At 32.2% G+C, this 130,018-nt stretch overlaps 8 protein-coding genes across 10 annotated transcripts; 4 read left to right on the forward strand and 4 right to left on the reverse strand.

Moving 5' to 3' along the window:
• Positions 1 to 13,252: 13,252 nt before the first annotated feature.
• On the reverse strand, positions 13,253 to 19,005 carry LOC134270618 (all trans-polyprenyl-diphosphate synthase PDSS2-like). The gene is made up of 6 exons (XM_062752855.1): positions 18,719 to 19,005; positions 16,475 to 16,606; positions 15,938 to 16,139; positions 14,830 to 15,078; positions 14,256 to 14,402; positions 13,253 to 13,843 (listed from the first exon to the last, which is right to left on the reverse strand). The coding sequence occupies exons 1-6, from the start codon at positions 18,985 to 18,987 to the stop codon at positions 13,688 to 13,690; spliced, it is 1,155 nt and encodes a 384-aa protein (XP_062608839.1). The 5' UTR covers positions 18,988 to 19,005; the 3' UTR covers positions 13,253 to 13,687.
• A 360-nt stretch (positions 19,006 to 19,365) lies between these two features.
• Positions 19,366 to 52,150, forward strand: LOC134270619 (malonyl-CoA decarboxylase, mitochondrial-like). 2 transcript variants are annotated; one of them, XM_062752856.1, is made up of 10 exons: positions 19,366 to 19,501; positions 20,946 to 21,083; positions 43,083 to 43,223; positions 43,795 to 43,932; positions 44,199 to 44,351; positions 45,986 to 46,150; positions 47,973 to 48,108; positions 50,691 to 50,849; positions 51,183 to 51,413; positions 51,738 to 52,150. In XM_062752856.1, the coding sequence occupies exons 1-10, from the start codon at positions 19,421 to 19,423 to the stop codon at positions 51,944 to 51,946; spliced, it is 1,551 nt and encodes a 516-aa protein (XP_062608840.1). In that variant the 5' UTR covers positions 19,366 to 19,420; the 3' UTR covers positions 51,947 to 52,150. The 2 variants fall into 2 exon arrangements, with proteins under 2 accessions (XP_062608840.1, XP_062608841.1); XM_062752857.1 differs by lacking the exon at positions 19,366 to 19,501 and adding an exon at positions 19,597 to 19,765.
• LOC134270633 (uncharacterized) lies at positions 25,979 to 32,102 on the forward strand. The gene is made up of 5 exons (XM_062752874.1): positions 25,979 to 26,208; positions 27,349 to 27,618; positions 28,788 to 29,667; positions 30,869 to 31,208; positions 31,306 to 32,102. Exons 1-5 carry the CDS (start codon positions 25,979 to 25,981, stop codon positions 32,100 to 32,102), a joined length of 2,517 nt encoding a protein of 838 aa, XP_062608858.1.
• A 6,432-nt stretch (positions 52,151 to 58,582) lies between the features above and the next one.
• On the reverse strand, positions 58,583 to 70,490 carry LOC134270620 (uncharacterized). Its single transcript, XM_062752858.1, has 5 exons — positions 70,393 to 70,490; positions 64,719 to 64,839; positions 62,960 to 63,430; positions 62,235 to 62,770; positions 58,583 to 58,855 (listed from the first exon to the last, which is right to left on the reverse strand). Exons 2-5 carry the CDS (start codon positions 64,804 to 64,806, stop codon positions 58,847 to 58,849), a joined length of 1,104 nt encoding a protein of 367 aa, XP_062608842.1. The 5' UTR covers positions 64,807 to 64,839; positions 70,393 to 70,490; the 3' UTR covers positions 58,583 to 58,846.
• Positions 70,491 to 81,699: 11,209 nt separating this feature from the next.
• Positions 81,700 to 84,560, forward strand: LOC134270599 (uncharacterized). Its single transcript, XM_062752828.1, has 7 exons — positions 81,700 to 81,759; positions 82,005 to 82,037; positions 82,276 to 82,358; positions 83,197 to 83,268; positions 83,355 to 83,607; positions 83,969 to 84,066; positions 84,465 to 84,560. The coding sequence occupies exons 1-7, from the start codon at positions 81,738 to 81,740 to the stop codon at positions 84,558 to 84,560; spliced, it is 657 nt and encodes a 218-aa protein (XP_062608812.1). The 5' UTR covers positions 81,700 to 81,737.
• Positions 84,561 to 88,918: 4,358 nt separating this feature from the next.
• LOC134270600 (uncharacterized) lies at positions 88,919 to 99,156 on the reverse strand. The gene is made up of 8 exons (XM_062752829.1): positions 98,608 to 99,156; positions 98,049 to 98,235; positions 97,820 to 97,842; positions 96,247 to 96,311; positions 95,784 to 96,039; positions 95,247 to 95,320; positions 89,955 to 90,340; positions 88,919 to 89,774 (listed from the first exon to the last, which is right to left on the reverse strand). Exons 1-8 carry the CDS (start codon positions 99,101 to 99,103, stop codon positions 88,928 to 88,930), a joined length of 2,334 nt encoding a protein of 777 aa, XP_062608813.1. The 5' UTR covers positions 99,104 to 99,156; the 3' UTR covers positions 88,919 to 88,927.
• Positions 99,157 to 102,137: 2,981 nt separating this feature from the next.
• On the reverse strand, positions 102,138 to 107,349 carry LOC134270592 (large ribosomal subunit protein bL9m-like). Its single transcript, XM_062752820.1, has 8 exons — positions 107,270 to 107,349; positions 105,439 to 105,550; positions 104,529 to 104,682; positions 104,153 to 104,277; positions 103,628 to 103,681; positions 103,375 to 103,479; positions 102,761 to 102,844; positions 102,138 to 102,548 (listed from the first exon to the last, which is right to left on the reverse strand). The coding sequence occupies exons 2-8, from the start codon at positions 105,529 to 105,531 to the stop codon at positions 102,285 to 102,287; spliced, it is 879 nt and encodes a 292-aa protein (XP_062608804.1). The 5' UTR covers positions 105,532 to 105,550; positions 107,270 to 107,349; the 3' UTR covers positions 102,138 to 102,284.
• Positions 107,350 to 110,200: 2,851 nt separating this feature from the next.
• On the forward strand, positions 110,201 to 129,605 carry LOC134270621 (macoilin-like). 2 transcript variants are annotated; one of them, XR_009992855.1, is made up of 13 exons: positions 110,201 to 110,427; positions 113,261 to 113,402; positions 113,828 to 113,954; positions 114,305 to 114,434; positions 115,440 to 115,506; positions 115,710 to 115,812; positions 118,095 to 118,464; positions 123,544 to 123,702; positions 123,991 to 124,182; positions 124,461 to 124,581; positions 125,122 to 125,296; positions 127,445 to 128,496; positions 128,608 to 129,605. XR_009992855.1 is itself a non-coding variant. In XM_062752860.1 (12 exons), the coding sequence occupies exons 1-12, from the start codon at positions 110,348 to 110,350 to the stop codon at positions 127,669 to 127,671; spliced, it is 1,893 nt and encodes a 630-aa protein (XP_062608844.1). In that variant the 5' UTR covers positions 110,201 to 110,347; the 3' UTR covers positions 127,672 to 129,605. The 2 variants fall into 2 exon arrangements, 1 of the variants encoding a protein (XP_062608844.1); XM_062752860.1 differs by having other exon boundaries at positions 127,445 to 129,605.
• The last annotated feature ends 413 nt before the right edge of the window (positions 129,606 to 130,018 follow it).

Raw genomic sequence — 130,018 nt, forward strand, 5'->3', positions numbered from 1 at the left:
TAAAATAAGAGAAATAGATATCATAACCTTATTCAATTTTCCACAGGTAAAAATAAACTCATTAAACATTAATATATGTTGACATTTCAGAAACTTACTCTTTATAGTTTTTTTCTAAAAATAAAAAAATATATAGGTGTTGTCTAAAATCATTGTTTATATGCCTTTGGATAAGTAACTCACTAACCGAGATCTGAAGCTCAGATTCTGCAGACTAATCACTCCTGAACTAATCTTTTAAAAGGAATTGATTTGGCTCTGAGTGACCTTTACATTTTAATAGGTTTAATGTACAGGTTTTTAGAGAAATTCTAAGTTGTATCCTACAGTCTAATTTATATGATTATATTATAACATCTATGTTAACTCCGATGAAGTCTAGTGAATACCTGTCGAAATAGATTGAACCTGTTTCTAGATCCAGTTCCTAGCTAGAATGTATCATTATAGTTATCCTATTACCTATAATCAATTAAAAATGTAAAATTTTAAATATAGCTACTTATGTTTTAATATGTGTATTTAACTGGGTTTTTTTTTTCTTTTGCTTCCTTATTACTTTTGAATTTGTTTCTGTACCTAAAAGGTACGGGGTTGATAAAACATTTGGGGGTTTTATTGCTCGTGTCGTTGGTCATTGCTGGTGCTTTATATTAATTCCAACACTAGTGAAGATATGACAGTATAAGTTTTGCAGTTTGACGTTCCCTTTAATTTATCCTAGAAGTCAAAACGAGAAAACTGGAGCTGAGGATAAAGGAGGTATTAATCCCGATTGTCCTAAAGCTTGAGCACCTAAGCTCCTCTAATACTTAACAAAGGTATGATACCTAGGCAATCAATACATCAATTGTAAAAGTATACACTAACAGGATAAGCGGTCGATTTTTAGGTAGAAACTCAAGAAAATCAATGACAATTAAGGATCGGTCAGGTTGTAATAATCTTATCTTGTGTTCGATGTATGTTTTTGCAATCGGTCCTAAGAAATATTAGGATTTTGGTTAAATATCAAGCTATTCTCTTTGAATTTAACTGAATTGTTCATGTATTAATCTTTACGTCTAAGAACTGAACGATTTACAAGTATTTACCACAAATAACAAATTCATTAAGAAAACAGTTGATTAAATATTTAGATTTTTCGTTTTATTGTATTTACTTCCAATTTGTCGTTTTTGCATGCTTTTAATTATGTGTTCGTTACTTTGTTTTAATGAACGTTACATTCTTATGAACGAAAATCAATTTTAGTAGTCCGTTTTTAAACATATGAATAATCTTTGCAATTGTATAAGATTTAATAGATTAATTTATTTTATTTTCCTTTGTATCCGTATTTTACGTCTTGCTTTCTCGTCATGACATAGTGTACGGTTACACATATAAAATACCTGATGGTTCTCGTGCATATGTTAAATCCCTCTTGGTTCTCTTTTTGCTTGACTCTCAGAACTTTGCAATAATTCATGATCAAAAACCTGTGATCATGACACAGTTTTAAAATAAGTATCGATTTTCCGAACATTTTATAGTACATACAAAGGTCACTGGAAGGTCATATATGTGTTCCATTTCCAACTTTCCTCCATTTTATTTAATTTTCATCATGCTTAAGTTTGAAAATACCGTGTTGACTTGTCTATCTGCAAATTTACATTTTTAATGGATAGTAATACGAGATACATTTTTCACTGCATGAAACCTAACAAAGGAAACTTGCGTCATATATCTGCTGATACAAAATATGTACTTATACTAATGTAAATAATTCATAGCAAATAAAATCATAGAATTATTTTAATTTATCCCTCCATGCTTCCCCGTCAGGCCATTTTACACAACACCCACTGAAACAACATCATTTCTACTTTCAAATGTTACTTCATTTTGACTGATGTTTTTTTAACTGAGGATTGATTGACTTTTCAGCATATCATACATTACAATGTGGTTTATTTACTGATAAATGAAAGACAACGTATTATATATACTTTCAAGAGGTCTCTACAGAGATGCACATGATCACAGAATCCAATGATATCTAAAAAAGAGTTGAATCTTCTGCTAGGGTATTTTTAGAATTTAGATTATCATTTTTTTAAACATTGGCTAAAATAAAAACTATGTCCTATTCATTGTGTTGATCTATAATCTTGTAATAATAATATGACGATCAGGAATATTGTCTACGTATTTTTTGAATGACCCTCATAAATGTCTGTGTTTGGAGGTACTTATCAAAGCACAAAAATATTTACATGTAGTAATGAATAAAAAAATATTCAGTACTTTTCATTTGCAGCTAAAATGGAATCTATTCTGGCGAACAAATCAAAAATACAAACTTTGAATTTTGATCGATTATCAGTCATCATATACCTTTTATATTTCTGACCTTGAAATTTCATTAGTTTGGTAGCAGTTTCAGTATCCCAAATCAAGGAAGCAATCCCTATAATTTTTGTCTAGGACTTAAATATCATTACCGTGTATACTGGTATATACAGGGAACGGGAATATATAACAAAGTAACAAACTGAATGAATCCATCATACAATAAATAATTCAAGATAATAAAAGACTAGCAAAGTTAAGCTCTGCTTCTCCGGAAATCGCTACAATGGAAACTATGGGAGGTATAAAAGGCAAACATATTGTAGGTAATATATACTTAATCAATGCCTTAAATCGTAATCTGAGATAAATACTGGCGATGGCGAGGAGAAGAACAAATTCCCAAAAGAGCTATCAATCTTTACTAGTATTTCAACAATCCATTATCCAGCTACTGTAATTGATACAAAGATACAATCTCAATAGATTCTCTAAATGCATAGAAATTTAAATCATGCAATCAGGTGGTCCAGGAATCATGGAAATTTCATTACCTTTGGGTTCAGGGTTCAAGTCTTTGGTTGGGCAAAGGTGTTTATATTGAAATAAAATTTATGGTGATAACAAAAAGTATTAAAGCTCAAAAGTCCATTAAACAATACAAAATAGGAACAGAACAAATATGGACCTCCGAAACATCAGAGGTGGGATAAGTTGTCATGGAGGTGTAAACATCCCCTGCCAACCGGTCACGGCCACAGTGCTCATTGTCATGATTCGGAAATAACGGAAAAATCCGTTGTCAATTCAGTGTATAAATAATGGACTGACAGTTTGAATGAAAAGCGTCAGTCATCATTTGACTTGATGATAAATTGTAAATTGTATTTTATTTGCTGACCAAGTCATTGTATTTACCACAGAACTTTAAACGAGACTGATGATATTCTTGTTTCAACAACTTGTTGTCAATAATTTACCTCGTAGTAGATATTGTACACAAGGGGTGTTAAGAAAGGTTGTTCCATGATGAAATATTTTCAAAAATTTCAAAGTAGTGCTTGAATAAAGAGATGAATTTTCAAGTCTGACAAAAATCACAAGAGTGTGCTTTAGATTTATAACAATTCATTTCTAGCAGGAAGTTAGGTTTGTCATGTTGAAATTTTTTACCGACTTAAATTGATATTTTTCCATTGTATTTGAAAGGATGTTTTGACCTGTGTTCTTAATATATGTCACAAATATGCGTCATCCCAATTTTTTTCTGAACAGACATCATCTGTTTTTTTAAAATACCTGCCCTCCACTTATTGATTATACAAAAGACAATTAAAATCTTATCAGTAGCAATAATGAACTCTTAAACATGAAAATTCAGAAATTGTAAATATCTTCTCATCGTATTTCTTTAGAAAATAAAAGAAAAATGTGGAATGAACTTTCTTAACACGCTTTTCATAAATTCTTGCGTATCGAAGCAACCGAAAGATATAAACTCCATATGCCGGTGGTGAAGGTATATTTCTGCATAAGTTGACGATTGAAAAATTAAAGTCATCACGTTTATCTTAGAGCTTGAAAATGAACTTTAATTTCTTAGAAAACCTTCTTCATTTAAAGGGTCAAAATGTTTGCATGAATGTATTGAACAATGAGTAATTAATATACTGGAATAAGAAATTCTTGACAAGGCCATGGATCAAGGCCTTTGATATAACGAGGTATTAAATTGAAAACGCAGAAAGACTCCTTCTTGCTGCTCGACAACAAGCTACCGAACTGCTGGTGTTATTAAATAAAAAAATCAACCCTTCAATAAACTTTTACAATCTATGACTCTAAATCCAGGCTACAGATCCAAGAGTGAAACAAAGTTATACAACACTGAAAATTCGTCTCTAATCTGCTTATTAAATTGAAATATATCAGTATACAAATTTCTTGCAATTTTATGAGTAACAAATATCCCTCAATCTACCAATACTATAAAAGGGAGGGCTTCAAATTCTAAGTGGGGCTTACATGGTCATGTACATGTATATCGGTATCATCTGAAAACAACTGGCTTCTGGAGAAAAAAAAGTTTTTAATGATAAAGTTGAAAAAAAAATATTATAAATTGTTTACCTTACTTTTTAAAAAACTGTTCCTATACAATCTATACGAAAAAAGGCATAAAAAAATTATGTTTTACCGCTGAGTGAAATGTTGGACCTGTCGATGAGAAATTGCATGGACCGCTTACGTCACACAATCTCATTTACATTTGCTGGTGTTTAGCATGCAGTGACAGAGTCGAGGTTTACATAACGAAAGACAGTACAAGATACATGCATATAAAAAATCAAAATATAAGGTAAAACAAAATCTTTATTGACCGTGCTCTCGGGCAAAATGCGTTTTGTCGACCCTAGAATCAAACTGTCTCCCTTCGGCTGTCTGGTTCTTTTTCCGACAAAACGCATGTTGCCCTCGAACCCAGTCAAAACCAGAAGTCTCTGTCGAGACTGTAGCTCTACTGGTTTTTACTTATCAAAAACCATTGCACTATTTTATGTATCTTTGTGTAGTCTACTTTGTGCCAACTTATTTTGAAATCACCCTAATTCTATTCTATTTTTAGTAACCATGGCAACACCGTTCATCGAAATCAAAAACCGATGCACTATTCTATGTATCTTAGTGTAGTCTACTTGTGTGCCATGTTATATTGAAATCAGACCATAACTGTAGAAAGAGTAGCATTTTTCAGGAATTTCACAGAAAATTCTATTTTTAGTAACCACGGCAACACCGTTCATCGAAATCAAAAACCGATGCACTATTCTTTGTATCTTAGTGTAGTCTACTTGTGTGCCAAGTTATATTGAAATCAGACCAAAACTGTAGAAGGAGTAGCGTTTTTAAGGAATTTCACAGAAAATTCTATTTTTAGTCACTATGGCAACACCGTTCATAGAAATTAAAAACCGATGCAATATTCTATGTATCTTAGTGTAGTCTACTTGTGTGCCAAGTAATACTGAAATCAGACTAAAATTGTAGGAGGAGTAGCGTTTTGAAAAATTGTTTACAGACAGACGGACAGACAGACAGACAGACAGACAGCTAGACAGACAGACGGACGGACGGCGGACGCATTACTATCGCATAAGCTCTTCTGGTCTCTGACCAGTAGAGCTAAAAATGTATAATGTGCCACATTTTCACCGCTTTAAAGATCAGGCCCTTAGGAGGACATTGGAAATGTTTCATGTTGTTTACTCAGTGGCGTGGACATCTACGTGAAAAGGTGATATTATATTCATTGTTTTGATGAGCAAAGAGTCGTCCACAAAGATTTTAATATTCATTCTTTCTGCTATTTCAAAATTCATGCTTTCTGCTCCTAGCGTTGAGGCTTCGACATAGAATAAACAATAAATATCCAACGATCGAGCTTTATCATGTGGGGAGAGGACATGAATAGGTTTTTCTGTTTTAACAAATTTGTGAAATGTGGGACTCCAGCTTTGATATAAAAGAAATAGATAGGCATTGATAGAAAAAACAGCAGTTTTTCATCTTTTAAACAGACTGACTTTAAGAGCATAAGAAACTTAGCTAGCCTCATTAAAATCTTCATCTATTTTATGAGTCAAAGTACGAGTTTCAGGTGGATTGAATGGGTCATATCCTGAGACACTTACCCGTATGCTGTCCAGATAATGGTTTTGTGTAATTGTAAATACTTAAATTTGGCCAAGTTCTTTGATTTCTTTAGAATATTCCTGTCATAAGAAAAAAACAATGTATAAAATCTAGCGGAGTATTTCTTTTTCTTTTGTAATAAAATCACTCTCTAAAGATGTACCATATAAAAAGATTTAAAAAGTCAATGTCATACTAAAGATTCCTGATTGTATTCCACTATGTATTATGAAAACAAATTTTGAGTACAGTTCACTAAATTTCTTCCTCGTTATTTGAAACAGTCCGCTTTTTCTTGGAAAGGAAGTAAAAAGTATGATCATGATCATATTTCTGAATATAAGCTTTTCTATCGATAATTAATATTAATTATTATTTGCTACATATCGTCAGTGTCAGTAACATGTATTAAAATCTCCAATTTCTGCATCGGTTAAATGAATAATATATGAACACGATTGAAAATACATGTATGTAGACATCATAAAATACAAATCAATGCCATGTTTCAAATTTTGGATTTTGGTGGTGGTGGGGGAATGCTGTAAAAACAAAAGCATCGTAAACTGAAACAACTTTAAATAACGTGTGTTTCAATTCTTTTTTGAACGTAATGCTTTATCGCTTCAGGTGTGTAATTTTTTTTTTATAAATTGAACTTTATTTCTACAAATGCTTAATTAGGAAACTAGACATTGCTGTCCTTTTTTAAGGATGGACATTTGTTTTACGAAACCTCCTACAAGGTGGACGACCTTACGTCGTCAAACAAATTCTACGTAGCCAGGAAATTGAATATCGGGAAGGGAATGATACGGTTCATGTGCTGTTATAAAAGAACTGATTGATAGCATAGATTGAATTTTTTAACATTACTTCATCTATTTAAAATGCGATTTGAACAACCGTGAACCTCCAGAACATCAAAACAATCCCGAAGCCGATCAAACACGGATTTCTAAATAAGCAAACGTGGGATTAGGTGCCATGAAGGAGTGAGCATCTTCTGCCGACTGGTCACACCCACCATGTGCTCCTTGTCATAATAAGAAAACAAAAGAAATCAGTGTGTAAATAATGGCCTTACAATTTATATGAAAAACAACGGCATTTTGACGTAATGATAATTTGTATTTGCTGACAAGGTCAACGTATTGATCGCAGAACTTACGAAATAAATTTAAACGACACTGCTGATATTCTTGTTTCATCAACGTGTTTACGTTGATATAGATAAATTACCTCGTTCTTGAAAATACACATACGTAGAACATGCTCTTATGTATCGTATCAATTGGGAGATATAAATCCCGTATGCAGGATATGAATGTATATTGCTGAATAAGTAAGGGAAGTTGACGATTGAATAGCAAGAGTCATCACGTTTATCAGAAAGCTTGGTTGTCAGATTACCATTGACGTCTTTTTCAAGTAAAATATACAAATATGAAACAGAAATTTCACTCTGTAATATCTATACAATGTAATTTCAAGTTCACAGGGGTATATCGTATAGACATAAGAAAGGGAAAACCCGTTGTTGATTGGCAATACATGTATATAAGTCGTCGATATATCTAAGTGTCAAGTTAGCCACAACAAGTGTTACTTCTATTCATGTATAAGATTTTGGACAAATTCTGCTTCGTATGAATACAAACAAGAAATCTGTGAGCCAATGCTCACTAGTAATACCCCCGCTCTGACGTAAATAAGCAATATAATGTTAATATACACAAGTTCAATTACAGGCAGATGCACAGAAAAATATGAAGTTGATTCATATCAAACTTAATCCCACCATATGGCATGCCTCAATACAGAGTGCGATAAAATTTCAAGCATCTGCTATGAATAGCTAATGAGAAAACTGCAACGAAGATTCGTTATGTATGAAACGGACAGACGCACAGACAAACAAGGAGTTGACATCGGATTTGAACAAAAATGTATCCCACCATATGGCATGCCCCAGAGAAGATTGTGTTAAAATTTCTAGCATCTGCGATGAGTGGTTGCTGCTGAGAAAACTGCGACGAAAATTTGTTATATATGAAACAGACAGACGCACAGACAAACAGGAAGTTGATATCGGATCTAAACAAAAATGTATTCCATCATATGGCATGCCTCAGAAAAGATTGTATTAAAATTTCAAGCATCTACGACGAGTAGTTGCTGAGAAAACTGCGACGAAAATTTGTTATGTATGAAACGGACAGACGCACAGACAAACAGGAAGTTGACATCGGATTTGAGCAAAAATGTATTCCACCGTATGGCATGCCTCAGAGAAGATTGTGTTAAAATTTCAAGCATCTGCGATGAGTAGTTGCTGAGAAAACTGCGACGAAAATTTGTTACGGACGGACACACGGACGACACACAAGGGTAAAACAGTATACCCCCCTCTCCTTCGGAGCGGGGGTATAAAAATAGGCCTGCTAATAATGGACCGCAATTGGTACCCATTGGAATCCCAATAGATTGTAAGAAGACCTGGTCTCCAATAACCACATATATAGATATTGTCGATAAGAAATCCAAGCATCCTTTTCAATACCATTTTACACGTAAGACTACTGGTGTGGATACGATCAGAATGTATTCTAACACAATAATTTTGCAAATGACCAATGACAAGGTAAATTAAAGAGTTCCATTTTTATTGAAAAAGCAGCTGTCAGTGATATCAAAAAGGCTGGACTTTAATTTATCGAGGGGAATGGTTGTGTATCAAGTTAAAAATATGTCAGTTATTAAGTTGTCTTGCTCAATTCCTGCATTTTCAAATTTCCCAAAACTTTCTTGGAATTTTTAAGTTTCCATCTGATTTACACCGTTTCATTTTTTTTCAAAACATGAACAATGTATGTTCTTCGTATACAGATAAACTAAAATGTTATATTCTTTTTAAATCGACTTCTGTTGTTGTTTTTTTTTATTATCATGTATTTTGGGAATGTACTAAGCGTTGTTATTTATATTTTTTATTTATTTAGTATTATTTTATTGTTTTCTTGCTTGTTTGTGTGTTTCTTTGCTGTTTTGTTTTTTTTTTTCATTTACTTATTCATTCGTTTTTATTTTATTTATTTATTTATTCTAAAGGAGGGGGTGGTTATTTTTTCTTCAACTTGCTTTTAATTTTGGTCCAACACTTCAATTTAGCTTTTCAATACTTTTTTGTGTATGTGTCAATAATTTGTTATGCATTATTATTATTAGATATGTGCCTTTCCGTTCAAATATTTACTTAACAAACATTCAACAAACTGATGTTCACAGTTGATCCGATTCAAGGACGTTTCTAGTTGAGTAAAAACAAATAAATGATCAAAACCGAAATTAGTAGAAATTGTTTTAACCTTTAAAACAATATGTTCATTTATAATTTGACATTTACTCAGTAGCATCATTGATAACACGGACTGTGAAAAGTTGAAAAATGCTTTCGGATTTATGATTGATATGTCTTCACTCTTAAAAAAGTTTTACTTAGTAGTCATTTTTTACTTGAAATAACAAAGATAAGTAATAGATAATTACTAAGCATTTACTTAAAATTTAAAATCAATTACTGAAATATATGTCAATTACTAGATTCAAATGTTTTACTTGATTTTTGTATTTTAAAGAATTGTTTTACTTACACACTAAAAAGTTTTACTTAGTAATTTATATTAACTTAAATTTGTGTATAAAAGTAATAACATTACTTGGACTTTACTTACATTTTACCACTATTTACTATATAATTAATATTTTAATGCCCCCGTAAACGAAGTTTCGGGGGTATATAGCTTTTGTCGTGTCCGTCTGTCTGTCTACTTGTCTCTCTGTTTATCTGCAGAAACTTTAACCTTGCCTATAACTTTTGATTTAGTGGAGCTATGACTTTCATATTTCACATGTGTTTTCCTTGTGACAAGACCTTTCTCTGACTATCACCAAATTTGACCTTGACCTTGAAGTTTGACGCACTTATACACAAAAATCCAAACTTATTCTTTATCCAAATCTTTTTAACAGTAAATACCAGGTCATTTATACTTCACATATATAATTTTGTGGAAAGAACTTTAATTGAATACCAACAACTATGAAATTTTGACCTTGACCCTGGAGATTTCCATCCTTGTGAAAAAAAACTTTAACCTTGGCCATAACTTTTGAACGGTAAGGAATAGTGCTTTCATACTTACATATATGTAATCATTTTGAGAAGACCATTCATAGGATACCAAGAACTTTAACCCTTTGACCATGACCTTAAGAGTTTGACCCACTTTTGAAAAGCAAACCTTGACTGTAACGTTAAAAGGATTAGGGTTAGTGCATTCATACTTTACGTAGTTCATCCTTGTGACAAGACCTTTCTTTGGGTACCACCAAATATGTCCCTTTGTCCTTGACCTTGGAGTTTGACCTACATTTCAAAATTGGTAACCTTGACCATAATTTCTGAAGGGTTGAGGCAAGTGTTTCCATATTTCACATATGTATTTTTTGTGACAAGACCTTTCATTAGGTACCAATAACAGTGACCTTTTGACCTTGGAGATTTCAAGAAATCCCAATAATTAAAATTTGCATATAAGAAAAGTTTAACCTTTGCTATGTTGCCATACAGGGGCATAGGTGTTTCAAAAACACATCTTGTTTGAACTGTATTTAATTGATTTACTTAAAACAAAAATTTATTTACTAAATCAAGGAGAATTTAGATCAGTTATTACTTGTATATGGTAGTCTAATCACTAATTGTCTGTGAGGAGGAGTTATCTTTCTTCTAAATATACCTTCATGTGAAAAAAAAGTCACACTAATAAAAATACGATATTAAGTACTTGAAATGTTTAACCATTTTAAAAATGGTCCTTAAAAAGATACAACTTATTCAATTTTTAAGGCTTTCGAAGTTGGAATCAAATGTTTTATTGTTATATATAATAAAACAATTACAAAGAAATTGGCAAAAGAAATAGAAAGTATAATTTTTTTCCATCACAAGTACATTTCTTCTATTAAACTATTCAGAGGGCCAAATTAGGGAACTCTGATAAAGAAGTCTGTGAGTAGTACTCACATGTCAGAGGGTCGGTACCTTGCAGTGTTTCTAGTAAATAATGTCGATTTTAGTAAATATTATAAGTATTTCATTTACTTAGTATTCTTTTGAGTAATAATATTCTAGATTTTAATTAATTTCAGAATTACATTTACTTAGTAATAATTCATAAAATTTAGTAAATAGAAAGCATATTATCTCTAAATTAAGTAATAATAATTTAACAAAAATGAGTAGTTCATTTACTAACTTAAAGTAAAACAATTCCTATAATTTAAGTAATTCTATTGATACTCAGTAAATTATTTTATAAGTAAAAGAATTCATCCTTATTACTAATTATGTTTACAATTACTAACCATGATAGTCATTTACTTGCTATTCTGACTAAATGGATTACTAATAATTACTAGTTTTTCTTAATCTAATATCTTATTTTAAAAACAACAAGTAAAACTTTTTTAGAGTGTTTCCACATATTTAAACTTATTATCGAATGACCTAGTTCTTAAAATTCAACTCAAATTTTCTTCGTCAAATACATTTGTAATAACTGCTAAAATTCCACAGAAAAAAAACAGATGGTATAGTACAAGCTTCAGAATAATGTCCACAGTTGCGTGTTAGACTCTAGTTGTACTCTTTCTACCTAAGCAACTAGCGAAGAAGATTAATTATTGTAAATCTTTGATTTAAAAAAGGATGCAGCAAATTTAGCATGAAATATAGAGAAATAGAACAGTACCCAAGTTCAAATACTACTCGTAAATCCTTACGTGAACATTGGGTCAATGGACCTATTTAGTAAATACATGTATTTAAAGTAATAAATTCTGTCTAATCGGAGTTTTAGTAAGCAGTTACTAACTTAATTCAGATCGAGTACACGATTACTCGGAAGATTCCTATTTTGCCACTTAATATTCTTACTGGCGGTATATTTTGAATATCGGTAGTAAGATCTTCACAATATATATGTATGTATTAATCTTGATCTTTTACAGTGTATAAACCGATGTAATGCAATGTATCACAAAAAATGAGATACATTACCAAGATACAAGATACGTGTACAAGAGTGTAACCGTATTAACTTTCCTGACGCGGGAATTCTAATGAAACATTACATCACATCACATCACATTACATCACATGGGATATTTTCCATTTGAGAATCTAACCTTATACCGGTGAAGTACTTCAAAATTAAACCTAAACTTAGTGCTCAGTCATACAGCTTTACGTGTTCTTAATGGTACAAATGCTTACAGTGACAGGGACTTCGCTTTTTAAGGTTCCGTTCAAAAGTCAATTGACTATCACTTCTAATACCGAGCGTTTGACAACGGAACAGTCAATACTTTTGTTTACGTCCTATCCCAATATTACACTCTATTCGCTTAGAATCTGACTTCGATGAATGAAATGATTTTCATATATATTGTTCCTGAATTGCTTAAATGTGAGGTCTAACTTCTGTCTTCTTTTTCATGATTGGCCCATCATTTTGCGAGGTCTTCCACAGAATTAAAAACACTTGTGAAATTAGTATACCAGTTGAAAGATCAGAGTTTCCAAAATTTTGGACCTTTTTAATTGGGTAATTAAAGATTCTCTTTATTAACTTTTAATTTATTTATGCCACTATGATGAAGAGTCTAAGAAGTCTGTAGTTATGGGGTGAAGAACATGAAAACATGTTGCAAAATTATGTTTCAGATTTTTTTAAATCTATCTAGGCACTGTAATGTTTTTTTCCTTTGTGTGTGTGTGTGTGTGTGGGGGGGGGGGGGGGGGGGGGGGGTTACAATAATCGAGGTAAATATGTACACTGTAATAAATACAAGGTGTGTACTTTAACTTGAAATATAATGGAATACAAGAAAGAGTCTGAGCCCTTTTATGATTACGAATATTACTTGTATTAACTTGTTGATTCCTTTGATGGCATATTGGAGGGAGTAGAATTGTAAAGATTGTGTGTGAACAAATTATTTGCATCATTCAAAAGGGAATATAATATATTAATAATAGAACTGCATAATGTATTTGAAAACAGTATTTTGAAAATAAAACAAGGCAATTTTTTTAATATATAGTATTTTACAAAATGTATTTAAAGAGTTTACACTGCTTCCTTTTTTAATATATATATATATATATGTTTATTCACCAATCAAGGGCCCTCGGGGGCATGAACAAATTATTACAATATGATTACACAGATTACAATTCTATATCATAGGTGTATAATGTAATATGACTAGTGATTAAGTTTGACACTGAGAAGTGCATCACCACAAGATGTATCATCATGAAAATGTAGGATTTACTGGATCAAAAGTATAGAAAAACCATAGGATGATAAAAAAAAAAAAAAAAAAACAATTAAATAAAAATAATAAATATAAGATAATATATGTCTTGTTTGCATGGTAGAATACTGAAAAAAATTATTCAATATTATCTTAAATAAACACAATGTATTTAACAATTATATCATATGCTATTGGGAACAATAAAAATGTATTTTAAAAGCTACAAAGGATCATAATACTTTCAGTTGTTTCTTTTTCAGTGTGTATGTCAGGACTTTATAGTTGCGTTTACAATGTTAATTAAGGCCGTTTTAGCATCAGTCTGAGGAAACAGATCTAAAGCCTTCAAAGCTTTGTCACCATACTCATCACATAAAGTCAAGCACTCGGCTATCACATTAGAGGACTTGATGGTGGACACAATCTACAAAGGTCAGAAAAAGAAAACTGATTTAATATACTATAAATAAAAAAGAATAAAACAAGGCTATAGTTTAATACTTTAAGTACAAGTATCACCTGTGAATCATATATTGCCTACATGTTTCGTTTTAAGTCTACATACAGTATATCTACAGTACTGTATGGATCATTTTTGTCTGTGTCCAAAGTCAATCAATGTACAGTAAAACATGGTTACAATGCACTTGCTTATTATGAAATGATGCTTATAGCAAAGCAATTTTCATTCCCCTAGGCTTTAATTTTTAACATTTAAAATGAAGGAAAATTGTCCGCCCCTGGCACTTTGTTATAGGCATGTTTTCCTGTGTATGCCTCCTACCTTCTTCCTAACTTCTTCATGTTATTCTGTTGAACTCTTTATACACACTTACCTGTCTCAAGTCTTTGGTTTGTAATGACATTATTGTGTTTCTTTCTTCTGGGTATTGTTCAAGGTATTTGATGACGGGTGCTGAGGTTATACTGAAGTCCTCTAAAATATCATCTCCACTGACAAAGGGCTTGAGATCATTCTTCATCTGCAAAAAGTTTTTAAAAAAGAGAAATTTCAAAAGATTTTAATTTGTTGGACAAGGAAAGTTAACATATATAAAAAAAAACATATAGTGTTTTCAATCAGGATGCTATACATGTACATATTCCTCTCTTAAAAAATAAATAGTGTTTCACTAAATCATTATTTAAATGGGGAAATGATGCTTAAGAGAAGATTTTTTTCCTTAAAGGTATGTGCATGTAAAGTTTAAGTGATGGTCTTATCAATATTTTTTTCTATCAATGCAGTTCAACAAACACATTCCTTATATTGTAATATCAATAAATTTGTAATAGTCTTTATATAGAGCCACTCTGATATTTATATACAGGAATTTGGTAACAATTACTTGCACACTATGCATAACTGATACTATTATCATTTTTCAAATGATATATTATAATATTCACCTGCTTTAGGTAAGCCATGTTTTCTCCAAAGGAGGCTGCAGCCTCTTTTTGATCTTCACTGTGATCAGCAAGCTCCATAGCAGATTGGCAACTCCTCTCTAACAGACTGCCTGATGACAAATATGTCTGTCTTACCCAATCAGAGAACTGGATGTCTGACTTTAGTATGCACTCCCCTCTGGGATCTCTCAGGTCTGTGAATTCTGCTTCCATTAGCTCTGTGATTGCCAATGACATTGTTTCCACAACCTAATAACAATGATAAATTAGAATTTGTTCTTATTGCAATCGAAAAACAAAATAGAAACAAGAGGCCCACGGGCCACATCGCTCACCTGAGAAGCTTTGACCATTCTGTTCTTTACCAGATTTCCCCCTTAATACATAATGCATCCCCACCCTACCCCACTGATCATAATTTAGACATTTGAAATCTACACTACCCCATGATCCTTCCATGTGCACATAAGTTTCAGCTTTTCTGGCCCAGTGGTTCTTGAGAAGAAGATTTTTCCTATATATTTCTATGTAAAACTTTGATTACCCATTGTGGCCCCGCCCTTCCCCCAGGGGTCATGATTTGAACAATTTAGAATCTACACTACCCTAGGATGCTTCCACATAAGTTTCAGCTTTTCTGGCCCTGTGGTCTTGAGAAGAAGATTTTCAAAGATTTTTCCTATATATTTCTATGTAAAACTTTGATTCCCCATTGTGTCATGATTTTAACAATTTAGAATCTGCAGTACCCTAGGATGCTTCCACATAAGTTTCAGCTTTTCTGGCCCAGTGGTTCTTGAGAAGAAGATTTTTTAATGACCCACCCTATTTTTGTCATTGATTTCTCCACAACCTAACAATTTAAAACAGGATGATAAATTAGAATTTGTTCTTATTGCAATCGAAAAACAAAATAGAAAAAAGTTACAAGGTAATTACTTTAGTAACCTAAATACACGTACATATTGTATGCATCAATATGCTGAAAATGAAAATTTACTTTTTTTCTTCAAAAATTGCCATTTTGAATGTCTCAATTAAACCCGTTATCAATTAAAGGTCATTTACATGTATAGGATGACTTTGCAGTTTCAACAACAATTCTAACTTTTGTGTTATTTAGAGTGGCTAGTTCAGTGCATGCATTAGCCAGTAAAAAGTCTCCACTGAGGACAGCCATTTTATTTCCAAATTCCATGTCCTTTTTCTCCCTGTGGTCACTGTCTACATAATCATCCAGATTAACCACTCCTTTATGTATGAGATTAGCTGTGTGGATCATTTCTGTGACCTCTGCAAGGGATCTTTGGCTGATAAAATATGAGAATTAAACTTAATCTGAATCAAGTTGAACACAAAATTCATTGCCCTCAAAAGCAAAGAAGAATAACTCCTGATAAAATACCTGCTTCCATTTACATAAATAGGTCACAACAATTTTAATATCAGATAAATAAAAGTCATAGCTTCTGCATTGTAGAAAAAAAAACCAATGAAAGCTTTTCAAAAATATTGTAGGCTGTAAATATATACAAAGTTATCAACAGGAAAGGTAAACCCTTACATTTCCAAAGTTAGCCCTTACAGATCACTGAATCACTGCAGACTAAGGTTCAATAATATTCCTCCATATAAAGCTATTTACCTAGAGTATATTCCACTGATCTTGTCTTGTGCTCTATCCTGTTCAGTCGGCCCTGGGCCTGCTGCTTTAGCAATGAGAAGGACAATCAGCCCTCGTGTTTGTGTGTTCTGTTTACCATCATACAGCAAACCTCTGTAAAACAGAAACATTCACTATGAAATACTCATTGCTTATAAGGACACATTTAAGATTGATTGAAAAGGATCTATCAATAGATACCCAGCTGAATTCTTCTTTATTATCTCAAAATCATTAGCCAGCAGAGCAAGCTCAACTGTCTTGTGTAGTTTAAAGTCTAAGAGTTAGATCAAACTTTAATATGTGTACGAGTTGTTTGAATCTGCCCTCGCCCAAACGGACTCACAGTAAAACATGTAATATTAGCTAAAGTAATTACTTCATACTTTTCATCCAGAGTCAGAAATGCCTCTAGTGCACAGGTCACTGGTGTAGGAAAATCACTATATTTAGCTATATAGCTAAATCTACCTACATAGCTTTATTTACCTATATAATACAGCTTTATTTAACTATTTCAGAGTAAATTTCTGTTTTATGAAAAGCAGACAAAAAGTCACATAATGAGGCAGTATTAGTTTTCAATTTTGAAATGAACTGAAAACAATTCACCAAAAACCCACTTCAAAAAATGTTTCTCCTTTTGTGCAATTGCAATCAAAGATCTAAAAGTTTTGGGGCTATGTATAACAGTTAAGCTGTGATTAAGCAGCTACTTTAACAAAGAAAAGCAGTTTTGGTCAACAAGATAATTGATTGGTAATAATTTAGCACAATACAAGGCATTCACACTTAGTCATACCTCATCGCACATCCAGTGAGGGACAGCTATCCAAACAATAGAGATGCATTTTTTTTGGTAAAAAGTGTTTAAAAAGACAATCTTTTTACTATCAATGCCCTAGGTTGTTTTTATCAAACCTTTTTAAAAAAAATATCAGCCATAATTTTCATGCGAGTTTTTGTCTGCTTTTCATAAAACAGAAACTTATTCTAAAATAGCTAAATAAAGCTATATTATAAAGGTGAATAAAGCTGTATAGGTAAATTAAGCTATATAGCTAAATATAGTGATTTTCCAGGACCTGGTGCATACATTCATTTGCTCTATCAATTTTGCTCTACTTTTTCAAATCTGACAAATATATGATACAGTGGAGTCGCCAATTCCGGGTCGTCTCCAATTCTGGGTCACTTGCAAGTATTTTATGCCATAGTGTTAAAATTCAAGCCCAAAAAACTTAATGAATACGCTGGTCATGAAGAACTGGTCTTTCTGTATGTAATTAATTACAAAATTTTGAATATCAACTTTAAGAGAGCATCCGACAATCGAAATTCTGAAACGCATGCAATAAAGACTTGGACGTTTCTGCTGCAGTGACTGGCTACTTTCGTTTTTGTTTGCTGCAGAAAGGCTGATATAAAGGATCTAGATAAATAATAAGAGCTCGAAAGTATGGCAAATGCATTTACTTTTAACTCAGAAATCAATCATAATGATCGCTGCTCAAATAAAATTATAATTATTATTAAATCAAACTGTAGTAGTTTCTCCAATTGCAGGTCACGCAATCTCGTGGCATGAACATGTCAAAATTCTATGTACAAAACCAGTTGACAACCATGTATTTACCTTGATTAGCAAAATTATTCTAACTGGAAAATATTTGTTCTAAAAACTAAAATCGAGTTAACCCTTCAAATGCATTTTTTAAATAAATGAATTTAATTGGATTATTTTTAATCCCAAACATTTTTTTAATTCTGCATACTGCAATTTGTTTTGTTATAATTGTTTTAAAAATAATTTAAACATATATCTGTGGTTGTTTTACTTTTTCTCCAAGCTGCATGAATTGTTTTATGTTATAACATCATAAAAATCGAGTTCCGAAACGTTCCATGAATATTACACGACCGTGAAGTCACATGACCCGGAAATGGAGAAAATGATTCGTAACTGGGGAAGCTAGGTCTTGCTGAAATACCCCTGTAAATATTGTTCCCGTGTAGCTTCTTTGAAAACGAAAAAGTGTTTGGATGACTCACTATTTGTTCTTTCAATACATATATTGCATAACATATAAATTGAACAGATTTGCAAAATATCAACGAAACATCCTGACGTGACCCGGAATTGGCGACTTCACTGTAGCTCAATAGATAAAATTAAATTATCTGAATCTATAAATTCAAATGAAAGGAGATTCATACAATGTGTACCTAGCAGTCTTTAAAAGAGGATGTCGCGTGCCGACTAATTTTCTCAAGTGCATGGCAACATTGGAGAACTCGTCACTTATCAAACAGCGAAGACTCATGAATGACGTTGGGTACCCAACGATTTTCTCCGCGTCCGACACAGCTTTATTCCAGTCATCAAAGGATGATGAAGAAATTCTGGAGACATTTCGAATAGGAACAATACTTTTTCTCACTCTATGAAGCAATGTTAGGCAACTTTTGCAAAACATCATTTTTTTCACCGACATGTGAAAAGGCCGCTTACTATCACGCAAAATAAATACAAAACCAAATTATTGTTTTGGTTGTATAATCAAATCATACTTGCAAATGTCTTTTCAATAAATTTCAGTTACAGAATGTACATGTAAAATAAATCTTTTAAAAATCCATTATTTTAATAAACGCTATATATTTTTTTTATTTTGATATAAGCATTAAACTAGTAACTCGTACTGTTCTTAAGTCGAAATTAGCTAATTTTTTTAAAATTGCAGAACCGCGTTTTCTTTTCAATGGTTTTTAAAAGTGGGGAAAATTCAGAGAGTGCTAAAGATGTCATTATACTTCTTAGAATCATTCTCTTCCTTATTTACAATGGAGTCGAATATTCTAATGGCGACTTAGCATGTCGGGGTCAAGATAAATAACGGAAATATTCACGATAGGGAATAAATACAAATGTTTAACAAACATTTTCTTCTGTTTATTTATCGATTAAAGATGCCAGCTGCTATGAGAAGACTTTGTTGTATACAGAGGGTAGGCTATCATGAATTTGAAGCGACCTTATCGAATATGTGGTCTCCATGACAGATGGTCTGCTTTCGTTTTCGATTTACTACTGTTTTAATGGGAATTCATGGTTCAATGAATTTCGTGGAAAGATCTCAATATAGATTTGAATATCAATTCGTAGAAAAAACTTGCAATTCTAAGTATTGTAGAAAGAGTATGTTTACTTATTAAGATAACAAAACGCATGTGTAAATTTGAAAAACAGAAAGTCACATATTGCAGAAGGAGGTAAGAACTTTCATTTTCCAACTGCAGAAAAAATAATTTAAATATTAAAACATCTATCACATTGAAGAATTTTAGGGTTAAATTTTGGTATGGAAATATTGCATCTATTCTTTCCATAGTTAATATTGGCGCATGTAAATTTTCGCATGCGAAGCAGAGTTGCAGTTGCACAATGTAAAAATTAAAAAAAAAAAGGACGTGTGCTTTTTATAGGCTAGATGTAGATGCACTCGAGCATTAAGGTTGCACGAGGAAAATTCTGACCAGTATCAGTATTTGTAAATAAAATTATACACAGTCGTGTAAATCCTTAGAAAACTAAAGCAGAATGATGTACTGCATAACCTGTCTGCCTGCCGAAAAGCTTCTTCTTGCTTATGAATTAATGCAAACTATAGATATAGTAACTGACAGGTGCATGTCGTTAACAATTTGCTTATTTTAGAACGTTCCCCAGGTTATTTTTACATTGCATCATGAAAGTTGTCAATTTGGTTAAGTACTTGTACATGTTTAATCAATTAATAAAAATTCAGAAAATTGTTTTAACAAGGTTTCTAATATCCCCCTCACTAGATATGTCCTCTTTAAGAGAATTAAATATTATCTTTTCTAAAGAGCTATATGTCAAATATTAATATTAAAATTTATATGCAGAATAATGAAAAGGAAGATACGAATTATTTTTAAAACTTTCGATGCATCGCCCTATTTTTTTTAATGAGCTGCGGCTTTCTTGAACCAATGTTTGTAATCAAATCTGGAAGCAACCTAAAGAAGAAGTAGGCCTAGTAGTAGAGGAAGTCTATACTTCCTCCTTAATTTCCCTTTGAAACTTAATTAAAATACTATTTAAAGATCAAAAAGGAAGTATTGTAACGAATTTTATTTGTAATCGGCTATTTTTCATGAAATTAATTTTTACAAAAATGTATGACGACTTTACAAAATTCCAATCAGAATATTTAAACGTATGGAGACCAACTACACGTACTTAAAAGTGACAACCAAAGCTCGGCTTTATTTTCCTTCATATTTGAAACCTCTCTATTCTGTGAAACTTTGGGGATATTATATAAATGGAGCTACCTGCATTATATTTCATTTCCAGTGTTGTTTCTAAAACTTCTCGCATGGGGTTAATTTCCAGATGAAAATGTAATATTCTTTATAATTTAAGCATCTGGTGCCATGCCCTAAACGTTTACCAATGGTACAACAGACAATGAGTGGAGCTACCCGCACAACGGACGAGGAGTCGCTCCACTTCCTGGAAACGATTTTCTCCACCCCAGATCTTGGAGTCCTGGCCCTAGAGGTATGTTGTTATTTCAGAGGGGGTTAGAGTGAAGGATTCCCAATGGCCATGTAATTAAAGACTTCAGATCTTTGGCAGTGATGAGGCGGTTTATACTATATTCATCAAAATACAGTCGGAAATTGTTTTACCTGTAGATTTTAGTAAGATTATATAATACTGTATTTTGATTATTGACAAAGTACTACCATACATGGGAGATGTTTGACACTGATTAACATAAATTTCTTGGCTAAATCAATAACATGTATGTCACCGGGTTGAGTCAATATAACGGGTCTCAATAGCTCAGTTTGTTAGAGCGCTGGCACGGTACGCCAGAGGCCCTGGGTTCGAGTCCCGGTTGAGACTTGACCTTTCACCACCTGTGACATTTGGCGCCCCACGAAAAAACCCACTGTTCCTTTGGAATATGCTTCACGCATTTCCTTAACTCATAGAATTCGGGGACGAATTTCTACGAAGAGGGGGAATATGTCACCGGGTTCACAGGTGCGTGAGGGTCAGTCAATATATCGGGTCTCAATAGCTCAGTTGGTTAGAGCGGCTGGCACAGTACGTCAGAGGCCCTGGGTTCGAGTCCCGGTTGAGACTTGACCTTTCACCACCTGTGACATGTATATTGTAGAAGAGGTAGGTGTTTCAGACTTCTTTAACCAAGAAGTATAGGACCAATATTCCAGTATATACCTCCAATGAGTAGACTTTTCGCATAGTCATGCACTCCCAATTAGATGTATTTCAGTAAGCTTATGTACTTACAGTCATTACGTAGACCTGTGATCATGTTATGGAAAAAGACGCTCTGGGGCAGATAATCACAGGGAGTTGAATTTTATTCCATGTACTCATAGGATGTAGAGCTGTAACCAATGTACATCTATATTCCCTTTTGTCTTTTATGCATCAACACGCAGAAAGTTGAATTATAGGTCAATAATGTACTCCCTACATGTATTCCCAAGGAGTAACACCTGTAGTCGTCGTACACCCAAGGAGTACATGTACTACGGCACAAACGGAGTACAAGTCTAGAACCATGCAGACTTTTAGATCTCTAATCACACCTTTACTATGTCATTATAAAAAAGTTCGTAGATATATTCGTATCTATGTAATAAGTCTAGTGGAACAAGATGATGGTGGAGAGTGGTTCATAAAATGTCGTACAAGAAGTTGACTGGTTCACATTGTCCGAGAAAATTGAGCCCGAGCGTTTTATTCTTAGTTTCATATCTGCAATTCCGTAAGTGCTGGGCTCCATTGTTGCCCAAAACTTGATGAGAGCGAACCATTGAGCGAGTGTCTGTAACGGAATTCATTGAATTTACTTCCTTTTTTCCAGATTAGCGTCTATAGAGCTACTTAGATGTTCCGAACCCGCTACCGGTTCTCAAATGAGAAGCGGGAGCGGATACAGAATATCAAATTTCAATTAGCTTGAATTTTAAAGTCTAAATATGTACCTTAAACCAGTCCTACACAGTGGCTGCACTATGTTTTATTTTTAAAATAAGAATGCTCATTTAACCAAAGTTGCAATGTAAAAGGAGGACGTTTATTGGAATTGATTTAAGGACAAATCTTTCAGTGGAATTCGCAATGCAATTCATTTTGGGCTTCAGAAGTCCTTGTCCGTACCATGAAAGATAGGCTTTTTAATTTAAGACCGCGGAACATTAACTGGCAAAATTGGAAATATACAGCTTACGTCATTTCTATCTGTTTACAATCAAAACATTCAGTGATAGATAAGGAAATGGGCGGGTACAATTCGACGCGGACGTTTGGAAAACATCGGATTGAAATTCATTTTCAATCCACCTGAGATGTTTTCAAAGCAAAGAGTGAATGTATGATCCAAAAATCAACTATATTTCAACTCCCAAATACATATTGTTGTTATAATTTTAAGAACGAGAAAGGTCATACAAGACAAAGATTATTTTTCAGGAGATATTTGATTCTAGAAGGGGGGGGGGGGGGGGGGGTAAAAATTGTCGAGTCAGGCCATGGCTTAACATGACAATATATTTTATTTCTAGGATTATAAGAGTGCATGAGTTTTATACTTATTTTCACTGAAAACTGTTGGACAACTTTATTAAAAAATCGTTCAACCCCCCCCCCCCACCACCACCACCATCACCAACACTAAGATATACATGTATATACCGAACAGAAATGAAATATTTGTCCCTTAAATATTTATTCATTTAAAACACTAGACAAAAAAATTCAAACTGTACCAAAATTGAAATTATTTGTCTTCTGGGTCAATCAGTAATAATGTGCCTTCTAGCGTAGCTGAGGTGGATTGAAAATGAATGTTTTCCAAACGTCCGCGTCGAATTGTACCCGCCCATTACATTGTCTATCACTGAATGTTTTGATTGTAACAGATAGAAATGACGTAAGCTGTATATTTCCAATTTTGCCAGTTAATGTTCCGCGGTCTTAAATCAACTTGAATTTTTTCCTTTTGAAATAGCCTATAGCATATAAATAACGAACTTTTAATATTTTATGCCCTTGAGGATATATCATTCAAATTATATTCTACTTTTCTAGTTAGAATAATATTAGTGCATCCTGTTTATACAGACAATCTCAAAAAAAAACACACTCACGGACAGAAAACTTTATAAGTCAGCTAGAATTATTTTACTTTTGGTTAAAAAATTATTTCCGAAACAACTGCATGTGCTTGAATAGGATAGATCAAAATTCTAATACCGGTAAAATACGACAAGTTATTTCGTCGCCTCAAATGACAATACAGTCACACTTAAACCCCAGTCACATTTCAAAACACGATCGATGGCCAACAGTTTTTTAGGCAAGAATAGGACTCTTGAGGCAACAATCTGCAGTTATGCCTAGGTCATATTAGGCGACCAAATTTTTCTCTTATCATGGCTGAAGAAAATATCGGCCGACATTAGTATCGGGCAACGCAGAGAAGTGACATTAATTCCTAGCATCAACGATTCCTTTATAAGTTAAAATATCTGTAAGTCGGGCAACCATCGCCCAATCATCATTCGCTGGGCCGTAGTTTGATTTCCAACGTCGCCCGACATTTATGAAATTAACCCAATTCCTAAATGTGGTCAGATTCAGGCGCGTAGCATCGTTTTTGAAAGTGGGGGGGGTTCAGCCAGAGAATTTTTTTTTTTTACTTACCTGAAAAAGTTGACAAGCAAACAAAAAAAAGGAAGAAGTTACCCAAAGTCGAAAATCCTATTTCGTGGTGGGGGGGGGGGGGGGTAAACTTTTTTCTCAGTGTCAACTACTTTCAGTACCAATTCTAATACTACATTTTCGGTACCGTACATCACTAAAAGTGGGGGGCCAACCAGGCTTTCAATTAACATTTCCTATAGTATAAGTAAGGTTGGTGAAAAAACTGCCCCCCCCCCCCCCCCCCCCCGTTGCTACGCCCCTGAGATTTACGAAAGACTTTACAAATTGTATGTCGATGGTCGATGATTGAAGGACTATTCAACGACTGCTTTATTTGAGGGAATCGGCCACCGACGCAGAAAAAAAATATTTAACTTAAACCTACTGACACAAAATTGGTCGGCCGACAAAGAAGAGGTCAAAATCGGGCAAGACAACGGCTGATGAACTGTCGACTGTCGCTTGAAGACTTCTATTTTTGTCTGAAAAGTCGTCGGTCGGCCGTCGATCGTTTTTGGAAATATGACTGGGGTTTTAATCGAAATTATAAGAAAAATACTCTTAAGGTAGGTCGCGGGTTTGCTTTCGTCATCATATTCTGTACACAACTTAGACGATTCAAGAAGCCGTTTTGTGCACATTCGTTTATGACGTCACAATGAAGACGTCAAATGATTTCCCGCTTCACTTTCTATAATGCCAATTGCTGACTAATAAAGAGTTTTGATAAACTTATTTATTGTATCTATATTTTTAATTAGTAATATAAACTCATCATGTAGGAATCACCAGTAAAATAAAACAATATATTACTATTATTATTACGTAATATTAAAATTTCTTCAGTCGAATTGAATACATGTAATATACTAGTAATGAAGTCATACACCGACTTGAAACAATCGACACGGAGAGGGCCGGGGACATGTGTCTGTCAAATATGTTGTAATCCTCAGGTTCAGCGATTAAATCTCACAAGCAAAAACATGACAACACTACAGAACAAGCATGATGTTCAGCATCATCTGATTTAGAATTAAATATATATATATATATCATTTTTTAAATCATTTTTCATTTTACAGATCTATTTACATTTTACTTTATATTCCTTTATGATGCAATAACAAAAATAGTGAATAGTTTACAGGCCAGTAGGAATTACCGGAGGCCCACTACAAGGTGTAACCATGTCCTATAGAAAAACCAATATTATATTTACATGTACTTTACAGCAGAAAATGAAGCAATTTTTTTTTTAGGTTTCTTAGTAATTTAGAAAAAAAAATACTATATCTCATTTATCACCTTTCGTATGCCTCCTAAAAGTGTCATTATATGATTTATTAATTTTTTTTTCAAAAATTTTAATTTTGCTTGCGTCATATTGAAATTTTTTAATATACCGGGTGGAAGAAAAAACACAAATTACAATATAGTTGTCATATTGTAATTTTTGTATTGATTAACACCCGGTAAATTCAAAAATTACAATTTGACACTTGGGAAAACAAAAAACAAATATTAGCCCCCCCCCCCCCCCCCCCTATAATTGTATTTTGTATGTGGTTTTAAAATTCTTTTTTAAAATATATACTCATTATACAAAGATACATTGCATTTCCGCGGGAAATTGCTTGATTTTTTAACTTATAAAATTACGTCACAATAGCATTACCTGTCAAAGATTCAATATTCAAATCTTGAAAATGCGGCACAAAGGAAGAATTATATCAACAAGAACTCGCAGAAGATTATCGAATTTAAAATTGTTTACCAAAAAAGAAGTTAAGAGTGCTGAAAAAAATCAGACATCTGAGGAGTCGCAGGACAGTCAAGGCAGTTTTTGGAATGGAGAAAGAAGAATCATAGAACTAGATACTTTGATTGAGGGTTTACGATCGTGTCTTCATTGCTCGAATTCACTAAGATTAGAATGGTGCGTAAGCGAAAGAAAATATGGTTTAGCCTCCATTTTTTACATAAAATGTTCGGAGTGCAATGAAATCAGCCCAGTGTATACAGGAAAAAAACATAACACAGCAAACCAAACTGGTCCAGCTAAATGTTTTGACGTCAACACAAAACTTGCAGCAGGTAAGTGGCTGTACACTTTGGTAAAAATAATCAATGAACATGGGTCGTTGTAGTGACGTAGCATCGTTTTTGAAAGTGGCGGACCAGCCACATAATTTTTTTTTACTTGCCTATAAAAGATGTTAAGCAAATAAAAAGGAAACTCGAAAATATAATTATTGAGTATGTGAGGGGGAGGGGGGGGGGGTGGGGTGGGGTGGTGGTAAAGAATTGGCAATTGAATAACAACTTCTTTCAGTACCGATTTTTGTGCATACAACGCTAATTTCCCTTTTTCAATTTACTGAATCAAAAAGTGGATCGACCATTCTTTCAATTGACATATTCAATAATAAAAGTTATGGTTTGGATAAAGTGGGGGGGGGGGGGGCACCCCCTCCCCTCTCCCCTATGTTGGTACGTGCCTGCGATGTGCGTTTTATTTTTTTCTCTCGATGTTTTAAGATAATACGAAATCAAGTGATAACGGATATGTGTAATTGGTATACCGGTAAGTTGGCGGTAACCCATACCTATAACTTTCTTTTATGCGAAATGCATTTATTATTTTCTGAAGAAATCGTTAAAATTGAAAGACACCTGTGATTTTATAGCCCTGGAATCATTTACAATAAAATGTCCCGAAAATATATGTATTCCATACCAAGAGAGAGAGATAGATAGATAGAGAGAGCGCACTTGCATACTACCATGCTTATATGTCTAATGAAAATACATGTACATATTGCTATCGATATATTTTCATATTTATTTCTTAAATAAAATATTTAATAAATTAAGTAAAATTTTGTGAATGTATAATTATAAGTTTATAACTAGATTTACTAAAAATCATAAAACGATATTTGTAAATGCCCTATATTGTAGAGGCTATGTCGCATACTATAAATGCGCTTAAAGTAGAAAGCTCTTTTCAATAATACACGTAAAAGAAAAAAAAAGATTTATCGATTTGAAAGAATTAAAGAAATATATATATTAGCAGAAATATATACTTCCTATTCTCGAAGTCATTACGGTATTTGAATTTGGTTGGTATTGAGTTTCAATTTTACACAATTACAGCAATGATTAATGTTGGAATTGGGGAGCAACAAATAAACAACATTTTGGCCGAATTAAATATTCCAACGATACACCACAAAACCTTGAAAGAAAGAGAAAGAGAGGTGGGGCGTGCATTTGAAGAAATTGCAGATAAATCCTGCAATATGGCCTTGGAGGAGGAAAAGTTACATATATGCACAAACAGGTATAACATCAGTAAAAGTTTACTGTCATTTAGAGTGTAGGACACGCTATATTTTTTAGCAACTAAATCCATATATACCAGGGATGGCAATCGAATACAGAATCGCCAATCGGTTAACCGCAAGACATTCCGACCGATTAATCGGTTAATCGTATCAAAAATTCTCTGCAGATTTCATAATTTTTTAAAAGCTTTCCTAAAATAAACAAGGCCAAGAGGATGTTACCTGCAGAAATAATATGTTCATATTTTATCAGAACACTATTTATATTTTATTTCATTTTGAAAATTTAAGACAAAACAAAGAAAAATAACACAAAAGAAGGCATGGAAGTCTCAGATACATTTTTAAAAAATCAGAAATCTTACAGAGGCTTATGTCGTATTGCCAGAATAATCAATATGAAGTCTAAACTTTCGCTTAATTTACAATGTTTGTTTGATAATATAATTTGATAAGTAATTATAACGGATAGAAGGGGGGGGAAGATACACATTATAATCAGCTACGCTGCTGATCAATCATTTAATTAAAATCATTAAAGAAACGTAGTACAGGCTGACTAACGGCATGGTGTTTAAACCACAATTAACATCGCAAAAACTGACCAATTACCCCTTAGATGTCAAGAAGTCTTAATTATCTCCAAATCACTCTCAATTAAAAGTCAACAATGCAATGATTTTAAATATTTTTATTAATTTTAATGCAATAAGTATTTAAAAACCCGGTTACCCATCAACTAGCAAATTTCTTTCCATAATCCTCTCAACACTAGAACACTTTATCTTTTATATGAGTTTTTTTTAAATTGAAATTTTAGGCTATTGTGTTCAAATTTACAAAAATTTAAATTTTTTTCCGACTAACCTGATTACAAAATTTCTAACTGATTACCATCGTTCCGACCGAGTAACCGGTTAACCGATTAGAAATTGCCATCCCTAATATATACTAAAGTAACTGATATCACTAAGCCCCCCCCCCCCTTCCCCTACTTCCCTGGATGCATAGCTGCAGATCTGTACATGTAGCTCTAAAAATTTTGACAATTTCTCAAGCAGAGATCTTCAGTTCTGCAGCTCATTCGTGTTTGTAAAAAGTAACGTAAGCATACAAATAATACATAGAATGTTATAAAATATAAGGTTTCTTTAATCTGTTTTAGCGGTGACGGTACCCAAGCTCCACAGGTTTCCTGTGACGGCGCTTGGCAAAAGCGAGGGACAGGGCAAAACTATGACAGCCTCTCAGGGCATGTAACAGTCGTTGGAAAGCATACCAAAAAATGCCTTGCATTCGGTTTGGCCTGCAGGTCCTGCAGAAAATGCACACATGCCAGGAGAAAGAAAAAACAAGCTAAAACTCACAATTGTAAAAGAAATTGGTCAGGTTCGGCAAAAGGGATGGAGCCTTTTTTAACAGTAAAATGTTTGAAATCATTAAAAGACAAAGGCTTTGATGTAAAAAAACTTACCATGGATGATGACACTACCACATTCATCAGAGCAAAAAAGGCAATTTCTCCAGAATTAACAAAATCAAGCGACAAAAATCATGTAGTTAAGAATCTTACGAGCAATTTGTACAAACTTCGTCAGGGAAACAAAAATTTGAGCGTGAAGATTATCAATTATTTCAAAAAGTGTTTTTCTTACGCAGTGCAGCAAAACAGGGGTAGCCCAGCATCCCTTCGGGAAAATCTAGAGGCCATTGTCCCTCATGCCTTTGGAGAACATGTTAAGTGTAATGAAAAGTGGTGTGGATTTTTGAAAGACCCAACTTCCTACAAACACAAGTCGCTACCACACGGAAGAGACCTGGAAGATGAAGGCTTGCGGGAGTCATTATCCAGCATTTTTGCTAAATATACTACCAACGCTGACAAATTCTCAGATCTGGAGTCTTCGAATGCTAATGAGAATCTCAACCATATGATTGCAAAGAAGGCCCCCAAATCACAGCATTACTCCGGGTCAGAAAGTTTAGCTTATCGCCTTTCTGCATCTATAGCACAGAAAAATGAGGGTCATCGGTATCTGTTAGAGGTATGATAATTAAGTTATCTTTTCATTAAACTTTGAGGGGGTGGGGTAATTAATCCTTTTTAATATATTCGATCAATGCATACTATTAATGCAAGATATATTACTGTATTCAGCGGCGGCTCACACAAATTGGTCCGACCAAAATAGTTCCATCATGATTAAGTAGATACAACATTATTGTTCATGATTAGAGTAAAGTTGTGTATGTCATACGTTAAAGAAATCAAAAATAACGTCAAAATATTATTGGAAAGTCACTTTTCCCCCGAAATGCAAATAAAAAATATCAATATTCCTACGCTCGCTCCCTCCTCAGCCTTTTTTTTTTTTTACATGTTTGATAACAGAGAATATTTAGGTCATTCTTCGATTCATATCTTTTCACCGATGAATTGATAATACTATATTAAGTACATGTTTATAGTCCGTTAATTATCATACAATTTCTTCTTAAAGAAAAAATTAATCATTCTGTGTGGCCGGATTCTGCTCGTGTGTACACTTTGTAAACTGTAGGGTATGTGTGGCAAAACGAGAACTGGGTCGGAGATTCGGGTTCGTGTTGAAGTTCAGCATACCATTTTATATAGAACTTGAATAATGTAAGTAATTTCTGCGACGAATACATTCGTATATTTCAGTAATTTTCAAAACAAAAAAGGTTTTCAGTTTAGAATTTTCCGACCCGGTCCTGATTTTCCTAACCCGGCCATTTTAAACACAAGTTGTTGCAGATGCAAATGTTAGAACAAACTATATATAGTTCAACAGGGATTGTATAATTTTTATTAATCAGAATTCGTATTCATATGATATAATCAAGAAAAGAAAAGTTTTGTCTGCCATCGTAACTTCTCGCAAAACAAAACGTGTTTCTCCGAGCTCGCTGGATGCGTTTGACAGCTCCATCGCACGTGTGTAGACCAAGGCTAATGTTGGTCTTGCGGACACAGGTACATGTAGGCCTATGTGTACTGTTTGTTACGAGACTAGGTGACCGTAATGCTATGGACTCACGAAATTTACAACAGTTCTATAATTAGACAGTGTAGTTTTTTTTTATTAACGTCATTATAAACACTGTTAAACATATTAAATCTAAAAGTCGAATATCTTTGGATATGGGGTAACCCATATCTATTCTTGTTATAAGAACAATTCAAACCTTGTGGATGTAAAAAAAAATTTTCTATTTATTAAGGTCAATAAAACGTGCAATCTCTCACCTGGGAAACATGCTACAGAGAGGTTTCACAAACTGGACCAAAAGAGAAATGTAAAAAAGGTTAAACAGGGGACTATCCAGGCAAAAAGGGAGCGACTAAAAGCGAAGGAAAATCGACATACTGTGCAAGTGATGGAGGAACTGAGGGAAGGAACTACTTATGAATCAGGTGTTACACTAAATAAAGAAGAGGGTCAGCTTGATGAAGAAATACAAGAAATTCCGTTGCCAGCAACCACTAAAAAACGGACAACGAACACCCTTGTATCCACTTCCACATCAGTTGTAATCATTGACCTAGAAACCACAGGATTCGGTGAGTGTTTTACATATATAATAATGAAAATATTAAAATCAAGAACTCTACAATAATTTTCTGAATTAAAATTACGTATTTTCGTGTTTATTTTTAGCTACCGATAGCAGTATTATCCAAATTGCGGCGAGAGAGTTGAAAACATCTGATCACTTTGTGAGATTCGTCATGCCACAAAACGGTTTCATCCCGTCTACAGTGTCAAAACTTACTGGTATTGAAGTTCATGGGTTGACCATGTATTATAACCTTATTCCAGTTGAATCCACAACATGCGAACGTGCTATTGGTGAATTCTTGGTATGGTTAAAAAAACATAAGTCACCAGTTCTGGTTGCTCACAACGCCAAGTTTGATGCGCGCATCCTTGTTTCAACCATCTGCAGGCTCAAAATGGAGGATAATTTGAAAGATATCTCTGGATTCAGTGATACCCTAAAACTTTTCAAAAACGAATTCCCAGGTAGAAGCTCATACAAACTGGAGAGTCTGACAACAGATCTTATTGATGATCAGAATGAAAACTTGCAATTGCATAATGCAGAAGCTGACGTAAATGTATTGACGAATTTATTGAAAAGGGTATCGGACGTTCATGAAAAACTGATGGCGAACTTATTTTCAACCGATAGTGTTCTAGTAAATAATCAAAAACTGATAAACAAGAAAATGTATTTCGAAAGTTTTAGTCGCTTGATAGACCAAAATGTACTTTCAAAAACACAAAGCAGCAATCTAGCCGCGCAGGGAATTAGTGAGATGCACATGTCCTTGGCCAGCAAACGGGCAGGAAAAGACGGAATAAGGAATATATTGAGAGGGAAAATTACAAAACTCGAGTCTGTTGTTGAGAAACTTTCCGTATTCTATGGGTCAAATACATGTCATACATAAAGAATTCAATACCTAAGTCTTTCATACATGTTTATGCGAACATTGGTTCTATGAAAACGACCTCGTATGTCATAAGGGTCAAGTTAGCCTGATACTCTTGTTTTGCCGTGTTTGAAAATTATACTTTTATATTTTCATGTTTAAGAAAGATCACCATTACTATACATTCTAAAGCAATTACAGTGAATACTAGTATTATATCAAGAGATCTTATCACATAGAAAAGAACCAGGTTTAATCCAATGTTATGATTGAAAGAATATGTACATGTACGAGAATAGAATGATTTCACACTTTCTGTAGTTTTGTGGATGTCTGTAGTTTTATTCATGTAAAAAGAAAATATGTGCCGTCCTCTAAATATTTCGTCTGGAAAAATATTAGCTTTCACAGTTCAAAATTAAATTTTATATGATAATATAATCAAACAGAAAGATAAAATGGTGTTCAATTTTTTGACGTTGTATTTATGACGTCGCCGGCATTTTAAACGTCAAATGCGGAAATGCGGCGTTTTTTTTACTGATAATTTAAAAAGTTTAAAATTAAATAGCAAAAAATCTAGCGAGAAGACATATCAATTTTTTTACATATATAACTTGGAAATCACTTTTTCTCTACTCTCAGAAATTTTTTATAGATTCGTCTAGATCGTTTGAAAGTTGCATTAAATTTCTTTAAAAAACTCCGTCTGTAAAATGACAAGAAAAATGCTCATTTTCCTATATATTTCATTAGAAAAACGGTTAATTGGTACTTCAAACAATACAAAGTTTGAAGTGGTATAGCATAAAAACGGCTTAGGCAAAATTGCTGAAATTTTCGTACAATGAAATATAAATTCTAAATAACGATTTGACAAATTTTCAGGGTATGTTTTCTCGTGAGATATTTTATGGGGTAAACCCGCGACCTACCTTAAGAGGTAGTGTTTGTTATAAAATTCGTTCTATAGATTTGACATTTAAAATTGAAATGATACAGTAATTTAATACATGTACGAGGGCTGTTCAATAAATAATGTCCTGAACTGTATGACATATAATACAGATATCATATGACATTAAGCTTGACCTTCTCTCATTATTTAATCTTTAATGAATTTATAACAGTTTATGTGATCCTTTTCATCACATAGTTTCATTGTGAGAAGCTGGAAAACAAAGGCTATTCGAGACACAGCGTTATAAATGAATGGTAAAGAAGAAGTAAACTAGAGTGAAAATAGACGCTTCATTAAAGCTGCTGTAAAACTTGTTAAAAATCCCAAAGAAATATTCACTGAAATATGTGACATTTACAGCAACCAATGCCTGTTTTATAGACAAATGAGCAGTTGGATTTAAATGATAAAAAATATATAATGGGCATCAAGTATGGGTACCGTCCTTGCCAAAAAAAATTATAACAACTTATGTACTCTTTGACAAATTTCAACAAATAATATTTGATGATGTATGATTGACTTTAAGACACATAGCAAATTCAATAGACATCATTTCGGGGGTAGTTTACACTTAAGAAACGTTTGACGGTAAAAAAAGCTTAGTACTCAAAGGTCACCCTATATTTTGAAAAATGAGTGAAAACGACAGCGTGTACGAATGTCTTAACAATTACTTTAAAATATCAGTTATTGTAGTTATCTACGTTTGTGTGATATTCAAACAGATAATGGAACTTGAATCTATTGCTTAAAACCCTCAAAACAAAATTCACCATAAGATGTACTTGATAAAAACAGCGAAGGTCTGACAAGAGCAAAGAATTGAAAGAGCACACAGACAGATTTATATCGAATTTCTTAAATATTAGTCGTATTGTTGTTCAAATTCGTATTCCGGGAGACAGTTTAATTTCTGGAGGAGGCTAGAAAGCAAATTTATTTTTTGCAAAAAAAAATCGAAAGGTTCATGAGAGGAAGGACCAATCAGGAATCCACTACATAAAGTTTCTCCATGACAGCGTCTAAATCCGCACGCCCTGAATAGTAAAGGGTTTTTTGGATAAAGAGAAAGTTAAATGTTTTTTTACATTAATAATATTCGCCAGATCTTTGACCTTTTGACTTGATTCTATTTCCAAACATGAAAAGAAAACACCTATCAGAAGGAAGAAACAAGTCCAGGAAATCATTGGATCTGCCATTTTCCAGTATACTAAGGGTCATACCCAAAAAAGAGTTCTAAAAACAATCAAAAATTGGATAAAAACTCTTACGGACATGTGTTATAATTAAAAGAGATTCATAAGTTAAATCATGAAGACTAAATCATTGAAAAGCGTCTCTTGCTTCTTTCCGAGCACCGAGGACATTATTTTTTGAACAGCTCTCGTATGTTAATATATTTTTCGTCGTAATCAAAATTTTAGATATGTATGTAACTACAGAATTCTTGTATACTTTGGATTATATTTCCAATGACAATAAATTCTTTCAAATCATATGTCAGTTTTGAATATTTTTAATATCCCAATATATTTGTCAGCAAATACAATTAATCATTGATTCAAATGCTGACTAACGTTTTTCCTACTGATTGTTGGTCCATTATTTATAAACTGACTTGACGACGGTTTTTTCACTTATTTCTCGATCATGACAAGGAGCACACGGCGGGTGTTATCGGTCAGCAGGAGATGCTCACTCCTCCATGACACCTGATCCTACCTCTAATGTTTTGGAGGTCCGTGTTTACTCTGCTCCTATTTTTTATTGTTTAATGGACTTCTGATCTTGAGTACTATTCTCCTAAAAGGCTTGGACAAATAAATTATTTTTGAGGCTTATTCTTATAAGTAACACAAAGTCGCGTTTTTTATGCGTAGATTCTTATGAAGTTCTGATGAACACATTATGTATAAGCGCTCGTTCTGTTGCTTTCGCATATCCTTCTGTTTTTATAAATTCAGAAGTGAATAAAGAATTTGATAGATTACACGAACAATTTACATGATAGCTGAAAAAACTGGTACCACCACTTGCTTTGTTTGGAAGGCTTATTATAAAGAAAAATTTTAAGGAGAATTAAAATTTAAATTTACAAGTGGTAATTCATCTTATACAAATAGATCCCTTTTAATGAGGAATTTTTTCAAGAAAAAAAACTGTTTGGTTTTTAAAAACATTTTTATGTGACCAGGAACATAAATGCTTCAGTATTACCATACCGGATTCTTAATTTATTCAAAATCCTTGCAAACAAAAATCCATAGCTGGTTCCAGTAAATGTTCTACCAAACCTCCTTATCTTCTCCACACTAGAATATCAAAAGTAGTGACAAAAGAATTCATGGTTAATACTGTCCAATAACGTACATATATTCGACAAAGCGTGTTAATTAAATACGGGTACTAAAAACTCAAAGGAACGTTCAGAACATTTGAATTTGCAAAACATATATAGCCAAAATGAATACTAGCATTACCAAGGCGGACGAAGTTTCAACACTTTTTATACCATTACCCTTGATAAATTTGTTTCTTTAAATTCATATGCTGATACCCCTTGACGTAAGATATTAAACTGCATTACCATTTTCTTTTAACCTTGGCATCACTTCTCTAAAATTCGTGCTTAGCTCAGTTTTAAATAAATCATTCAAGATATTTTTATCAAATTTCATATTTTAATACATACTGATGGAAGTTTTTTATCTGCATAAGTATTTTTGACCTTGATCTTTCCTTTTACCTTGACCTCACTTTTCTTAAATCAATATGTTGCCAAGTTAAAAAAAGATTCAAGACATTTTTATCAAAATTAATCTATACTGGTACATGTTAGTGAGAGCTGCTAGTATTTTGACTATAACTACTATATCAACTATAATTTTGACTATTAAAAGGAAAAATCTAGAAAGTTATTTTGAAATCGTTTTAAAAGCTATTCCTCCTAGAATTTTGGTCCAATGTCAATAATACCTGGTGCATCATTTTTTTTTACCAAGAATTGACGTATTTAATATGCAATGGTCGCCAAAAAGTTATTTTAGAACACTTTTGCTATTATGTTACGTAATGCATGCTAGTTAATTTATCCATGTATTCAATATTTCACAGTACACACCTTTTCTTTGAAACTGATATAGATAGAAGTACAATGTATAAATAATATTTCGGAGTCGCTAATTTACGTTTCTACGAACTGTTAAATTATTTTGCACTATTTAAACTAGCACCTGTGAATCCGTATTTTATTTAAACAATTTCAGATGACTCAATTGAATTAACATTTACTAAACAAAATTTATATCAAAACTTATTTTAAAAACAAACATATGGAACATAAACAAGATTTGTTTAGAATTAAAAACTTAAAAATTTCAATCCAAAAATGCGATATTTTTCTTTATTTGATGTACACAATTTTCAAGTTTATTTATTCTACAAATGAATTAATCTTAAAATTCTTGATTTATCACGTATGAATTGACTTTACAGTGTTTTACTTTTCCAAGAATATAATTATTTGAAGGTAAAAAGCAGGCGTTGATTATTGAGTATTAAAACGTTAAATGTTTTTTAAATATGAAAATAATTATTTCCTGGCGAAATGATTGGGAGTCACAAACACACCCGAGTCCCAGCTACACCAGAAATAGTATAGTTATCTTTGATGATATTAAAATTCGTAGAATAAAAACTTGCTTTAACCTGATTTATTAAGTAACATTAAAGTCGACGTCCTGCTTTTGAAAAAATAAAGTCATATTTTTCATGAATTCTCAATTATTCAAATATCCATGTTGCATATGTGGTACATGAATGTTGAATGGTACATTGAAACATTTTATGTAATTTTCCAACATTTATGTTGAAAAATATCATAAATTTTGAGAATAAAAGAGACATTTTTTTTATTAGCTTAAAGTTATATTTACATGTACAAAATAAAGTCGATTTTCCAGTTTGCAATTACTAATACATGTGTGTGATTAGAAGACTTAAAAAGGATTATAAAGAAGAAATAGGACAAGCTCAATTTCAATTTATATAATGCTCAAATGAAATAAATTGGTAGAGGCGATGCTGTACATGTCTTTCAAAATTTTTTTTAAAATAAAAAATAACTTGAAACGACAATTTGATAATGCACACCGCCAAATTTAATAATTTTATTTAACAAAATAAAGCAAATTGTTGGAAGACAGACACGTTGTTTGTAATGCCAAATTATGTAAGGATTACATATATGTGGATTTTTTTTAATGTAATGTTTTCAAATTTGCTGTTCCACCTATTGCTTTGAGAATTTTTTAAAAAGAATTCTTTCCTTAGGGGATAACTTATAAATGTAATGCTCACTTCCATGGTTTTGTTTTAAAATTCTATACTTTCCTCCCTTTAGCCACAACAGCTGCATTCTATGTTTAACTTCCTGATTTCTTCTATTACTTCCGTCTTCCAAGAAATGCGACATTTTCTTATGATTGGAATTTAATATCAAGAAATTTATATAAAATGAAAAAAATATCTTTCATAAGTACTTATTAGTATTAATATTTGTCCATTTAAAGTACTTCCTCAATTTATTTTATTCATTTAAAAAATGACAACCATTCGTTCGTTGCATAAATGACGCAAATAGCCGTTTTTATGTTAAATGGATATGCTTGTATAAATATCCTAAAATTGGATATATGAAGAAGGATATGGAGATAACTAACAGTATTCAATATCAAAGTCCATAAAACAAATTCTTGGAAATGATGTAACTTCTTTTTGTTTTTAAGCTCTATATACACTCGGGCACCTGGCGTATGGATGGTGCATATCCCTTCCCCTTCCAAGATTTTTTTTAGACAAGCTAACATCAAAATAAAGTACACGACCTCTGTGAATGTGATATATTATGATATCCAAATAATGGTTTTTTTATTTCATTGTCCTTTTTTTTTTTTGGTCATATTATAGACTGACATTCTACCAATATTTTGAATCAATATTTTTTCATATACCGATTGTCTTAATTTAAACCGTGTAAAATAGAAATTATTACACCGAATAGAAACATTTTCATTAACAGATCTACATTTTTGTGATTGTGTACTTTAATATTTTATGTAATATGTTTTATCCCGCCTTCGATGCTCCTATTTTGTATTGTTCTAATGACTTTGAACACTGTTCGTTATCTCCATATGTTTCATTATTCCTTTTGTTGACTTAAATTAAAAATTTCACGGACTCTGAAGGTCCATAGGTTGAATCATGTGTCTAGAAGGGGTAAGCATCCCCTGTTGAATGTTAACACCCTCCGCGAGCCCTATGTATTGATCAGGTAGGTGATCAAAATCTGTTTTATAAAGACACCTAATAAGTTTTCTGTAGTATTCTATATATTGCCAACCCTCCAACCCCCAATTCCAAAGACAGCATGGTAAGAAACTTGTTAATCAAAATACGACTCAATGAAAGGTTATATTTCTTAACAAGATTATTACAATAAATATAGACTCAGAAATGCCGACTTTTCGGATGTTGGAATTCCTGTTTATCAGCTTTACTTATCTGTCAGCATCCTTCCTTGGTTTAAAACTTGACCATGCTCTTGGGTAGCTAAGAAGTTCATCTAAATTAGAAGACCTTCACCGGTTTACATGTATGGTGACCTTTTAATATGACTGATAAATTCTCGAAAAATTGTAAAACAACTTACAATCAATCGAATAAATTGGGAGACTTTGAAAGAAGGAGAAACTAAAAGACATCTCATTTAGTTGGTCTCTTTTCGTCTTTAGTCAGTAAAACATCCACATATGAAGCAGATGGAGTAGATTCTGTGATATCTCGTTCTATTTTGAGTTCACTGGGATAAATCGAATTGATATACGAAAGTAACCTTAGTTAAATAAACATCGCCAATATATCTGAGTGTCGAAATGAATGTCAAGTGTTTTCATCTGCTCATGTAGTTTTTAATAAATTTTGTTTCATAGAAATATTTGTTAAAGACGGCTGGAATTTAAAAAAAGTAGCACAGTAAGTGGCTGTCTGCATTAAGTTTGTTGAAAGACATTATGTTTCAATGAGAACCAAAATCATCCTTTATTTATCAACTTCTTTTTCGTGGAATCAGAGTGATTTTAAACAAATTTTGTTGAAAACCAACCGCAAGATACCAAAATTTACGAGGTCTTTTTTAATACGTAATTGTTTCTGGTTTAAAATATTTTAGGTTTTTTTTTTAATGGTAACCATTGTATACAGTTTAGGAAAGCCGAACATTTTAATGCTATTATATTTGGAAAAAAGATGGACTTTCAAATTTTCTTTAGGTTCTTTGGAGTATTTTAGAATATACATCTGATTTACAATACTTTTAAAACTCTGTAGTACAGAACCTCTAATGTTTAGATTTTCAATTAGAATGAATTTTTCGGAAACATTTCGGTTAGAATTACATAGTGAAATAAATACTAGTAGGTGTTTGTAGTTTTTATGCGCCCGGATCGATAGATCCGAGGCGTATATTGTTTTTGTCCTGTCTGTCTGTCTGTCTGTTTGTTTGTTTGTCTGCAAACTTTAACCTTCGCCATAACTTTTGAACCATGAAAGATAGAGACTTCATATTTGGTATGCATACACTACTAAATAAGCTCTTTCAAATGACACCAAGGTCAATGACCTTGTGACCTTGACTGTGGCCTATATGCTAAAAATAGTTTTTTCTGCAAACTTTAACCTTCGCCATAACTTTTGGACCATGAAAGATAGAGACTTCATATTTGGTATGCATATTCTACTAATCATTGTGACCTTGACTGTGACTTATATGCTAAAAATAGCTTTTTTCGAACTTTGTTGCCGCCGGACGCATAGTGTTTCACAAACACATCTTGTTTTTTAATGTAAAGGGTGTTAATTGAATTTAATTCCAATCCTTAGTCTTAACTTCTGAAATCCCATCCCCACGTGTTTTACCTGCTGAAACAAAAACTTTGGTTAAGGATTTTATCTTTTTTTTATTTCATGTGTGTGTGGACAAATGGTTGACAACGATATCATATTTGGTTTCCGAATTAACTTCTTTAATACGTCTGTGTGAAGTCCTTCCCGTACATACACAAGGTTGTAATGATAGAGATGTCTGCTTTTTACAAAAGTTACCTTTTATTTCTTCATTAGATTTTATGCATTTTGTTTTTGATTACAGGTTGTAATGATAGAGATGTCTGCTTTTTACAAAAGTTACCTTTTATTTCTTCATTAGATTTTATGCATTTTGTTTTTGATTACAGGTTGTAATGATAGAGATGTCTGCTTTTTACAAAAGTTACCTTTTATTTCTTTATTTGATTTTATGCATTTTGTTTTTGATTACAGCGATAGACTAAACATAAAGGGACATTTTCGGTGTAGTTAACAACAGGGGATATCCTATGATAAAAATGATGTTTTATTTGTAATGTTATATGCCCCATTGTAAAAATCTTTAAAGAAGGTACCGTCCTAGACACGGATTTTTTCTTAAAACGCAGAAAAGAAGAAAAATCAGAGCGATTTAAATTAATTCTTCGAAATCAAAGAGGAAATCTTGTTGGAATACTTCATTAAAAATTTTTCTATTTAAATTTCACGGTCGTTATTTTGAAATAAAGCAAGTCGAACAACATGTTGAGATAATATCTTTATTCAGTTACTGTGTCATTAAATGAAAGGTACGTCCTCCCTCTTCCAAGAATAGATTGCACAATTTCTACAATAAAATGGAATCGATTTTTGATGTTGGTTATACAGATTGACATATTTTGTCAGCTTTTCTAAATCTTACAACATTTATATTAGTTACATACAAAACAAAATTTTGAAATGTTCGATTGTTACATCTTGTTACATCTACATTATTACATTCTTGATATCGTTGCAATTACATGTACATGGTTTAAACCTTACAGATAAGAAAAAATTATAAAACAAAATAATAAACAATGAAATAGTTTCTAAATATTGCATAATTTAGGTATGAACATTTTTTTGTAAGTCATTCTTACAAGAACCTTCTTTTCTTCTTTTATCACCAGTTACATGTATTTTCGTAAAATCCACGATCATAAGAAAGAAATTTAAATTTAATATTTAAAGATCAATTAAAGGGATTATATCCCGAATCGAAATGTAGTTTTGTTTGCTGTAGATAATTTTTGCTAAAAAAAAATTTATACAAGTCTAGATCTATTCAGCATCCGACCATGCTGATAGGCTTATGTATAAATGCGGAATTGCAAAGCAAACCCTTTCTTATCTATTTATTCTTTAAAAAAAAAAAGAGAGAGAGAGACAAAAATAAAAGTTGCTATAATTTTGAAGCAATTTGTTTTGAACATATTTTATTGTTTAATTCATACAAAGGGATTAGTAACAAGTTCTTACAACTTAGAAAAAACCTTTCCCTTTAATATATACAATAATTATAATTATTATAATAGCGATTGCAAAAATAATTATTAATAAATGAAGATGTAAAATTATACATATACATGATGTATATACAAAATATTTCAAAGACACTTGATAAAGGTTCAGAGTTCTTACAATGTGTAAATGTATAATGATACTTGTAAATGATTACAATGACAACAATGCTTGAAAAAGAAAAATATCTGACATATAATTAACATGATCGCAAGTAAAGTTCTCACGTTATAAACACTCAAAGTTGTACATATATAATCAAATGTCAGAGAAAAAGAAAAGGAGATCAAAATCTACATGAATCACGAATGAACTTTTGATACCGTGAAATATTTCATTATTCACATCAACAGCCAATGAATCATTTTCTAAAAATAAAAGATGGGAGTTGACTATTGTCAAGTGATTGTATTGTAAAAATATATTTTTTAAGAGGCAATTTTTTGGCCGCTCATATTTTTTACATGCAAAAAAGAAATGGGATACATCTTCAATTTGTTTTTGTTTGTTTGTTTATTTACACTCAGACCATACAATGGTGTATGAGGTACAGGAACATATTTACATATAAATATACAAAATACAAAGTCAAGTAAGGAAGAGTAGTATCAAATAAACAGTTACTAAAAGCAGGCCAATATCTTTTTAGCAAACAAAGACAGCGAGTCAACATTTGTGATGGACATATTTTTTTCAAATTTATAAGTGTTTACATGCGAACAATACTTCTTATCAATAAGTTTTACCCGTAAAGTCGAAAAATATGGACATTCCATTACATAATGAAATTCATCCCCCAAAGTATTTTTGCTACATAAATTACATAATTTTAAAGATCTATCAGTATTAGTCCATCTACCAGATTCGACTGGAAGTTTGTGGTTACAAGTTCTAAATTTTGTTGATAAAATTCTTAAGTCTTTTGGGAGTTTATTTAAGTACATTTCTTTTCCAAAATTGTTTTTGAAAATCCTGTAATTTAAACATTTAGATGAATTTGCTATGTTCATATGCCAGTCTTGTAAAAATTGATTTAACAACGTTTCTTTCACAATAGATTTTAAAGAGTGTTTCGTCCAAGAGTGAATTTGAGCTTTTTCAAAAGGCCAAGCTTTTTATATGCAGTTGAAAGTAAAGTTTAATTAAGCAATTACTAATCAGAATGAAGAACGAGGAAGCATTCAGAATAATATGTATTTAATTTTCTCGGTACGTTTAAATATAACTTTATTGCGTTGTTGCGAATTTGGCTTCGGGTATCGACAAATGTTCTAGTATACAATTAAACATATTATTTTTTTCGCTATTTTATTTCTAAATAAAAAATGTTGTTTTCTTTTATTGATCACAAAAGTTAATAACATATGGATATCAGATATGAGCACATAAAGGCTATTATAATGCAATTTTAGTGTTCTGAACGTTTTTAATGCATAGATTGATATTTGCATTCTTTTTTCGTTTGACTTGCAACTAAAAAAATGCTTAATAAATATAAAACGTTTTTTTTTCCTTCAGAACTATCGTTGATTATCTTACACATTTTTCTTTAATGTTTTCAGTCTAAATGCCGGCGATTTTGTGATCACTACACGGGATTGTCTGCAGATGACAGAATCAGTTTTTTGACGGTTCTTGCCAAACAGTACGGTGTCAATCAAAGCAATGTTGTCCAGGTGGCTACGAGTGTTGTTAATGCACAGGTAAATGGGCTACATCCAGCTATTATTAAGTGAATAATGGGAATGAAATTTTTACAAACGTCATAGAAACGTCATATGGTTAATTAAACTTTTTAAATTTCCTATTTGTACTATTTTTTTCTTATTTTTATGTGTCTTGATCTATATGAGTGAAATACTCTCGAATGCGACGCAAAACAACATACAATCTATCAATCATATCTTGTGTTGTTATCCAAATTTTACACTTGTTCTTTATCATGAAATTTGTTCTGATTTTGTTTTCATTCTAATTGCTTAGAATCGTATATGTGAAATTTTTTTTTAATGGGAAAATTGATTTTTCAAAGTATCACAATGGTAGTCTTTTACATAACTGGCACCATCTTTGCGTATTAGATTTATTAATACGGGGTTTTTATCTGAATGATTTGGGGTTTAATTCTTTAGGAACCAGATTGATCTCACGATCTTTACTTTTCAGAAAAGTAAATAGTGAAATATTAAAATCCAAAACTTTAAACAATTTGTTTAAAAAAAAAAGATGCTGCAACATAATCTATGTTTAAACTACTTTTATTTCAATCATTAGGAGAGAGAAGCTCTATTACTCATGACTGAGGAACGATTACGTCACACATTAATCCCACAGTACCAGCAACTGTTCAGTAAGATTGGGAGAATTGAAGGTGGAGTGAAGTTCTTGGTCGACATGCGCGCAGATATTCTGGTAATTTTCTTTTAAAAAAATTAAACGTTTTTTTAGGCATGTACTTTAATTCGTTCAGAAAATTTAAAATAGTAGAATCTTGGGAGATTCATTGAGAATTCTCACATCCTTTACATTGTTAATCATGTATTGAATTATAATTTGAACTCATGAATGATTTTAAATGTGGAACAAAAAAAAAACGAAAGATAAACATGAAAATACAAATATTTTATCATAAAGACTGACACCAACAAAAATGTTTTTGATTCAATGAATTATTTCAGACGCACTTGCCAGGCGCTCAGAGTGAGGAGTACAAGGCGCACATGCGCATTCTACAGCAGACAATCAGAGACCTCCTGGCTCTATGGTTTTCTGTTGGCTTCCTTCATCTCCAGAGAATCACGTGGCAGAGCCCATGTGATATGGTTCAAAAGGTTAACAAAAATCTTAATAAAACTATAAATTTTATACCAGCTGAAAAAGCAGGTAACAACATGGTCTTTGCTTGTAAGGCTCTTTTTTAAGTTCTAATTTAGAGGAACTCGAATTTAATGCTACAGGTGGTTATCTAACTAATGCCTATAGCCCCATTTCTAAGGAGGAAATTTTTCAAAATCATATGTCTGATTTGAATACATGTATATGTAATAGCCCCAACAACCAAAATGAATTTGAATTACCATATCTATATTGGATTCCAAACTTAATAAAAATCCTTACAAAGATACAAAGCAAGTTCCAGAAAATGTTTTACCAAGTCTCTTTTCTCCGCAATAATTTTTAACGGTAGTGAAGAAGAAAACTCAGGAATACTGTGCAACAATATATTCGAGAAGTAGTGCAAATCAGATTTAGATGCTTAAAAATTTCAGTGAAATTTTTGGAAGAAATTGATACACAACCCTTCCCCACGATAAATTTAAGTTCGAGCTATAAAATGAAATTAGTAAAGAATCTTTACTTTAAATAAAGCTTCATATTAAACGTGATGACTTTGATTTTTCAATCGTCAACTTCCTTTACGCATGCAGCAATGAGCCCTTATCATCTGCACACTGGAGTTTGTATCTCTCAGTTGATTCGACACGCAAGAGCATATTCTAAGTATGAACAATTTTTTAAAACGAGGTAAGTTACCGACAAGACAATCAAGTTGAATATGAATATCATCACTTTCATTTAAATCCATCATTCCTATGGTCAATCATTGACCTTTTCAGCAAATGCAATTCATCTTTAAGTCAAATGCTGACTGACTTTTTTTCAAACTTCTTGTTAGGCCATTATTTACACACTGACTTGTCGACGGATTTTTTCGTTATTTCCCGCTCATGAAAAGGAATACAAATTCATTTGGTATAGAAATTTCTTGATGTTTTTAATTTGTCAATGTTTACACTTTGTTCTGATCTCACATACAAGTAAGTACAAGTAGAATTTCCATCTTTCTCGAAGTGCATTTTCAAAATTTGTTTTCCCATTGCGCTTATACATTCTCAATTGTTGAAGTTTTCAGGGTTTACAACCTTAACTTGGACTTGGAGGAAAAATTTACTGCCTTCTAACAAATATTTAAATCACAATCACGAAATATCGCTTAGATGAATATGAAAATTGATATTTTTTCAAGAGTTCTCATTCTTTGCTCCTGAACAATATGTTATATTTTAATAGAAGCAAAATTGTGCACAAATGTGTACTTAAAAATTAAATATGTTTTACTAGGTAATTTTAGAGTTCATAATTTAGAAATTTAAAAAAAAGAAATAGCTTTAAAATATTTATCTCATTCCTACTGACTGTTTTTTTAACATAATCACCGAATATCACTTAACAGAAATTTTGTACTTGTAGCATTAATGTTGGATTCATTTATTTTATTCTTCAGCAAGTAAACTTAAACAGAGGATGTGACTTTAAGATGATGAAATAGCATTATGATGAAATTTAATAAGCTGAGAAAAAAACCTGCCTTAATTTTTATTTTTTTTTATCTTTTCCTACCCGTCTAAAACATAATTCGTATATTTCGGAATGTTAAATTTTAAAATCCTTTTTTTGATTTTAGATTTCTATGTATGAGGCAGTCCATCCTATACGGGATATGAACGACCTGAAGCGTCGTGTGGGATCATACCGCCGTTGTTTTGTGTTCACTCACCGCAGTATGCCGGGGGAACCTGTTGTTGTCCTACATACGGCACTCACCAATAGCATTTCTAGTAGCATTCATGTAAGTACTTTGACAATATTTAACAATATTCTTGTTAGTCTTTAAGTATAATCTATTGTAATATTCCATTGAGATTAAGAAAACGCTTGCTATGGCTTTCACATTTGCACCATCAACATCCACTTAGACCAACAACGTTTTCTCAACCAGCAATAGTTAATTTCATTTATATATCGACTCAATACATCTAAGTGAGCTCGAACTCGAAATGTCAAAGTAAAAGACACCAAAGAGTCTTTTTTATTTGTTTTAATTTTGATGTTTTAGATGATAAGGGCCAACTAACAACTAATGTTACACTGTTTAACAAATGAAATGACTGCAGCTTTGCTATCGTCAACTTTCCTTTTTATGAAACATTATTCTACAATCAACTTCATAATGGTGTATAAGTCTCCCAGCTTATTGATATTCAAGAGCATGCTTTGTCTTCAATCAATTTTTAAACCAAAACACGCTATTGGCAAATAGGTTGATATTGCAGGAATTTTGCAAACCTTGGAGTAATTTCCTATATTTTGTATCATTATAATGACCGTGCTAGTAATTACAACCATATATTTGCTTTGATTTTGACTGATATTTTTCCTTACCAGATATTAGGTACTTGTATTTCAAGGTAACTTTGATTATATATTATTCCAATTACCCGATTGATACATTTGACTTAGGGAAGTCATTAGATTCTTACTCTTCCGAGGAACCTGTTCCCACTTCTTGAATTTTCGGGCTTCCATGTCATGTGCAGTGTACACAGATTTCTATTTATATTATTTTATTTTTAGATTTTTGGAGACATTAATCACTTTTTTGTTTTCACTTTTGTTATCACTACAAATAATTTATTTCAAAAAGCCGTTTTCAATTATATTTAAAATATAACATAACATGATGACCTCCATAAGGCATAAATTGTTAACGCATTTGATTATGTGTCGAATTTTCTTTTTTTCTTTCTTTTTTTTTTGGGGGGGGGGGGGGGCGTTCAGTAATTGAGAGAATAGACAGTTACGAAGGTTTGAAGAAAGAACATATTCCTAGGTTAAAAAAAGTACACCCCTCTTTAAGGAAAGAGAGGTTTCTTTCCCTGACAATTGAATAGAATGTACTTTCTGCTAAGAAGTGTGTGTATATTTAGAATTTACAAATAAGCTAATTTTAAGAACTGCTGTTTAGTTCTTTCATCAGAGAAAAAGATTCAATATTTTAGCCCTTGTGCATCTTATTGAGAAACGGTACAATTAAAGTAGGATTTCAGATTTATATATATTCTTTAAACATTAGATTTTTATTATCAAAAATTTAACAGACTAATTCTTTTTTGTGACTGAAATGAAACACTTAATAATGAGATTTGGATTAGAAAAAAGTATAGATTACAAAGGATGGTTGCCGAAAGATAAAATCTTGAGGCTCATAGTAGGTTAACAATTTCCTAATTTATTAGCATTTGCATCATTTGCAACAAAATTTGGCTCCAAAAATAAATACCAAACTAGGCAACCAATATCTGTTTGTATCATCTGTCCTTAAATGTCATCTGCCTGTTTACAAAAGCTTCGGAGTTACTCTACCGTATGAAGACATACAGACAAATTGAATAGCTTTTTTCTTGGAACTCCCAATCCGCCCTTTCCAAGGAAACTAACAATACGTTCCAGTAATTTATTTTGTAAACGATAGTTTATTTCCGAATTGCTTTTGTTTGCAAAGATAGTGAATATATAGACGGAAAAAGAATGTTTTGATGAAAGATAACAATTACTCTGACAGTAAGAAGATAAAAAGGTGACGACAGCTTTTCAATCTTTTGTTTTTACAGTCAATATTGAAAACGCCTACTTTCTCGGGATCAAAAATAGAAACTGATTCTTCGAACGATGGAGATGTGGACGAAAAGGAGGATCCTAATAAAATATCGGCAGCTATATTTTACTCTATCACTTCAACACAAAAAGGTAAATCATACAATATCGGCAGCTATAGTTTACTCTATCACTTCAACACAGAAAAGTAAATCATACAATATCGGCAGCTATATTTTATTCTATCACCTCAACACAAAAAGGTAAATCATACAATATCGGCAGCTATATTTTATTCTATTACTTCAACACAAAAAGGTAAATCATACAATATCGGCAGCTATAGTTTACTCTATCACTTCAACACGGAAAGGTAAATCATACAATATCGGCAGCTATATTTTACTCTATCACTTCAACACAAAAAGTAATTCATACAATATTGTATAAAAAGCTATATTTTACTTATAACTTTCAAGAACAAAAAGTAATTCATACAATATCGGCAGCTATGTTTTACTGCATCACTTCAACACAAAAAGGTAAAATATCGGCAGCTATGTTTTACTCTGTCACATCCACACAAAAATTTAAAATATCGGCAGCTACATTTTACTCTATCACTTCAACACAGAAAGGTAATTAATAAAATATTGGCAGCTACATTTTACTCTATCACTTCAACACAGAAAGGTAATTAATAAAATATCGGCAGCTACATTTTACTCTATCACTTCAACACAGAAAGGTAATTAATAAAATATCGGCAGCTACATTTTACTCTATCACTTCAACACAGAAAGGTAATTAATACAATATCGGCAGCTACATTTTACTCTATCACTTCAACACAAAAAGGTAAATCATACAATATCGGCAGCTATAGTTTACTCTATCACTTCAACATAGGAAGGTAAATCATACAATATCGGCAGCTATATTTTACTCTATCACTTCAACATAAAAAGGTAAATCATTCAATATCGGCAGCTATAGTTTACTCTATCACTTCAACATAGGAAGGTAAATCATACAATATTGGCAGCTATATTTTACTCTATCACTTCAACACAAAAAGGTAAATCATACAATATCGGCAGCTATATTTTACTCTATCACTTCAACACAGAAAGGTAATCATACAATTTCGGCAGCTATATTTTATTCTATCACTTCAACACAAAAAGGTAATCATACAATATCGGCAGCTATATTTTACTCTATCACTTCAACACAAAAAGGTAAATCATACAATATCGGCAGCTATATTTTACTCTATCACTTCAACACAAAAAGGTAAATCATACAATATCGGCAGCTATATTTTACTCTATCACTTCAACACAGAAAGGTAATTCATAAAATATCGGCAGCTATATTTTACTCTATCACTTCAACACAAAAAGGTAAATCATACAATATCGGCAGCTATATTTTACTCTATCACTTCAACGTAGATATTTCAATATAGCAATACAATCTTACAATATCGTATTACAGCTACGATTTTGTAATATCGATATATTGGCAATATGCTTATCTCTTCAACACATAAAGGTAAATCATACAATATCAGCAGCTTTATTTTACTCTATCACTTCAACGCAAAAAGGTAAATCATACAATATCGGCAGATATATTTTACTCTATCAATTCAACACAAAAAGGTAAATCATAAAAAATATTGGCAGCTATATTTTACTGTATATCACTTCAACACTAAAAGGTAATTTCTCATACAATATCGACGCAGCTATATTTTATTCTTTCACACTTCAACACAAAAAGGTAAATCATACAATATCGGCAGCTATATTTTACTCTATCACTTCAACACAAAAAGGTAATCATACAATTTCGGCAGCTATATTTTATTCTATCACTTCAACACAAAAAGGTAATCAGACAATATCGGCAGCTATATTTTACTCTATCACTTCAACACAAAACAACTTATCCAAATTAATGTATTATGATTTATAATATGCAGTTCTGATTTCAAGAATTTACACACCAGCAGATTTTGCGAAATTATCCACTTCAGTTAAGCTTATCTTCCCCCGTTGAAGTCGTTCTGTTTAAATAAGATAATCTGTAAATTATTACAAAATAGAAGAGTCTATTTAATTATTTCAAAATATCAATTATATATAGGATTTTTTTTCGAATATAGATATAATTTGAAATACTCGTTAACTTTTCCATTATTGATTTTTTTACAATATCTTTATCAATAGCACTCTTGCAAAAAAAAAATAATCATTTTTTTTTCTGTAAGGTTCGGTAATATTTCGATAATAGGCATGAAAATTGACTACAGTTTAAGATTTATTATTTTGTTTATCGAGAATTTAAATTTGAAGGATCATGGTTACTAAAAATAAAATAATGTATTCTGTTTAATTGCTACTCAGTCTTAGCATTACGTTAAACAGACTCATTATAGACTGGGAGTTCTTTTCCATTCAGTCTAGTAAATAGTTACTTGAAGGTGAAAGCTCTATATTCACAAGGATCAACAATTCAATAGCTAACAGATTTAATTAAGTTGACTTACGATGTCTTATTTTCCGATGAATTAATGTCTCCGTCAGTGAAAAATGCCTTTTGAACTAGACGCATCTTGACAGACTTTCGATGCCTCGCATCCTTATTAGTCAGCAGCCCTTTAGCTCATCTCATTTAATTAAATATCAGGTCAGTTTGGAATGATGAAATTAACCTGATTTTTTTAGGTCTCCAGGGAGTCGACCTAGGTAACTACCTGATAAAGACGGTTGTCAAGGAAGTGCAGAACGAATTTAAGGGCATTACACAATTTTCTAGCCTGTCTCCTATCCCGGGCTTCAAGACGTGGCTAATTACAGAGATAAACAGGATAATACACATGCAAGGTATTCATCATTAGTAGTCCTTTCATAATTGGGTAGGCCCTATTAACTTTTATTAATGAAGTACATTAACATGTAAGGTTCATTGACGCTTTGATAACAGAAATATCTCTCACTTTCGGGAAATTACTATTATTTATGAAAACTGTCAACATTACTCTGCAAGTATGATAAAGATAAAAATTAGTACTAAAAATTTCTTTTGAAAATTATTATCGTGATTGGAAATGGGTGAATATAGCGATTACTTGACTGTAGTGAACATGTTCAGTTTATAGTTTTCAGTGTATTGAAAATGAACGCTTAATGATTTTTCTTTTATTCGTTTTCGAACAGAAATAGGAGAACAACATCCAGAGCTTCTTTTAGAAAAAGAAATCGAGATGATGAAAAATGCACTTTCTGTTCCAGACCATAGTGTTCTTAAGACATTAAAAGATTTAATCCAAACCCACGGATGGATTCAAAATGAAAGTATTTCTGAAATAATTAAAGGAATTTTATTAAGGCTGTGTGGACGCTATTTATTTATTGAAAAGAGAAGAGGATTCGCCTTGAACCCCGTGGGTATGTAAATTAATTGTGTTAACTATATTAAATTTATGAGATCGCGTAATATTCATGATTTTTTCTTAAACCTTTTTAATACTAGTAATACTTTTGAAATTCATTTCTGTAATTTTTAACCATAGATCTGAAAATGCTTCGTGACTGTTCTTATTCATTTATTGATTGATTATTTTATGGGTTGTCAATTCATAAAAGTGTGTTGTCGGTTTCTATCTGATGACAGATGTTTTTTTTGACATATATTAAAAATTTTCTGAGAAGAATGAATATTACAACCTTCATTAATTTTCTACATTTGACACTGCGTTTATTAATTTCTAGCTAACTTCCATCTTGGTAACGGGGCAGTTTTATGGCGTTTGAACTGGAAAGCAGACATGTCAATGCGTGGGATCAACCAGTCATGCGGAATGATGGTCAATTACCGCTATTATCTGGAAAACACAGAGGAAAATAGTCAAAAGTACCTAGAAAATCAGACTATAACAGCGTCCCAAGGTTTCTTAAAACTTGTAGAGAATGGGATATAAAACTGTTATTTTGCATATCTAAATTTCCTAATAGAAAAAGACAAACATTTTATATATTTGAAATATTGGGCTAAATGTACATGTAGAATGTGGTAAATGTGAAATAAGTACTGATAAATGATCTCGAATATGTCTGCATTTTACTTAGTTTTGTTATTTGATTTTATTTCATAACATTTCCATGTAATTTATTTTCATTATATACAGAGACTATAATCATTAAATTTGAGTGAAAGGACACAACTTTTTTTATATATTAATTTGATTATATTATTATTAATCTGATTTGAGAGAGGCCATAAGCGAGGTAAAAGTTCAAAGGTTAAAAGCCAAAAATCTGTAATCATACTCAAAATCCAAGTGAACGCAAAAGCAGCAAGGATCTCTGAAAATATTAGAGTCAGTGGGATCTAGAGCCAAGGGGTTAGTAAGATTCTACTGTCGACCGACCATACCCATTGCAAATTCTTCCTTAATATTAAACTCTTTAAACTCCAAGATAAAGTGTATTGTTTTTATCTCGAATTTTCTATTAATTATTCAGTGGTAATGCTTAATTATCGTAAAATGTCTTAGAAGTTAATGAACTGAAGAACTGCATGAGACAAGGGTTTATTTTTAGACATACTCTCAACAATTTGCTAGAACATTTATTATCGGGTTATGGGCCAAGCATTGGACATTAAGAAGCAGGGATGGTTAACAGCTTACAATTAGATTAAACTGAATTATCAGCTTTCTGTCCTCGAGGGATAAGAAGCAATTTGACAAAAAAGTGACGTCACAACTCTGTACCCATAAATTGTAAAATTTTACTTGATAATTCTCTCGCATTTATGTGCAGATCAAACTATGTATATGTATTCATAGGATGAAATATTTCGTCCATTTTTTTAGGTAGGAAAAATACTAAAAACGTCGATATATCTAAACAAAATCCTAAATTTTATCCAATTTCTTTGATTTGCCTAATAAAGTTTTTGTAAGATTTCGGCATTCAAAGATTATTTGTAAGAATGCTTTGTGCAATGTAATCTCTTGACTTCATATTTATTTGCATATATTTGCTTTTGAAACGTACTACTTAAAGTTAAGCATTGAAAAAGAAACTAAAATTATAATATTTTTTTCATTTCAGCTTGTCTTATTTCATTTTAAATTCAGTTATATTTGCAATTAGGAAATATTTGACTTTTTAATCGTCAACTTCCTTTATTTATGCAGCAATATACCCTAATCATCTGCAGCTTTTTTTCTCTCAGTATATTCCATACGCAAGAAGATGCTCTGCGTATGAACAATTTCTAAAACGATGTACATTGGAAGTTATTGACAAACAAGTTGATGAAACAAGAATATCAACAGTCTCATATAAAGCAATCATTCTGGTAGTCGATACAAAGAACTTGTCGGCGAATACAATCTATCATTAAATCAATTTAATGCTAGCTGATATTTTTATACTTATTATCAGCCAATTATTACACACTAAATTATCGATGGATTTTCCCGATCATGACAACGAACACAAGTCGGGTATGACCGGTCGGCATCCTCACTCCTCAACGGCACCTGGTCCACATCTGATATTTTAGATATCCGTGTTTGTTTTGCTATTTTTATTGTTAAATGGATAATTTGAGCTTCAATACTGTTGCTATATAAATTGATAAAAGCCCAAATATTATTATTGTAAGTTATGAAATTGGGCCATTAAAGGGAAACCTAAGCAATATCATCAAATGATATGAAAGATAATATGAAAACGGTCTATAAATCTCGAGTATACAATAGATACAATAATCTTTTGAAGAAGTTGGAGCGTTTTAACGTAATCTATTTTTTAAAGCTAAAAATTCAATTTAGAACTCTACATCAAATAACTTTTTAAAAAAGTGAAAATTACAAAATATTGCTTTCATGTGTAGTAGAATAAATTTGATGCTATTTTTTTAAAAAGAAATCTACACTTTTTATCAAAATAATATACTTATTCTAAAACAAGTTTTCTTAAGAAAAAGTAATGCATTTTCATTAGCAATCTTCTTAGAAAAATTATGTTATGTTCTTAAAGAAATGGCAAAAAAAACTTTCCTTAGTAAAGAAACTGCTTCTGCTCTTCAACTTAAAGGAGAAGCATTTTTTATCATTTCAGTTTTGACTCTTATAAGTTTACCTTTTTAACATACGTCATTACAAAACGTAATTCAGTTTCACATATATTGTTGTAAAGATTGATATCTATTTAATAGATAAATTTTATGAATTATATAAATTTAATGTAAAAGTTCTAACAATAATATTCCAGTGTAACAAAGAAATGGTGTTCAACAATGAATCTCTCCTTGGGCCCTTTTTACACAAGGCTTGAATATGGCATTCTTTAGAATTAAATACTTATCTTAAATTATGTTTCCTTCAGTCTCTTCTATAGTTATTGTAATCATACTCCAAGTAAGACTTGAAAATAATCCGAAAACCAATATTTTTCATTGACGAGGATATTTATTTTGCATAGTTTTTCAAGGTCTTTTTTTGAATAAAAACTAGATTCTGTCATTATAGACGCAACAACATTTACAATTTTTTTAACAAATATTCCGTTTTTAACCACCAAGTCCAATCCCCCCCAGATTAAAGTTTTAATACTTATTCCAAAATATGTCCTACTGTGCAAAAATTGAAAGAAGAGTTTATGGAACCTGGATTATGTTAAATGACATTTGAATAAATAAAAAAAAATGTTTCCCTCCCCCCATTCCATTGGCCTTCATGGTGAAAATCGCAATTCCGAAACTTTTTTGGCTCGCCTACTGGACACCACCAGTCACCATCCAAAAGATGATTTGGCAAAAAATGTAAAAGGGGTACATGTACAATGAACAAGGCTTTTGTGGAAGGAAGTTCCTTTTTCGAGTCCTCAATCCTCCCCTGTAATGAAGATCAAAATTGGGAAACTTTACTGCAAATCTACATGACACTTCCAATCACTTTTTTGACACAAAGGGCCCCCAGGGGATAAGTGAAATTCCAAAAACAAATCCACAGAACTCTCCAATTATATTCTAATGAAACGTAACGAGCAGTATTCAAGATTAAAAATCCATAAAACGATACAAAAAAGGAGCAGATCAAACACGGACCTTCAAAACACCAGAGGTTAGATCAAGTGCTATGGAGGAGTGAGCATCCCTACCGACCGGTTACAATCGCCTTGTAATCCTTGTCAAGATCGTGAAATAACGAAAAAATCCGTCGTCAATTCAGTGTATAAATAATGGACTAACATTAAGTATGAAAAGCGTTAGTCAGCATTTGACTCAATGCTTAATTGTATTTGCTCACAAGGTCATTGTATCGACCATAGAACGTACGAAATGATGACTTTAAACGAGACTGCTGATATTCTTGTTTCATCAACTTGCATATCAATAACTTACCTCATTTTAGAAATTGTTCATGCGTAGAGAATGCTCTTGTGTTTCGTATCAACTGAGATATATATAAACTCCGTATGCGGTTGATGAAGGTATATATTGCTGCATAAGTAAGGGAAGTTGACAATTGAAAAGTTAAAGTCATCACGTTTATCATAGAGCTTGGTTGTTTGATTACCATTAACGTCTTTTTCAAGTTAAATATCCAAGTATGAAACAGTTGTGTCAGACGCTGTGGTATCTTTTATCTCAAAGTCACCGGGATATATCACATCCACATACGAATGGAAATTACCCACGTTAATTGACAATACCTCGTCGATAAATCTAAATATCGAGTTAAAGGTCACAGCAAGTGGTTTCTTCTTTTGACGCATAAGATTTTGTGCAAATCCTGCTTCATATGAATACAAAAATAGGTCTGCTTATAACGGGGCGCAATTGGTACCGATGGGAATTCCAATAGATTGTTGGAAGACCTGGTCTCCAAAAACAACATAGATATTGCCAATCAGAAACAAGCATTTTTTTTTTTCGTCAACTTCAGAGTACTTGTGTGTACAATCAGAATGTTTTTAACAAATTAATTTTGCAAATGACCAACGAAAAGGTAAGTAAATTTACTACTTCCATTTTTATTGAAAATCAGCTGTCAATGATACCAAAAAGCATGGACTTTAATATATCGTGGGGAATGGTTGTGTATAAAGTTGAAAAGTCATAAGTTATGAATGGGCTTCTTCGAGAAATATCAGAGCAGATTGAATAATTAGGTTTTGTAGGAAAAATATTCATTTAGTAACAATCTCTACTTTACCCGAATTAAAATAAAATTACTAAAAACCCATATCTATTGTCATCGCCAGTCATAAACCAAAAGATTATTTGGTTATTTCATAATGTGTAAAAAGAAATACCAGGGAACCAGGTATTTGAAGAAATAAGTCGTATGGACCCTTTTTTTCCTCATGGGTGAAAAATAAAATTCCGAAAACTAACTTTATATTAATATATAAACACTCTCGACTATACTTTACCAATGGCATATGAATACATATGTTATAGGTAATAGAGTACCATTCAGATCCCAAAGATGAGTTGGTTACCGTTTAAAATGTAAGAGAAGTTTAGAAAAGAGATTTGGGGCATACAGACGGACAGACCAGTATAATAACAATGTATCCAAACTCTATATACCATTGCATTTTTTGCTTGTCGTAAAAAAGTGAGTCTAATTAGATTTTTTTTTTGTCTTTTTCTTAGAATTGAGCACTTGAGTTACATGTTAAAGGAAGCAATCATTCTCAAGCGCTTAAAAAGGAAAATTAAGTCATATTAACCGATATATTTCTCTTTAATCATCTATACACGAATCGTTCGATATTTTTCTCAAGCCCATGTCTTTGTGAGGACGTAATTCAAAGTGTTTCAGAGATCCTAGGAAGACAATGCTAACAGCAGATGACTTTTTTTATAGAGCAGCCTTTGTCGTGACTAGCTTTAATCAGTCATTGTTTTTATAGATGTAAAGGGCAACTTTTCTTTAATAAATAAAAACGATGTGCCCGCTTAATCATATCAATAAATACCCGGCAGAAACGCTGTGAATCTATTTCATTCCAACAAAATTAATCGTCAATTTGATTTCATTTTATTTTTACAGTAGGAGAATGTCAGTCATTTTACAGAATGTGTTTGACAAGACCGAAGGAGATTTTTTCCTATGAAACCTGATCGATCAATGGATTAGAGTGAAATATAGCACATATGAGAGAGACGTTTTGTGAAAGACAAAGAATATCTTCACAGACAAAAAAATACAGTTCTGCTATGAAATAATGAATCCTTTTGTTCAATAACTTATTTTTTTTAAAAAAAACGGGATAGCAATTTTGATTTTATACTTGTTATAGCTTACTATTTTATCCTGTATTGGTCACTATACAATAATTTTCTTTATTAGAATAAAATTGATACCAAATGAAATGCATGAAAGCAATTATTTTTAAGGTCATTTAAAAATAGTTCCGAATCACATTACTTTCTTTTGTGGTGAAAACATAAACAAATATTTGACAAATAACACCAATATGCTTCTTGTAATCCGAATGATATTATTTCATTCAAAAATTATCTTCACTCATGCATATTTTCACTATCTGTTTTCTCTGTAATGGTCCACTTAAATTCTATGTTGTTCCACTTGAATCCATATTATAAATTAGCACATTAGAAAATGATGTATAAAAATGTATGGGAATCTGCTGAATCGATAAACATGTATAAGAAAGATGAATCCCTCTTAGTACATTGAAATCTGCCATGTATGTCTTACGAGCAAATACTAGTTGAACAAATTAAGGATGCCATAGAACTCATTTAATATTAAGGACAAACAGATAGAAATCGCATAAGAACTAATTGTTAGACTAGATCGTAATGGTGGTGAAGCAAAGCAATCGAAAACTCTTATCTGGAAACTTACAGATATCGGTGAAATAATCAACAATACGTCGATCTTCATCTAAATATGGGTGTCGTTTATAATCAATATTGTAAGAAGACGTTATTTGTTAAGATAAAGGGAACGAGTTATGTTTATTTTCCTATCAGTACTAATGAAGAATGTAATTTACTTTCAACTTTCTTAAAACATCTGGGTCATTTTGGGTTTTTTTTTCTTTAATTCAAAGCTATATTAAAGTTGGGGGAAAACCTGTGTAAAACAAATCTGAGATAGATGAACATCACCTATAAGTCAACAAACTTCAGAATGTGAAGGTTCTCATATATCTTAGACACTTCAGCCAAAACCAGATCCAGCCATTGACATCTCTGCTTAAAAAGGTCCAGTCCTCACAAATGGAAAGAACAATTAAGCTGATCTCTCTCTCTCTCTCTCTCTCTCTCTCTCTCTCTCTCTCTCTCTCTCTCTCTCAATAGGAATACCGAATTCTATGAAATAAAGTTTTTTTTTAAATTTAACGCTTTAACTGTCTTTTCATTTAGCTAATGCAACTGGTGATTCGCTCTTGTGTGTACATACCACTATGAAATTTCGGTGATGCCAAGAAAATGAAGATCCAAAAAGCTTCTTACAGAAAAGATTCAGCGATATATTCCTGAGGAGAAGTCTTAAGAAATAGAAGGAATTTCTATCACGAGCACTCATTTGATAAAAGGGTTGTAGCACAAAACGTACAAAAGATACATTTATTCACAAAAATATAACAATAATACTTTACAATTTAATCAAAGAGATAATTTTACAAGAAGATGAGATGTTACAAAGGGTAAATAGAATTTAAAGAATTTTAACAGAGTAACAAATATGTTCAGATTTTGCAAAGAAGATAAAGAACGGATGCATACAATCCATGAATAATGAAAAACACTTCCGTAATGACGTACAAACTCTCGCCTGCCTACTCATCCATAATGCTTTACTCTAGCTCTCAATTCATTACCACCTCTGCAAGAAAAAAAATGGTTTAAAAGCATTAGTCAATGTTTCATTAACATCTCACTTATTCCTTATTGATTGATGTGACTGATACTGTGCACGTAAATTTAAAAAAAAAACAATTGCATTAAACCAATAAAACTGGTGAAAACTGAGTATGCTTGTGTATATAAAAGAAGATTAAATACATGTACATAAGTCTTTCTAAGTTGTTTTGATTCTGTGGGACAGGAAGGGGAGAAATGTCAAAATTGGTAAACATAATACTGAGTATGCTGAAATGTCAAAGTACATTTAAAGATAAAATATTTTTTTGACATTGAAAAGGAATCAGATTTTGCTATAAAAATTTCGACAAAGTGGAACAAACACTTTTCCTTTATAAGATTTAGATTTCGTAAGTCTGTGTGGTGTTACACATATAGAGAATATCTAAGAAAGACATTGTTTGGTTATTGTTGTATACACACAATGTTAAATAAATCTTTATTCTGCACGAGATTGAAACATGAATTTGTGCTTTAGAATCTTTGCTGTGATTTCTTTTCTCCTACTGAAGCTTTTAATCAAAGACATGTCCATTTGTTTATCATTTGACATTAAAAAAATGTATCGCCTACAGTATTTTTACTAAATGTTTGACCAAATCTTCAAAGGCATATAAAATGAAACTGAATGAATTGATGACCTTATAACATTTTCGTCTAACTTAAATATCATATTGCCTCCGCCTTTCACATTATGTAGTAAGATTCTGTTAGGAAGAGCTCAGGTATCCCTAAACAGATAAATCGTGATGTTTACTTCAGTGAGATAATGGATCTATCGATCGCCATAAAGTCCTGCGTATACTGACTACAAATAAGGTCAATGATGGGAGAGAATCGATAGCATTCACGCTCACCAATAGTGCTTTGATAGTCATTAACACTACCTACACAGTCAAAGAGAATGATATTATCATTTTACCAGACTGGTATAGTTCATACATTCAAAGATAAAATCATTAAAACACATCCGTGTCAACTTTACGAAGGGGTGGGATGTATTTTTTCTATGACTTTGTCAGCACGAATTGACAGTTTATGAAAAAGTCAGAGAGCAAATGCTACTCACTTTGTCGTTCTGGGATTAAATTATATAGCTGTAGCACGATACAAAAGTTAGAACACAAAATGTCGTGTATCACAAATGAGCATAGCCTGTACGTTATAAACAATTCCCTTGAAGGGAATTCGAAATATCTCAACTATGATGAAAACTTTAAAAAGGCAATGTAGCACTATTCACCGGTACTTTTTAATGATACAACGATTCTTGGTTGTAAGGAAGCAAAATGTTAAACTTCATCGTAACCGAATTTTACTGTACATTGTGCTTTACTTCATGTCCAGCACATGCAAAACAATTTCCATTCAATGCGTGTTCGACGTTACAAGTGAATTGACTTTCTCCAAGCAGGAAGTGCGCTACATGTTAAAAAGATATCCGTTCCAAATGCCATTCTCCCGACGAAGACTAGGCTTTTTAATTAAACTTACAGGCATAAGTTTATTTCCAGAGATTATTATACGCCACTAACAGACTATAATTATCCTCGATTCATTACAACATCCTGCATGTGTGTTTTAAAGGTTTAAGTATTGATCGATATTTTTGATGAGGTAAAATGATTCTTCAGTTACTGATTTAGCAACCGGACATGAAACATATAATAACTTCGTAATTATTTCTCATTTTAAGCACCTGCGTCCCTTAACAACACATACAACTGAGTCAGTTTGCATTGCAAAAGATATTCCTCAATAAATTACAAGATTTGAGAATTTTTCATATGCTAAAGAGTCCGTAAGTAAATATGTAGAGCAGTGAATGAAAAGAGAGCAACGTCGTCATTCTATCTAAATTACTACACAGGAAATTATTCTAACTTCAGTATCAGTCGGATAATAAAGCCTTAACGTATATTTAACACAAGAGTAAATCAGTTTTATGACAATAGCTAAAGAACATTGACCGTTACTGCATTAATAGAAATCTGAAGTTCCAAAGGAATCTTGTCGTATTCGATCATGAAATATTAATGAGTATTCTTAGGGAATTCATTGTCATGGAAATTTGTTTCAAATATTACTCTTCTAAGTCATTACCATTTTCAATCTTATTTTAGAAATATCCTTTCCATATAAAATCCAAGATGAAAAAAATTGTAAGAAGTGAAAATTTTCCATTAGGATTGAATGAAGGATAAGATTAATACTTTTTATATAAAAGCAATTCAAATAGATTTTTTTTTTGAAGTTTTTTTTTTGTTTGTTTGAAATGTTACTCAGTTACTCAAACAATCCTTCTAAGCCATATAGCAATAAAAAGGTGGTTCCAATAATGATTCAAGATCATCATCTGTTCAAGAAACTAACAAACATCGACGAATGATAAATTCACATGCAATTTATCCCTATTGGGCCCCTTTATAGATATTCAGCTCCACATTAAATACTCCTACCACACACTTATGAAACCAAAATTGTGTTCCATTTGATAACAGTTATAAAACACTAAATATTGAGTTGGGAACAAGCTGTGGAGCTATCCTTTATTGCATGATTTGCAGTTATTGTTTTGCAATGTTACGTGTATTTTATCATTGAGTAATTTTGATTGTATATCTTCTTTGTCGCCTTTTACAATATCATTTGTTAACAACCACGTGTTTTATGCTCATTAATCTTAAATGCATAATTTATATCTCTTTTTCAATTGTATTTATCTGTTTGTAGGCATCAGTTTATTTCTGGAGATTAATTATACCCCACTGAAATATTGAACCAAATGCTTTAAATTTATGACATCTCTGTTGTATTGTATGTATATGTTAAATGTTATATGTCTATCTAAAACGTTTGATGTATTGTATGCATATATATTGTTATATGTTTTCAGTTTTACTGATTATAGCCGATAATGTAACAGCCAACTAAAACAAAATTGTATGACAAATAAGTTGACCTAAGCTTTTTCATTAACTTCCCTTTTTCATGCAGTAATATTCCACTACCATCTGCAAATGCTGTATACTTTCCCCACCTTATTTAGTATTCAAGGGCATTCTCTGAGTACGAACAAATTTAAATTTTTCAGGTTGACCAAAGTTTGTTATCTTCAACTTTTTTATTATAGAATCATACCTGATGTAGTTTATAAACTAGTATGTATAATGTGTTTCACATTGAATAATCACGAATGTATAATTATTAACTAAATCTGTTGTATTGTATCTTATTTTGTACATTAGACAGCTTTGAATTTAAACCTGTAATCCCAGTTGTTTTGCATGTGTTAACTGCTAGAACTATATATTTTACTGTAAATAATGTTGATTTTATACCTGATATCCCTGGTTTGGTGAATCTGATTTAGACAGCTCTCGTGCTAACTGTACAAGTCTACTATAGGAATCAAGGTAATCTCTTTTCTCTGGAACAAAAGCACCAAAATGAGACTCCGGCTCTTGGGAGTATGGATAGAAATACGGACTTCTTTTGCTTGTAGACATCACAGGTTCTTCATCTTCCAGCGGGATAAACAAACCCGTAACACCCTGGTGTTCAATTTCCTGAACGTCTTCCAGAGTGACACTGTTGAGAATGGATCTCAAAACACTGTCTTCGTATTCCTTTTCTCTTGCATAAGATTCCAGATCTTCCAGTGTGTAAGAAGGACCAAACTTTGATTGGTAGTATGCAATAGGATATTCTTCTTCTGTGTATGGAAGGTCACGTTTGGCTCGATGGGAACGCTTCATTTCATTTGTTAATAAGCGGGATTTTAAGGGTGATCGACGGCGCCTTCGGTAGTATGAGTATCCATAAGCTGGAAGCTTTTTATAAGCTCTGTATAACTGGTATGCTAAGACTGGATTGTCTGCGTGAATGGAATAAAATTATTGAAAGTTAAGTAATAACATATCAATGAAGTATCTAGAGTGTAATTGCGGATGTAAAATTTATTTTTAAATCCAAAAGCACTGAAAATCTTTTAATATGATACCAGTATATAAGAGTATGCAACAAATTCATATACAACATATACTTCTCATATCGTTATACTTACTGTACCAATCTTCAGGCAACATTTCTATCATATCCTCCTCCCCACTCATTTGAGGTACTGAATTATCCTTGGGTGTCTTATCCTCTTCATCTGTTTTATCCTCTGAGGCAGTATTATCCTGTTCTTCAGAATTCTTTTCATTTTTAATATTCTCAAGTTCTTTCAGAGCTTCCACTGTCTCTGGTGGAAAATCTTCAAGTAATTCATCTGTGGTGGGTTCGTTTTGTTCGTTGGATTCGGACTGTACCTCTTCTGTGTCTTTTGATGTTGTGACGTCATCGCTGACGTCCTCAAGTTCTTCTTCAATACCTTTTGGTAGTTCTGCGGTTTTCGTTTTAACGATGTCTTTGGCTTTATTGGCAACTACACTTCCTTTGAGATCTGGAAGAGCTGGAACATCCGGGTCACTTTTCTTTATTCTTGGCTTATTTTGTCGATTTCCAAACATCATCACTTCTTGAGCTCGTTTAACTATTGAACGTTAATAATATTTAATAATTTCGTTACAATTCTTATATAACATTCTGGGTCAAATATCTTTAAGTGGTTGATTTCTAATTATTAACGTTTCCTTAATTATTGATTTATTGTCTTTACTTTTCTATATAATTTTTAGTATAAAGCTGTATACTGTAAGTCGTTTTAATTCCACGGTGTTAAAATTTCACGATTTCTCAAAAAGTATCAATCGCGATGGTTTTAATTTCACGCTGCAAGAAATTGATCTTATATTTTGAATAAGCATTTAAACGTTTTCTAAAACTTATAACATAATTCACGATGGGTTTAATTTCATCGAAAAATGATAAATCGCGAACATAGTGAACATAGTGAAATTAAAACCATCGTGATTTTTTGCCAATCTACGTATTTTAGAATCTACAAAAGAAGATGGGCGAACAAGGCGTGCAAAATGCCTATAGCGTCAGATATTAAGAGATCATATGAAATATGTGAATTAATTAATTAAATTAACTTCTAATCATTGAAATTTTTGAAATTATGTCAGAAAAAAAACTTTTCTGAGAGAGAAAAAATCTCGTAAAAAATTTTCTTTCATAAAATAATTAGATGGTATTCGTGGGATTCGAACCCTAGCAATAAAAATCCGACATATCAATAACATACTGCTTTGAGACTAAGCGTTAACCACTATGCTACACCGTTCATGGTGAATTTAGTCATTGTGATATGACCCGCAACTTAATGGACTTGAAGTATTTCTCGGAAAGAAGCTAATGCTGTGTCATAAAAGTGTACTTTTAAGGTATAGTGGGTCTTCCCTCCATGTTTTTGAAAACCAAAAAATGTGTATTTTATTGCACTCTTTTAGGATCATCTTTCAAAAAAATGGAGAAAAGACCCACCCATATTGAAAAATTTTGTTTAAGTATGAGAAAATGATCGTTTTTGTTCATTTTAGTGTATGTAAGCTTTTTCATAGGCAAATATTTTCATTTTTTGTGTGAGATTTTTGTTAATTGTAGAGTTTTACATAAAGTATACTTGAATATTAGATGAAATATCAAGTAAAATTTGGATTCAATTGATATTAAAATTTTCACTTCTTATCTGTCGCACTATATTCATTCTGCCCGCCTTATTCACCCATCTTCTTTAGAATTTAAATGTTTTTTCTTTGGCAAATATGGCTTACCACATATCAATTTTTTGTTTAAAAAATATGGTATTTCAGCAATCCTTTCCTATTATGTTCAGTTCATTATTTTTTTCGACCTGTAATGATAATAAAACCTACCCATTGTCGATCGCTTCTCGATATCTGTGGGAGCTGCGCTACAAAAGGCTACTCCAACAAACAGCAACAGTGCCGGGAACAGCGTCATTCTGTCACGTGATGGGCACCGCCTTCAAAATATCTGCAAAAAACAAAACTGACTTCAACATTTGCATCTGGGTAGTACTTTTTTTCTTCTACGTATGTAAATCATTCGGATGAGTATCTAAACGGTACACTCAAATTGCAATAACATCACTCTTTATACATTGTGTATCAGCTTCATATTGCGAAAAAATGTCTAATCAACACATAACAAAATGTTTATCACAGTTGATAAAAACTACAGAAAATACTTGATATATTTTTCAATCCTTTTATTTAACAGGATACGAAGGACTTGTTTTCAATTTCATATTTAACAAACTCATCAATGTTACCGGCAGGAAAACAAGATTGTCACGTGTTTCTTGTTAACTTACCACGTGTTTGCTGTGAAACAGCCTTGATTAAAAGACGGCAAGAAAAAGATGTAAAATGCTGACTAAGTATTTTCCATGCAATTTTTCATCTGAAAATCATTGACATTTCCTTAAGGAATAAGTCTTTGTTCATGGAATACAACGGAAATGAGTACCATAAAAGAAAAATGGCGCAAACTGGCTCTGAAGTCATATCTTACACAAAAGCCGACTTACTGGATACTCTTGCATAAGGAAAATGCATGTCTATACATAATAAGCATCCAGTTTTAACCAAAAACATTTAAAGCTGAATACTTTATTGAGAATTGTCTGATATGTAGATCTGGTGACAAAACGCCTCTGTCATGCAGTACATATGAATCCTTAATCTGCAGAGCTGTTTTTTGTCATTTGTCAACATTATAAAGTACATTAAGAAGTAAAATGCAATTAAGAAATGAATGTTTGGCAGCTTAGTACTGGATAAGGATTTTTTTTATTCCGTTGGAAAAATCAAGGAAAGGCACCTGTATATAACAAACATAAAGGTAAGAAATCTATTAATAGATGTTTGTTTTAAAATCGTAGTCATAACTAAATATATCAGATAGCTGTCCACATAAAGACTAACCTGCTAGAATACTCACCCGTGAAAGCAAAAGCTTATAATTTTGTTTCATGTTCTGGAACAAGTGTTCCACGACCAACTGCTCAAAATAAGATGAAAACAACAAAGATTTCTAAGAGGAGTTCATGAAATTTTATAATATCTTTATCGCAGTATATTATCATTAAAAAATCCTCTTTGCATTCGTGTAAGTTTATGGTATAGATCGAACATTGATATGTCCCCTGCATGATTTTTTATCAATACCACATGATTCAAAGTAAGGAATAAAAGATGACATAATAAGTATTATTTATTTGCCTCGTAAACTAGTGTACTTATCCTGCAATTTGGAGTCTAAAACTTATTCAGTAGAAATATAGACTGTCAGCACGAGAACAAATAACGGAATATCATTTTATTTCTACGTGATTTGATAGTATTTTTAATTAAAGTTCTGTCAGAGATAACCAAGCACTCACTCAAAACAGCTGGAAACACCGCTTCCTCCGGTGTTTATTCATTACTGGAAAAATAACACGTAAAGCATTGACATCAGCTGAAACTAGATGTGTTTGCAAAAAAAAACCTGATCGCCTAGAAGTACGCTTTAGAGGTAATGTAGTGAGTTTAACTTTGACTTTGTACAGATGACCATAATTCTTGATCAAACCTTTGTGTATTTGTGCGCTTCTCATTTTTTTTTATATTTATACAAAATAATGAACCGAGAAGGCATTGCAAAGTGCATTAAATTCTCTCCTAGATGAAATCTCCTAAATATATGGTAAATGTGAAAATTCAACGTCGTGCACCTCAGTCCTCAAAAACAGAATTTAGTTTCAGATGGTGAAAGTAAACAAATCCAAAAAAAAAATATAATTCTATGCAACGCATTATCTGATTGGTTGAAAACAGTCGCTTGATAATGAAGTAAAATTACTCAAGGAAATAAATTTCCTTTATTATTTCTATTTTCTGTATTGATAAAAATATATTATGTGTACAAAATTAGATTTTAGTTTTTTGTATGGTGAAGAATAATCCAACTTTGACAGTGTAGCCTGCTTTTTTCGGTAAAATTAAAATGTATGGTTGTTTGGGAAATATGATGAAATATATAAGAAAACAATGTACTAAGTAAGGCCAGTGAAAGATTTTTAATTTTAAGAAGACGATTGATTATTTTCATTTCTTACATAGTATATATGATTTCTGTCTGCTATCTTTATATTTCATGAAGAAATGAGGAAAACAAACAGTATCCAAGCTAAAAGTCCATTCAAACAATACGTATCAGAAGCATCACGAACCTTTCTAATACATAAGAGTTAGGATCAGGTGTCATGGAGGAGTGAGCATCCCCTGCCGATCGATCACATTTGTCGTGTGTTTCTTATCATGATCGGGGGAAACGAAAAAAATCTAAACAACTTGAAATATGTAAATGATGTAAAATACACACAAATATAGCCTAAAATAGACAAAGGTAATAAGCAATAAGTATGATTAAGTCAGTCAGCATTTGACTCAATGATAGGTTTATATTATGTGTATGAATTCAGCAGTGTACAAGAAGAGGCAGTTTATGTCAATATGAAATAAACCATGATGGTTGAATTGAATGAAAGTTTCCATATCTATTTTTTCGAGTTTTATTTAAATAGATTTACATGACATCGAGGGAGTGGATTTACAATACGCCATTCTTTTTTATATTAGTTCATATAAAAAATTTTCACAATTCATATATATTTAAATTGAATATAAATCTGGACAAAAAAGAATGCTGATATTGATTGTATAAATTTAGTCACGTTTTTGCAAATATCTTGTCAGAATAGTAAATGATATGGCGTTTATAATAAAGATCAGCTTCTAAGACATTTATTCTATGCGCCATGGTTTTTCTTCGACTTTGGTCATACATTTACATTTTTACAAGCTGCTTTACATATTATTCATGCGTGTTTGAAATGGATTACTTGATGGTAAATTAAACTTATTTCTGGTACACGATGACGGATTGATCTTCTGAAATCCAATTTTATGTTTTAATCCTACAGAAATGATCATCCAAATTACGTGAGAAAGCCACATTATTCAGCTTTAACTAGTACTTAGGATATATATCAAACAGTAGATGTTCGATGCCGTGACTGAAATTAAAAGAAATACGATACATTGACAGCCTGTAATTAACGTACAATAAAAAAGCCGCTTTACATCTTGTGCCTTAAAATATGGATTATATGGTGTATTTATTATTTTCTGATAATTTTGGATCTTTGGATTGATTTTTCGTCAGAAAATGTGTTTGAAACGCCGAAAATTAAATTTAAAAATGCCAAAACTTTTCGACAAAGACAAAAAAAAACACGTCTTGTTTGATAAATATACCAAGGATTCAAAAAGAAATCGGAATTACTGTATTAAAGATTAAACTTGATAAGTCCCGTTTTAGAAAAAATAACATCTTTGAGTTTTTTTTTTTTCAAAATTAACTAATTTACGGCTCCTCATTCAAAGATATTCTATTTGCTGGCTACAAGTTCTGCTCTTTTCAAAATTACATTAAAATAAAGAATAACCCAGCAAAAGGGTTCTGTTTCTTTTACTTATATATCTTGAAAATTGTTTGCGTGATCTAGGCTTACATAGGGTTTGGTTGATTACTGGCAAAGTTTGTTTTTGTAAAGTATCAGGTTTATAAAATGTTCGCTTTGGTCAATTTTCCTAAACACACGCCGCTCTTTCACACTTATTCTGACTCACCTTAATACTTTTGCATTCCTTATTTGAATCTAATCATTGTGTTTTTGCATTGATTTTAAATATAAATTTATAACTCCCGAAAAAATAGGAAAATCTGTACTCTTTTCATGCATTCCTAATTTGAATCTAATCATTGTGTTTTTGCATTAATTAATTTTTTTAAACTTTAAATGATTATTTAAACAGATATAAATATAAACAATAAAATGTCTTTCTTTGTTTGAATGGAACAAAGAAAATAAAAGTTTACGATCTTCAATTACTTTTCGATCAGCCTTGCTATTTGAAACAAAAAAATGATGTAAGTTGGCGATAAGTTAAACTTGTTGATGCATCATGCATGCAGTGTATACGTTCAAAGCTATACAAATCAGTTTTGTTTAGACTACTAGTACATGTTTGTATTCTACTGGAACATTTTTTTTTATTGCAATTATTTTCTATTATTCTTTGCAAAAACATATTATCTGCTTTTTTGGCGCTAAACAAATCTGATGAGGGACGCAAGCAAATATTATTAATATACAAAAATATGGCAAGTGATTGAAAACAATATGTTGATTCCATCGATAACGTCATTTGTACCAGAATATCAGATAAATGTAAGGCGATAGAATGGAAAAACAATTATTACGAGCAATTAATATATATTGTTATTGGTAAAGTTAGGTTTTGGACTTCTTCTACGATAAGTACTTATTTTGTCATCACTACTGTATTCCTTTTTTTTTTTTTTTTTTTTTAAAAAAAAGAAATGTTTTCAATAGAATTTGAGGCAATTTACGAAATTCAGTATGCACAACGAAATGATCGACTCAAGTTCCTTCGGTAAGGAATACTTAGCATTAACTTACTTAAATGAAATAAACTTAATATTGATACGTGTATTTCTTGATGCTAGAGGCCTTTGAATTCATGTAATTTTCCAATAATTCCAGTTATGACGGGACATCCTTTATTGATCTGGCTTTGAAGTCTCTTACTACAAACTTGTCTAATGAAAACGGCATCAGATGAAATTCGAAACTTCTTATTGAAAATAATGGCATTCCCTGTTGCTACATGTATCGATATCACATTATATAATAGAAAATCTGCCAGGATAAATAATTTCCAAAGACGTTTGATCAAATCTATTTATCAATTTTAAAGTCTCTGGGATTAGAGACTGAAATTATAATTAGTATATTGACTTATGTGAACTGCAATTGTTTTCTGACTAAAAGTCAATATCAGGAACTGTAACTGAATTAATTCGATTTACGTAACAACGTACATGTGTCCTATAGCCTATAAGAAAAAGATTAGATGAAACCGATTTTTCATATAAAATCCGATGTAGTGTGAAAACTTGATAATACCAAAGAATTCTTACCCTTTCGTACCTCAGTATATCTTGAAATTGTTCTTTGAATCTGATTTTGTTTCAATTGACCCAATGTATATATATATATATATATATATATATATATATATATATATATATATATATATATATATATATATATATATATATATATATATTTAACAATGCTTATATTTTAGATATAAGTATGTAAAAATAAATGTAAGTATCTCTTTTTAATAAGGAAATTAAATTTAGTATATGCAAGAACGTATATTTTCTATAAATAAAAAAGATTTATCTTTTCATTGAATGAATGAATAAATGAATGAATGAATGGGATACGATCACAGATAAACCGATAATTGTAAGTACTCAAGAATTTAAGAATATTTCCGTAAAATATCAAAATTCTTAGAGTCACATTGCCACAAAGTCACATTTATTACGAATATTTCAAAGCCATCCTTTGTTACATACACCAAATTAATATTCAATACATACCTTCAGACGAATGTGATCTTGTTTGTCTCTTCACGATATCCAATGTTATTCTGAGGATCGACAAGAAACAAAGGTAGTTGGAGGAAAAAACCAATATCGATTGGATGAAACTCCTACACGCTGACGCATGCGCAGAGGGAAATGACGTATTGGATTTCGATTGACAACATTCTCCCGTGTAATGTCCTATTTAGAAATGATTTTCTGGCTATGTGGCCCTTGCATGCCTTCATATCAATAAACAGATTCATGATTACAGAGAGAAAACATTTGATTTTTTACGATTTGTTTTTTTTTTCTTCCGTAATTGGTCATGTCTATGGTTGGATTATTCTTCTGTCATGGAAATGGTCTTTCAATTTTATATTGATTTTTTTTTTATTTCTAGTTAAGAAAATTACTCCAATATCCTTTTCTGTAATTTTAGTGTGTATCCTTCCTGTGCTTAAATGGAAAAATAGCAGAAATTATTTCATCAAATTATAACATTTTAGTGCTCTACTCGGTGACGCTTAAATTGAGCAACGAGAATGTATTTGTGATTAATGAATATTGCTATAATGAATCAAATATAACGAAAAAATTATTGGTTAAGATAATTTTTTTTACAAATTAAAATTTACCGGATTTCTTGAAATCAATAATGATAATTTATTATCTTATTATTACCTTTTTCAAAGGATATTGATATGAAAACAACGTGATTTTCTGATTTACAGAGCTACCTAAATGAAGCCATGTGTTCACTACATGTGCGCGGTAAATTCGATCTATTTTATTCTGACTTAGGTTTTGTTGCCTATATAATTCCTACTTCTTACGTCATGTTCAAATTTCTATAACACACAGATAATCTAGGAACACCGAAACAAATGTGTGTTTAAAATTATATGCGTTATTTAACTTTGAAGTACATTTGTTATCCGATCGATTTAAGTAATTTTTTTCTAAGAATAAATCAAGCATTGTTTGGCATTTTAAAATTACAGCAAAACGTTTTATTCAAATTCATTTTGTAACGGGAAATGATGTTTAAGGCATTCATTGAAAATATGGCAAAAGAGATTTGCTATCGGAATTGCATGTAAAGCATGTCCTTATTCTTTCATATATAAGCGGCCTTATCTCAATTCAATGTTCACTGATCCTAAGTATGAATTTAAAATTCATGGCGTTCGATTGTTTCTCAGACTCATATTCTAAAGTTTAAAGTTAAACATCGAGAGGAAATATTAAAACTGTCCATAATGAACAAGATGTGTTTGCGAAACACGGATGCCCCAATATATGGCAGCTTATGGCGAGGGTTGAGTTTTCTCAAATGCATTTTAAACTCAACAGGCCAAGGTCAAAACCCAAAGGGAAAGTCTTGTTACAAGCAATACACCTGTGAAAATTAAGAGCACTAGGTCTAACTGTTCAAATATTATGACTTTTTAAAAATGGGCGAAACTTTAAGGTCAAATCAAAAGGTCAAACATATTTACATGTATACCCACTGAAGGGTCCTTTCATAATGAATACATGTGAAGTATAAAAGTCCTAGCTCCAACTGTCCAAAAGTTTTCGCCAATTTTAAAGTGTTGTATATTTTTTTAAAGGTAGGCCAAACTCAAAGGCCAAAGAGGTCAAATTTGATGGTACATAAAAAAGGTCTTGTCACAAGGAAAACACCTGTGAAATATGAAAGCCATATCCCCACCCACTCAAAAGTTGTGGGCAAGGTTTGAAGTTTTTGCGGACAAACAGACGGACGGACAGGGCAAAAAAATACCCCCAAAAATTAGCAGATGCATAACAACACCGGTGGTTTGAAAGAATGAATTTCTACCACTAAATAAACTAATATGAGGTACCTTAAGATTATTCGATTATCCTCGAGGGAACTATACGCTTAATATTCTTGAGAGTCTTCTTTTTATTAAATCAGAGGATTGTAATTTCATTAACTTACAACTTAAGCACAAGGCATTTAATAAGTGGGAGGGATAATTTTAGTCAATTGAACATACGAAAAGGTAGACCTAGACGATATATTCCATTGGTAAAAAAAAGAATACATTACATTCGCCTACAGTAGAAATTTAAGAAATGTTGTTGTTGGATTTATTTTGATGATGGTTCCAACTTAATATCATATCTTAAAGGGGCATGGACACAGTTTCAACCTAAAATTTCAAAATTTATTTTTCAATTTTTACAAATATTTAACAAGGGTCTTTCTAAATTTTATCAAAAATTTGAACGTCAGTTTTCGAGATACAGGACAGATTTAGAGCTCCAAACCTTTGTTATGTAAACAAGGTCTGTGTGATGTTTTTGTTTACATAGGTTAATACACTAATATATGATCGTTCAGAGTAGATAATTTCAAAAAAGAAGTTATTTTTAAATATAATTCGACAGTTTCTACTGCTTTGCTGAATTTTATTTTGTTATGAATATGATATTTTCTATATGTAAACAATAACAAGGCACGAGCCTTGTTTAATTATGAAGAACTTTAAGTTCTGTATCTTGTTTGTTAATCAACAAATGATGTTTAAATTTTTCCTAACCATTAGATGGTGCCTTAGGTAGGAATTGTAAAAATTAAAACTGGTTTTAAAAAATCAGTTGAAACTGTGTCTATGCCCCTATAAAGTTCATTGGCAACAAGATATTAAAATTGTAATACATTTTTTAAAATCTACTTTGAAACGTCTTTTAAATCCACTCAATTGTTATATCAATTTGATTGTTAAATATGTTTATTCAATCTGCTTTCAGGATGCTTACTCCACCATAGTACCTGTACCCACTCTGATGTTTTGGAGGTCCGTGTTTGCTCTGCTCCTATTTTGTGATGTTTGTTGGACTTCTCGAATAGCTCGAATACTATTCGTTGTCTCCACGTATTCATTTCAAGACATTTTCTTATCGCAGTTTTTTCAACAAAAATTGAATAACTGATCTTTAAAACAAGAAAAATCACATAACAGATCATTCTTTTCCTTTTACATAATCATTTTAAAATCAAAGTTCCATCAGAACTTTTTCTTGACTAAAAACGTTAGAAAAATGAAACAAAAAACAACCTCTTCTTTCGGGTTTACTGACATTTGAAAATAATCAATTAATGAAGTATGACTTATTTCATCCATCTCTGAATATGAACAAGCCAGAAACAAGTCAAAGATGAAACAAGAAACACTTTTTAATTATTTTCGAAAAGGAAATTAAATGACATTTTAGGAAATCCTGGGGAAAGGTAACGAACAACACTTCAGAGAACTTGTCAATATTCACTTATTATGTTTGTCGTTTCATAAAAATATTAATCAAAGGTTTATGAACTGTTAAAGGAAAATGAAAAATAATAATCAAGTTCTTATGATGTTATAAAGAAAATAATTTCAAAAGCTATTAAAACTCTTCCTCAACGTATAGCAAGAGCATATTTGCCCTCGCTTCAAAATCATAATATTTTACTGATACAATAGGAAATACGCAAAGAGAGCCGAAATCAAATTCAGAATAAAATGTGGATTTGAGCATTGCTTCATAAATCAAAAATACAAAGTACAACTAATATAGTCGCCCGAGTGGCGCAGCGGTAAGATCGTCTGCTCTGTAGAGTCGCGAAGTTACATGTAGGAGCTGATCCTTACGTCGCGGGTTCAATTCCCACTCTTAGACGTGGGGACCGGTCCTTAGGATGAGACCGTATAAATCGAGGTCTCGTGTCGCAGTAGGTGCTGGCACAAAAATCTCCCTCAATGCTAAATGACCCTCAGTGCCTAGTGTATGACAGAATTTACAGCTCTCCATCTGCAGGTGGTGGCGTCTCCAAATGTGTGAACAATTCTCGAGCGGAACAACTTATAAACAAACATTGTTTGTTACAACTTATATGTAAAAGAATTAATTTTCAAAAGAGAACCAGGCGAGAATAAAAAGACTATCAATATCGAAAAAAAGATTCTATTGATAAATTAGTATTTTTTTAAAATTGACAATACAGAATATCTGAAAAGTAAATTAGACTTTTATCGCTAGCCTATTAATCATTGTCTTGCAGACAAAATGTTCTTTGTTGGGAATCTTGTCTTGATGTTGCTTCCAGTTAAAAACGACAGAACTCTGATATTTTCAATTAATTAGTTTTTGGCTTTTACTCAAAACTATCACATATTGAGAAACAATTCTGATTCATTAATTTTTGGCATTCATTCAACGCAGACGATATATGAGTACTAATTTGGTGTTTTCGAAAAGTACCGATTTTAGCAAACCACATGGTAAATTGACAGGAGATTTGTCTGTGTTCAAACAAAGAATAGAATTTCTTCATGAAACATAGCATCTTATCTTCTCTAATGTTCAGCACAGTCTGTAGAATATCCGGAGATCAATCCACTATTGTTTTGTACAGCTGTTCCTGTTCTGTATTGTTTCTGTCGCTTATTTGCTTATCAACGTCATTTTGTTCAACTATCGCTTGGATTCACTTGCACTGGAAAAATGCAGTCATGGCTCTGAGGGGCTTTTAGGCCGATTGATTTAGATTCATTGAGTATGATAGCCACACAAAATGCAAATCCCTCCTACGCTACAGGAATGTCTTTTATTTATCTTCGAAGCGGCATTTATAAGAAAATCCTATGTTTTAATAGAGGTTGTCTTTTGTAGTGATGGACTACTCATCTGAATGGCATTTTCCTGGAGTTATGGAAGCTTCTCCCAGGAGTCTTCCAGACACATTTTACATAACGAAATGAATCAGCGCCATTAGACATACTACAATCCGGCGGAAAAAAGACATATGGTCCATGTTAAAAATAAAGAGGAAATAGAAGCGACCGTTTATACAGGTTATATATTCTGGTCTCAATGCATCATAATGCTTAAAAATGCATGAATCTCTAATTCGCCAAAAGCAGTGTGTTACATATAAATCAGCGGTTTTTTTTTGGGGGGTTTTTTTTTTTTTTTGTATTTTTAAACCATATTCATTGTATGCGATATGAATAGGATTTGAATACACTGACGTTTGTAGTATGAAATATGAAGCAAAATTGATTTATCAAATTCTGCTTTGGAATTAAGAAGAAAATTCTTCCTTGGGTCTTCTTACTCGATATTTAGATATATCAGTTAACAATAATTACTTCCATATGTAAACCTATTATATTCCCGGCCCGTGAGTTTACAGTAAAAGACACCACAGAATCTGACAAATTTATTTCATATTTGGATATTTTGCTAGAAAAAGTTATGGTTACCTTTGCAGCCAAACTTTAAGACAAAAGTGTTGTCTTCATCATTTCAATCGTCAACAGTCCTTACTTATATACAAATATACTTTTATAACCAGTATAAATGTATAGCGTTTATGTCTCTCAGTTTATTCGAAACGCAAGAACATGATCTACTTACAAACGATTTCTAAAACGAGGCAAGCTATTGACAAACAAGTGGATGAAATAAAGATATCAACCGTCTTTTTTTTGTTGATACAGTCTATCATTTAGTAAATGCTGACTGACGTTTTTAATACTTATTGTTAGTCCTTTATTTACACACTGAATCGTCTACGTTTTATTTTTCTTTGTTATCCGGATCATGACAAGGCTGGTGAGCTGTCATAAGGGGGTGTTTACTCCTCCATCTCACCTAATCTCACCTCTGATGTATTAGAGGTATGTTATGCTCTGCTCCTGAGTCCTGATTTGTTTTGATAAATTTGGATTTTAAATTCCGATACGACACGTTTCGTTCTTTCCAAATATTTCTTATAAAATAGTAATCTGTAATGACTTTCTGATTAGTATTTATAATACATAACATACTGTTCACAAGTGCTTTCAATGTTAGTGGACATGATTATCATTTTTACAACGATGGAAATATGCTGAATCTGTGGAGTAGATACATATATTAATTACTGAATTATAAATCCCATTAATGTCTGGCAGTCCAGAAGTAAAGGTTAATTAAATCAGTCCTTGTCAGCTGTGAAGACATTATTCAGACAGATGATGCATGTGCTACGACAGAATCTTGAGGAAATCAATATCGAAGAGTTTATATTATCAGGGATTTCTAACGTAAGATTTGTCAAAAATCAATTGTCCAGCCACTTAGGATAACATAGAAGCTCGGCCAGGTTAAAGAAACATTGCAGTAAAATACATTTGAACCCCGATATCTCGTTCTTGGTGGGATCGAGATACCGAGAGATGTTGAAGAATTTAATGTATACAGGTATATGTATGATATATGTATGAACAATTGGAATTCATTCATCACTTTGAAATCATGGTACTAGTATTAGAGATATGAGTGATCGAGATATGAAAGTTTGACCGTAAATATTATTGTGAGAAAAATCTTATTTTGTTAATTTTGTTAATTTTGATTTATTTCTTTTCGTCAAATACTTTGATAGATATAATTTGTTTATAATTTGTTTTTCCCTGCTTTTGACAAAAAACCAAGTTCAGTCGTTTGGCAAGAGGACTAAGAAATGTAAAATGCCTGTTTATATATGTATTAAGGGAAAGGAAAATATAAATAAAAATTATCATTTCTGTGACTATAAAATGTGGTATATAGAGTGGTTTATAGGATAAAGACTCTTAACTGTACCAAGGTATTAATTCTGAGGTCTATGCACAGGAGAAGGTTTATTGTAAACCTTTCTATGATTACTAAAGACCGTTATTTTACCTTACCTTAAGAAGATGCCTTAAGCAATTTTCCTCTGAATTACTTAATGTATATTCTCGCAAACATGGTTAACGGAAAAAATAATGGTTGATATAATGATCATTGTCTATTTAGAATAAATGTATATCTTTTATTGATTAAAAATTGGTAAAAGAAGGACGTCAAGAATTGTTCTATATTGATTTTTTCTTCTCCATTTAAACATAAAAAGAATATAAAGTCAAACTGAGATCCTTTTAACCATTCCCTGGAGTATATTAATTGAACAACTTTTTTTTGAACCTAATATAGAAAAAAGTTAAGTATATTAATTAACTTAATATACAAAAAAGTTAAGTATATTAATGAAGTTAACTTTTTTTAAAATTTCAAAAGACCAATATTTTTGGGTATGTTGCTAAAGTATACCTTCAAATTTAGCGGTTTTTCTTACATCTATTTTATTTTATTTTGGCGCTACAGTGTATTTTATCGCTCAGTAAAGAAGCTATACTTTCAAATAAAACGCAATTATTTTTTGGCAATATTCAATTTTAGCGATCTCAGCTCCCTCGCTAATAATGCCAAAATTAAATTCTCACTAAAAAATCTGCTTAAACAGTATTGTTTTCTATTACTTCAACAAATGAAAAACAAATTTGCGGAAAAAACTTAACGATCATAAAAAAAAAAAAAGCCCGAAATAAATGTTATGTTCTAATTTTTATGTATCTACTCTAAAATCGCACAATTAAAGTATTTACGGAAACATTGTCAAGACGTCTATCTAACTTTTTTCTTTTCTTAATCTGATGCAATTCTGATTGAAATTGTTGTAAATGTGACTGTCTGATACTATCTGCCTACATGTACAAAGGAATACTGACTCCAGACATTTGCAAAATGAATTAACTTGCATGCACTGACTACTATTACGAAAATGGCAAGAAGTCCATTGGCCACATTGCTCACCTAAGCAAAACAGAAATCAGTTTGATATTGAAAAGTTTAATTATAAAAAAGATTGTGTTTCTTGAATGTATAAAGGCCTTGGGGACATGATTTGAACGCTTTTGAATCCACACAACCTGAGGATGCTTCTGAATATTACAACAGTGCAGTAGTATATTACGGAAGCCCATTTAGGACCTATCAAAAATATTTTTGAATTCGTTATACCGATTTTTAGAATTCGTAATAACGAAAAGTTTAACAGATTTTTAGAATTCGTTATAACGAATTTAATTTGTTATAACAGATTCATTGAATTCGTCATAACTAACTTAATTTGTTATTACAGATTTGTTGAATTCGTTATATCCAAATTCTTGAACTGGTTATAACGAATTCAACAAATCTGTTATGACAAATTGAATCAATTATATCGAATTCAATAAATCTGTTATAACAAATTAAATTCGTTATAACGAATTCAATAAATCTGTTTTAACAAATTAAATTCGTTATAACGAATTCTAAAAATCGTTATAACGAATTCAAAAATATTTTTTGATAGGTCCTAAATGGGCTTCCGTAATATATGACTGGCTTTGATGTTCTTGAGAAGAAAAGTTTTACTGATGTATCTCTTACATTCAGTCGTGACATCGGTCAAACCCCCAGAGGGCAAGATGTAAAAAAAGATACTGATTCTTCCATATCAATTTAATTAAAGAAGACTGCTTTTCTTGAGAAGTAGATTTTCCCGGTATATTTCTATGAAATAATATGAACCCCATGAGCCCGATCTAGCCTCAAGGGTTAATGATTTGAACAAACCTGAATGTAAGTACCCGCAATACAGTCATATTTATATCACTTATCATGGCTTTGCAGTTCTTTAAAACAAGATTCTCCCAAGTTTTTTTTTACAATTTCTATGTACAAGTGTGATTCCCATTTCGGCTCCACCTAACCTGATTTAAACAAATCTTCCATATCAATATGACTAGTAAAGACTTTGACGTTCTTGAGAAGATTTTTCGAGATTTCTACCTATGTATCCCTGCCTAAATTTGATCCCCATTGTGGCTCCTCCCTACCCCCGGGATATTTAATGGCTAAAATTAAAAACATCGTTGTGTACAATGATTTTATAAAGTATGTACTAAAAATTATTTGTATCAGCATGTTACGCAGATAATCAAAACAATTGAACACAAATCTGTGCATTGATCTGAAAGACTTTCTACTAGTATGACGAAAAAAAATATTTTTTCCATTCAGTATTATCAATGAAATATAGGTAGATAACGAACAGCATTCAATTCCAAATGTCCATTTCACGATACAAAATAGGAGCAGACCATTCAGCAAATAGAAAAATGATAATGAAATAAAAGTATTTTTTTTCTTTTCTTTTATTTTAAATTTTTTATTTTATTTTTTTTTTATTTAATTTTTTTTTTTTTGTATAGATAAATCAAAATCATTACTTGTCTTCTGGAATCTTTTTTAAAAATAAAATGTGTCTTTTTACAAATTACACCCGTTCCAGTTATCAAAGATACATTTATATGAACGATAAATTGAAAAAATCTTATCTTTAACAAAAGCCAGATAACAGTTTTCGGTCTGAATGGAGAACAAAACTATCTTTTCAAGTAATGTTTAAAACTACTATAATTATCTACAAAAACTCGCATTTTTCGCTACAGCTTTGTAATAGTTTTAAAAAATAAAGTGATTTTGAAAGGACAAATTGTAAGCATATTTGCAAAAATCAAATCAAATTTAGAGACAGGGCTGATCTGTAAAAAGCATCGCACTCAGCATGCGCAATTTAGATACCGGTATATTTAATTATCTTTTAAATATTTAGCAATATTTGTAAGGTTTGATGAAATGAGAAGATAACGAGAGTATAGTTATAAACTTGCTCAAAATTTAAATTAAACCATATAAATTGTGAGCAGAGCAAAAGAATATCTCTGAGGACTTCAAAGGAGTTTTTTAGTTTGAGTTCAACGGGATATATAAAATCAACGCATAAAAACAGGTAAATATTGACAACTGGTAAAATGTCATCGATATCTCTGAATGTTGAATGAAAGGCCACAGCAAGAGACTTTTTTTCATTTTATAGTTGGGAGTAAATTCTGCTTAATAGAATCCAAAAATAACTTCGCCAATAATAGAACACGTTTAAACCCCATGAGAATTCTAACAAATTGCTGAAAATCCGTCGTCGTTCGTAGTTCATCATTTGAGCACAACAAATATATTTTCAATGATGTACTCAATCTTTTGATTACTTTAGGTAGCATAATAACAATTTTTATTTAATGCAATAAGTATTTTGATAACCTAGTTACCCATCATTACCCATCAAATTGCTTATTTCTTTCCATAATCCTCTCAATACTAGAACGCCTTATCTTATAATTTGTTTGAAATTCTCAAATGTATTATCAACAATGACATATAGGAAAGTATTTGTGATATTGATGTAATTTCCTTTTTTAAGAGTTTCTTGAGGTTTTAATTATCTGCATTTAATTAAAACCAAATCTCGATATGTTTTAAGTACCTTGAGCTTTTTTTCTTTTTTTAATGTTTATATTTTTGCAAGGAGTAAAAAAGAAGAGGCTTGATAAACCATTTTCTGCATTCCGCTATCTATCTTTTTTCATAGGCATATTTATAAAATTTTAGAAGCAAACATATTTTTTAGTAGTTAAAATCAAAATCGTTGTTCGCAATGTTCGAAATTTTTTTTTAAATGGATACTGGCACATAATTTTTATGACCCTCTTCCTAACAAAAGGAACGTTGCGTTAAATTGGACCACTTATAGGATTAAATGTAATTTTGTAATTTTCCATGAAATGCAATTTTTAAAAATAATTTTGAGCCTTACAAACAAATTATAATATACACATATTATTTGTTTGTTAGGCTAAGAATTGTTTAAATTGCATTTTATGGACTTAACTCTGGTGTACCGAGAGTTGTATTTGATTAACTTGGAGATATACACTCAATGTCTTAACTTAGGATATAATTTGATGATTAGATTACATTACACGATGGCTTAAATGTAAAGGATGTCACCTAGCATTTTGACAGACAGGATACAAAGTGAAAGGTTGATGGTGAACACTGTTTTAAAAGACTGAGACTAAATTAAACCATCGTCTTTTATAAAATACGACAGAATTATAATGTTCATATACTAGTAATTCTATCCTCAGTTAATATGTCGTCCTGCTAATTCGATACACAAGCGTATATTCTACGCAGGAACAATTTCTAAAAGGATCCATGCAATTGACAAAAATATTGATGATCTCAACAGTCTTTTTAAGTAAGCATTTCGCATATTATATAGTTGATACATTATGGTATTTTATACAACAGAAATAAAAACATTTCTTGAATAAAAATCTTATTTTTGGCATTAAAGACAACAAAATAGACCAATTTTTCAGCATTTATTTTATCTTTACAAATTAATGAAATAAATTATCAATTATCAATCATTTTATGGACTTGCTTGATATTTTAGTAGTTGACCATTCATGGTATAGACAATCATGGCAAATAATACAAAATCTGTTATTGACAGTATTGCTTCCTAAATGTAGGTCATGTTCCAATAGGTTATCGCCTTGAAGACTACGGAGTTATGTCAACACAGTCATGATTAGTAAGGTATGACTATCAAAATCGTCACAGGTATATATACATGAATATTTTATTAATTAAAACCATTTCGTATTACTTCTTCTCTGATTTTTAGTCGATCGTTCTTTGTATAATTGTACTTTGGAGCTAGGAATCCCGGTAATGCTAGGATCCTAAAAAGTGCCATCGGCCAGGGATCTTAATGTGCCATTGATATGTACAGACTAACTATAATTTTTTTTAATGAATATCTTATTAACTAAAACAATTACTATCGTGTTTTCCTTTGTTTTAAGTCGCATGCCTGCTCTCTATATTGCTGGTAGAAGGTAAGTCCGGTATTTTGGTCTTTATAATGGTGTCAAACAAAATTCATAATCCTTTTTTTATATGTATCACTTTATAAATTGATAAATAAATATTTTGTAATTAGTTTATTTACGATATGCGATGAAATCTAATCTTTTAAGAATGGCAAAACCTTCATGCTATTATTTTTATCATTTTAAAATTTTATTTATTTAGTTAAAATGAAACAATAAAATAAGTATATCTTTCTACTTGAAGCTCATGGTCTTCTGTGCTTTCACTGTGATCTTGTTGACGACCCCCTAAAATGTCATTCAACTAAAACATGTAACACCCACGAGGTAAGAAATTTTGTCTTACTTTAAAACTTTTCAGTTTAAAAAAAAATAACCAATGCATGATTCGGGGCTTGTTAAACCTCGTGATCATTAATTTTGCAATTTCTATGGTCCTTATTGACTTTATTTGCCAACAACCTATTTTTCTGTTGAATTTTGACATTAACATGCCAACTGTTGTATCATAAATTTAAAAGAATATTGACTCCGGTTACCAGTTTCCTTGGTTTAAATAGAGGGATTACAGCAGTTATGACCAGTTGACGGGTATGCTTAGCCTCTTAGGCACCTGATCACACATCTAGTGGACACCAAAAAATCCATGTTTCATTGTGTTTATGATGCGTACAGAGCTTTTAGAATTGATAACTCTTTACATGTATTATCTTCATCGTTTTTTATTGAGAAGTTGAGTGTCATTTTCCAAGATGATCTTTTTTAGGATAATTCTTACATGGGGAAATACGAGTATACTGTTTAACATACCAAAACAATAAGAAATATTTGAATATTGAGTGTTTTAACTCCTTTTGTAAAAAGGAGGTATTGCTTTCTTCTTGAGAAAAAGGACAATGTACCAACGTTAATGTATACCTATCACTAAACCAAAGACTTTGGTATGACTTTGCGCATGCATTGCGATGGATTTTATATAATGTCATATGATTAACTATTTAATATATATGACTCATCAGATATAATGTTTCATTTTCTTTAACAGAGAGAAAAGCTATTCAAACATAATTTATAAGTCCTTTTTGTTTATTGTCTTGTCTTATCATTGTATTTCTTTCTACTATTAATTAAGGTCTATGAATTTATTATTGTGACTTTCTTTCAGGCTTGTCATGTAACAGAAACCATTGATGATAACTTTAATTTGACCTACAGACTCGGATGTGTAGCTGAGCAGGTATGTCTACAAATCAATTATAGTGATATTTTCCTTTGAATTACAATATCATATTACATTAGTCAATAATACATGCTTCAATGTAGGAGTGCCCAAATCTTTCCCGTAGCCCCCGAGATAAGCTATTCAGAAGGAGTTTGTCCAAACAATGTTGCAGCACGGATTTGTGTAACCGGGGGTACGCAGGATTATTGACCAGTAAAGCCACTCCTACAACTTCTACCCAGACAACTACATTAAGACCAACAACAACAACTCAGATATCTTCCATCCAAGAAATCACAACACGTCAACATCACACCACTACCCAGGTCCACAATACAGATCATACTTTTGATGGTAAATACACGACAAAAAATATAAGACCTTGTTGTGAATGTCTGAGAGAAATCCATGTGGAACCAAATACATAGGTGTGATAATCAAAGCATATATTGTCAGTCTGAAGCATGATATCAAAGTGAATTTATAATATATATAACATAAAAACCAATAGTGCATGACCTTTTCGAGGAAAAAGTTGAATGCACGTAATTTCATTTTATATATACACTAATGAAGAAGTAGAAATCAAGGGAATACTTAATTACATCCACATATACAAAAATGCAAAGTAAGCTTAATTCTGTTTAATTTATGAACAAATAAAGCAAATGAAAATCTTGTGGGATTATGGATTTCACAAGGATTTTATCTATAGGCAGGTGCCCCTATGGACATATATATCACGGATACTGTTATGTTCCATCTTTACAGTACGGTCATCGCTGGAATATGGTAACACGACACGATGCTGACGTAAGCAGTACTTCTATATTAAGTGAGAAGGAATATTAAATCGTAAATATATAAGCTGGAGTCACTTGTCACGTTATTAAAAATGGACATAACGTTTCAAAACAGACACTGATCTTGATCAGACAGAAATGCATTATGTAAAACGTGTTTAATGCCTTCAACAAAGTGTTATTTACGTATGTGTAATCTCGTTTTACTGATACAATAATACTCTATACAAAAGAAATCAAATGATTAGAGCTGGTACTCTTTCACCTCTGTACAAGAATTGTTCATCCTGTATTATACAATGTAAAGTATACGTGCAGTTTTGTTAAAAAAAAATGTTCAGAGGCCAGTATAACAAATTAAGGTTAGAAAATGTTTTTTTCATCATTTGTTTCATTGTTATTTTTTAGACATATTGCAAACAGCATGGCATGACTCTACCAAGCATACATTCACTGGAAGAGGAATTGTTTATACACAGAATTATGACCAGCAGTATGTTCTAATTTATTTATCATCAATACTACAATATGTTCCATGAAGAAGAAAACCATGGACTTGAATATCTTAATCTTCATTTTATATCGTTATATCTGCAATTCAAATTATAATAACTAACTTATTATACAGAAATAATGAAGTCAAATTGGAAATATTTTCCTAAAATATAAATATAACGAACAGTAATCAAGATTAAAAGTCTATTAAAACTATACAGATTGGAAGTAGAGAAATTACGAAGTAGAATCAGGTGTCATGAGGAAGAAAAAATCCCTGACCGGTTTCACCTGCACTACCCTTTTTGTCATAATAGGGCAAAACGGAAAATCCATAAAGAGTTCAGTGTTGATAGATTTTAATTGCTGACAAGGTTATTGTATCGACCTTAGAATTTGCAAAGTGTTGGCATTAAACAAGGCTTTTAAAACTTTGTATCATGATCTGTATAGAGCTTGCTTCGTTTTAAAATTGTCCGTACAAATAGCATGTGTCATGTATCGAATCAACTCTGAGAGGTAAACTTCATGTAGGTGATAATGGTATAAAACTATATACTTGTAAATAAGGAAAGTTGCCTGTAGTAAAAATGAAGTCATCACATTTATCAAAATGTTTTTGTTGCGTTACCATTACCATCTTTTCTGGTAAAATACCAAAATATGAAAAAGACTTTATGATGTCTTTTATTTCGAGTTCAAAGGTATATATCGATTCTAAATAGTAATGAAAATGAACATTGTCCATTAATAAAACGTTGTCGGAATTTCTTATTGTTGAATGAAGGGCCACAGCAAGATACCTCTTGTTTTCATGTTTCCATAAGACAAAATGATTTGATTGACAAAATTTAAAATTAATCCCCCAGCCCCACTCCCACCACTCCCCCTGAATTGCTATCTTTTATAAAATTAACGTATTTGGAAAATTGAGATAATCAAGTTCTTCCATAAATTGTATTAAAATGCCTCCTCCCTTACGTGGCAATGCCCCAAACCTCCCTTATGAACAGGCATAAGAAACTGTGAAATCTTAAACTAAGATTGCAATTACTTATACGAGTATAAACTATATAGCACAAAGATATAACATGGTAATTGTTTTTAAATCAATATCTTTATGAAAAGTTCTCTTAACCACGAAAAATAAGATACTTGATTTTCATTATTGTAAACTTGCAGATTAATATAAGTTCCGTCAAATGCTCTATTCCCTGAATTCTAGTTTTGTTTTTTTGTTTTTTTTGTTTTTTTTTTTTTGTTTTTTTTTTTTTTGTTTAGTTTTTTTTTTTTTTGGTTTTGTTTTTGATTTGTTTTTGGTTTTGTATTTTTTTTTTTTTTTTTTGCAATTAGTAGATTCGAACTTTTTCAAACTTGATTCCGAACTGTACTCCGTTTTTAAAAATATTGTATTGGCATGCCTTTTATGAAAATGCTAAATAAAATCCATTGTTTGAAGATGTACACTGGATCGGTCTCCAGGATACACAATGGGATGATGGAAGCTTATTTAATTTTAACCGTTTGGATCACGATAGCTACCATTCTGCTTCAAACAGGCATTGTATCGTCATGGGCAAAGACCTGAAATGGTGGGTTGTCGGATGTAATCAACACCATTACTTTTTGTGCAAAAGAAAGTAAGTCAGAATATCAAAATATAATTGTGCTTTATAATTTTGAGAAAAATAATCCCCGTTATTATAGTCAGAATTACTTTACTTAATACGTTAGGCATGTGTGTTCGTTTATAGTGTTACGCTGTAGTTTAAACAATTATTACGAGTTTGTTCCTTTCATTTAATTCAAAAATGTATATGTTTTAATAATTTGCAATAACAATGAATATTTTTACTTTAATTTTGATTGATTTCAGGATTCAACTGTCTTGATAAATCTGCAGATCTGGCAAAATTATGATACAGGCACTAATTTGTAAATAAATGATTTTAAAGGTCGTCTTTCTTCACTTTATAAACAAAGATAAATTAAGTTTGAAACGAAATAAAAAAGAAAATTCATCTTGTAAAGGTGTAAAATATGAAAAAACCATCTTAACGTCTTAATTCAAGTCTTAATTTAGCATTTATAGGACATTCTAAATCACGAGCAATGTCTACGTATTTGTCCTGAAACATGGTTTAGAGTATTACAACAAAAAAAAGTTCAGTTCATTCAAAATATCAGACAGATGGCTCTCAACAAGGAAAACAAATACGCTTTGTTGTGCTAAATATTTTTATATTCAGATGAAGCAGAATTCGTTCAAAATCTTAATCGTGAAAAGAAGAAAACACTTGCTGTGGCCTTCAACTCGACATGTAGATATATCGACGACGTATTGTCTATTAACAATGGGTTTTTTTTTTCATTCTTGTGTCGATACGATATATCCAAGTGAGCTTAAAATAAAAGTTACCACAGAGTCTGACAAATTTGTTTCAAATTTGGATATTTAAATTAAAAGGACGTTAATGGTATTCTAACAAAACAGCTCTATGATAAACGTGATGACTTTAACTTATCAATCTTCAACTTCCTTTATTTATTCACATTATACCTTCATCGCCTGAATACAGGGTTTATATCTCTCAGTTGATTCGATACGCAAGAGCATGATCTACGTTTGTACAATTTCAATAAAAAATTATTGACAAACAAGTTGATGAAACAAGAATATCAACATTCTCATTTGCAGTTTTGCAAGTTCTATGGTCGATACAATAACCTTTTCAGCAAATACAATTTATCAATGCGTAAAAATGCTGATTGACTTTTTCAAGGTAATTATTAGGACATTAATATTTACACACTGAATTGACGACGGATTTTTTCCCTTATTTCTCGATCATGACAAGGAGCACACGGCAGGTGGACCGGTGGGCAGGGGTTGCTCACTCCTCCATGACACCTGATCCCACCTCTGATGTTTTGGAGATCCGTGTTTGCCCTGCTCCTATTTTGTTTTGTTTTATGGATTTTTGAGCTTGAATATTGTTCGTTATCACCATATATTTCATGCAGGTGTGAAGTGGAGGTTGTTTTTGGTTTTTTTATCCTGTATTTCAATTTTAGGATTCCAGATCACTAAAAATTGTATAAAATGTCATGTTATCTTAAATAGATACTTTGCTTAAAACGAGGATCTCATAAATAGATACAGGCACTTTTTTCAAAAAATAATTTTTAGCTTATAAAAAGCAAATCGCCAGACTAATTATGCCATTGAGGTCAAAGGATACCAAAAATCTGGATAAATTATGTGTTTAATCATAACTTTATTTAATTTGTATGTTTGTATATTTGTAATACAAATTGTATATTTATGAATATCCTTTGTCCTCAAAACAATGGACCACAGGGGGGTGGAGGGGGGTATAACTGAAACAAAACCAAAGTGATGTTCTTGATTCATTTACCAGATATGAATTCATGTTGTTTATTTATGCATGTTAAATTATGTAAATCCAAAAAAACTAATGAACTCTGTATTTATGATAAGACTATGGCACTCGATGTAAGAAGCAGATGAAATTGTTCAGACTAACAAGGGCGAATAGGGAGTAGGTGTTGGTAGATTTTATGTCTGTATCAATATTTGTTTGCTTGTGTTACATCGTATTAAGTTTTTTTCTTTGTGAATTTTAATTTACGTCAGTTCTCAGCTTAATTGATATAAACTGAGCTGGATGCCATTTCAGCTACCTTAACACATTCCTATTATTGAGTAACAAACAAAGAAAGCATTTTGTTGTTTAATTAAATGTTTACGATAGATATAAATCATGTGCATATCAATGACAATTCTTTGTGGACATAGCATTAGACCATGCCCACATTAAGGTCATGGGAGGTAAATTAAAACGGTATTAAAAAAAGACATGTAAAAAAAATATTTTGATAAAATACCCATGTAGATAGCTTTGTTTTGCAAATAAAGTTTTTTTAAAGAACTTGGCTAAACACAGGGAAAAAATCTTTCCATGTTTTTTTTTATTGATATCAAATCCTTTAAACTTTTTCATGTACCGATTCATGAATTATTTTTCTAGAGGACGTTATTAGAGCCTTTTTATTTCATTTTAATTTTTTATTATATTTCAAACCATACATAATTTATGCATTCGAGGATTAATTAAATGTTCCATGAATTCCTGTGATTCCTACTGATTAAAATCTTTTATATCCTTTTTCGATTGGAATTCTATTCGCCCAAAAATGACCCTCTTGAAAATTCATATTTTTCTCCCAAATTTCCTTCATTTTGAAACATTGTTTTTAATAAATTAAACATATTGTTTGTAATGAGTTGTTTTTCTTCCAATAATTATAAAACATTCAAACAGCTAATGCTTTTAAATTTTTAATATTATGCATTATACTGTATCAAGTTCTACAATTTTGTTGGCTGAGTTCTCATAATTGTTTAAAGCATCATTTAAGTCAACGGCAATTGAATTATTAGTTGCAACATCTTGGATTTTGTCAACACCACCGAATATCATAGAAACAGCTTCAAAGTTTTGGCCAAATTTGGTAAGAACAATTGCTCCACTGTCTCCAGGCAATGAAAACCTGTTTTCTTTGTCACTTGTATCGTCTGGTTCAATCAGGTACACATTTATTGGCGGTTCTAACATTAGAACAAATTCGACATTACTTACATACCCTATAGTTTTCTTCGTGGAGGCACCAAACTTTATCACTTTTCTTCTATCTAGAACACTGCGATCTCCTCGAAAGCGCAAAACCTGACCACCTAAGTTCCTGTCTATTTGAATACCCTGATTTAACCTAATAACAGAAATGTCTTGCACATTTACTAAATATTCTTCTGCAGGCTGTGGCCACTCACATTTTCCAAGTTCTATTCTTTCATTTAAAATATAAGCTCTTTGACCAGAAGATATAACATGGGGACTAGCGATACAGTATTGCATTGGAAAACCATTTTCATTGCATTTATCTCGAATATTACAAAACATTCCAACACTTCCATAGCTATTTTTGTTTCTCCAAGGGTATAATTTTTCTCCAGACTTTGTCCTATGATGTAACGTAAATAGAGGTCGGCGATGCTTAATTTCGATTATTTTAAAACTTGGATACGCTTCCTTGATACTCGGTGGGATGGAGTCCTCGGTAATACATGAGCGGTGCTTGAAAAACATGAGAAGAGTATCATCTTCTAATGTGTATCCTCTAAGTCCTTTGTCTTTTAAGCTGTAATAGAATGTCTATGGAGTTGAAAGAAAATATATCAAAAGTATCTTTTTAAAAAAAAAATTGAAACGTAATTGCATATTAAATTTGTTCGAAAACTTGTCCATTTAATTTTTTTCTCATAGATCATACATATTTCTTTGCATGTATTTTTATCCGTTTCTAGAAAATTTATACAACCTTAAAAATGACGGATCCATAACATTCAAGGATTCCTTTTTCATGTTTGAGTTGCTTTGTCGTCGTTCCTTGTTTTCTCTCTGACAAAGTTTTAAAAGTCTCTGCTCAATGACGTCCAATTTCTTCCCATCTTTGCAGTTTAACTTTGCATCCTTTAGCATTTTCTTCACACAAAGTATTACCCTATCTTTTACTTCAGAAAATTTGTCGAACAGAGTTTTCATTTCAGTATTAAAATCTATTATTCTTAATTGTTTTTCAAAACACCCTTTCAGAATGTTCTTTAGACGAGATTGATCCTTAAGCAATTGACTGGATTGAACAACCAAGAAAATACTCCCTCTTCTCGTTTCAAGCTTTCTTGTATTTTTTGTTATTTCCTCTAACTACAATACATATGGTAATTAAATTATGTTATATTTTTTTATCTTCAATATTTATAGATTTGTAGCATTAAGAAGATAGAGCTTTTATATTATGTTGTGTTTGTGAAACACTGATGCATGGTATTTCAATTTCAGCTTATATGGCTGGAGTTTTTCAAATGCAAGTCAAAAAACTGTGAAATATGAAAGCTCTAGTACTAATGGTTCAGGACTAATAATCGGAGTTAAAGTTTTTTAAAAGTGTTTCAAACTCTAATGTCAAGGTCAAAAGGTTATGTTTTCTTATACCCATTGGAAGGTCTTGACACAGTAAATACACAGATGAAGTATGAAAGCCCTGCACCAACCATTCAAAAGTTGCGGACAAGGTTAGGGTAAGTCTGCAAGGTTTAGCATGAGGGTTAGGTCGGTATAGTACCCCAAAAAAGGACTTGTCATACGGAATACACCTGTGAAATATGGAAATCATAGCCCCACACAATCAGAAGTTATGACCAAGATTAAAGTTTGCGGTAAACAGACAGACGGACGGACAGGGTAAAAACTATATATCCACGAATCTTCGATTACAGGGGCACAAATAAGAAATTCAAATATATATTTCTAGATATCTATTCATAGACTAATATATTTTGTGCAAGGTTAATCAATCACGTAAATATCTGAAAAGACTGATATAAGACACTTCCAAACATACATGAATTTCATTTCAAAATAACCTCTGTAAAATAATTTGCTTAATAGTGTGCTTTATTATCAAAATGTTCAAAACTTTTTTAAAAAGATGTCAAAAACTAGAACAATCTTCTCTACAAGAACATTTCAACTGCTTTATGATCTTTCTTACCAACCTTTAATTTTTTTTCTTTTTAATTTTTATTTGATATTTACAAAGAATCACCTCAAAATCTGTTTTTATTTTGCATAAATTGCTTCAGGTTACTTGTCAGTTTTATTGTCGACATTATGACCTTGACCGCATATAAAAAATTTGGGTCGTATTTTTTTTTTTTTTTTTTTTTTTTAAATTTTAATAATTTTATTAATCATTATGCAAACCCGTTTACAATTCCTAACTAACCCGGGCCAGGATAGTTAGTATAACAAAAAAATAGAGTAACATATATTTAGTTAAAGCATTTCTACAAATGTCACCATCTTATTTTTATACATGTGAGTTTTTGTTGAATTCAGTAAAATGTTCATATTGTTTATAATATTTGTTTTTACATAGGACTATAACAAATCTTCTGTTTCAGTTTTGTTCTGAACTCTACAAAACATTTTAAATTTATATATCTTGTATGCTAAAAAAGAAACAAAAGTATTTAAAAATTGTATTTTGGAATTCCGTTCAAAATAAAAACCTAGGACGACATGTTTCCACTGTACATCAAAATTTAACACAGAACTCAGATTTTTCCATAGTATATGAACATGATCACAATCAAAAAGTAAATGTTTAATATCTTCAATTTCATCACACATATTACATAAAGCAGAAGTTCTATATTTGCATTTAAAAAGAAAACTGTTACAACACAATATATTATTCAACAATTTATAGTTAAATTCACATATTCTTTTGTCATAGATGTCTTTAACCTTATTTCTATATATATCCTTCCAACTCTCTTGAGCAACAGAAAATAATTTTTTATACATTAATTGATGGCTTGGGGCTTTAAATTTCTTACAGAGTAAATTATCGTAAAAAAAATTACATTTTTTATCTTCAATACAATATACACCATTTACAAAATCAAAATAACGCTCCCCTATATTCTGTATGTATGCACAGCAAGTCATATTGAATCTTAAAGATTTTTTATAGATCGCTGTTTTTAATATTTTGTATTCACACATCCAATTTGATTTTTGTTTTAAATCATCGGACAATTCTTGTAGAGTTTTAAATTTTCCATTTTTATTAAAAAGGTCTTTAACATGTATTATCCCACTTTTGATCCAATTTTTAAAACATAGTGTTTTGTTTTCATATTTAAACATATTATCATTCCATATAGGTTGCTGAGCAAAACTTACATTAGACAATTTAGTTTCATCGATGTATCTTTTACAATCATTAAAACTGCAAAATACTTCTTTATAAAAAACCGACATGTTTGAAATGATTTTAAAGTCTGAGGATTTTGTCTCCGATAATGATAATAGATAGTTGATATCAATATTAAGACTATTTAAATATCCTCTTATTATTTCGCCTATTATACACTTTTTATCTATCAAGTATCTAGCCCATGCCGCCTTTAAGGCCTTGAATTTCAATTCAATATCTATCACACCTATACCTCCATCTTCTTGTTTTCCGATCACAGTATCTCTTTTAATTCTATCGCGCTTATTCCATATGAAGTTAAATATGCTCCTCTTAATTTGTCGAATATGTTCGGGATCGGGCATTGGTAATATTGAACCCATGTATATAAGTTTTGACGTAGCTAAAGAGTTAATGACACATGATTTCCCAAAAATAGTCAATTTTCTTTTTTTTCCACGATTCAAAGAGTTTTTCCATGTTTTGAAAAGTCTTTAGCCAGTTCAATTCATAACATTGAATTTTATTATGGCCAATGTGTATACCTAAACATCGAACAGCATCATTTGTTACATGTATGCCGTCTATGTTAGTGTATTTATCTTTTAGACTGCCCAATAATATACATTGTGTTTTGCTTATATTGACCTTTGAACCAGCGTGTTTACAAAAATCATTAACAGTCTTAACTGCAACATTCAAAGAAGATATATCTTTTAAAGCCAATGTGATATCGTCTGCATGCTGAATATTTTTAATATCCCTTTTCATGTTTAAGGATACACCAAAGGCTTTTTTCAAGATTTTTGTCAATTTTGAGATTTTTGGCTAAGAAAACAATGCTAATCACTGCTTTATAATGCATGGAAAATTCTTGCTGATTATTAAATGGTTTTCTAATTATTTAACAATAATCAAACATAAACACTAACACATGTGAATGTGCCGTTATTGAAGCTTCTGATTTGGTCTGTAACTGCCTGCTTCTGAAAGGAGCAATAAATCACTGTGACCACTTGGGGAATTCTTCACTAGCCACACAGAGGTTACCAGTAATTAAATTACAGGGACTCTAGATTTAGGGAAGGAGATCTAACAGGTCACTAATGACCATGAAATAGGAGGTGGAGCTTAGCTCTTGCCATTTTGCCGGGAAATTTTTCTGATTCAGAATTGAACCTATTTTACTTCATTAAAAGCACCTAAATAAAGAACAGAACCTCCCATTCTTGTGAATATGCATAGGAAATATGGATAAGTGACAGGTATCCAAAGCTGAATCTCCAAGGTGTCATATATTTCCAGCTTTGGCAGACTTTGTTGTGTAATGGGTTTTTGCCCTCTACTGTAAAGTAAGATCAGACAGTTGGTGGTATTATTTGAAAGGATTCAGCTCCCTTATTTATTGACCAATTTCTCTGAAAACTGGCCAGAATGTTTCTCAAATGTGTGTTCACAAAACCGTATCTCAGATTTTTGATATCTTGCTCAGTTCTTGAATTATTGGGGAAAATGTAGCATTAGGCTAATAAATTGGTAACATTGAAAGTCAAATGAATGTAACTTTTGAATAAGAAGATTTATCAAAAATCTAAGATACGTTTTTAAAGTTCAATCTTTAATCTACATTGAGGCAAAATTTTGACTTTGAGGGGTGGAATACAAAAAAGTTAATTTATAAAATATAAATGCACTAATATTTACATTAAAATATTAATAATTTCTTAATAAGATAAAATTGAGAATTTAAATTAAGATCATTAAATAGTGAATTTAACAAGCTTTCAAATGATATATACTTTTAATATGTTATCTTTGTTAATGAAAGAATTACAAGCAAATTAAATTTTGCCCTTTGGAAACCTTTGGTGTATCCTTAAAACATTAATACCCTGTATTTCATTGTTATTTTTAATTTTTAAGGCCAGTATTTCTGCCACAAATAGATACAATAGAGCTGAAATAGGACATCCTTGTCTGATACCTCTATTCATGCTACATGTTTTAGAAATCCAACCATTATTTTTAATTCTGAATATTGGTTTATTATATAGAATTTGGATCCATTGAAGAAAATTATCACCGAAGTTAAATTTTTTTAGAACTTGAAAAAAAAAATTCCACTCGACTGAATCAAAAGCTTTTTCAAAATCTAAAAAAAGTAATATTCCGTCTTTTTCATTATCCATGCAATATTCATAAATGTCTAAAATCAATCTTGCATTAATACCTATGTAACGACCTTTGATATATGCTGATTGTTCATTACTAATTAATTTATCTATGACGCTTTGTAATTTTTTGGCTAGAACAAAAGCTATAATCTTGTAATCGGTATTTGTTCAACTCAATGGTCTATAGTTTTTAAGATTATTCTTGTCGCCCTTTTTAAATAAAAGAGTGATAAGTGCCAATCGCTGAGAATATGGTAATTCGTCTTTTTCAAATATAGTTAATATTACATCGTAAAAGAGAGGACCAATCTTATTCCAAAAACATTTATAAAATTCCCCTGGTAATCCATCTAATCCGGGAGATTTGTTACATTTTAAATTGTATACCACATCAGAGCATTCATCAAATGTTGGAAATGTGTCACAAAACTTTCTATCGCGATCACTGAGTTTGGGACATTCAATGTCTTGTAGATATGAAGAAATATTGTTACCATCAACAGATTTGCTTGTATATAAAAAAAAGACACATTTCTTGTAAAATTTCACTATTACTTGGGTCGTATTTTAAATAATATGGTCTTTACCCATTCTTCTTAGGTTTGATCGCTCGTTTTGACTTCAAAATATTATTTTCTGATTAAATTGACATTTAAAGATTGAAATTACTTACAGTTTCAAATGTTACTTCTTTATCTAAAAAAATTACAACTATTTTACTTCGGTTTGCTTCATTCTTCATATCCTCTAAAAGAAAAAGAAAATCTTCATCAGTTTTGTTGTTGTTGGAATACATTTAATTACTAGTACCTTTAATTCTTTTTTTCTACTATTATATGATAACGACAGAATCAACACATTTGGGGGGAATAAGAAAATCAGTATTAATAATTAAATGCAAAAAGTTAAAAATTATCTAATCCGAATTTAATATATCGTATATATGCAAAGTACTGACAATTTCACTTAATTTCTGATCTTGCAAAAATACAAGCATTTATATTTTTAACATATTGTAACTGTTTAAAGCGCTAATAAAAGGCAAAAATTGTTCACAGTTAAAATGATTAATTCGAGTCTTGTGATCTTGATTATTTTTTTACTGTACCAAAAAGATTCTTTTTTTAAGTAAATACTCTTTTTTTTTAAGAAAAATCCAAATTTTGGGACAGTAAAAAATTCAAGATTCACAAGACTCGAAATATTCTACCTGGTTCTGCATTAAATAATTTGAGTGATGCCTCGGTCATATCCAAATGATTTCCATAAATGAACGTGAATGATAAGTATTTTGATACAGTTGTTGGAAAACTTTCCGATTCCAATGCTCGGTTTATGGACTTTTCAATGCCTGCTAGTTCTTTCATGGTATACTCAAAGTGATTAAGAGAAGGAGGCACAAAATCGAAGTATATCTGGCTTTTCATAAATTGAGGTAGCTTAGAAGAACGGGTTTCTCCTTTCCGCTAGAATTGAAATTAAATCATATTAAAGTCAACATTTTGCAAGTTCTATGGTTGCTACAATAACCTTAATTTGTTAGCAAAGACAATCTTTCATAAAGTGTAATGCACATATTGTGTTTATGTCTCCCAATTTATTTATTTATAAAAAAAAAAATCTTAAAGTACATTTATTAACTATAACAGTATAAATTATACTTTTGCCATTACCTGATATATTTTTGTTTCATCTGTAAAATGTTCTGGAAATGTTTTCTTCAGTGCTGTGTTATGTTCTGAAAAATTATAAGGTTGTAAATAAAGTGAATAATATTTCTTCATCTCATACGCATAAGATATGAGATGAATTTATCTTACCATTTTTATCAATTGAAAGGTGAAAAAGCAAAATATGAACGAAATAGAAAATGGTCTTTAAAAACTTCTAAAATGTTCCTAAATGTCTATAACGCTTTGGTTTTTTTTAAACATTCCATAAAATAAAATAATTTTATATAAAAAACATTCTGGTTGTACTCAGATGTACTCTGAAGCTAATAGGATGTTTGGGTTTCTGATTGATAATATTTGCTGTATATTTATACGACTGCTCGATGTATCCCAGTGAGCTTGAAATAAAGGATACCACAGAATCTGACACATCTGTTCGTCAAAATTCCTTCCTTATGAAGCAATATATCCTTATTACCTGCGTATGGGGTTTGTGTTTCTCAGTTGAGTCGGTACGCAAGAATATGCTATACGTATGAATATTCTCTAAAAAGAGGCAATCTATTGATAAACAAATTTATTTAAACAAAAATAAAAGTCTTATTTTGAAGTCATCATTTCGCAAGTTTTATGGTCGATACAATGACCTTGGCAGCAAAATTAATACAACCTATCATTTAGTCAAATGCTAGCTGAAGATTTTAATACTAATTGTTTGTCCATTATTTACAAACTGTCTACGGTTGGGAGGTTGTCGTTCTTCCCGATCATAGCAAGGAGTTTACGGCGGGTATGGCCGGTCAGCAGGGTATGCTCACTCCACCATAGCACCTGATCCTACCTCTGATATTTTGTAGTTCCGTGTTTGCTCTAATCCCGATTTGTATTGTTTGAATGGACTTTTGAGTATGAATGCTGTTCGTTATCTCAATTATAAATATTTCTCAAATTAAAAATTAAAAAACAAAATTAAAAATTTAAGTTACAGAGAAGACGCTAGGTGACATTGCTTGAAAAAACCATTTGAATGAATGAAGTTTATATACAAAAAGGCTCTTTCATGTGTGGTGGCGACTCATGTAAAAGGACACATCATTCCCATAGATATAAATGTTCTTGCAGAGATTGCGCAGATACAAATCTATTCATCTGAAGAAGTTTACAATTAAGGAGTATTCTGTATAGGTCTGTTGAAAATAATTCTTTACATGTTTATCTCGGTACCTTTAAATTCTTTGATAGGGTTAGGGTGTCACTCCCTAGGAGACATCCATTAAATAATTGCACATTCAAATGGAGAGAAAAAAACTCAATGACTTGAATCTTTTTCTGTAAACAATATTGTTGTGGAAAGAATATATTTATATTTATAATATAATATATAATATATATTTATGTCCTGCAAATCAAGTCTGACCTTTATACATGTATACCAGGTAATCAATTTTTAACCCAATTAACATTGTAACAAAATACGAGTAATAAGAAGATTTAAAATGATCAAAGATAAAAAAGACAATTACGGTTATATGACAAAATGAAGAAGCACTCCTTTATAAATGTTTATATTTACCTGTCCTTTGTAAAGCATTGTTTCTGCAATGGAATGTATAAACATAGGAATAACATAAACATGTAAATATAAACTTCATTGAAAGAAATACTAGTTATATATTCGTAAACTTATAAAATATGAACAATATATGATAGATGATCATTTTACATGAAACTTGTATTTACAAAATTGTTTGTCTTAAGTTTTCATTCCAGAGCATTTATCGCAATAATTAGATTGAATTTACCGTGTTTGAACTACATGTAGTTCTGATGGCACACTAGGGCTTGGTTTCGAACATTCATTTTGAGGTAAATGCTCCGTCTGAGGAGGAGGAGTGTTTTTAGCACGCCATTGATACTTTTTGGGCTGTGGATTTGGTGTGGGTGATGGCGCGCTGCCTGTATACCTTTGCAGAACATCCCCGGCCTTTCCTTAAAAAAAGGAACACATTGGTGGAAAGAATATGTGTCAAAATCTGGAGTTATAAAAGTAGTATGATTGTATTTGATAGATACTCATTTTTTCCCCCAGAATCCTTGTTTTTTTTAATTGTTCTTGCACTTTTTTAACTTTCACTAAATCACCTCTGAGACAATATTTCCTTTGAGTTGATATTACGCAAATAATAAGCAATGCGCACATGTTAATTTATGTATGCTAATTTAGCATACATAATTTATGCCACAAAATAGACCCAATTTGAATCTTGATATTTAGAATTTTCGTAGAATCATGCTTCTTGTAAATTCTTAAAGGCATCTGCAATAACAACCCCTGATTTATAATAAAATATTACTACTTACTTTCACCATGTAAAATATCGTCAATATTTCTCCTAAGTTCTTCAATGTTATTTTCATTCATTATATTGTTGAAAATTTCTGTGCAGTCAATTTGTTCACAATTCGAAAACCGTTTTATTATGTCTTTGAACATTTTACATATTTCTTCATGGTGACTTTTGTAGCTCAGTAAGTCTGTTTCTATAGTGGGAAGAAAATCAAATAACCATTTTAATCGTTTTATGTCATCACCTAAAGAGATGTCTCCTGGTTTAACACCAGAAATCTCCCACGGCTCAGTCGGAACTGCTTTTCTCAAAAATCCACAAGTGCATAAATCGTAGAGCTGCTTAAAACCCATAGAGCCGGGCTGGAATTTTCTTATACTCAACTTTGCTTGAATTTTTGCACGTAGTTGAAAATCCTCATATTTTTCAAAAAGCAATTGTAACATGTTGGTGCCCAAAGCTACCACAGCAAATTTTACTCTGGTTAAGTTCATTTCTTGCGCGTCCATTGTTAAAGTCAATGCTAACTGAGAGATATCACCTGAAATCTACAATTTAAACTACTGGAAAGACATTTGCGTGCAAATTACGTAAGACTTTATACTTATACGTACAACTTGGAGTGGGTCTTTAAAGATTTGACAACTGGAACATTTTCTTATCTTTTAAAAATCAGTTTGTTTAATTTTCAAACCAAGATTCAAAACCAATTTGAGATCTCTGGCAAAACATTTTTTTTAAACTAGAGCAACAGAGAGAAGTGTAAATAATCAAAGAATTAGACCTATTTTATTTTCAAAAAATAATAATCCACATAGGGGTGCATGTATTTATACAAATACTCTTTCAGGTCATTTTCTTATATAAACAAGCATTTCTGAGAGTGTTGCTTTAGCAATTAGTCCACAAAAGTTCCCGTTAAATTTGAAAATGCCATAATTCCACCGAAAAGCATTGAAGCTTGACAAAATGCAAACTTTATATTTATATATAGGAGGTAAAGTCGCATACCAAAAACCAGCTCAATTTTTGCAATCGTTTATAAAAAGCGTGCAGGAAACACTTAAATATTAACCCAAAAAAATCGTAAATTCGTCAAAAATCACTGAAGCGAATGAAATCTTTTGATATGTTACTCATCAAGATATCTTCACACACTAAAAACCAGCTCAATAAGTGCAAGCGTTATGAAAACTGCGGAAAAACCAGTTGCAAGTAGGGAAAAGTCACAGATAGAAAGAGGGATAGCTAGACGGACAGACTAAGACGCGGAAAAAACTACATGTATATTCCCATCCGATTTCATCGGAAGGGTTTAAAATGATTTGGAATTTAAAAAAAAAAAGGAAACCCATTCTTTTGAATAAGCATCAAAGATATTTTATATGAATATGTACGATTGAGATATATATTTATTTATTTAAATTGCAATACATCGATTGTTTATAAAACGATATCAATAACTTTTTAAAATTATTTTATGATATGAAATATATGGAAATAACGAACAGCATTCAAATTTAAGTCTTGGTGCAACAATACAATCCAGGAGCAGAGCAAACACGGACCTCTAAAACATTAGAGGTGGGAACACGTGCCATGGAGGAGTTAGCATCCCCTGCCAACCGGTCACATCCGCCGTGTGCTCCATAACTTAACATTTGTATGTACATGTACTATCGATGATAAAAATACAAGATGTTTCATGTACTCACTTCCAATGGAAAATTGTGAATATGACGAAGACAGTAGATTGCATTTTATTTATTATATAAGATTACTGCCTGTAATTTTTCTATGAAATATGAAGATAACGAACAGAGGTCAAGCTCAAAGTCCATTAAAACAATACGAATCAGGAGCAGAGCAAACACGAACCTCCTGTGAGATGGAGTGGGAATTCTTTGCTAACCTGTTAGACCCGCCACGTGCCCCTGCCATGACGGGGAAAACGGGAAAACCCGAGGACAATTCAGTGTGCGAATAATGGCCTAACATTTAGTTTCAAAAACGTCAATCAGCATTTGACTAAATGATGGATCGTATTTGTTTACAATTTAAGGTCACTGTATTAACCATAAAGCAATCAGCGATTAGATGACTTCAATTAATAAAGTTGATATCCTTGCTTCATCAACTTGTTTGTTATAAGCTTGTCTCCATTTACAAATTATTCATATGTGTAGCATGCTCTTAAGTATCTAATCAACTGAGAGAAATAAACCCCGTATGCAGGCAATAAGGGTTGCTACATAAGTAAAGCTGACAAGTAAAGGGAAGCTGACAATATTGAAAAGTTGAAATCTTCACAGTTATCATGAAATTACCATTAACTTTTTTTTAAATATCAAAATTGAAAGAGATATGTCAAACTTTGTTAAATCTTTTATTTCAAGCTCACTGAAACATTTCAAGTTGACATATGAATGGCAGTAATTATTGTTACTGTAATTGATAATACGTACGATTTAAAAAAAATGGAATCAACGGTATATAGATTTTTTTTATCGATTTTTAGATATTCGTTTAGCTTTATCAGATATATACCTGTAAATGTACCGAGTAAGCATGACAAGTTTAACAGTTTTAAATCACAGCTCAGAATTATGCAATCTAATTGCTTAGGTTTTACATTGTATTATTTTATCACGCAAATTCTGATAGATGAAGACTTATGCTACCGTTTCTGCGTAATGTTCTTATTTCTTGAACTGATTTCAAGTTTTAAAAAATCAAGAAGCGTTTGTTTTTGCTTGTTTGCTTATTTTATAAGGTCCCTTCTCAAGAATTTTCACCTATATTGAGAAGTCAATCACTTGCCATTTGGAGCTAGCTGCAAATTCTTACCTGAATTCTGCACTTTTGACTGTAAGCAGCGAGTCAAATAAATATTTGTGGTGAATGTAAAAGCCTTAAAGGTGAAGATACTTAAGCTTACCATCTTCATAAAGTAAATAAGTACTAATGATCAGTTGTGAATAAAGGATCCGTGGAATTCCCAATGAAGAAAGTATCCTCACAAGAGCACGCTCTTGGTTACTGAATAAACAGGAGATATGTATGACTCATATCCATATATTGCTACATAAATAAAGAGAAGTGGAAGATAGGTTGTCATCATGTTCATCTTAAAAATTTTGATGAGAGGTTACCAGTAACATATTTTTAAAAGTAAAATATCAAAATATGAAACTGATATTTTGGACTCATGTATTTATTTTATTTCAAGTTCATTAGGATACATTTTGACCAATGGCGAGACAAGTAGACTTTGGAGTTCCATTTTTATTAGTAGTAGTATTTTTACTAGAGGGAAATCTAAAGTACAGATTCCTGGGGGATGACAATGAGGGAAATCCTAATCTGCAACATAGGTACTAACTTTCTGGATACATTAAATTGATCCATTTACACAACAGATATCAGATTCACAAAATTCCTAAATCTATATGTATTTACAGATTCTCTCCAAATTTTTGTGTTGCCTAAAAAATCATCAATACGATTTATGTGTATAAGTAGACTTTTATTTTTAGTCATTCATCATAATAAAAGTTTTCACTTCACAATACACATACCAGGGAAACAGAAATATGACATTCATATTTACTTTTTCAAAATTATTTCCACAGTGTATCAGAAAAAACAGTCATCTCTTCTGAAAAGACATTCAGATTAAGGTAGAACATATCATCTATTGGCTTGTCTTAATAGTATCTGTTTGTCTACATTTGGGTTGTGAACCTTGGGCCTTTTAGGCGGTTTAAGTCTAAATGCATCAAGATCAATGGCAGATTTGGTGAGAAACTTCCTGATGACTGGGTTCAGTTCTTCGTCAGGGGTCACTGGGGGGTTATCCCAGACTTGGACCTTATCCGCAGGGCTCTCCTCCACAAACACCAGGGGGCGTTCCACCAGGGTACCACGCACCTTAAGGGACACTGCATCATTCATCTGTTTGAAGTGAAAAAAATGCTATCTGAATCTTTCTAGTTTTACAGATACAAATTGAAAGAGTTACACCAGATGGAAGACTGATCTTTTTTTTTTAGGTTTATCATCTATACAGTGTTGACAAAAATCAGTTCACTTTTATAAATAAAATCTGCAATATATTCATCAAACCTGATCAAGTACATCTAATAAATTTGTGGAATGAAACATACTGTGAGAGTAAAAATAAATTCCCCTGGTGTTTTTATTTCTGGGTCTTTAGGTAAAGTTATGGAGTCATCAGTAGCAGAAATACCCTGTCAAGATACACATCAGCATGTTTTATATATTAATTGCTACATACTGTTATTGGAAGATCTAAAGGTATCAAGTACATGTATTAAACTTCACTAATTTGAAAGAATGCTGTACAACTTTATAACCTTTATGTCAAATTTATGTTGTGAATAGGTAAATATTACAAAACATCATGCTAGAATACAGAAATAAGACATATAGTCATGTTTATATTTCAATATCTGAAAATCATTGAATATCCTATGATAACAATGAATTTTGTACCTAGCATTCCTATCACAAGTACAGTACATGTATAATACATATACTTGAAAAAGGTTTGGTTATCTTTAAGAATACAATCTTGCAGATTTAACTAAGGTCTTACAAGACTTCAAAATGAAGTCTGTTCATGAAAATTGACAAATCAGGACTTTTCTTTAATACTCACAAAAACCTAATATTTTTAATCTTAAAGAAATACTAATAATCCATATTCACCCATGTCCAATATTAACACTTCGTCCTAGAGTTTTCTGAACAATCTTACCACTTTTCTAAGAGCTATCCTAATGTGTGCCTTTGTAAGAGTCCAGCCTGTCTTGCTGGGCATCAACTCAACAGGAAGATTTAACCCCCGAATTCTCTGGAGAGTCTAAAATGAAAAAAATCAGCTTTTTAGTACATGCATACATACATTCATGTGAATTTTTAGATTAACATGCATTTCATGCATTCATTTGATTTGTAAAATATAAAACATTTTGCAATATCACCATTATAAAATCTCAACTTTGACTTACTATACGACTGAATTTCCCAAGCTGTTTGAGAATGGCAGCATCATCTCCCAAGGCCTGAATAAATATTTAAAATTCTTTTTAAATCTATATAAGTTTTGGATCCATAAAAATAAAACAAGCATAGTCGTGTGTACATAGGGTTATTTTTGCCTCATCGTTTTTAACCATCATGCCAGCAAACAATTTTTGTTGTTTTGTATGTAGCCTAGCTGAGACAGTTGAGATAAAAGAAAGATAACTCTTCAGGATTCACCCTGTTTTGAATACACCCAACACCCACAGATTACAAATTAAAAGGGAAGAGAATGGAGGCAGAATTTTCCATATATATCTATAGTCTATTGTGGAGCATTATTCAAGTTATCAAATACATTGAAATTATATTATACAGATGTGAATCAATGCTATTTTCTCCTTCATAAAGACTCATACTCTCCTTTTTAGTACACTATTATGGAAGTTTTAAGCATGAACAGAGCCATAAAATCTGTAAAATACTACACAGTAGAAGACTGAAATACATACTTTCATTTCATGACTGAGTTCCACAATGTTTTCAGGTGTAGGGTATGTAGCTAACTGAGCTTGATACAGGAAATTTCTCCACAATCGTTTGGGTACAGTCACGATATCACCCATAATTCCAAGCCCTGAACAAAATAAACAAATTACTTAACTACCTGAACAAATCAAGCGTAAGTTAAAATGAAGAACTGTGATGTGATGTAAGAGACATATTTGATATGCATCAGAATCAATGTTGAATGCTGCCTTGATTAATACATGGGTTCTTTTCCAAGGGAATGCTTCACTTTGTTGTGCCAGCTAGCTTGTTCTTTCTACAATTTAGTGTTATTTCAAAAAAGAATTTCTCAGTGAAAGCAACATTTTTTACTCTTACCATCCACATGGTCTGTTAACAGGACCTGTATTTCAGCTGGTGAAGGGTTGGGGTTCTCTATGGTTCTATAAATGTAGTGTCTTCCCCTTATCTTTGGTGTTCTATCATCCTTGTACAGATTCACAGTTCGCACTCTTTCCACCATATGAAGATTCTGTCATAATCAAAACATATTAAATCAAAATACGACAGCTAAGTTTGGACTTTCAGTAAGGCATGGCATTCTCAATGTTACATAATTAGCTTCTGAAATTTACACAGCAATCCTTCACTGTTGAAATATACATGGGATAGAAATTCGGGCAAATGCCAATTAAAGTATCGAATAACCAATAAAATTGTCTCGTACAGCAAAGAGGTGGAGCTTAAGTCGTCTCATTGTTGTCAACAACAATTTAAAGTTCCTGATGTTATTAATTTCTTAACCAATGAGAATCTATTCGCCATTTGACAGACGCTAATTACGTAGCACCGAGAATGCCACACCTTACTGAAAGTCAAGCTTACCCGGGAATGATTCTAGGATATATATCATCAGTATACTTGTGTTTTATCAGATTTTGTGACCATGTCATTCATATTTTACAGTTTGGTAGGCTGAGACACACCAATTGCAATTTTAAAAATCACAAAGCATACTGTCCAGTGTCCAGTATGACATACTGGGTATATTGATACAAATATTATTGGTAAGCCATTTCTTTCTTAATCATGTTAATTCTTTCATCTTTATTTTTCATCAATAAGATTTTTTACACTTTGCCAAAAAAAAAAAAAAAAGTGAAAAAAAAAAAAAAACAAGTTACATGTATTTCTTTTTTTTCACTATTGACAATTATCTGCTGTGTTTATTTAACATTTTTCATGTACAAATTAAATGTTAATTTTGTATTCATATAAGAAAATTCACCCGTATTTGATTCAGGAGACATTTCTGCCTGGCTATCCGTGGAAGATTCATCAACTGAATACACACCGTGCGACTATGGTTGCATCCAATCATGATTTCTGATCACTTTTTACTACAGTAAAGAAAAAGAAAATTTGTTTAAACAATTTTGATTTAATTTCAATAATTATAGATATTGAATGTGTTGTAAACCTTGCTTTAATATCAGTAGTTTAAAATATTGAATGTTGCTGTAAATTAATTTGCTTCTGATTACAAATTGAAAAATTATCATAAATGAAACAGTCGATCTTTTTTTAGGGGTGGGGTGTTATTTTGGAAATTCAAAACATTTAAAGAAGTCGGTTCACTTTTTGCAAAAAATGGCCCTGTAGATATACCAATTGATTGATTAACACTTTTAAATCGTTCTTTTGAAGCATTAAAATAAAGTAGAGACTTCATATCCTATTAAAAATTTTCTCCTAAACGTCCAGGTCTCGGAGAACTGGCTTTATGAAATTGCAATGTTCTTGAATTTTTAGGCAAAGCGGTATAAATGAGTACTTTCAGTGAAGAAAAATAATATTAGCGCACTCTCTGATCTAAAAAATAAAACATTCTTTTAATCCTCAGAAACAGTTCTATCATTTACTAGTTGCATATTTTAGATCAGAGGTTGAGCTCTATATTAAATATTGAAAAATAGCTTTAAAAATTGGCCGATTTTGTAGACTTTTTCAAGATATGAGGAAACTGACGCACTTCATGACGTCATAATGCATTGACTAGCCAGAAAATTACGTCATTTTTGATAGATACGCAATCACCAAAGATCTAAGTAATAGCGAGCGCAGCAAGCGTCGCGAAGCGATGCTCGCGAAGCGAGCTCAATAGACTAACGCGTATGAACAGAGGAAATTCGGATTGAAAACTGTACATACGTCAGCCAAATTTCTCTGTGCAACATTCCTAGAATTCCCGCACTACCCAATGTCCTTTGCGCGAATAAATCAAAAATAGTAAAAATATTAAAGGAACATTGTTTCTTATCGAAATCTTAACGAAATGATTTTGCCTTACCTTATTCAAAAAAATACCCCCATGCCACAACACCGGCCTTCACCTTGCCCTTCGGAAATGATACAAATGACGTCACCGGAAACTTACGAATTTTGACGAAGTTATGTCGGTTGCTTCCGTGAGACTCAGAAAACATGTTGCGGTGCATAGCAACATGGTGGCTAAAACATAGCAACAACTTACTTGAAAAGAACGATTTAATGCAATCTCTTTTCCATAAAACTAGCGTTTGCATCCTAAGTCAACAGAACTTTTTATCTGACGTCATACTTTCGTCACTTCAATGGTTCGGGTATTTCCGATTTTGTCGGAAACTTCCGAGAAGTTTGGAATCTCGATCCCGATGCTTGGGAAATGATTTCTTTTTATTGTATTGTTTTTTTCTTTTTGCTTTCTTTTTCTTGAATGATAGACAGTACATGTGTAGGTTTATGATAGTAAATAAACTGCTCGCCTCAACGGTCACACCGTAAAACATATTATTCAATGCATTGTTGAAAAAAACTATGTATAGTTTTAGTTTTTCAGAAATTCACAGGGCCAAATAAGGCAAAAGTGAACCTTGTTCTTTATACACTATTTGTGATGCCATATCCCAGAAGGCCTATCATATCCCAATGGGGCAGATTCATTTCTAAGTCCAACATGCACCACCGGGGCCACTGTGGTTCAACAGCGTCTAATTACGTATTCTGACCAAACAACCATGCAACCCTCAAGATTTATCAATTTCTTTTTTTAAAAATCACAAAAGCATAAAAATACACACCAAGCTTATTTCACTGAAATGTTCGTTATCAGTAAAATAACACATAACGCATTCGCCGATTCGGCATGTCCTTCGTTTCTTTCAGTAAATCAAACCGGATGTAGCTTTTCGGTATTAAACAAGAAAAAGATACACAGGCTTATCAGTTCCGGAATTCACAAAAAAAACGAACAAGCAGAAATCCGTTTCCTTGAATATTAACTCCAATAATAAAATTTCAGGGAAATGATATATTGGTTTAAAATGTGTGTTTATAAGTAAATGAACACTTTTAGCTCACTCACTATAAATATGCCCCCCTCTTTTTTCCCAACATTATTTTTACGATTGAAAATGTTCATTGAAAGGCTGGTTGACCCCCCCCCCCCCCCAATCCCACTTTTTACTACAGTAAAGTGAAATCAGGGAAATGTAGTATTGTCTATCCTGTTACTCTGTTTGAATTTATCTGTGAAATAAAGCAGGCATGTAGTTTTTTTTAAATAATGCTTTCACTGTAAACAGCTTGATTGAAATTTTTACAGTAAGCGTATACGTGCTTGCTTTCAGGATTCTCTATTTTGTGTATAAAATCTGTATTATTTGTTTTTTCTCTGTGTGTCAGAATACTTTCATTACAATAAAAACAATTTCTTGAAAATCGCTGAAATTGGCACCTTTTTTTTTTTTTTTAAATCATATTTACTGTATACATGTATACAAGAAAAAGTACCTTCACTCTTTATAAACAGTAATATGATATTTTTAAAACGAGTGAAGGTACTTTTTGAGCCTGACAAAATATGAAACTTATAATTTATATTAAATTAATTCCTAAAAATTATTATAGCTCTCTTATTCTCCACACTGTTGTAAAACATGACTTCAAATAATTTATAAAACCGTGACATTGATATACCGCCAACATAGTGACGCGTATTTTTCCCCACAATGCCCCAATATGGGCTGCAACTTTGATGTCGGAATTTTTTTATGCAAAATTCTAATTAACTAATTCAATGAGTTCTTCTAATGGTACTTTGTATAAAAGTTTGAAAACAAATTTTGAGTGTAAAAATTATTTAAGTATTTTACCACTAAAATTTAGAAAAATTCTTGTCAAATTCCGTACTGCTAATCACCGTCTACCAGTTGAGCTGGGAAGATGGGCAGGTATACCATTAAATGATAGATTATACATGTACATTTTGTAATGCTAAACATGTTGCTGATGAATTATGTCCATTTTATACTTGAATGTACTGCACTGTCAAACATCAGGAAAAAGTATATTAATGAGTACTACTTTACTAGACCAAATATTTTGAAGTTTTCTCAACTGATGGCAAAACAAGATGCTATAATGTCACTTAAAAAACTCTATGTTTATATTAAAAATACATATGATTTAGTCTGTCCTCCATAATTTTTTCCCCTTATTTATTTCATTTTAGACATGTATCAAACGTGTTTTATCTCTTTTTTTTCTTTTTCTCACAATGCCGTTTTCTGAGTATGTATATCATATACTTATACCTTTGACCTGAATATATTTATGCTGTGAATATTTTTCATTGTCCTCATGTACCATGTATTTTAAATGGTTTTGAGAGAATAAATGAACTTGAACTTGACTTGAATGACAGAAAAAATAACGTTAATAAACTTATGTTGTCCATATTTGGGATCGAAGAACTATTCATAAAGATTGAATCAAAATTACATTTTTGTCGTCTTGTACAATAATGATTTCTTTTATAAAACTGTATACTTGATTGTATATAGTAGTCTTTCTTCTGCTTTATTTTAGTCAAATTGATCATAAAAGTTTAAGTTACATACAAATTTAACAAAATAACACAATGTCACAACAAAATAAAATTTTCCAAAATGCAGCTCATATTGCTTTAAGGCAGGCGCGGATGCAAAATTGTTTTCCAGGATGGGGGGGGGGGGGGGGGGTCACCCCATTCAAAAAAAAAATTATTCCAACCCAAAGATTTCTCCACAAGCAAAAAAGAAAAACTCCATGCGCGGAAGGGGGGGGGTCAGTACCCCTGGAATTTGCAAGGTTATTAAATTTATATACTAAAGCAAGAAAAAGGTTAAACTTGAATTTTTATAAAATTGGTATGAACTGAAAGTTTGAAGCATTAGAAGTCATCGACTCCCCCCCCCCCCCCCCCCCTTTCACCCCCCCCCCCCCACGAAATAGGTTTTTGGAGTTTGCGCGAGTTTCGTTTTGTTTGTTTGTTTGTTTGTTTTTCTTTCTTTTTTTTTTTTTTTTTTTCATTAATTTTTAAGAAATTTCTAGGTTTGGATTTTTTTTTTTTGGACTAGTGTGGACCCCCTGGAAAAAAAATTCTGGATCCACGCCTGAACTCATTTCCCAAACGTGAAAAATCTACTAGTATTTCGAGGGGGCGGGGTGGGGGAGTGGTAAGCAGGGGGTCATACTAATGCCTTTTCATGCCAATATCACATAGATCCGTGTTTTCGAGAAATTAAGGGTCATGGGTTTTTTTAATAGCTCTGCAAATTCTAAAGATTTCTAGACCCCCTCCACCAAGATCTGCATAGATAATGTATTTCATCCCTGCTGAATCTCGAAATAAATATAAGGAAGACTTAAATAACAACGCATTGTTTGTCTTGTTTACAGATTCACTCTGCAGCTGTTGTAGAAATGGCAATCGATCTATATTAACGAATTGAGTGTGAAGTGGAAATTAAGAGTAAACATGGTTAAGGGATGTTTTCGGGAATGAAAAATTCATTTTCTATTGCGTTTCTTATAGACAACTATAGTTTGCTAAACGTAAATTATGTGAATGCATTACTACAGAGAAACAATTTGGAGAAAAAAAAGTTAAAAATTTAATTTTGATCGGGATCGAGGGACATATCGCACCTGTTCTATTTCCGGAAATATCCGAGTATATCCGATCAACTTCGGAACTTTAATTGCCCAGGCGCATGCGGTAAATAGGTTGACAAGAGCAGAAGACAATACACAATATTTCTGTTTGTTTACAGTTTATAACGTGGAAAGTACATGTCCTCAAGTGATTACAACATTTTCACAGATTGTCTGAAAATATGAAGAGGAGAAATGCCGATTGTAGTAAAATACGACGCCTTCCAAAGCGGAGCAAAATAACGGAAGGTTTCTACGGAAGGTATAATTTCTCCATTTTCAATATGGCAGCAATACTTATTATCATACTGAAATAATGAAATATGTTTCTCGCCAAATTGCTCTTTAGTTCGCTTGGATATAAGAAAATTTGGTTAAAGAGAAGTTTGTTTGAAAGTATTATCGATTGAAACGCGTAGATTGACCGCGACGATGATTCTAGATGAACAGTGATAAAGAACAAGTGAACCATAGGCTATTTTTAGATGTCTGGAAACATAAATGTCTGTGCGCTGAATTCGGCGGTTTTTCTTCGGTCTATCAGAAACCGTGAATAAGGTTTTCAAGGAAATACAATTATAGTATATTGTGAAAAAATAAATTTATATTGATTTCCTGGTTTGGCCAAATTACTAGGTTTCAGCTAATTGAGTAATATTCAGTTCCAAGGGGGTTAATTCTTTAATGTTCCATTTAGTACTATGTTTTATCACTTAATCTTAATTTAGATGAACATTTTGTCATATCTGTGTAAAAATATGAAGCATTTCATGGGGAACTGAAAAGTGAATTCCTAGTTTTCCTAAGACTAAGAGCAAATTCTGTGATCATTGGTTTTTAAGTGTATATTTTGAATTTTATTTTACCACTCCAGTCCATGGGAGACCTGTAGTCGGGTTGACTGGGTTGTCCCTGAGACCCCGGGGGCCAGGGTTTTTTTCCTGCCTATATTGACAGAATCCCCTGGTTATTCTGAAATTCCCCTCAATCTGGGACTGTACCAGACTCATCTTTTCTTTACTTCTGATGACAAGATAATCTCTGCCACAAGTACTTTAACAGCTGAAGCATGGAATAATGTTCATATTCCCTTTCCCACACTTTACCAATATATAAACCACTCATCAATTCCATCTGTACGTCATTCTGTGTGGTTGATTTGTATCCAGTGTAATATTATTTTTTTTCTTTACTAAATATTATGTACATGGCAAAATTCTAAACCACTAACTAAACCTTTGTGGTTCTTTTTGCTGATGGACAAGCATTTAAGTCAACACTGCCTATTCTTCAGGTATTTTGAATTATTGACTATGATGATGGCAAGTAGCTCTGGCATTTTAAATTTCTGAATTCTTATTCCAACTTTGACAATTCTAAATGTTGATTTCAGATCAGGAATTAGCTAAGGTCCTGGATGCTCTGTTTTGAGAATTTTGAACCCGTGTATATAGTGTTACATGTATTACTTTAATGGAGTTTGTGTTATAATTCCTGTTTGAGCAAAATGTACTTGAGTTTTTAAGTGTACTGTATTTATTCTATATCTTCTTCCTTAACAAGCACTGATACTATCTGATACCTTCTTTTGACATGATTGGAAAGGAAACAAATTTTGGTAGTACACAGAGAAAATATTTTAAGTTTCAATTACTTTCTATTCATTTCCTTCAAATTTGTGAGGACTAAAAATATAGATTTTAAACATTAAGATGGCATATAATTAAATTTTACTAGGATTAGGCCCTTTAATTTTTTAAGGATACACAGTGTAGACAAACTCTGCAATGTACTTATCTTCAGAGCTGCCAACCCTTACGATTTTGGTGTCAAAAATACACCTTATGATTTCTCTCTGTATTCTTCCGATTTCAGTTTTTCGTGTTCAAAGTTTAAAATACCGGTATTTTCATAGCTGGCAGTCTATAATTTCTATTATTATAATATCTTCATAATTCTTACAAGGCTTGCTTGTATCATCGTTTCAGTTTTAGAAGGCCAATCACATTCATGTCAATGTTTTAAAGTAATCAAAATGGAAACATGCCTCAGATTGCATGTCCATTTACAAAACATCTTCAGCGGCAGGGGGCCTAGGTGGTCCATAGACCCTGCCTTACTATTTGTCATTTCAGAATGTTGGCAGCTCTAGAATAGGTGAATTAAAAGCTTGTAAAGCTTTTCTTGCACTTTGAATTTCCCCCTTTGACATTTCTCAGACTCATTATAAAGGGAATTTCTCCTGTGTTCCAGTTGTTAAGTAGTTGTATTAAAAGCATGCTGTAAGCATGAAAAGATTCGTCTTCGCTAGCCAAGGGTTTCTGATCCGATATCACAGAGTAGATATCGGATCGGAAACCCTTGGCTAGCGAAGATGGAAAAGATTGAACTAGCCTGTGATTTAAAAAAAAACTATGTATAAAAATTACATCAAAAAATAGAGGTGATTATACAATGTAGATGAGTTAGTAAGGGATTTTAGTACATGTAGTTTGGAACTTTTTCAAAACAAAAAGTTAAAAAATCCTTGCCTTTACTTATTCAGGTCATTTTGTGTTAGGAGAAGTCAGTCTCTAAACATGTTTATTTTACTGGGCAAGTATTTTTAAAAAAAAAAAAAACTTGAATATTGTGAATTTATGTAATAAATAAATTTATTAAAGAATTCATGTTAAACACTGACTTCTTCTAAAGATTGGCTCCAGTATGAAATAACTAAATTTGAATAAGTAGCATTTGTTTAAAACTTGTCCAATGGAAAAGAGGATATTTTAGTTTCAGTGTTAATCCCTGCATAGTTGCATTGGTTTTGTCTGCTTATAAAAACTGTCACTGTATAGTTTGAACTTTTTTTTTCTTATTTTTGGAAAGTTTTCTTGCAAACAGGATACAGAAAATTAACAGGAATTCCTTTCCATGCTTTGTTTGAATATAGTTTTTCTTCCTCATTTGAAATTATGTCTTCCACAGAAATTAGGTACTAGTAATGGAAGACCACTGTGTATTACATGTATCAGAGCTCAAGTCATTGTGCATGATTTTGTTTTTACTGTCATGCTAACCATGTGCTTTATCAGTTGCAATTTCTCTTACAGCACATTTCTGTACCTGAAGTTTCTAATGGTGTGGGCCCTTGTACTAATGGCAGACTTCATTCTGGAGTTCCGGTTTGAGTACTTGTGGCCATTCTGGTTGCTGGTTCGAAGTGTTTACGACTCCTTTAAATATCAAGGCCTGGTAAGTGTTGAAATAAAATGTTGTCAGTAACTTAATTTCTATGTCATAGATGTGTGCATATTTATGTAAAAACAATTATATTGCTTTTGGTTTGGGTGATTAGAGTTCTTTTGAATCTTGATAACCAGAAAAGTCAAAATGTATGCATAAAATAACATGAAGCCAAAGTACAGCATGTTCTAAATCAGAACTAGAAATGGGTACTTCAAATAACTTAAACTGTATTTCCTTATTCAAAGAACAAGGAACTTTTTAAGCAGAGAAAAAAAATATATTAGTTTTGAAAAACTGGTGTACGATTTATGCGCATTCAAACTTGAACAAATGTCACTATGTGGAAGACATTATTGGAATGTGTTTTCTATTTCTGTAATGATGTTAATTTATTGATAAAATGTCATAATGAATTTCTCTTTATTTGACAGGCTTTCTCAGTTTTCTTTGTTTGCATTGCCGTCACATCCGATGTTGTGTGTTACCTGTTTATCCCCGTACAATGGCTTTTCTTTGCTGCCAGTACTTATGTATGGGTGCAATATGTTTGGCATACAGGTTGGTTGTACTACATGTATAGAGGTGTGAAAAAAGTAATTTTATACACCGCGGGAAAGCTGTGAAAAAATTGATGTTTCTTTGCGTTTATATTGATGACGGACAGCAGTCACATTATTTATACTGTTGTCATTTATATGACTTGAAAATACCTGCAAAATTAAAATAATCTGAACTTACACTTTTTTATCTTTTTCGATAAGTTTAATGCAGATAAAAAGACACTATAATCATTCAGTGTAATTTAGAAGGTGTCAAGTAGTTTTTTGTCACTGAATGAAGAAATTAAATTTTTTTTGTAGGTTGTAACTGAATGTAGAAAGTAATCTATTTTTTTTCTTCTTTTTCAGACAGAGGAATATGTCTTCCGACAGTGTCATTATGGCTTTTATTTGTTTATATTGAAGCTTCAGTTAGACTAAGAGAACTCAAAAATTTACCATTTAATCTAGATTTATGTCGACCATTTGCAGCTCATTGGTAAGAATATACAAAACATTACATGGCATTATATAAATATATACCGGTATTAAATTTTAGAATATCTGAGTAAACTACTTCATAAGATATATATAGACTGATTTATAGTTTGTAAATTTCTTTAGGCTATCAATGTTTTTTTTTTTTTGAGTTGGCTCGCGTAGCGAGCTACTCCCTGTCGACATAGCCATTTCAGAGCTGTAAAATTTATCACGCATTCATCAAGGTGATCCATACGCCAAATATTATAGTTCTAGCAAAAAATGCTTTGGTCTGAGTGATTGTATAAACTTGAGAGGTAAAAACTGTATAAAATTTCATACTGTAACATTATTTATGCCTTCATGCTTTTAAAGAAATTTTTGATTAAATACCTGTGCGATGTACAATTACCGCGTATGAATATTTAGGCGGATCTAATCTTCCCATCTTAAGTTTATTTATAATTGACCTAGAATACTCCCTCTCACAAACACCTGCTGCTCTCATTAGCTGCAGCTAGTTGTTGTTGAAAATCTATTTTTAGAATCCAGATTTGCTGTGGGAATCTTTAACCTAATTACTTCATAACACTGACCACTTCAGCTAATGTGCTTAAATTCATTATAGAATCCAGTCAAAATAATATGGAAGCCCATGAGTGCCAACCTGTATATATAAAGGAAAAGCAATATAACTTTATTTATGAACCGAACATGGATCAGACATATAATATTCAATCTCTTAAGATGCAAATTAAACTAAATATATTAAGGTATGGTGCCCAGATGTATTAAAAAGCTCAATTGACTCGAGCGAGTCAACTCGCAGGCCCTTCAGGCCTTTGATTTTTTTTTGTACCTGTACCTGCAAATTTACATGTAAATATGTCCAAAAAATGAAGTGAAATGTTTCTTTTTTTTTCATTCTTTGTCATCTGAGAAGAACATGTTAAAACAATTTATTTTCAAATCCATAACAATGTAAATATCATTTTAATGTGTTTATATATTTATTCTTTTACAGCATTGGTTATCCAGTTGTCACATTAGGTTTTGGTTTCAAAAGTTATATATCATATAAAATGAGATTGGTAAGGAACCTTTTAGTCTTTAATTCAAATTCTAAAAGTTTAAGAGAAGTTGTAGAATTCTAAAATGTTCAGATAAAATCAGAAGATATATGAGATTACTTGTACACATGGATATCGTAAATATTTGTTAGAACACATACTTTTAATAATCTGTGATTTACAATGGCTGTTGATAATTAAAAAACAATTTGTATGAATTTCAGCGGAAGCAAAAAGAGGTACAAAAAGAAAATGAATTTTACGTCAATTTAATACAGCAAGCACTGCCAACAGAATTACAGAATCAGTATATTGAAAAACAGAAAGGTGAATGTTTATATATGAATAATTTTTATTTTACTTTTTCAGTTCAATGCATGTATTTTCAAGTAGCAATACAGTTTAATAATATTCAAGATGTACATGTGTGTGTGGTTAAAAGCTAATATAATTCCACCATAAGCTAAGTGAAAGCTTCAAAATGTTAAAAATAGTTAAGTGTGTTGATTTGTAATCAGAGAAGTGCAGTGCTGAAAAGGAAAGGTGAGGTAGTTCATTAACTATGAGGTTGATGCTGCAGAAGTGTAGATGTTCTTCTAGTGTCAAAATTTGTTGTAATTAAACACTTAACCATCTTACTTATGTAAGGTGATATGGATCATTCCACTTTTCACCTTTTCCTTCATTACTGATCTAAGAAGGATATTGTTTTTCATAACTTTTCAGCGTTTAATGATAAATAAATATGATGATTTATAGGTAGGCTATTGGCTGAGAAAAATTTAATTGACAAGTGTTAGGAAGGAGTGATAAATGTCAGGAAAAATATATATTTTATATGATAAAATATTTTAATTATAATTATTGTGGGGTTTTTAGCTCACCTCAACGAAGTTGGGGGGAGCTTATGTGATACCCTCGGCGTCGGCGTCGGTGTCGGCGTCGGCGTCCCAGGTTAAGGTTAAGTTTTTTGGAGCAGTTTTCTTTTTAATTACTTCTGTGTCCTATACTGATTAGACATGCATGGAAGATGGTTTTAGTGTGTTTTATTGTACCAGACAAAGTTTCAGATGCTGCAATTTCAGCAAAGGAATTACCAGGTTAATGTTTTTGGAGCAGGTTAACATTTTTGGTGCAGTTTTTGGTGTGGGTTTCATTTCCAAGTAACTATAAGCCCTATGTTGACCAAACTTGCATGGATGATACATCTAAGGATGCATACTACCGGGCTTGCTTTGGATGCTGAATCTGACCTACATTTTCCAGTTGAGTGAACAGGTTAAAGTTTTTGGTGTAGGTTTCATTTCCAAGTAACTATAAGCCCTATGTTGACCAAACTTGCATGGATGATACATCTAAGGATGCATACTACCGGGCTTGCTTCGGATGCTGAATTTGACCTACATTTTCCGGTTGAGCGAACAGGTTAAAGTTTTTGGTGCAGGTTTCATTTCCAAGTAACTATAAGCCCTATGTTGACCAAACTTGCATGGATGATACATCTAAGGATGCATACTACCGGGCTTGCTTCGGATGCTGAATCTGACCTACATTTTCCGGTTGAGTGAACAGGTTAAAGTTTTTGGTGTAGGTTTCATTTCCAAGTAACTATAAGCCCTATGTTGACCAATCTTGCATGGATGATACATCTAAGGATGCATACTACCGGGCTTGCTTCGGATGCTGAATCTGACCTACATTTTCCGGTTGAGCGAACAGGTTAAAGTTTTTGGTGCAGGTTTCATTTCCAAGTAACTATAAGCCCTATGTTGACCAATCTTGCATGGATGATACATCTAAGGATGCATACTACCAGGCTTGCTTCGGATGCTGAATCTGACCTACATTTTCCAGTTGAGTGAACAGGTTAAAGTTTTTGGTGCAGGTTTCATTTCCAAGTAACTTTAAGCCCTATGTTGACCAAACTTGCATGGATGATACATCTAAGGATGCACACTACCAGGCTTGCTTCGGATGCTGAATCTGACCTACATTTTCCGGTTGAGTGAATAGTTAAAAGTTTTTGGTGCAGGTTTCATTTCCAAGGAACTATAAGTCTTTAATGACCAATCTTGCATAGATGATACATCTAAGGATGCATACTTTTATGCTGAATCTGACCTACTTTTTGTGGATGAGTGAAAATGTTAGTTTTGATGCATGTTTCATTTCCAATAAACTATGAGCCCTATAATGAGCAAACTTGCATGGATGATACATCTAAGGATGCACACTAATGGACTTGCTTCGGATGCTGAATTGGACATACATTTTTCAGATAATAGACAAGGTAAAAGTTATGGTTGCAGGTCTATTACCAAAAACTATAAGGCTTATATAAACCAAACTTGCACAAATACTGCATCAAGAGATGAAAACTCTCAAATTTGCTTCAGATGCTGGATTTTCATAACATTTTCATGAAGAAGAAGTAGTTTAAATTTTTTATGTAGGTCTATTTCAAAGTATCAGATCAAAATTGCTTTTAAAAATATTTTCATTTTTGGAATGTATACTTTTTGTTGGTTAATTGTGTGACTTTGCCTTACTTAAAGACAACATTCGTTGAGGTGAGCTCTGTAATCTCTGATTACCTATGTTTTTTTTAGCTTTACCTTCAAAGTCAGAGGAGGAAGAAATCTCACAGAATGGGGATATAGGAGGGAAAGTGAACACATCAAATAAAAGTGACCAAAAGTCACCTCCAAAAGACATTAATGAAGACGAAGAACTAGAATTTATAGAACAGATACCGCCCAAATCTAAGACAGATGTCAATCAGTTCCAAGACGAGACAGCTGATAATATTTTAAATGACCAACATGTCAAGTCCTTTAAAGCAAATAGTGTGAATAAAACCTCTAACACCTCAAGTAAACTCAACAGTTCTAAAGACAATAAAAAAGGCAAAAACAATAATACAAAGGATATCAACACCACAGCCAGCTTTAGTAATAACAGAGATGAAGTTATATCAAGGTAAAGAACAAAATCAATGAAAACTGAAAAAAAAAAAAATTGTACCGGTAGTGCCAATGAAGCAAAATGGCATTAAGAAGAAACTTTTGAGTTTGACATTTGACCAACTTTTTAGCTCACCTGAGCCGAAGGCTCAAGTGAGCTTTTCTGATCACATTTTGTCCGTCGTCCGTCCGTCCGTCTGTCCGTCTGTCTGTCTGTCCGTCTGTAAACTTTTCACATTTTCGACTTCTTCTCAAGAACCACTGGGCCAATTTTGACCAAACTTGGTACAAAGCATCCTTGGGTGAAGGGAAATTTAAATTGTTAAAATGAAGGGACATATCCCCTCGCAAGGGGAGATAATCAAGAAAAGACAAAAATAGGGATGGGTCATTAAAAAATCTTCTTCTCAAGAACCACTGGGCCAGAAAAGCTGAAACTTATGTGGAAGCATCCTGGGGTAGTGTAGATTCTAATTTGTTCAAATCATGACCCCCGGGGGAAGGGCGGGGCCACAATGGGGAATCAAAGTTTTATATAGAAATATATAGGAAAAATCTTTGAAAATCTTCTTCTCAAGAACCACTGGGCCAGAAAAGCTGAAACTTATGTGGAAGCATCTTGGTATAATGTAGATTCTAAATTGTTCACATCATGACCCCCGGGAGAAGGGCGGGGCCACAATGGGGAATCAAAGTTTTATATAGAAATATATAGGAAAAATCTTTGAAAATCTTCTTCTCAAGAACCACTGGGCCAGAAAAGCTGAAACTTATGTGGAAGCATCTTGGTATAATGTAGATTCTAAATTGTTCACATCATGACCCCCGGGAGAAGGGAGGGGCCACAATGGGGAATCAAAGTTTTACATAGAAATATATATTGGAAAAATCGTTGAAAATCTTCTCCTCAAGAAACACTGGGCCAGAAAAGCTGAAACTTATGTGGAAGCACCCTGGTATAATGTAGATTCTAAATTGTTAAAATAATGACCCCTGGGGGAAGGGTGGGGCTACAATGGGGAATCAAAGTTTTTTATAGAAATATATAGGAAAAATCTTTGAAAATCTTCTTCTCAAGAACCACTGGGCCAGTAAAGCTGAAACTTATGTGGAAGTACCCTGGGGTAGTGTAGATTCTAAATTGTTCAAATCATGACCCCCGGGGGAAGGGCGGGGCCACAATGGGGTATCAAAGTTTTACATAGAAATATATAGGAAAAATCTTTGAAAATCTTCTTCTTAAGAACCACTGGGCCAGAAAAGCTGAAACTTATGTGGAAGCATCCTGGTATAATGTAGATTCTAAATTGTTCAAATAATGACCCCCGGGAGAAGGGCGGGGCCACAATTTGGAATCAAAGTTTTATATAGAAATATATAGGAAAAATCTTTGAAAATCTTCTTCTCAAGAACCACTGGGCCCGAAAAAGTGAAGCTTATATATATAGAAGCATTCTAGGGTAGTGTAAATTCTAAATTATAGGAATCATGACCCCCGGGGGAAGGGCGGTGCCATTATAGGGAATCAAAGTTTTACATAGAAATATATAGGAAAAATCTTTGAAAATCTTCTTCTCAGGAACCACTGGGCCAAAAAAGCTGAAACATATGTGCCCATGAAAGGATCATGGGTTAGTGTAGATTTCAAAATGTCTAAATTATGATCAGTGGGGTAGGGTGGGGATGCATTATGTATAACAAGGGGGAAATCTGGTAAAGAACAGAATGGTCAAAGCTTCTCAGCTGAGCGATGTGGCCCATGGGCCTCTTGTTTAGCTTAACTGAGCCGAAGGCTCAAGTGAGCTTTTCTGATCACAATTTGTCTGTCGTCCGTCCGTCTATCTGTCAGTAAACTTTTCACATTTTCGACTTCTTCTCAAGAACCACTTGGCCAATTTTGACCAAACTTGGTACAAAGCATCCTTGGGTGAAGGGGAATTTAAATTGTTAAAATTGAGGGCCTAGTCCCCTCACAAGGGGAGATAATCAAGAAACGACAAAAATAGGGTGGGGTCATTAAAAAATCTTCTTCTCAAGAACCACTGGGCCAGAAAAGCTGAAAGTTATGTGGAAGCATCCTGGGGTAGTGTAGACTCTAAGTTGTTCAAATCATGACCCCCGGGGATAGGGTGGGACCACAATGGGGAATCAAAGTTTTACATAGAAATATATAGCAAAAATCTTTAAAAATCTTCTTCTCAAGAACCACTGGGCCAGAAAAGCTGAAAGTTATGTGGAAGCATCCTGGGGTAGTGTAGATTCTATATTTTTAAAATCATGACCCCCGGGGGTAGGGCGGAGCCACAATGGGAAATCAAAATTTTACATAGAAATATGTATGAAAAATCTTTAAAAATCTTCTTCTCAAGAACCACGGGGCCAGAAAAGCTGAAACTTATGTGGAAGCATTCTGGGGTAGTGTAGATTCTAAATTGTTAAAATCATGACCCCCGGGGATAGGGCGGGGCCACAATGGGGAATCAAAGTTTTACATAGAAATATTTGGGAAAAATCTTTGAAAATCTTCTTCTCAAGAACCACTGGGCCAGAAAAGCTGAAAGTTATGTGGGAGCATCCTGGGGTAGTGTATATTCTAAATTATTCAAATCATGACCTCCGGGGGTAGGGTGGGGCCACAATGGGGAATCAAAGTTTTTCATAGAAATATATGAGAAAAATCTTTAAAAATCTTCTTCTCAAGAACCACTGGGCCAGGAAAGCTGAAAGTTATGTGGAAGCATCCTGGGGTAGTGTAGATTCTAAATTCTTAAAATCATGACCCCAAGGGGTGGGCACGGCCACAAAGTTTTACATAGAAATATATGGGAAAAATCTTTGAAAATCTTCTATTCAAGAACCACTGGGCCAGAAAAGCTGAAACTTATGTGGAAACATCCTGGGGTAGTGTATATTCTAAATTATTCAAATCATGACCCCCAGGGGTTGGGCGGGGCCACAATGGAGAATCAAAAGTTTTACACAGTAATAAAAAATGAAAAATTTTTGAAAGTGTTCTTCTCAAGAACCACTGGGCCAGAAAAGCTGAAGGTTATGTGGAAGCATCCTAGGGTAGTGTAGATTCTAAATTGTTAAAATCATGACCCCTGGGGGTAGGGCGGGGCCACAATGGGGAATCAAAGTCTTACATAGAAATATATATGAAAAATCTTTAAAAATCTTCTTCTCAAGAACCACTGAGCCAGAAAAGCTGAAACTTACGTGGAAGTATCCTGGGGTAGTGAAAATTCTAAATTGTTAGAATCATGACCCCCAGGGGTAGGGCTAGGAAAAAATCTTTGAAAATCTTCTTCTCAAGAACCACTGGGCCAGAAAAGCTGAAACTTATGTGGAAGCATCCTGGGGTAGTGTAGATTCTAAATTGTTAAAAGTCATTACCCCCTGGGGGTAGGCGGGGCCACAATGGGGAATCAAATTTTTACATGGAAATGTATGGGAAAAATCTTTGAAAATCTTCTATTCAAGAACCACTGGGCCAGAAAAGCTGAAACCTATGTGAAAACATCCTGGGGTAGTGTATATTCTAAATTATTCAAATCATGACCCCCGGGGGTTGGGCGGGGCCACAATGGGGAATCAAAGTTTTACATAGTAATAAAAAATGAAAAATCTTTGAAAGTCTTCTTCTCAAGAACCACTGGGCCAGAAAAGCTGAAAGTTATGTGGAAGCATCCTGGGGTAGTGTAGATTCTAAATTGTTCAAATCATGACCCCTGGGGTAGGGTGGGGCCACAATGGGGAATCAAAGTTTTATAATGTTGAATCAAAGCATCCTATGGTAGTGTACATTTCAAATTGTTTAAATTATGATCATTTGGGTAGGGTGGGGTCACAATATGTATTAGAAGGGGAAATCTGGTAAAGAACAGAATGGTCAAAGCTTCTCAGGTGAGCGATGTGGCCCATGGGCCTCTTGTGTTTTTTCAAAATTGGCATTTGTCAGATTTCTCCAAATAAACATTATTCCATTTCTTTTACTCACAATAGACCTTTTGTCTAACAAAAGCCATTTTAGATCAGCATCAGTAACTACCTGATGAAGGACCTTGTTGAAATATAAAGTTGAAGAGATTTTAAAAAATCCAATGCTGATACATGAATTACTGTATAGGGGATTAATTTCACGGGTTGTAATTTTCAGGTTTTTCTCTCATCTGACACGATCGCGGTTTCTTGAATTCGCGGGATTTGTATATAAAAAAGTTACCTTCCTTGTCTATATCCATTGTATCCATACCATAGCTTTATGTAAACAACATTAATCATCGTTATGCCTTTATTTTAGAACAAAAGGGTAGATTAATATAAAATAGTTAGGTTTAATAAATAATTTACAATTAATTTAAACAAGTACATTTATCAGAAGTCCTTGACTAATAAACGTCAAATTACTTTCCTATATGCTATTACGATGAGTGCGTGTACACCCCAAGATCTTCAGTACAACGCAGTGAAAAACCACTGAACGGTAATAAAAGTGTTATTGTAGGAAACGAAAAAATATCCTTCCACATCTTCAGCAAGTTTGATAGTTATTTGAATGATTTTTTCCAAACCAAAATGTCGATAAAAACTAATATGCACGATAATGCAGGTAACAAATACACGTGGTAATACTTTACGCACGGGTAATCAAAACCCAAGGCCCATGTGTTTTGATTAAGAAACATGTAGCGTTGGCCATTAAAACAGCTTTTTAACAAATACAGGTTATTATCTGCCGATTAATTTGAATTAAATTAAAGCGTAATAATTAGAATAATTTTATCGCGGTGAATATAGCGAATATTAACACTGCGAGTTATTTTCCCCCTATACAGACTTAGAGAAAATGTGTAATTTTTTTCAAATGTTATTTAATTAAATGAAAGTTAATGTTAAAGTAAATGAGTAATTATTGTGTGAGAAAGCTTCTTCTTTACATATTAAAACTGAACGTAAATGTTAATTGATTCATGTCTTTAGATAAAAATTAGACAGGATTAAAGAAACCAGATAAATTGCTTTATGAATTTCCCAGATACAGTGCTCAGAAATATTGAATTAATATTGTAAAATTTATTTTTATTTTTTACAGATTAGAGAGTGATATTAAAAAATTAAAAGCAGACCTTCAGTCTAGTCGAAACACAGAGCAGGAACTCCGATCTCAAATGAACTCCTATATTTCTGGAGACAAATCTTTACGCTCAGATATATATCAGCTTCAACAGGATAATGAGAATTTACAGAACAAGTAAGTAATAAAAAAAATGTTGTAAAAAAAGACCAAATGCTGGTCATAGATGTCTTAACTGGAGAAAAATACTGATGAAATAAGTTATATGTCTTGATTGCTGTGGAATAAAATTCATGTTGACATTTCTTTTGATTCATGTTGATGATTTGTATAAATATAAATGAGCAGGTTTTGTATGAAGTGTTCATTGATACATAATTCGAAGATCATGCAGATATACCCGGTATGTATTGCAAAGTACATGTAGTATTTCTCTTAGTAACTTGATGCATATTTCTTTTCCAGATTACATAATCTTGTCACAAGTAGGCAGCAAGACAAACAGAATATATCTAGCTTAGAAAAGAAAATTAACGAAGAAAGGAAGATAAGGGCAGGAATAGAATTACAACTCAGTGCCGAACGGAAAGCCAAGAAAGCAGAAGAAGCGGCGGCAGCACGAGCGGTAGCTCTGGCCACCGCGGCTTCCGCTCAGAGGTAGGAAAAGGGTTAAGCTATTGACATGGCTAAACTTTGAGATTTCACTAATTTATTTACCTTTAAGCTTCATATGAGAGGTAACTAAGAAATTTATATGATCAATTCTCTTCACAGCCTATCAGCCCTTTGAATTATTTTACCATGTTTACAAATATCTGGCTGAAAAAAATTTAATCTTTTAAAATAATGTTTATGGAAACTTTAAATGAAATTCATGTACATGTTTCCCGAACATTAATTTTGATCATAAATATATGTATCATTCCCTTTATCAGGGCTGAATGCACAGATGTATGTAAACAAAGACAGAGAAGTATAGAAAATGATATCAAACAGCTCAAAAGGGACCTTATGCTTCGAGAGGAACAGTATAGACAGTTAGAATATGAAAATCAGGTATTACAGAGTTTCAGATGCTAAAACTGTACTTAATTTTATGATAAGTAGCATCAAAATATTGATATTTAAGTTGATAAATGATACACTGTGGCATCCTTTTCGTTTGAGTGTGGCCAATGTGTGTAGGCAATAAAAAATTTACTGGGTCACTGGATTTGAATTTATGGGTAAGAGTGACCAACAAACATTGGATTTCTACAAACAATGATGATTCCACAGTATTTGATGTTGATTTCAAATCTCTGTGTCACAATACTATAGAATTAAAAATAATTTATGAAGGTTTACGTTGTAATAGAATATAAAGTAAATAATCTGAAGTTTAGGTACTCCAGGGCTCAGGTAATGAAAATCAGGCATTGACTAATTGAAAATGCTCACAAAAATGTCTCTGAATTATCAAAGTTAAGTGTTTTTACCCAAAATAATTCTTCAAACTTCATCTTTAAAGTTACTTTGTGTAGATAAGATAAATACTCACAAACACTTTGAATTTCTGTTCTGATTTGAGATATTGCATCTTAATGTACATTGTAGAATCTTCGACAGTATAAGGATCAACAGAACGAAACAGAAGTACTCATGTCAGCACTCTCAGCAATGCAAGACAAAAACACTCATTTAGAAAACAGTCTCAGTGCTGAAACTCGAATCAAATTAGACCTCTTCAAAGCATTGGGGGAAGCTAAACGACAGATTGATATAATGAAAGGTAGTTATTGTCAGTTTGAACCCATGTAGTAAGTTGTTTCTTTTGTATTCATTTGTTGTTTTTCTGAACAATATGAATTTTGGTTGTTAATGATAAATAACATTTGTATTACCTATAAGGTGGTCTTGAGTTTTTGAGCTGTCCATGTTTACTTGAGTTGTTGACATATGTAAAACTAGATCTGGCAAGAATGATCCGTAAAAGGGGTTTGAAGTATGACACTGTTTTTCTCAATCTGTTGAAGCAATTATGTCTTTCTGACTAGGACTCCGCATAATTTCAATCCCAATGATATAAGCTGCAAGTTCTGTGACTTGGTTTGTTACACTTCCCTACTCTTACAGAAAGTTAGAGACAGATTTATCAATGTAAATGTTTTATTAGTAGAAATTTCAACATTTCAATCCTGGCCTTGAATAAAAAAAACTTGTTTACCAGCTGTCGGTGGGTGCAAGGTTTTTTTTTTAAACACTGCCTTTTTGTCTACTCCGTCTGAGTAAACTTTTCACATTTTCGACTTCTTCTCAAGAACCACTGGGCCAAACCAAACTGGTACAAAGCATCCTTATATGAAAGCAGGGAATTTAAATTGTGAAAATGAAGGGCCAAGTCCCCTCACAAGGGGAGATAATCAAGAAAAGACAAAAATAGGGTGGGGTCATTAAAAAATCTTCTTCTCAAGAACCACTGGGCCAGAAAAGCTGAAACTTATATGGAAGCATGATTCTAAATTGTAAAAATCATGACCCCCGGGGATAGGGCGGGGCCACAATGGGGAATCAAACTTTTACATAAAAATATATAGGAAAAATCTTTAAAAATCTTCTTCTCAAGAACCACTGGGCCAGAAAAGCTGAAACTTATGTGGAAGCATTCTTAGGTAGTGCAAATTCTAAATTGTAAAAATCATGACCCCCGGGAGTAGGGCGGGGCCACAATAGGGAATCAAAGTTTTACATAGAAATATATAGGAAAAATCTTTAAAAATCTTCTTCTCAAGAACCACTGGGCCAGAAAAGCTGAAACTTATGTGGAAGCATTCTGGGGTAGTGTAAATTCTAAATTGTTAAAATCATGACCCCCGGGGATAGGGCGGGGCCACAATGAATCAAAGTTTTACATAGAAATATATAGGAAAAATCTTTAAAAATCTTCTTCTCAAGAACCACTGGGCCAGAAAAGCTGAAACTTATGTTCTGGGGAAGTGTTTTTTTAAATTGTAAAAACACCCCCGGGGATAGGGCGGGGCCACAATAGGAAATCAAATGTTTTACATAAATATATATAGGAAAAATATTTAAAAATCTTCTTCTCAAGAACCACTGAGCCAGAAAAGCTGAAACTTATGTGGAAGCATCCTTGGGTAGTGTAGATTCTAAATTGTTAAAGTCATGATCCCGGGGGTTGGGCAGGGCCATAATGGGGGATCAAAGTTTTACATAGAAATATATAGGAAAAATCTTTGAAAATCTTCTTCTCAAGAACCATTGAGCCAGAAAAGCTAAAACTTATGTGGAAGCATCCTGGGATAGTGTAGATTCTAAATTGTTCAAATCATGACCCCCGGGGATAGGGCGGGGCCACAATGGGGAATCTAAGTTTTACATAGAAATATATAGGAAAAATATTCTCCTCAAGAACCACTGGGCCAGAAAAGCAGAAACTTATGTGGAAGCATCCTGAGATAGTGTAGATTCTGAATTTTTCTAATCATGTCACCCCCGGGGGTAGGGTGGGGCCACAATGGGGAATCAAAGTTTTACTATGTTGAATCAAAGCATCCTATGGTAGTGTAGATTTCAAATTGTTTAAATTATGATCAGTTGGGTAGGGTGGGGTCACAATATGTATAACAAGGGGGAAATCTGGTAAAGAACGGAATGTTCAAAGCTTTTCAGGTGAGCGATGTGGCCCATGGGCCTCTTGTTACAAATTCTGTCATTAAACTGATTTCGTACGGTAACATCTTTTTAATGATAGAATATTCTATCTCACAATGACAGGATGTGATCTCCTTAATTTCTATTTCTATTTCATAGTTCTTGCCAGTATGTACATGTACTTATGCAGAATAAAAACTTGTAATCTCTCTACGATATTTTCATAATTTAATATTAAAGGTGCTAAATACAAATTATATATTTTCAGAGCTCCACCAGGAGAAAGACAAAGAGTGTGCAGACCTAAGATCTAAAATGACGGAGGCTATGGCCCTGACCATGATGCCCACATCGAGCTCTCCGGCCATGAATGGAGTGGCTGACCTCTCCCCCACCCCCCTGTACTCTGCCCCCTACAACATGAAGGAGGACATGATCATGAAGTCCAATCTGAACCCTAATGCCTCAAACTACACACCAAAAACCACCATGTAGTCCAGCCAGCCCTGAACGTCTGGAACTCTTTTTTTTTTGGAAATGTTAGGCTTGCCTTTTCAGTAGACTTAAACTCACAAAAATTATTGTTTTTTTTCCCTCCCTTTAAAAGAAAATGTTAAAATTTGAAACAAGGAGTCTTTAATTTCCATGAGATTTGACCAAAAATTAAAATGTTAGAAATATATACATGTATTTATAAATAAATATATTTTTCACATTTAGGTAAGATGAGGACTAATGAGTAAAATGATACAATTAAATGTAGAAATTGTTTGTCCAATGGGATTCCTTCTGACATATTATACTTACAGCATGTTATTCATCTCATTGGTTCAGAACCAGTCAGAAATTTACTTGCCTGTGCATACATTCTATTCTTGTGAAGTCTCCTTGATTCAAATTTTAATATTTTACTTTGAGGGAGTTGGAGTATAAAGCATTTATTTCAATTAAAACACATTTTGTTCAAAACTGATGACTGCTGATGAGATTTTTGTTAACGGACAGATATCCAAAGTGTTCAACATTTAATTTTAAATTGTCTCAGATAGAGTAGAGATATTTATTGCACCTCTGTTAAAGCAAAAAAGCCAGTCCTCGACAGTGTCGTCTTTATAAGCATTTTTTGAGTATTCAAGGACAATATTTTTGAAAGTTTTGCTACTTGTCAATTCTAACAGGCTATTGATTGCTTGTGATTCAGAAGACAACTTTTAAGTTTGTTAATAATTTCTCAGCCTGACTCTCCAGGGGAAAGCAATGTTTACATGATGGTCATTCAGTTGTTAAGAAGGCATGCTACAAAATTGAAGGAATAGGTTGGTGTATATTTTTTGGACCAAATTTGGTAATAAATGAAGTATCAATTTTCTTAAATATTAAGAAATTGTATACTTTACATTCAGAATTCCTTTTTTGCCACAACTTATACAGCTGTTTATCATTAAACAGGGAATTATTCAGAAATTTTAAATGGAGAAATTTTGAATAACAAATTAAAAATTTATGTACTAGGTAAAACTTATTTATTTTTATCATTTGAACATTGTTTGGGGTTTTCTTAAAAAAAATTTTGTAGACATTTGTCCCTAATAAACATTGTTGAATAGGAATTCTCATTGAGAGTAGGTTGATATGAAGTTAGAAAACAGGCTTAATTAGGTGTTCTTTCTGAATAAACATATCATGTCTGTATTAACTCTTTCTGTACTTTTTTAATCTTATTTTAACACAATTTGTACAACTACATGTGTATTTTTGAATAATGAAAATAAGATATGCCTAATGAACTGCTTTGGTACATATCACTGAAATCTTTTTGTAAGTTATTAAAAAAGCTACACCCCATGACACTTCTAACAATACAACTGAAGAGAAAGTTTAGAATTTGTAACTATTTTAAGTTGGACCTTTCTTTCTTTGTTAGTTTTTGAGTTATTTTCCAAAGAAAATGCTTTGACACTTGTATTGATGAAAAAAAAAGTTCCTCAACGAACTTGATATTTTTCTTATATGTCTTTCCCTGACTGCAGTATATAAAGTGACCCATCAAATTTTTAAAACAGAAAATACAGAGGTATTTTTACTACTTAAAAGATGCAAAATATTTATAAAGTTATGAGACTCATGCTTTACTGGGAGTGTTATACAGCGTGCTCTGTTGTGGTCTATATCTGTATATGCTGCAGTGATGGGAAGGTGTAACACTCTATATGTTTAGTTATTGTGACTGTAACCCTGTGGTTGTTTTTGCTTTGTATCATTAGTTTTTGGTGTTCATAACCTCCAGACAAGGGAGGTCACCTCGGAGGGAGGTCAAGGTTAAGTGCTGTGGAAGGTACCACGTAGTGTCCAGCTGCTCTTGGGACAGAGACAGTGGATCAAAAATGCCCTGAACTTGCTGCCAGAAATAAAAGCTAGCAAATATCAAACACAGTTTTGTTTTACTTGATTATGACTGGCCAACCAAGCAAGGTTTGTGCTTTGTAGCATATGAAGTATAGTCTCATTTTAATGTGTATAGAGAGATGTGGACCAATGAAATTTATAATTCAGTCTTCAGTGACTAAATTTTGACTTGAGTCATGATCATGTCACATTAATAAGGCATTTTAATTTGCATCTTTGGAAATACAAGCCATGCACCACTTGACTGCAATGGCATTGACCTGTGATATTTGACCTTTGAATTGCCAGGAAAGTATACCTTTGTATATGCAGTTTATCAGCTGATTTTGAATTTTGAACTTGTTAATCACATAGAGAAATGGAATCATGATATGAGCTCAAAAGGGAGCTCGTATACATTTTATGGCCCCAGGCCCATTCCAGTTTTCAGCTCACC

The sequence above is a fragment of the Saccostrea cucullata genome, unplaced genomic scaffold (assembly GCF_032062105.1).
Source record: "Saccostrea cucullata isolate Sc308-1 unplaced genomic scaffold, CSIRO_AGI_Scuc_v1 ctg171, whole genome shotgun sequence".
Lineage (NCBI taxonomy): Eukaryota > Metazoa > Mollusca > Bivalvia > Ostreida > Ostreidae > Saccostrea > Saccostrea cuccullata.

Bases quoted from the DNA above. Each gene is read 5' to 3' on its own strand.
- LOC134270618 (XM_062752855.1), bottom strand. From the start codon at position 18,987: ATGTCGGTGAAAAAAATGATGTTTTGCAAAAGTTGCCTAACATTGCTT. The intron at 16,140-16,474 runs GTAAATAGCTTT...ATATTTTATCAG, and splicing joins ATCAGTGGAATATACTCTAG to CCAAAGATCCCTTGCAGAGG. The intron at 15,079-15,937 runs GTTAGAATTGTT...CATTGTTATTAG, and splicing joins CCACTCTAAATAACACAAAA to GTTGTGGAAACAATGTCATT.
- LOC134270619 (XM_062752856.1), top strand. From the start codon at position 19,421: ATGTTTAACAAACATTTTCTTCTGTTTATTTATCGATTAAAGATGCCA. The intron at 43,933-44,198 runs GTAATTTTCTTT...GAATTATTTCAG, and splicing joins ACATGCGCGCAGATATTCTG to ACGCACTTGCCAGGCGCTCA. The intron at 50,850-51,182 runs GTATTCATCATT...GTTTTCGAACAG, and splicing joins CAGGATAATACACATGCAAG to AAATAGGAGAACAACATCCA.
- LOC134270633 (XM_062752874.1), top strand. From the start codon at position 25,979: ATGCGGCACAAAGGAAGAATTATATCAACAAGAACTCGCAGAAGATTA. The intron at 27,619-28,787 runs GTATAACATCAG...AATCTGTTTTAG, and splicing joins TTACATATATGCACAAACAG to CGGTGACGGTACCCAAGCTC. The intron at 31,209-31,305 runs GTGAGTGTTTTA...GTTTATTTTTAG, and splicing joins CCTAGAAACCACAGGATTCG to CTACCGATAGCAGTATTATC.
- LOC134270620 (XM_062752858.1), bottom strand. From the start codon at position 64,806: ATGACGCTGTTCCCGGCACTGTTGCTGTTTGTTGGAGTAGCCTTTTGT. The intron at 63,431-64,718 runs GTAGGTTTTATT...AACGTTCAATAG, and splicing joins CGAGAAGCGATCGACAATGG to TTAAACGAGCTCAAGAAGTG. The intron at 62,771-62,959 runs GTAAGTATAACG...CCATTCACGCAG, and splicing joins GTTGCCTGAAGATTGGTACA to ACAATCCAGTCTTAGCATAC.
- LOC134270599 (XM_062752828.1), top strand. From the start codon at position 81,738: ATGACTATCAAAATCGTCACAG. The intron at 81,760-82,004 runs GTATATATACAT...CTTTGTTTTAAG, and splicing joins GACTATCAAAATCGTCACAG to TCGCATGCCTGCTCTCTATA. The intron at 83,269-83,354 runs GTATGTCTACAA...GCTTCAATGTAG, and splicing joins TCGGATGTGTAGCTGAGCAG to GAGTGCCCAAATCTTTCCCG.
- LOC134270600 (XM_062752829.1), bottom strand. From the start codon at position 99,103: ATGGACGCGCAAGAAATGAACTTAACCAGAGTAAAATTTGCTGTGGTA. The intron at 98,236-98,607 runs GTAAGTAGTAAT...CCTTTTTTTAAG, and splicing joins CGATATTTTACATGGTGAAA to GAAAGGCCGGGGATGTTCTG. The intron at 97,843-98,048 runs GTAAATTCAATC...ATTCCATTGCAG, and splicing joins CTACATGTAGTTCAAACACG to AAACAATGCTTTACAAAGGA.
- LOC134270592 (XM_062752820.1), bottom strand. From the start codon at position 105,531: ATGATTGGATGCAACCATAGTCGCACGGTGTGTATTCAGTTGATGAAT. The intron at 103,682-104,152 runs GTATGTATTTCA...ATATTTATTCAG, and splicing joins AACTCAGTCATGAAATGAAA to GCCTTGGGAGATGATGCTGC. The intron at 103,480-103,627 runs GTAAGTCAAAGT...TTTTCATTTTAG, and splicing joins TTGGGAAATTCAGTCGTATA to ACTCTCCAGAGAATTCGGGG.
- LOC134270621 (XM_062752860.1), top strand. From the start codon at position 110,348: ATGAAGAGGAGAAATGCCGATTGTAGTAAAATACGACGCCTTCCAAAG. The intron at 123,703-123,990 runs GTAAGTAATAAA...TTTCTTTTCCAG, and splicing joins AATGAGAATTTACAGAACAA to ATTACATAATCTTGTCACAA. The intron at 124,183-124,460 runs GTAGGAAAAGGG...TCCCTTTATCAG, and splicing joins ACCGCGGCTTCCGCTCAGAG to GGCTGAATGCACAGATGTAT.